At 40.8% G+C, this 102,841-nt stretch overlaps 1 protein-coding gene across 2 annotated transcripts; it reads right to left on the reverse strand.

The window, feature by feature from the left end:
* Positions 1 to 27,527: 27,527 nt before the first annotated feature.
* LOC134335417 (uncharacterized) lies at positions 27,528 to 97,605 on the reverse strand. Of its 2 annotated transcripts, XM_063017940.1 has the most exons (12): positions 97,544 to 97,605; positions 84,074 to 84,184; positions 82,695 to 82,744; positions 82,470 to 82,569; positions 80,867 to 80,955; positions 78,604 to 78,718; positions 61,508 to 61,630; positions 53,469 to 53,699; positions 38,009 to 38,167; positions 36,493 to 36,640; positions 34,303 to 34,437; positions 27,528 to 28,871 (listed from the first exon to the last, which is right to left on the reverse strand). In XM_063017940.1, exons 1-12 carry the CDS (start codon positions 97,571 to 97,573, stop codon positions 28,387 to 28,389), a joined length of 1,776 nt encoding a protein of 591 aa, XP_062874010.1. In that variant the 5' UTR covers positions 97,574 to 97,605; the 3' UTR covers positions 27,528 to 28,386. The 2 variants fall into 2 exon arrangements, with proteins under 2 accessions (XP_062874010.1, XP_062874011.1); XM_063017941.1 differs by lacking the exon at positions 53,469 to 53,699.
* Positions 97,606 to 102,841: the final 5,236 nt, after the last annotated feature.

The following is a 102,841-nucleotide window of genomic DNA, read 5'->3' on the forward strand; positions in this document are numbered from 1 at the left end:
TTTTACACTAATACCTCCACCAGCACACTCATACTTCAGTACACAGCCCATCAGTATACAGTGGTACCTTAAAACTCAACGTCAGTTGGTTCTGGGAGTGACGTTGAGTATAAAAGTCATTGAGTTTTAAGGTATTTTTCCATGGTCCTGTGGATACACTGATCGGCCATAACATTAATACACTCACTGTCCATTTTATCAGCTCCACTTACCAGATAGAAGCACTTTGAAGTTCTACAATTACTGACTGTAGTCCATCTGTTTCTCTACATACTTTTTTAGCCTGCTTTCACCCTGTTCTTCAATGGTCAGGACCCCCACAGGACAGAGCAGGTATTATTTAGGTGGTGGATGATTCTCAGCGCTGCAGTGACACTGACATGGTGGTGGTGTGTTAGTGTGTGTAGTGCTGGTATGAGTGGATCAGACACAGCAGCGCTGTTAGAGTTTTTAAATACCATGTCCACTCACTGTCCACTCTATTAGACACTCCTACCTAGTTGGTCCACCTTGTAGATGTAAAGTCAGAGACGATCGCTCATCTATTGCTGCTGTTTGAGTTGGTCATCTTCTAGACCTTCTGTTGGCTGGATGTTTTTGGTTGGTGGACTATTCTTAGTCCAGCAGTGACAGTGAGGTGTTTAAAAACTCTAGCAGCGCTGCTGTGTCTTATACACTCATACCAGCACAACACACACTAACACACCACCACCATGTCAGTGTCATTGCAGTGCTGAGAATGATCCACCACCTAAATAATACCTACTCTGTGGTGGTCCTGGGAGAGTCCTGACCATTGAAGAACAGCATGAAAGGGGGCTAACAAAGCATGCAGAGAAACAGATGGACTACAGTCAGTAATTGTAGAACTACAAAGTGCTTCTATGTGGTTTTAATGTTAAGGTGTGTGTGTATATATTTACAGTATATATACAGTGTATCACGAAAGTGAGTACACCCCTCACATTTCTGCAAATATTTCATTATATCTTTTCATGGGACAACACTATAGAAATAAAACTTGGATATAACTTAGAGTAGTCAGTGTACAGCTTGTATAGCAGTGTAGATTTACTGTCTTCTGAAAATAACTCAACACACAGCCATTAATGTCTAAATAGCTGGCAACATAAGTGAGTACACCCCACAGTGAACATGTCCAAATTGTGCCCAAATGTGTCGTTGTCCCTCCCTGGTGCCATGTGTCAAGGTCCCAGGTGTAAATGGGGAGCAGGGCTGTTAAATTTGGTGTTTTGGGTACAATTCTCTCATACTGGCCACTGGATATTCAACATGGCACCTCATGGCAAAGAACTCTCTGAGGATGTGAGAAATATAATTGTTGCTCTCCACAAAGATGGCCTGGGCTATAAGAAGATTGCTAACACCCTGAAACTGAGCTACAGCATGGTGGCCAAGGTCATACAGCGGTTTTCCAGGACAGGTTCCACTCGGAACAGGCTTCGCCAGGGTCGACCAAAGAAGTTGAGTCCACGTGTTCGGCGTCATATCCAGAGGTTGGCTTTAAAAAATAGACACATGAGTGCTGCCAGCATTGCTGCAGAGGTTGAAGACGTGGGAGGTCAGCCTGTCAGTGCTCAGACCATACGCCGCACACTGCATCAACTCGGTCTGCATGGTCGTCATCCCAGAAGGAAGCTGACGCACAAGAAAGCCAGCAAACAGTTTGCTGAAGACAAGCAGTCCAAGAACATGGATTACTGGAATGCCCTGTGGTCTGACGAGACCAAGATAAACTTGTTTGGCTCAGATGGTGTCCAGCATGTGTGGCGGCGCCCTGGTGAGAAGTACCAAGACAACTGTATCTTGCCTACAGTCAAGCATGGTGGTGGTAGCATCATGGTCTTGGGCTGCATGAGTGTTGCTGGCACTGGGGAGCTGCAGTTCATTGAGGGAAACATGAATTCCAACATGTACTGTGACATTCTGAAACAGAGCATGATCCCCTCCCTTCGAAAACTGGGCCTCATGGCAGTTTTCCAACAGGATAACGACCCCAAACACAACCTCCAAGATGACAACTGCCTTGCTGAGGAAGCTGAAGGTAAAGGTGATGGACTAAACCCAATTGAGCACCTGTGGCGCATCCTCAAGTGGAAGGTGGAGGAGTTTAAGGTGTCTAACATCCACCAGCTCCGTGATGTCATCACGGAGGAGTGGAAGAGGATTCCAGTAGCAACCTGTGCAGCTCTGGTGAATTCCATGCCCAGGAGAGTTAAGGCAGTGATAATAATGGTGGTCACACAAAATATTGACACTTTAGGCACAATTTGGACATGTTCACTGTGGGGTGTACTCACTTATGTTGCCAGCTATTTAGACATTAATGGCTGTGTGTTGAGTTATTTTCAGAAGACAGTAAATCTACACTGCTATACAAGTTGTACACTGACTACTCTTAGTTATATCCAAGTTTCATGTCTATAGTGTTGTCCCATGAAAAGATATAATGAAATATTTGCAGAAATGTGAGGGGTGTACTCACTTTCGTGATACACTGTATATACACTTACACACGTATACACTGAAAATAACACAATGTTATATATGTGTGTGTATATATAATATATATACTGTATATACATAATATATATAATATATATTATTTATATATGTATATGTTTCTATGTCTTTTTTTAATACATTAAGTCACGTTAAGCTTTTTTTAAGGCTAAGCATTTTAGACTCGAAAAAAAAGCTGATTCTCACAATTTCTCAGAACCCTGAGCTATAACACAAGTTTAAAGTGAAAGAGATACATGTAAAGCTTTCAGAGTGAATTTGATGGTTATTCCACACAAATGGAGATAAGGGTACAAATTTCTCCACAAAGGGCATCGACTTTCAAAGATTTTGAATTTAGGGTACGTTGAGTTACAAGGTACCATTGTATCTGGTAACCCACTGTCCTTTAAGTCGTCTTACTAGTATAACTGCTCGATACCATTTTCTACTGGCCAACTTTAGTACTGGTATTTCAATGCCAGTTTGATACTTTTCACCTTCCTAATGAATAATAAACCTTTGTACCCAGCGTTTACAAAGAACAAAAGAAAAATATGGAAATATTTCTGTGATGTTCACAATACACTTGCATTCATTAGAATCACGGCAGGAATATCCTATTAGGCGCTCCAAGCTATAAAGCAAATTACCTTTGTTTCGACCCCCCCACCTATTTAAAATTCGCGTATGAGTAATTAATAAGTTGCTTTAATTTCATCCACGTTAATTAAATGACGTGAGCTGATTAGAAAGAGGATCTGTACAAAAGCCGCCTGCAGACCATTATGTTCGCGTCCTTGTTTTTAATAAACCTCTGTTCAATATGACAAAAACACATTCATTACAATAGAGCAGTGTGATACGTTTGATGAGCTCACTGTAGAAGTCACAGTAGTAAGGACAGAGTCTGCATCCTAACAAAGCTCTGTACCCAGCTGAACCAGTCTCACATTAATTCCTTTCAAGATACACAAAAAAATGATCTGCAAACAGAATTATTCCATTTTAGTGGCACATGAACGCTACAAAGAAGCAATGCAGAAGCAATCAAGCTTTTACCATCTTCACTGTGTAAAGAGTGTTGGCTCCATTGCCCCTCGCCAGACTGTCTGTAAGTGTAGGGCGACTCTGATGAGCCAAAGAGTGCGTCGCCGAGTCATTTCAGTGTTTACCTTTCTCAAATCGGTTTGTTCATAAATTAGCCAGCCATTAAGCAAACCGTTTAACATCCACCCATCATCATATGGGTGAATTATTTTAGTTTTTGAGAGAGGGGGTAAAATAAAACAAAAAAGCAACTGTGTAACATTTAGCCTGACGCCTACAAAACAATCATCTGGATCATTTGGGGGCTAACAAAGCATGCAGAGAAACAGATGGACTACAGTTAGTAATAAAGCTTATAAAATGGACAGTGTATATACACTGATCAGGCATAACATTATGACCACCTTCCTAATATTGTGTTGGTCCCTCTTTTTCCAAAACAGCAAAACAGCCCTGACCCGTCGAGGCATGGACTCCACTAGAACCCTAAAGGTGTGCTGTGGTATCTGGCACCATGATGTCAGCAGCAGATCCTTTAACTCCTCTAAGTTGTGAGGTGGGGCCTCCATGAATCAGACTTGTTTGTCCAGCACATCCCACAGATGCTCGATTGGACTGAGATCTGGGGAATTTGGAGGCCAAGTCAACACCTCAAACTCATTGTTGTGCTCCTCAAACCATTCCTAAACCATTTTTGCTTTGTGGCAGGTCACATTATCCTGCTGAAAGAGGCCACAGGCATCAGGGAATACCGTTTCCATGAAAGAGTGTGCATGGTCTGCAACAATGCTTAGGTAATTGGTACGTGTCAAAGTAACATCCACATGGATGGCAGGACCCAAGGTTTCCCAGCAGAACATTGCCCAAAGCACACTGCCTCCGCCTGCTTGCCTTCTCCCCATAGTGTATCCTGGTCCCATGTGTTCCCCAGGCAAGCCATCCACGTGATGTAAAAGAAAACGTGATTCATCAGACCAGGCCACTTTCTTCCATTGCTCCATGGTCCAGTTCTGATGCTGACGTGCCCATTGTTGGTGCTTTTGGCAGTGGACAGGGGTCATCATGGGCACCCTGACTGGTCTGTGGCTATGCAGCCCCATACACAACAAACTGTGATGCACTGTGTATTCTGACACCTTTCTATCAGAACCAGCAATTTGAGTTACAGTAGCTCGTCTGTTGGATCGGACCACACGGGCCAGCCTTCGCTCCCCACGTGCATCAATGAGCCTTGGCCGCCCATGACCCTGTCGCCGGTTTACCACTGTTCCTTCCTTGGACCACTTTTAATAAATACTGACCACTGCAGACTGGGAACACCCCACAAGAGCTGCAGTTTTGAAGATGCTCTGACCCAGTCAAATAGCCATCACAATTCGGCCCTTGTCAAACTCGCTCAAATCCTTACGCTCGCCCATTTTTCCTGCTTCTAACACATCAACTTTGAGGATAAAACATTCACTTGCTGCCTAATATATCCCACCCACTAACAGGTGTCATGATGAAGAAATAATCAGTGTTATTTACGTTACCTGTCAGTGGTCATAATGTTATGCCTTGTCGGTGTATATCTGCAGTATTAAAATATAGGAGTGAAAACTTAAGTGGTATTTTCCGTAAAGCACTCAGGCAACCATTATTAAATATTTAATTCATAAAAAACTGCTGATTTGAAAGACTGCATCTGCTCACATGTTATTAGTGCATGTAGTTACATTCCAACAAACATTAGCTTAAAGTAAAAAAATTAATCTTCAACTGATTTTCAAGTGCTAAAATAGCTACAAGTTTGAAAGAAATTAGCATTTGAATCCTCTCTCTTTTGGTAATTACATGTAATTTAAAATCTGCGACTTGCCAATCGAGCCTAAAAGCTCTGACTACATCAGCAAGTGCTTCTTGAGTGCTGGATTTCACATTCAGATTTGATGTTTAAATGGATCTGCAAAGGATTTTCCTTTGTTCTGCAGTGTCTATAGGGCTTGAGATATTCAGTGGAGATGTCTGCTAGGTAGGGTTCTGAGGTCAATGAAGCCTCTTAGAGGGACTGAAGTGGACAGCTGGTGTAGTTTAAAGTGGGCTTTAGTGTAAACCTGATTTGAATGCAGAGCGATACTAAAAACAGGCACTCAGTTTATATATGCGGATGTCGCAAATGTATATTTTGAATGTTGACAGCAGGTCTATGTTGGCTACATGTACTTCACAGTAAAAATAATGTTACATTTACGTAGAAAATATGTTGCTTGTTACATGCAGATTTGTATTTTGAAACCTCAGTGGGTAAAGTATACATACTACTAAGTTCTAGAACCTGTTTGAGGAATAACATTGGGTGAAACCTGCACACTATACTAGTAAAGAAAGTTCTAGAACCTGTGAGACCAAGGGGTGTGAACAGACCCAAGATACTATGTATGGAAAAGAAAGTTCTAGAACCTGTTTGAGGAATAACATTGGGTGAAACCTGCACACTATACTAGTAAAGAAAGTTCTAGAACCTGTTTGAAGAATAACATTGGATAAAGCCTGCACACTATACTATAAAAGAAAGTTCTAGAACCTGTTTGAGGAATAACATTGGGTGAAATCTGCACACTATAATATAAAAGAAAGTTCTAGAACCTGTTTGAGGAATAACACTGGGTGAAACCTGCACACTATACTATAAAAGAAAGTTCTAGAACCTGCTTGAGGAATAACATTGCACGACGCCTGCGCACTATACTGTGAAAGAAGGTTCTAGAACCTGTTTGAGGAATAACATTGGGCGAAACCTGCACACTATACTAGTAAAGAAAGTTCTAGAACCTGTTTGAGGAATAACATTGGATAAAGCCTGCACACTATAATATAAAAGAAAGTTCTAAAACCTGTTTGAGGAATAACATTGGACGAAGCCTGCACACTATACTATGAAAGAAGGTTCTAGAACCTGTTTGAGGAATAACATTGGATAAAGCCTGCACACTATAATATAAAAGAAAGTTCTAGAACCTGTTTGAGGAATAACACTGGATAAAGCCTGCACACTATACTATAAAAGAAGGTTCTAGAACCTGTTTGAGGAATAACATTGGGTAAAGCCTGCACACTATACTATAAAAAAAAGTTCTAGAACCTGTTTGAGGAATAACATTGGGTAAAGCCTGCACACTATACTATAAAAAAAAGTTCTAGAACCTGTTTGAGGAATAACATTGGGTAAAGCCTGCAAACTATAATATAAAAGAAAGTTCTAGAACCTGTTTGAGGAATAACACTGGATAAAGCCTGCACACTATACTATAAAAAAAAGTTCTAGAACCTGTTTGAGGAATAACATTGGGTAAAACCTGCACACTATACTATAAAAAAAAGTTCTAGAACCTGTTTGAGGAATAACATTGGGTAAAGCCTGCAAACTATAATATAAAAGAAAGTTCTAGAACCTGTTTGAGGAATAACATTGGGTAAAGCCTGCAAACTATAATATAAAAGAAAGTTCTAGAACCTGTTTGAGGAATAACATTGGGTAAAGCCTGCACACTATACTATGAAAGAAGGTTCTAGAACCTGTTTGAGGAATAACATTGGGTAAAGCCTGCAAACTATAATATAAAAGAAAGTTCTAGAACCTGTTTGAGGAATAACATTGGGTAAAGCCTGCAAACTATAATATAAAAGAAAGTTCTAGAACCTGTTTGAGGAATAACATTGGGTAAAGCCTGCACACTATACTATGAAAGAAGGTTCTAGAACCTGTTTGAGGAATAACATTGGGTAAAGCCTGCACACTATAATATAAAAAAAAGTTTTAGAACCTGTGAGACCAAAGCGTGTAAACAGACCCATCACACTATACATGAAAAGAAAGTTCCAGGTGGATCCAGATTAACAGAGGTAAGAACCTGAAAAGTCTAGAACCTGTTGAGAACGATGCATGTGAGCAAAGTCAGCACAAAAAATAATGGAATTTCTTGAACATGTCATAATACAGTCATCTCAACATATCAAGAAAGAAAGATCTAGAACCTTTTATAAGAGTGTCTGTGGGCAGAGTGAACACACTGTATGAGGAAGTAAAGTATCAGAGCCTGTGGAAAGAGGCGGAGACAGAGCTCTATAAGGGAAGCAAGTTAAATAATAGTATAAAGAGAGAAAGTTCTTGAAGCTGTGATGAGTTCCTCTGGTTATAGATTATATAAAGCAAAAATGTTGTAAGAACAAAGCATGTGGTTGCGGCATTTAGCATTATATAAGAAAAGCTAGTTCTAACACCTGAGTGAAAAATGATTTATGGGTATAAGTCATTATACTGCATAAGTTTAAAAACCTGTTAGTAATGTGGACATACTGTGTCCTCCAGTTTTGTGTGTACTTGAGTATTAACTGAGTTTTAACGTCAAAAAATATATATTAAAATGTTTGACTGGTCTACTTTATACACTTTAAACATGACAGCACTGTGCTGGTTTGTGTCATGAATTAACACAAAGCATTTACATACTGTAACAGTGCTGACACTGCTGTACTATGGTTATCCAAACATTTCAGCTGACCCAACTATGCAAGGCTGAGCGGACACCCTGCCATATCGATAATGACAACTTAATCCAGTCTTTAAAGCAGATAAAGTCCATAAAGTCAACAGCAGGGAGATAACAGTAGGAGCTGACAATGGTTCCCACCCTGTAGACCAACAACAGGATGAAAATGTTTTGTCTGGCTTATCTGTGCAAACTGTTTGGAATGTTCCCACATGTTGTGTATCGTATAATCCTGCTTACTGATTTATCAGTAAACCAGTCAGTAGCAGACGTGTTGTGGTTAGGATATATATCCACTGCAGGGACAGTGGTGATTTATGTGGTTACGGTAATGGACCAGTAATACAAGTCACTAGTTTAAGTCTCATTATGGCCACGTTGCCACTCTTGGGCCCCCAAAGGTAGGGGCCAAACCCTCACTTGCTTGGATTGTATCCAATCTCAGTTGTAATTCGCTTTGAGGAAACCAATTTGATTGAGTTTGTTTAAAAGGAACTCCCTAGATTGTCATAAAAATGGTAATTATTTAATCAAAAGCAACAATTCAGCCAAAAATTACACATTACCCTTTTTACCCTAATCCTACAATAGCCAATCACACTCGTCTGGTCATTTACATTTGCTTCTTAAGTTTTGTATTCAACCTACAATCCCAGTGGTTTATAGAGGCTCATAGAGGCAGGAATAAAGTGGTCTGCGAAATGCTATAAATTACCAATTTCGAAGATCCTGTTGCTACGAAGCACCTCCATAGCATGACGCTGCCAGCATTGTGTTTCACTGTAGGGATGGTATAAGCCTGGTAATGAAGGACTTTTGCAGCTTTTCTTACCACCCTGACCAAGGACCTTACCTGCATTTGTCCAGAGGGTCAATTTAAGGAAGATGAGTGGTCGATGGACAAAGCCGCACAATGGATTGGTGTCCTGTCTGGGTGTTTCTACATTGCATCTGATGTTTACTGATGGAACTGGTTTATGTAACTTTGGTAGCTTTTCTTACCTCCCTAACCAAGATCCGTACTTGCACGCCCAATTTGTCCAGACGGCCAGTTTGAGGGAGGTTTAAAGTTGTACCAAGCTGTTGTGAAGCCCCTGTGGTCCTAGAAACACTACAGTCACCACAGTTTTGATAGCAAAGATCCACAAATGTAAACACTGGGCGCTTATAAAGCTGAACTATGCTCAATCAACTTGAATTGCAACAGATAAAATGTAATTGAGTTTAGATTTCAGTTCTTGATTCTTTATTATGCTTTTGTTTGACATGGGTGATTTATTGTAGATTGATGGGTAAAATGGCAATTAAATGCACAACACAATAAAATGTGCTAATAGGCAAGGGGTCTGAATACTTCTGAATCCACAGTGCAGTATATATGTAAGCTCACAGAACGTTCAGATTGCCTAGTGTTGCGAAAATAAATAATAAAGACAGGACTTCCATCCCTCTTATCTTTAAACTGGGGTCTAATAGCCTTTCTTTTCTACCATTGGCTATGTCTGGCTGTCACATAGAACAGGTTCAACCTAAAGATCTACAGCGTAATTTTTATGCAAAATGTGGCCAGATTTTTCTACCAAAATAAAACAGAAAAATACGGGACACAGTATAATAGCTGCTCTTTACCTTTCCAGTCAGAGCGAGCCAGACTCATAACTTCAGCTAATATCCAGAACAGACTTTAAAACAGCAATGTCTTTGAAATAAAGATACTCAAGGGATTGATTGTAATATTACAGCAATAACCTACACTGCTGTACCCACAATAAAGCAGTTTAATGCTTGGAAAAATAGATCTGGTGATATGCTATGTGTCAGGCAGCAAATCCGAATATCATAAAAGGGTCATTTAGACAGGAGACGTATGACTTGAAAAGCTTAATCTAAACCTTGCCGCTGCTACACAGTCATTGACCTTCCAATTAAATTAAACAAGAAGAGCTCGCATCTTCCAATTATTTTGAAGGATGGTCCAGTGCAACGGCCTCCCAGTGTTCCTCTGACCTCGCCGTCTTAATCTACCACCGACAGCCAGCAGACGTCTGATCATTCGGGCAAACCATTCGTAACGCCAACTCAAACGCCACTGCGCTAGATGATATCTAAAATAGCTCTATGAAACATGATGAGGCCGCGGTGTGTTGGAGGATTCACGTTATAAATCCTGGCAAGCTTGCTGCAGCATATCCGCAGATATAATACTCCCATAATGACATCCTCACCTTGCCTCATTCTTTACACCTGACAGGCTAATAGAGGGTTGCAACGGAGCTGAAACACGCCAGATACAGATAATGTGAAATTTGTTTAGCGTGAAAAGACAGACGAGACAAGATAAATAAACATGTCTTTTTCTGTGTGTATGTGAGGAACAGAGAAATGAAAAAGCTGCACTTTGTATTACACGGTTTGCAGTTTGTAAAGCAGACGCTGGAAAAACATCATAACTAGGTTTAGGTGAAATATGTCTGTCATGAAATAAAGGTAAACATAGGGTGGCACGGTGGCTCAGTGGGTAGCACTGTCGTCTCACAGCAAAAAGGTCCTGGGTTCGATTCCCAGGTGTAGTGGTCTGAATCCTTTCTGTGTGGAGTTCTGTGTGGAGTGTGCATGTTCTCCCTGTGTCTGCGTGGGTTTACTCCGGGAGCTCCGGTTTCCTCCCACAGTCCAAAGACATGCAAGTGAGGTGAAGTGGAGATACAAAATTGTCCATGACTGTGTTTGATATAAACTTGAATCGATGAATCTTGTGTAACCAGTAATTACCTGTCCTGTCATACATGTAACCAAAGTGTGTAAAACATTATGTTAAAATACTAATAAATACTAATAAATAAATAAATAAATATCCCCTTAAACATTATATTCACAGGGTCTTTATTTTTTATTCATAGGGTCACAGTTGGTCAGTAGCCTAATACAACAGTACTAAGAAGTACTAAGAATCAATCAATTGCAGGCCAATGCACAACCTCTCATTTACTTATTTAATTCAAAATAGATTTAACAGCAGGTAGGATTCTATTGTCATTTATACCCCTTTTCCACCGACGCGGCACGGAGCCCGTTCCGGTTCCCGAACTTGACTTTAAACCGGTTCCGTGTGTTTCCACCGGAAAAAAGAGGTTCCAGACAGCGAACTAGCGTTCTAATGTGGCACCACAGAATACTTGGTTTTTCAGCCCGAACTGTGACGTAACCTGTGGGAGCGTCATGTTGTACAGCATAACGAGCGCAACAATGCCGTCGTCAGCTGGGGTCTCGTATGGAGCTTAATGCTGCATTTTTATCTTTTAAAGTTCACCTGATTACATTTTGGGCCAGTTTGCCACTGATATTTTCAAAGCGCCTTTAAAAAGGTGAATTGTGTGATATTACATGGTAAAAGTGACCCGGACAGAACGGAAAATGCTTAGCGTGAAAAATAAAGCGTGAAGCTTTTTCAACTCCCCGAGCTGCATAAACACCACACGTGTAAATCCAGCTAAACACAGACGCATGTTGTATTTTAGAGTAGATTTGATGTTTATTTCACACAGATGTTTGTTCGTGTTGTGGAACTTTAGTGATCTTTCACCGCTCAAGCGGAGCGCTGAGCAGATCGGCTATTTGCGCCGAGAGTCGCGGTGAAACCGAAGCACAAAACGCTTCTCATGTTAATGAACTAAAAACAACAACTGAGACAAACACGTCTTCTTATCACCGATTGTTAAATCGATGCTTTTTACATAAAAACAAACATCTGTAACAGCAGCACAAATGCTCGCACATAATCTACACGCTCTGCCATGATATCACTTCTCTTAACTTTGGTTAAGTAACGCCCACCGTTGATGACGCTGCTTGGTTCACAAAAACTGGTGGAAACGTGCATCGGTTCACCAAGGTTCAGAGAAACCTGAACAGATCCGGTTCAAGAACCATGTTTTTTCTGGTGGAAAAGGGGTATTACTGACTTGTACAATTGAGTTAAACATGCACTAACAAAAAAATAGCTCTAAGATATCACAATTTTAATATCGGGTGGTGCGGCAGTTTAAGTTATTATTATTATTTATTTATTAGGATTTTAACATTATAATTTACACACTTTGGTTACATTCATGACAGGACAGGTAGTTACTTGTTACACAAGATTCATCAGTTCAAGCCTTTAATTTTTGTTAATCCTATTCACCTCACTTGTACGTCTTTGGTCTGTGGGAGGAAACTGGAGCTCCTGGAGGAAATCCACACAGACACGGCCATACAGAAAGGACCTGGACCACTCCACCTGGGAATCAAACCCAGGACCTTCTTGCTGTGAGGCGACAGTGCTACTCACAGGTCTAAATTGCTACATTTACATTTTTGCCATTTAGCAGACGCTTTTATCCAAAGCAATTGAGGGTTAAGGGCCTTGCTCAAGGGCCCAACAGTGGCAACCTGGCAATGGTGGGGTTTGAACCAGCAACCTTATTCTTACTAGTCCAGTACTTTAACCACTAGGTTACAACTGCCCCTGTAATGCTCGCTCATCACAGCTGAGATTCTAACCTATCTAAGGAATGAAGGTTGATGAATGAAGCCCTGCGACAGGCTGGTTCCCTGTCTGGGGTGTTTCTAGCCTACGCCCAGTGTTTCCCAGTGGATCTGGATAACACGGCTGATAAAAATTAATTGCAAAATATAAACATCTTGCACAGCACAAACAAACATATGAAAAGCAGTATCACCAGTCTTCAAAAATGACAAAATATTTGCACTTTTTGCTAGTAAAGATGTTTGGTTTGATATCTGCTTTAGTCTGAAGCTTTAGTAAACAAAAGAACCATCTCTACCTTAACCTTCACCTAAAACATTCTGTAGAATTATGTGACCTTGAACAAGTCTGTACAGCTTTATGAAAACCAGCAAGCCTTTTTTTTTTTATCACATGAGCAGCAGATCAATACCATAAAACTGCAATAAAATGACTAGGTTTATTAAGGTCTCCTTGAAAAGCTCAGGTACGCTTAAAGAATTTTCTAGATGAAGCCGCCATTCTAGACTGTTCGACATTCTGCTGCACTGCTGTCTTTGTTTCCAGCTTTAGCATTGCACAAGAGTCTATCTGAAAGATGTTTTCCTTAATACAAATAAATTATGAATTGGCACGCTCAGGAAAATCCGGCAATGTAACAAAAGAAGGATGAGGTGGAGAGGTTCAGGACGTTTAAGGTTTTTGAGGTGTATTTTTTGGTTCAGTGTGCAACAACAAAGAAACTGGAAATTGGTAGCTCAGTGTGGCACTGTTGGGCCAAACGCTTCAAATGTAAATGGAACTTAATGCCTAGTTCACACTACACAATTTTTGCCCTGATTTTCGCTTGCCGACAGGTCACCGCTAGATGTGGCAGCTCGGAGGCAAATCTGCGTTCACTCGGGTCTCGAAAAACGACTCTCGGTTGCTCGCAGACTCAAGAAAAATATCAAGCATGTTAAATATCTGGACTGATCAGAAAAATCATGTAGTGTAAAAGGTGTTGCCATCAGGTTGTGATTGTTGTGAAGGCAAGATACAGAAGGGAAACCTGGAGAAGGAGCTGTAAATGTGTGGGGCATAATATAGTTTATATTAGAATACATCGGCACACACAAGCTTTACAGTATTTGTGACTTATTGTCCACGCCAAATTATAATACCAACGCTGCATTGCAAAGAATATTTACTTGACTTCCAGCTCTCTCTGCAGAAAAGACAGTCCCTGCTGGCCATTGCACACAAACAACTTTGAAACTTTGACACGTTTCTGCTAGGGCGAGATGACTGGACTTTGTGGGTGTGGTCTTCAAACGCTGTGTAAGGACCCTGATTAGCAGATAGAGAGGCGCCTGTGCAGACTGCATAGGTGAAAAAGGGTTCCACTAAGGGCTGCACGTGGGTCAGAGGAGGCGTGAGCAGCAATACACCCACCTCGACTGCAATCAGGGATCCCCCAGCAGCGGAAGAAAAATTGACTACACTAAATTGGGAGAAAATGGGAGAAAATGAATCAATAGAATATAAAAAAAAAACTCCCAATTACAAGAGATCAAAATGTGTAGTGTGAACTGTGAACTGAAAAGAGGCTGGACTGTCTGTCCTGTCCGGGTGTAAAGAAAGCACTGGGATGCAATGTTAAAATAAAAAAAATGATACCTCAGGAAAAAAAAAAAAGTCAGAAGAAGGTCACTAAAACAAGGTCAGGCAATAAATATAGCACCAGGACGCTCCAAAGAGAAAAGGTGCCATCATTAATTTGAACCCAGGCCCTCAGTGCATTTCTAATTGTGGTTCTGCACACACACACTGACAGAATGACAGATCCAGTGTGAGCCAGATGCCTCTGTCTGGCGGTATGACGAGCGGTAGGGGGATGTGCAACATCTGACAATAAAGGAAAGAAAAGGAGGCAAGGAAGGAGCAGAAGGGGGCACGGTGTGCCAATCATTCTTCATCTCTTCAGTTGGAGTTTTGTTCAGAAAAAAATGAATTCATCCTCAGCTCATTAAGGCATGCACCACTTCCCCCACTGTCTCATTTACACTTCACTGCATGAACACATGAGTGGCAGCGGTGGAGTCTGTATCTCTGGTGTGCAGCAATGCCCGTGTTGCACATGGTGGGGTTTTAATAGACTGGAATTAAAATTCTGGATCTGTACAGTTAGAACAGACTGTCGGAGTGCAGTTTTTTTTCTTTGATTCTTTTACAAGCTGTGAGCATCTGCAAGCCAAACTGTGGGATTTGAATAATGGTGAAAATGATTGCTAATGAAAATTAAAAGATAATCAAAAGTTTATCTATAAAGAGGTGCTAGATTATTGATTTTTTATGCAATTACAGAAATAATAGGAGAAGGTGAACCACTCTGGTTTCAAAAGGAGTTCTTATAACAAACCTACAGCCTTATCTAGTTCACACTACATGATTGTTACTCTTATTTTGGCTCGCGCACAGGTCGGTGACAGATGTGCCAGTTTGGATGCGAGTTGTTGTTCCGAACGGCTTGGCGACTCCAAATCCTGTATTGTGAAAAGTGTTGTGATCAGGTTATGACAAATTCTGATGCAATTTGTTTTAGGTATGAACACAATACAAACCAAGGGCATCTAAACAAACCAAACATGTGTGTTGTGATGTCACAAGATGCAACATTAAGAGCCACAAGAAAATGGAGTACCTTATTTAGTGCACGCATCGGAGACATTTCTGGTACAGATTTGACTCCTTTATCTATTTTACCACATCTTGCTGTATTTCCAGTGAGTAAAAATACCATCAGGTATACAGGTAACCCAGATAAGTGCATTAACCCCAGTGTGGTGCATTGTTATGACCACTGGCTCGCAAAAAATGTCACTTTTTAATCTGTTTTGGCTTGATTGTAAGCAAATCAGGACTAAAATGTAACAATGTGAGGCATCTAGCACACCAGTGCTGGGATTCTAAACTCCCGGAATCGGCTAAGTGGCCACTAGCTTGCAGCAGACAAAATTGGCCTTTAAGTCTGCCGGGTGGGAAAAAAACAGATTGAAAAGTGTGTGGGGTCTTCTATGTTGTGCAAGGACCTTGGCACCTGTACAGGAAGTGGAGGAGCCTGGAGATCAGGGCATGACTCTCCGCGCATGAATACTGGCGCAAATTTACCAAACGTGAGGGCGAATAAAAAGGGTTGGTGGACTGCGCACATGTCGGAGGGAGGCAGTGGTGGTGTGTTAGTGTGTGTTGTGCTGGTATGAATGGATAAGACACAGCAGCGCTGCTGGAGTTTTTAAACACCTCACTGTCACTGCTGGACTGAGAATAGTCCACCAACCAAAAAGATCCAGCCAACAACCTGTGGGCAGTGTCCTGTGACTGCTGATGAAGGTCTAGAAGATGACCAACTCAAACAGCAGCAATAGATGAGCGATCGTCTTTGACTTTACATCTACAAGGTGGACCGACTAGGTAGGAGTGTCTAATAGAGTGGACAGTGAGTGGACATGGTATTTAAAAACTCCAGCAGCGCTGCTGTGTCTGATCCACTCATACCAGCACAACACACACTAACACACCACCACCATGTCAGTGTCTAAAAAAGTTATATAGAGCTAAAAAAGTATATAGAGAAACAGATGGACTACAGTCAGTAATTGTAGAACTACAAAGTGCTTCTATGTGGTAAGTGGAGCTGATAAAATGGACAGTGAGTGTAGAGACAAGGAGGTGGTTTTAATGTTATGGCTGATCAGTGTAGAGTTAAAAAAGGGTAGAAAAGTTACACCATTTTCCACCAAAGGCTCAGTCTGTTAGCATCATTTAAACCTGCTAGCATTGACAGTTGAGTCTATTACAGTGCTAACGAGTAACTAAATTTGTCGTAGATAAAAAAAATGACAGAATTGCAGAATTACATAGGTCAAAATAATAACACTAGGGTGTAATTTGTCATGCCAGAATTAATAAATCAAATCATGTTTTAAACAGACAAGGAAAATGTGTACAATAGCACCTCTGAATGACAGAACATCAGCATGCAGAATTTTATGAGGAAAAAATCGTTTTTGGCTGCAGATTCTTTCCATCAAACATGTCCAAGGAAATCCCCTGAAGGAAGTGCTCATTCAGATGCTTGCAGCAACACACACACACACTTTCTTACACGCACACAGGCCTACACATGCACACACACACACACTTTCACACAGCTGCAGGGTTTGAGCGCAGCCAGATGAAGCAATTTTCCTCAGTACATGGTGGAACTGCAGGGCCCGGGGAGCCAGGTCCAGTCCATTAGACTGAGCCGGTCTGGATCAGCGGGTCATCGCTCAGAGCCAAGCAGCTATTAACACCGCAGCTGAAACACAGAGCTTTTCTTTCATGCTCATCTGGTTTAATGTTTCGCTTCTGATTAAAGTTTGATTGTGGTCTGGTGAGGAAGATTTGCAGCTTCTGGCCCGAGCTGAAACATTTTCCTCCTGCGCTTTCCCAGAAGACCAGAACGTCACGCTGGCCAGCGTTAATAAGCGGCTCAGACTGCAGGACTGGAGCAGAAAAAGGCGAAGAAATCACAACCTGTTTCATGTTTGATGTGCGAGCAAATGAATGCGGGGTTTATTTTCCAGGGGCGTCGTTTGAAGAGGGTTTAATATGCATGCAACATGGATAGATGGAAAACAACACAAAAACAAGCAAACTACAAAGAAAGACTGAACAAAGAGAGATGAAACACCTGAGGCTGTGTTTAATCTTCCTGAAATCACAGTTCCAGTCCTTCTACTTTTTGGCAAATTCAGTGGAACACGTCATTTCACCTCACACAACAACAGCTGAAAAATAAAACCTGAGCACCAGTGGAAAAACTGAGAGTGTGTTCACATCTGGAACGAAAAGACTGAACAAAACCGATACACCTGCTGGATTTATCACACTGAACGATTCTGAATCATTCGAATCATATGAATCATTTGGGCGCTCTGGTGGCTAGCCACCCACGGCTGAGATCCGGGTTTAAAATCACAGCTGTGCTATCGGTCGGTCGGCGTCTACACAGAATAAATGGCTATGTCTGAGCGGGTGGTATGGCTGAACAGCCCAGCCATTGTGAGATTCACTTGTAAGTGCGCTCTCAGTGCTGGTCCCAAGCCCGGATAAAAATAGGAGATTTGTGGCGCCCAGGTGGAGCAGCGGGATATTCCGCTTGCATATCAGCGCCGAGATTCTGAACTCCTCGGTTTGAAACTCGGCTCTGCCACAGGTCGGCTGGGCGCCATCTAGCAGGCACAACTGGCAGTGCCTGCAGCAGACAATAATTAGCCACCGTGTCTGCTGGGTGGGATGACCGGAGTAAATGGGTTAGCCTGGGACCTGGGACCCTGGTTAGCAGATAGAGGTGCCTGTGCAGAATGCATGAGTAAAAAGAAGAAATGCAGGATGGGGAATCAGTTCATATACCACGCAAGAGTAGCATAGTGGGTCGGTGGGTTGCACTATCGCCTCCCAGCAAGAAGGTCCTGGGTTCGAATCCCAGTTGGAATGGTCTGGGTCCTTTCTGTGTGGAGTCTGTGTGGGTTTCCTCCAGGAGCTCCGGTTTCCTCCCACAGTTCAAAGACATTTAAGTGAGGTGAATTAGAGATACAAAATTGTCCATGACTGTTTGATACTCAAACTTAACCTGATGAATCTTGTTTAACCATTAATTACCTGTCCTGTCATAAATGTAACCAAAGTGTGTAAAACATGACGTTAAAATCCTAATCAAATCAAATAAACTTACCACAGCAACAGTGACCCCTACTGTCTGGTTAAAGCGCTGGCACAAGCAGCAGAGAGCAGAGCAATATGGGAATACAGTGATGTGTGTTTCTTTATATGTTTTAAAGATTATTGTTGTATAAGATTATAGTTGTTTGTCCGAGCAACTACTGCAAGGTAAAAACATCCATTTACTAGGGTTAATTAAAAGCAGCCAATCCACCGTCTGGGTGTTTTGAGTAAACGAGAAAACACTATCAAAAGGAAACCCGGTAAGAACATGTCAAACACCTTACACAAAGTACCCAGAGGAGAGGTAAAAACCAAGGTCAGCCAAGACTCAAGTCTTCAGTTCAAGTCTAGTCACTGCTACCGGCCTAGCTGGGCGCCAAAAGACAAACATCCATTTACTAAGGGTAAGTAAAAGCAGCCAATCCACCTTCTGGGTGTTTTGATTAAGCAAGAATCTTACACCTTACACGGAGGTGAGGTTTAAAACCAAGGTCAGCCAAGATTCAAGTCTTCAGTTCAAGTCTAGACACTGCCACCGGCCTGGCCCGGTGCCAAGTGCCTGAAAAATGGTAGGATTCCGGCACAAGCAGCGAGTAACATGGACAGAGTAAAGCTCAATGTAAAGCTCTTTGTATGCATTCGGCTACATGACACCCCTCGCTGACTGACAAGGGCCACAGGCTAGCACACGCCACCTCTGACTCATGTGAAAGTGTTAGCCACAGCTTTACACCTTTCAGCAGCTTCACACGGGCCAGAAGGGGCGTACGCTAGTCATCATGTTGTGCCTGTTTACAAAATTGTCAGGGGTGGCATGGAAGCACAGCAAAAATTCTTGGCTCCAGTCTGGTCTGTGACACCCACAAACCACCGCCTCCCAACAAAAGACCATAAATACATTCCAAAAATGATCAGAAATGCCAGACACAAACATTTCCACATGGACTATACCGATCAGCCATAACATTAAAACCATCTTGTTTGTACACTCACAGCTCCACTTACCATATAGAAGCACTTTGTAGTTCTACAATTACTGAATGTAGTCCATCTGTTTCTCTACATACTTTTTTAGCCTGCTTTCACCCTGTTCTTCAATGGTCAGGACCCCCACAGGACCACCACAGAGCAGGTGTTATTTAGGTGGTGGATCATTCTCAGCACTGCAGTGACACTGACATGGTGATGGTGTGTTAGTGTGTGTTGTGCTGGTATGAGTGGATCAGACACAGCAGCACTGCTGGAGTTTTTAAATACTGTGTCCACTCACTGTCCACTCTATTAGACACTCCTACCTAGTTGGTCCACCTTGTAGATGTAAAGTCAGAGACGATCGCTCATCTATTGCTGCTGTTTGAGTCGGTCATCTTCTAGACCGTCATCAGTGGTCACAGGATGCTCCCCACGGGGCGCTGTTGGCTGGATATTTTTGGTTGGTGAACTATTCTCAGTCCAGCAGTGACAGTGTGGTGTTTAAAAACTCCATTAGCGCGGCTGTGTCTTATCCACTCATACCAGCACAACACACACTAACACACCACCACCATGTCAGTGATAGTGCAGTGCTGAGAATGATCCACCACCTAAATAATACCGTTACCGTAAATAATAACGGTCGGGGTCCTGACCGTTAAAGAACAGCATGAAAGGGGGCTAACAAAGTATGTAGAGAAACAGATGGACTACAGTCAGTAATTGTAGAACTACAAAGTGCTCTATAGGGTAAAAATCAAGGCTATTAACATTAAAAATAAGTGTTGTTTTAATTCCAGTAAATCCAACTCCCTATCAACACAACACGCTCTATTTTCCAGTCCTAAAACATTTACTGCTCGAAACCAGTTAATTCAGCACACACTGGAATTAACCCGGCCTCACACCTTCCCGAAAGGTTCATCAGACAGAGCTAAGAATAGCCCAGACGCGCTCCAACCCAAACAAAGCGTTACACATTTCTAGCGCACTCGAGAGACGCCCGGGGTTTAAACACCTGCACGGTGTTGAAAGCTCAGTGTTTTATGAGAAAAATCTCATAACGTACGATATAAGTTCTGCTCCCAGAACGCACGTAATCTCTCGGCTCAATTACCAGACGTCTCTCAGACCGCTCTGTGAGCAGATTTACAATTTCTGGAGGAAGAAAGTACACCAGGGTTAGTCCGAGGCGGAGAGGATCTGAACAGAAATTGCATTTATGGCAGAAAAGATTCCACCGTTTTGACGTGATAGTTTAATGAAAAAAATCAATCAAACGAAAGCTGTCGCACAACTTGCTCTCGAACGCAATGTGAGATGAAACTTCCTGCTGTACCCGTACGCTTATTAAAAATTAAGAAGTTATAAATACAGTGATATTTGAATACCAGCATCCACTTTTAATAAATACTTCTTCGCAGTCGGCTTATTTCCCGTCTCCAGATTCGTCTGTTCATCTGTCAGCTGTGGTTCAATAAGAGTCTGGACGCTCTGTAACTAGATTCAGATCCGCTTCCAACTGCACACACATGAACTGAGACCAGACTCCTGTTGAACCACAGCTGACGGATGAGTACAGGGAATTCAATTCTACATTTAGTGCAGCTCGAACCAGAGCCAATGGAAAATGACCAAAGACCATGACCATGCATATGACCAAAAACCATGTACAGGTATATGACCACATACCATGCATATGACCAAATACCATGCACAAATACCATACATATGACCAAATATCATGCACATGACCAAATACCATGCACAAATACCATACATATGACCAAATATCATGCACATGACCAAATACCATGCATATGCATCTTGTAGATTTAATAACCTTTGCACACACCTGCTAATCTGCTAATGACATTCCAGTGGAGGGTTAATTACAAACGATCTGCTCTGTTATTTAAATCCTGGTGATGGGATTTTAAGCGGATTATAATATTTCTAATAATAACTGATTTTTATCTCCATAGACAACTGTTCAAAAACTAAAGTATGGATTATAGCAAAACTGCGAGAATTTCAGCTTGCGCAGAAAATGCTAATGACACATTCTACTATTTCCATCCTCTTTCAATGTCATTATCAGTCTCAATAATGGATTATCTTTTTGTTTTATTTTTGTTTACTCAACCATTTTCCTCCTCCAGGAAGCTTTCAGGAACAACATACCCAGCGCTGTGATATGCATTCAGGTGATGTAGCTCGCGCATGCACACTCACTCCTGCCTACATTAAGCTCTTCTTCCCATTCTGACTTCGACTCCTCTCACTGGAGTGCAAATCCACTCCCGCTATGCAGCGTATGACACGTGGCCAGGCCGACCCACAAGCCTGTGCACTTATTTTCAGTATTTGTATGCTAGAGAGCACTGACATGGTTTATATCCTTAGTCCAGTGCTGCCTGCACAAGACTGGATTCAGGGTTAGTGGGAGAACACATTGTGAGAAAGCTCCTATCATGTCAACCCAACTGCAATGAGTAAGTGAGTGAGTGCACAGTAGATAGAGTGGACAGTGAGTGGACACGGTATTTAAAAACTTCAGCAGCGCTGCTGTGTCTGATCCACTCATATCAGCACAACACACACTAACACACCACCACCATGTCAGTGTCGCTGCAGTGCTGAGGATGATCCACCACCCAAATAATACCTGCTCTGTGGTGGTCCTGGGAGAGTCCTGACCATTGACGAACAGCGTGAAAGGGGGCTAACAAAGCATGCAGAGAAACAGATGGACTACAGTCAGTAATTGTGCTTCTATATGGTCAGTGTAGAAACAAGGAGGTGGTTTTAATGTTATGGCTGTTAATGTTATTTTATCCAGATAAAAGTTTTCCAATGTTATTACTTAACATTATGCAGGTAAAATTATTTAACCAACTTTATAAAGTTGATTTTTTTTATTTTTGCAGAATTAAAGTCCTTCTACTTGAGTGATGAGATGTTTTCTGTTCCTCTACACAGCTGGCTGTTGGAGTCTAAAAAGGTTTTGCCAATCAGAAATGATGTGTAGTGAAACCAGAACTATGTTTCATAAACATTAGAGAATCTCAGCTCTGCCACCAGCAGGCTGGACGTCTATACAGGCAGTGATTGGCTCATCCGAGGGTGGGAATGCCAGAGGTGATTCCTCATAACTGCTGCACTAACGACTGCTGCTGGCTGATCGATGGCATCTGCACATATACGGGGGATAATGGAGATCAGTGAGTAACTCTCAATGTGCGATACAGATCTCTACAGTGGGGAAAATAAGTATTTGATCCCCTGCTCCCCTTACAAAGACTTGAACAGTCTATAATTTTTATGGAAGGTTTATTTTAACAGAGAGAGACAGAATATCAACAAAAATTCCAGAAAAAAAACATTAAATAAAAGTTATAAATTAATTTGTATTTCATTAAGGGAAATAAGTATTTGATCCCCTACCAACCAGCAAGAATTCTGACCCCCACAGACCGGTTATGTGCCCATGAGGCACACAAATTAGTCCTGTCCCTGTATAAAAGACTCCTGTCACAGAATCAGTTTCTTCCATTCAAATCTCTCGACCACCATGGGCAAGACCAAAGACCAAAGGACGTCAGGGACAAGATTGTAGACCTGCACAAGGCTGGAATGGGCTACAAGACCATCAGCAAGACGCTTGGTGAGAAAGAGACCACTGTTGGTGCGATCATTCGAAAATGGAAGAAATACAAGATCACAGTCAATCACCCTCGCTCTGGAGCTCCATGCAAGATCTCACCTGGTGGGGTAAGAATGATTCTGAGAAAGGTGAGGTCAGTCCAGAATTACACGGGAGGAGCTTGTCAATGATCTCAAGGGAGCTGGGAGCAGAGAAATGCTGGATATGACCCCAAGAACACCATCCCCACCGGGCATTTCTCTGCCTCCAAACACGGCGAGTGGAGTTGATGCCAAAGAGCTCAATTTTGGTCTCATCTGACCATATCACATTCTCCCAAGCTTTCTCTGAATCATTCAGGTTCATTGGCAAACTTCAGACGGGCCTGTACATGAGCCTTCTTGAGCAGAGGGACTTTGCGGGCACTGCAGGATCTCAATCCATTACGGCGAAGTGTGTTACTAATGGTTTTCTTGGTGACTGTGCTCCCAGCTCCCTTGAGATCATTGACAAGCTCCTCCCATGTAATTCTGGACTGACCTCACCTTTCTCAGAATCATTCTTACCCCACCAGGTGGGGTAAGAATGATTATGCATTCTTCCATGCATTCTTCCATGCATTTCTTCCATTTTCGAATTATCGCACCAACAGTGGTCTCTTTCTCACCAAGCTTCTTGCTGATGGTCTTGTAGCCCATTCCAGCCTTGTGCAGGTCTACAATCTTGTCCCTGACGTCCTTTGATAGCTCTTTGGTCTTGCCCATGGTGGTCGAGAGATTTGAACGGAAGAAACTGATTCTGTGACGGGAGTCTTTTACACAGGGACAGGACTAATTTGTGTGCCTCATGGGCACATAACCGGTCTGTGGGGGTCAGAATTCTTGCTGGTTGGTAGGGGATCAAATACTTATTTCCCTTAATTAAATACAAATTAATTTATAACTTTTATTTAATGTTTTTTTCCTGGATTTTTTGTTGATATTCTGTCTGTCTCTGTTAAAATAAACCTTCCATAAAAATTATAGACTGTTCAAGTCTTTGTAAGGGGGTAAACTTACAAAATCAGCAGGGGATCAAATACTTATTATCCTCACTGTATATGAACCCGCCTCAAAGGAAGGCAGGTGAAAAGAAGCAGTCGACTGCTGCACGTGTTGAGGGGACATGTGTTGGCGAGTGAAATCTGATCAATAATAGGATACGACTAGATTGGGAGGGAAAACGTGGAAAAATGCATTAAAAAAAGAACGATGAGCGACATTTTTGATAATTTCATATTGCTAGCTTAGATAGACGCTATTACGCCTCAGTTTCTGGTTTAATCCGTTTTTAAGCTTGTACGGTTTGCCATGACTGACGATACTTTTATCTGACCACACTCATGTCTGATTACTCTAAGCTGGATTAATTTCCTGTATCGTTTACTATTTTTGGACTCCGATGGCACGATGCCTTTTCAATACGCGCTTGGAGAAGATTTTTATGAAATGCCTTTTGGTTTAAGATAGATGTATGTGGGGGGATAACAAGGCTTCCGAGAGGGGAAAAAACAAGATTAAGCACAAATGCAGAATAATCAAGTTAGAGTTCAGAGAGGAAATCGCTCATACCCAAGCGTTTGTGTTCCTACAGCTGGGATGAAGCGAGCGAGACAAAGCGAGAGATTAATTCAGAGGAACGGAGAGAAGCCGAGCCAGATACGCTGAGAGCGAAAGCGTGGAAGTAAAAGCGAGTGAAGTGCTTGCGAGTGAGGGCGGGGCACCTCATACATAATGTATGGTGGAGGAATTTGGGAAAGAAAGCAAAAGAGAAAGTGCTTTTTTTTCTACCTAAAAGCAGCGGGGTTAAGAGTAGAATGACTCCACTGGCTTTTACTCCTCTTATCTCGTCTCCCCGCTCGTCAGTCTCTCTGTCCTTTTGTTTTCTATCCGAGCTGTCGGGAGAATGACAGATGCATGGAGGGGACTAATGCATCTCATGCCTGCGTTTGTCTGAGAAAAGAAAAGACCGAAACAGAAAACAGCAAAAAAGCAAAGACATTGTTGTCAAGTGGCACAGATGTCACACTGTATTTTACAATATGAGAATGATACAGGGGTGTCTTTTGTGACCCCTGTTGTGGATGTCTGGACTCATCTAGAAGAAATATGCTAATAGTGTTGGTACAGTTCAAGCAGCATAAGTACTCAGTCGATTCCAAGGCCCAAGGCCCAAGTGGGACAGAGCTGTGAGGTGCCAACTAGAAGGTTGTGGGATTGAATCTCGGCTCTGCCATGCAGCCACTGTTGGGCCCTTGAGCAAGGTCCTAAACCTTTTCAGCTCTAGGGGCTGTTACCAATTGGAGCAATTACCAATTCCATCATGTTTAACGACTGTGGAAGATTTTGAACCTATGCCGAAGGACATAAACATCTCTGCATTTTTACACCTCATGAATATGCAAATTAAACATCATCCAACGCAGTGGCTTCTTCCAAATAAAAAAACTGGATATAATTGGAATAATCCTGGGTTCATACTAGAAGGTGAACAATCACTGACGTTGTGCTGTTTTTTTTTTTTTTGGTTTTGTAGGGAGGTACAACTGCTGTCACCTTAGGTTCACAACTGCTGTGAACTGTAGAGTTCAGAGTGCTCACCCTCACCCACCCTCAGTCCACATCTGCCAGTTTATTTAAGCAGAAATGTGCTGCCATTGTACAACAAGCAGAAAAAAACTTTGTGCTTTTTATGCACTTATGTAAAATAAATCCCAATCAGCTGGACTATTGAGCACTGAAATCACAAATATAAGCTGTTTAGAGTCAGGCTGCATGTTACTCTGAACGTGTTGATCTCTGGGCAATGTTATATTTTTTACAGATGTTATATGATTTAAATATTTTGCATCACATCCCAGTATAAAGGTAACATCTGCTCATGGTCTTATATTAGCTACAATAACAAAGTCAGGAAGAGATTTAAAACACCTACTGCATCTCTATTTATTTTGATTAGCATACTTAGGAGCACACATACACACACACTTACACTGTGACACTATGTATACACACTCATATGAACATACACACACTTATACACAAAGAAACTTACATGCACAAACACACACACACACACATAAACTCACACACACTTGCACATACACTAACACACACACACACGTCTTGTTCCCTGGACTCCAGTACACAACTACCTAGTGACTATATTACTTGCAACTTGCACAATATTGGATTTTTTTGCACCTTACTTTTTAATATCTGCTGCTATAAAAACCCTACACTGCTGACTATATATCAGAATGTTTTTTATTTCACTTATCATTTACTCAGTACCACAGGTAGGGCCAACATTACACTTGTCTGGTCCTATTCCTTGTCTGTTTCTGTAGATTAGAAATGTCTCTTGTATTTATTGTAGGTCTTTGTATTTATTGTACTGTTGTTTATCTGCACTGTGTATATTGTATTGCACCCTGGTCCTGGAGGAGTGTTTCGTTTCAATATGTACATATATATAGCTGAAATTACAATAAAGCTACTGTCCTACATTACTGCAGTGTTTACTACATTAAGCTGTTTTCCAGTAAATGAAGCATAAAAAACCTTGTTATGAAACTCAGTGTTTAATACTTTAATTGGACACTATAAGCTCGTCGGTTTTCGATTAAAAGACTTATCAACTAATGACAGTTGGTTACTGGTAAAAAGATATTGGCAAAACAATGCATCCCTATTAATAAGTATTTAAAACCACAGCTTTTCCCCTGACATTTTAATACATTTATTAAAATCTCCTGACAAGCTACTACAAAAACACACTACAATTAACTACAAACTGTATATACACAAACACACTGTTCAAACATACAAAACCACAACAACTGTGTCGAGACAAAGTGAATGAACAGTGTGGTACAGTCTGTCGGAGTCGGGGTGTTCTCGGCTTGACCGTGGCTCTGAGAGAAACAGACAGAAATAGATGTGGACTTTGTTTGACATCAGCAGAACAAGGCTCCCTAAGTGCTTTCATTTCCTCCAGGTCTGTGCAGCTGGAGAGGCTTTTTTAAAGGCTATTACACACCCGCTTCCAACAGCCCCTTCCAATCACCACCACCACCACACACACCCTGTGTTCCCCTCCTAGTTTGAAAAGTTTATAAGGTGCTTTTCTGTTGCAGAGAGCTTTTGGGTGCTGGAGAACTTTTTAAAGAAACTCTTAGGGAACCTAGGATGCATTTCTGAACCATAAGTCTAATATATTTTAAGGTGATGCCACAGCTTGGTAGATTGCAGCTACGTAACTGGACCAGTGCAGGCTCCAAAGTAAGACTTCCCAGGCTCCATGATGCTCTCTGTTATTGTAATCTTTTAGTATTAGACTACCTAAACATAACGTCCTTAAATACTAAAAACACAAACAAACATCAGTGTAAGTTACCTACCTCCATTTATTATAATGACAATCATCCAGCATCCATAAAAATCCACAGACATACTTTGACATAGTCATGCTTCAACCAATTAGAGACCAATCAGTCTGGGTGAGTCTTCAATATAATTTATGTCAATATTTATTAAGATAAACAAGAATTTAACTGTTTTTAGCTTCCATTCAGATTAGTACAACTCAACGCTAGGATCTATAAACACAGCTGTCAGTGAGCACAAAGGTTCTCAACCTGGGCGTCAGGACACCACATGGACGTGCCAATGGAGCCCTTAAAATAGGGTCACTAAACATACAAACATAAAGACATACTTTGACATGGTCATGCATCAGCCAATTAAAGACCAATCAGTCTGGGTGAGTCATTAATACTGTAATTTACGCCAATATTTATGAAGATAAAAGAGCATTTAACTGTTTTTAGCTTCTGTTCAGATTTGTACAGCTTAGTGCTAAGATCTATGAAGACACAGCTGTCGGTGAGCGCAAAGGTTCTCAACCTAGGGGGTCAGGACAATACGTGGACATGCCAATGGAGTCACAAAATATTGCTATTAGGTCATGGTGACTTCATTCTGTGTACTATGCACTGTTGGAAAATTAGTCAGTTGGGTGTTAAGTGGGGTTTTGATGGCGCTGGTGTGCTAGCGAAATATCCCTCTGCGCCACCTGGGCGCTGAGTCTTCAATAATTTACGTCAATATTTATTGAGATAAAAGAGAATTGAACAGTTTTGATGTAAAGTTATGGGCAGACGGATGTAACAGATGCATTAATGCCATTAAGTCATGGTCACTTCATTCCGTGCACTATGCACTGTTGGAAAAACAGCCCATTGGGTGAGAAGTGGGGTTTTGATAGGGTGAGCTCTTAAAAAAGGGTAACTAGCCAATTGAGTTAGCAGGTTGATAAAATGTAATAATATTCAGCTGTATAAGTGAAAACATGTCAATACAGAAGCATGTCTAGGTTTGCCACTCAGGTCTAGCTTCTACTTTCCTGCTCTTGCTCCTGAAAGAACTCCTCTTTTTCTGCCCCTCATGGGCTTTACCCAGCCTCTGATTTACCCCTGTCAGCTGAGAGGAACTATTCATGGAGCTGTCTGCTGACCGAGTCCTCTGGATCCCATTGTTTCCCTGCTCGGCTGATTCAATGGAGGGTTCTTTAGCAGCACCTCCATCAGATTTTCCTGCTCCTTCAGACTGTTCAGGTTCAGCCAGACATTCGCGTGTAGTTCTCTGAGCACAGGTTGTGGGGATCTGATCTCCCTCCGAGGCTTCTTTCTTCCTCTGGGCTTGTAGGGTGTGCAGGGTCTGAAGAGCCTGCTGCTGCTCTCGCTGGAGGACGTGCAGCTGACCGGATGCGTTTTCTCTCTCCTCTGCGCACTCTTGCAGGAGCTTCTCCACAGCCTGCAGGAATTCACGGCCGTACTGTGCTAGGGCTTCGTCTCCTAAACATAAGCACAGTTAATTTAGCACTACTGAACACACCAGGAAAATCAGAGATGCACACAGAAAGAGTATCAGTTTCCCAAAACTCCCATACGTTTTTTATATATATTTTGTTTATGCATTTTCTCCCGACCTTTTAGCGTGTCCAATTGCCCGATTGGGCAATTCACGTTTCCTCTCCACCAATGCCGACCCCCACTCTGATTTAAGGAGAACTAAGCTAACCCACGCCCCACCCGACACGTGGGCAGACACGTATGCATCTTTTCACCCACACTAGGCAAGTGCATGTATGTGAATCAGCCTTGTGTACGGAGAGACACACCCTGGTCCAAACTCTTTCAGGCCAATCATTGTTTATGTGGCTGCTCAGCCCAGCTGGATGAGAGAGCCAAGATTCGATACGATGTATTCGAGATCCAAGCTCTGGTGTGCCAGCGTGTGTTTTTACCGCTGCGCCACCTGAGTGGCAAAACTCCCATATTTTTGAAATACACAATACACTGATAAAAGTATTCGGACACCCCTACTAATAAGTAGCTTTGACTTTTCCAACTACAACCACTGCTTACACGTGCGTAATATTATAACACAATCCTTACAGATTAGTGGATCTTAACATTTTTAAAAGCTGGGCTGTAACTGGCCCCTACCTCAACCCCCCTAACAAGCCAGGATCTATCAGCCAACATCAGTACCATCTTTACTAGTTATTTGGTCACAGAATGGAAGCAAATCCAAGCAGTCATGTTCCAAAATCTACTTCAAACCCATTCCAGAAGATTACAGGTCTTTCAATAACAGAACTATAAACCAACACCATTACACACTGGAGCAAGAACTGAAGCTCTCAGTAAACGTATGTCTTCTTTATTGAAGTTTACATGACGTTTTAATGCATGGCTCTAAAATAGGGAGTGTGAATCTGAGAAAAGATTAATGAAGTGTGTGTTCTGATGGAGACGGGTATGTGTTAGGAACGTTCTAACCCTCTGATGTCAGGCCTCATTGGAATCACCAGGCTAACAGAAGAAATAAATCCACGAAGAGTTACAGCTGCTGCATGGAAAACCGCTCGACTGGTGACTGGCTCACTTTTATTAACCAATGCTTTTCAGAAAGGATAAAATCAAATGAAAATCTGAGTAAGCGTGTCATTTATAAAGACATATGGTTGTTATGTAGATGAAATATCTGATTTAGCAGTAAAAAAAACTATATATATATCTGATTACTAACCCAGTTATGTAAATGCTGAGCTGGTTTTCAAATTACCTGGCCTGGTTTTTAAATAAAAATCAGTTTTACTGACTGTTTATTTTTTATTCCCCTTTTCTGGTGCCACTGAGCTCTGCAGATTAGCAACTACAGACTTTTATCGATTTGCCAGACAAAAGTGATGCTCATTAATGCTAGTTCCATAATATAAACGTCTCAGACAGTCGTTGTTACACGGCTGATTAAACATGCGTCGCTGCTGCATCAATTAAGACTCCACACACCACCACACCAACTATTCCACGTATGAGCTGATGATCTGGAAGGAGCCATGAGAAACCAGCCACTTGTATAAATATTTGCTGCTGGTGTCTCCAGTATGAGCAGTTTTACCGGGAGTGAGCGCCTGGCACCACGGGTGAAACAGAAAAAGAATGAGTAAAGGTAGGAAAGATCTCTAAAGGACCACACACACACACACACACACTCGCAGCCCTGGAATAGGAATTAGGCCACCTATGTAAAATCTGCCACGGTGCTGATTAGTGAGAACTGGAGGTGTTTGAGTTGGAACGATAAAGGTGGATTATTCCAGGATTTGGGATGGAAAAAGGTGAAAAAGGTTTTTTTAATGGGTGTGAACGCTGGATACATTTCAGAAGGCAATCACAGAAGCCCTGGAGGCAGATAAATATCAGATGTGTTTTCTGGAAAGGAGGTTTAGGGCCACACTGTTACAAATCATTAGACAAAGTGGAAAATTCCAACAATTTGATATAATAACCACAGCATGTTCAAATTATTACTGTTATTATTATTGCTGTTGTTGTAATTGTCTTATTATATTTTTAATATTTTACATGAATTATTATTATTGTTGTTGTTGCTGTTATTATTTTTATTTATTATAATTTAATATTTGTGTAATATTGATTTTATTATATTTTTTTATATTTTTATAATAATATTTTTATTATTCTTTTTGATTGTTTATTAGCAATTTATTTTTATTTTAAAAAATCAATTCGGCTCATTTAAAATAACGTCGAAAAGCAGCTGTATATTCAATCATTCATGCACTACTAACTACTTTATCCAGGTCAGGGTCACAGTAGGCTCAGTGCCATGCAGAGACACTGAGACCGGAAAAGGCTACCCAAAAAAAAAATCCCAAAGACATTAAAAGAACATGCCAAACTTCTTACAGACAGTGACTAGAGAACAGTTAAAATAACCCACAAAAAAGCTATTTAAGTAAAGTATGTAAACTAAGTAAAATATGTAGATGCCTGATCACGAGCTTGCTGGACAGTCATTTCCAATTCATCAACAAGCATTAATATGGAGCCCCAACCCTTTTTGGACCAGCATGAACACAAGAAGAACATACCATACATAATTCTATATGAACATTTTGTAAGTCAACAGGAATACAACTGGCTGTGTTAACAATTTTTGTAGTTTAGCCTTTATAAAAAAAAACAATGGTAACATATATATATATATACTGGTAGCTCTAAAATCCCTAGTGGTAGCTCTAACTGCTTCCCACCAGTTCAAAAGGGTTTTTTTATGTTACAATACACCCAGCAAACTGTACCAACAACATACACACACACTCACTCACTGATACAGTTTGCCAGACGCAACTAATGCTCTCATTACTAAAATGACACAAATTTTAGAAATGTAGGCTATAATTTACAAATACTGTTAATTAAGCTGTTTCATAAATTGTTGTTTCCATGGTAACTGCACCTCATTTCCAGATGTCCTGGATGGGTTTAGGTTAGATCCACTATGTGGCCTAAAGCATGAGGACTGGAAGCCTGGTAATAGGGCTGTAGAGCTCAGGTTTGTTAGCCACATCCATTGCCAACAGGTGTATAAACTCAATTCTATTAAATAAATGTTATGCTTGTAATTTGTGGCAACAGTTTTCTGGAGCGTAGAAGACAGTTTTCCATTTCAGCATGACATGGTTTCATGAGTTTAGGTGAAGGAAATGTAGTGACCTGCACAGGGCTGTGACTTCAATCCCACTGAAGACCTTTGGGATGAATTAAAAATTGAACCTTGCAAATGTGATTTTGACTAAATGGCCACAAATTCCCACAAATACATTCTAAAATCTTGTGGACAGTCTGCCAGAACAGTGAGGCTGTTTTAGCTCCAAGGGGAGGGGTGAGATGGGGGAGCAAATCCCAATTAATGCCTATGCTTTCAGGATGGGACATCTAACAAGGTTATGGTTAGCTGTCCAAATATTTCTGGCCATACAGTGCACTCTTATTTTATGATATGTGGGGAGAGATTTGTGACAGGTGCAGCTCTAACCACTGACACACAGTCCTGGGTGTCACTTATTATCCAAAAGTGTGCGGTAATGATGTGTGTGTGTGTGTTGAATGAAGTCTAATCAGGCCTGCGCTGCCACAGCGGTCTACACAGGGATTCCTGGGCCGTCATCCATGCCTGTCACACGCCCAAACCGCACACCAACACCAGCGTACAGCTACATGACTCACACACTAAAATACACATCTGCACAACTACACACCACGGCCGAGTGATGCCCGCCCACACACGTTCACCCTTCTGAGCAGGACTGTATCTTTCATACATTTTTCACACACACATGTTCATATTTCAGTGCACCACACCGACCCATCTACATCACTGCACTCTTTCAAATAACCACACAACACTGATCGCCTGTTTATGTTCACACCACGTCACACCCTTTCACACACTCGTGTTAGCTTTCTGTTAAGTCATTCCATTACGCCAGACTTCTTGCTTTACTTTTTCCCCCTCTCTAAATGCTCTTTCTTTTGCTCTCTCTCTCACTCACTCACAGTAGAGTGCTGCATATTTGCATGCCGGCGTAAGAGTGCAATCTGGGCAACGTACCATCTCACTTTCCCAGACAAAAAGCAATAATGTGAACCGCAGCTGTGATTCCTAATCCTCATGGCTGAAGCTTCTAGCAGACTGAAAACGTAAGTGAGGAAGTCATGGAATAAGTATGTGATCACTTTCATTCATTCATCTTTAACAGCTGCTTCATACTTAATAAACAGGGTTGTGGTGGTTGTGGAATATCCCTCATATTCATATCCCAATGAAACAGAAACACATTCTTAATTTTGGGTTATTACTGGCTTCATTTTGGTCAGGATTACTACAGGTCTGGCACCACCCCAAAACACTGGACACAAAGTACACCAGCAAAATAATATCTGGGCACTGGGGTTCCTATGTGGGGTCCCTTTGTTATTAGTTCGTCTACATTATATATATATATATATACTTTCTACACTCACTGTCCATTTTATCAGCTCCACTTACCATATAGAAGCACTTTGTAGTTCTACGATTACTGACTGTAGTCCATCTATTTCTCTACATACATTTTTTGCCTGCTTTCACCCTGTTCTTCAATGGTCAGGACTCTCCAAGGACCACCAAAGAGTAGGTATTATTTGGGTGGTGGATCATTCTCAGCACTGCAGTGACACTGACATGGTGGTGGTGTGTTAGTGTGTGTTGTGCTGGTATGAGTGGATCAGACACAGCAGCGCTGCTGTAAATTTAAATACCGTGTCCACTCACTGTCCACTCTATTAGACACTCCTACCTAGTTGGTCCACCTTGTAGATGTAAAGTCAGAGACGATCGCTCATCTATTGCTGCTGTTTGAGTTGGTCATCTTCTAGACCTTCTGTTGGCTGGATGTTTTTGGTTGGTGGACTATTCTTAGTCCAGCAGTGACAGTGAGGTGTTTAAAAACTCTAGCAGCGCTGCTGTGTCTTATACACTCATACCAGCACAACACACACTAACACACCACCGCCATGTAAGTGTCACTGCAGTGCTGAGAATGATCCACCACCCAAATAATACCTACTTTGTAGCGGTCCTGGGAGAGTCCTGACCATTGAAGAACAGCATGAAAGGGGGCTAACAAAGCATGCAGAGAAACAGATAGACTACAGTCAGTAATTGTAGAACCACAAAGTGCTTCTATATGGTAAGTGGAGCTGATAAAATGGACAGTGAGTGTAGAAACAAGGAGGTGGTTTTAATGTTATTGCTGATCAGTGTATGTATGTATATATATATATTGTGCAGTACATACACAATATACATAATGCAGGACTAATAGTAGATTCTGGTTTGACAGAGAAACGGATCACGACATTGATCTACCTGCACTCTTTGAAGGGCAAAAGGCTTCCACCGCCTCTTGTATCTGCGCCAAGTTTCTCTTAAAAGCTGACAGGAAGCGGTGAAGCGCAGGCTCCGACGCGGTACGCCTCAGATCCTCGTAACATGAAAGGACATCTGGAAAAATTGAAAATAAAAGAGAGAAAAAAAGAAATAATGTGTGAAAGAGAGACAGAAATGATGAGAGAGGACGCTGCATCAAAAAGGCCTGGCGGAGCTGTTCGACCAAGCTTTTAAATTCACGCCGCAAGAGGCTCACTAAGGCTTGGATGCTTTTATCTCAAAACACAGACGAGCTAAAACATTTCATTTGCAATTCAATGTCAAGAGGAGCTGAGCGGAATGAAAATCACTCATTGAGGATGAAAATTGGACACCAGAGGTTCAGGGTTTTCTGCTTTCCTATAGCTCACTGCTCTTAAACTTTAAATTATAATAGGGTTCTTGTGCTGCTTTGACAAAATACATCTTTAAATATCTTTGCTGCTGCTGTTAATTTAATAGGTGGGTGGGACTTAGAAGATGGGTCACTGACTATATATTTTATTAGGATTTTGGTTACATTCATTACAGGACCTGTAGTTACTGGCTACACAAGATTCATCAATTCAAGTCTTTAATGTCAAACATTAAGAGAAACACAGAGAGAACATTCAAACTCCACACAGAAATGACCCAAACCGCTCCACTTGGAAATCAAACCCAGGACCTTCTTGCTGTGAGGCGACAGTGCTACCCACCAACAGTAATATTAACGTTTATGTTGTGTAACCCAGAATATGCTGAAAAATCTAGTCATCAAACATGCAGAACCAAAAATCTCTGCTTTGTAATAGGCCAACTAGGGCTGAGCTGGGAAACAATTCAGAATAGATAGCAGACCCAAAGCAGAATGTCTAGCATCAAGCCATCAGTAAAAGTTAATAAAACAAAGAAAATAAACAAAAAAAGCTGGGTGCAAGGTTCATTTCAAACACCACACACCTCACCCACACAGCATGTCTTTACCACCTACCGAATGGCATTGCTGAGTGGCTGTTCTCGAAGTGCTCGTGTACTACTGCTGACACTCACACGTCAAAACACAAACACTTCACATGAACCACTTTCACTGAAAAATCTCCTGTATTTCATCCAGGCTGCCAGTGAAAATGTGCAGGTGCTCGTTCAGTTCTGGAAACTGTTGACATCTAATAAAGCACTTTTATTTCTTGAATATTCTCATTTTTACAGCCAAAAGGAGGGGGAATGGCAATATTATAGTCACCAGGAGCTGAAGGAAAACTGAACTGAATGTGTCTGGATAATCAAATTTTTTTTTTATTACACAATGTGACATGAGAGCTTACCTAGTTTTACAAAGGTGCATGAAGCGACTGAGCAACTGACTGACTGACTGACTGACAGACTGAGTGATTTGCTGACTGACTGACTGACTGACTGACTGCCCGAGTGATTGACTGACTGACTGACTGCCCGAGTGATTGACTGACTGACTGACTGACTGCCCGAGTGATTGACTGACTGACTGACTGACTGCCCGAGTGATTGACTGACTGACTAAGTGTCTGACTAAGTGACTAACTGAGTGACTGACTGACTGACTGAGTGACTCACTAAGTGACTGACTGAGTGACTTACTTACTTACTGATTGACTCACAGTGACTGACTTACTAAATGACTGAGTGAGTGACTGACAGTGATTGAGTGATTGACTGACTGACTGACTTGAGTGACTGACTGATTGACTGACTAAGTGTCTGACTAAGTGACTAACTGAGTGACTGACTGACTGACTGACTCACTAAGTGACTGACTGAGTGACTTACTTACTTACTGATTGACTCACAGTGACTGACATACTGAGTGACTGAGTGAGTGACTGACAGTGATTGAGTGATTGACTGACTGACTGACTTGAGTGATTGACAGTGACTGACTGACTGACTAACTGAGTGACTGACTGGCTGACTGACTAAGTGACTGAGTGACTGACTCACTAACTAAGGGGTAACGATCTGGCTCAGGAGTCCAACAGTGGCAACCTGCCAGTAAGATGGCTTGACCCAACTATCTTTTGATTACTAGTCCAGTACCTTAATTACTAATCTAACACTGCACTACTATATATGGTCTGGGTGTTGATCCGGCTAAACATTTAGCGCTGTTACCTTGTAGAGGAGCACACAGACTCTGGTAGATGTTCTCCTGAAAGGCTTGGTAAGCCTGGCGGATTCCCTGGAAAAGCTGCTCTATAGTTTGAACCTGCAGGCTGTACAAACTCCTGTGGAACTCCAGCTCAGCCTCCAGAGCTTCTACCTATGTCAGCACAGTAAACAAAAATAGCCATCATCATGATGAAGCCAAAGGCTGCTTGAACTGGTGAACCAGATGGGTTCTAAATTTGTACAAATGTCCTGAGGCCCAAACATGAGGCACCCACACACTGTACCAGACTTTACCTGGATCAATTCAACCTTAACCTCTTTGGAACAAACGATACACTGAGACCTTGATGGAAAGAACCAGCCTTCTTATAAGCGAGTATTTCCTCCCTTTCACTCAGAGATGGCAGGTCTTTAAAAATGCATTATGGTCCCATAACCCGGAGTCAGGAGGCGCCTGGGTCGAAGCAGACCCTCTCTGTAGAGAGGCGTCACAACAAGTGTTGCATTAATTTATGATGTTTTTCCTGGTCGGGATATATCATAAATGATTCATGGCTCTTCTCTAGCAGGATTGGGAGGCACAATCAGGAGTCTTTTCCTAACATAACAGATCTGATGACTGTCGAGGAGAGGCTGGAGGGGTGAGACAGAAACGGCCCGGTCGGGTTATTTTAGTATGAAATATTGATCGGCATTGACAGACTGTTAGCAGACAGAATGAGATAGATTACCACAAAAAGAACATTCATTGCTTGTACCATGACAATACAGAAATTCTATCTTAAGTAAAGGTATGAGCGTGTCTGCTCCACTCATACCAGCACAACACACACTAACACACCACCACCATGTCATTGTCACTGCAGTGCGGAGATCATCCACCACCTAAATAATACCTGCTCTGTGGTGGTCTTGTGGGGGTCCTGACCATTGAAGAACAGGGTAAAAGCAGGCTAAAAAGGTATGTAGAGAAACAGATGGACTACAGTCAGTAATTGTAGAACTACAAAGTGCATCTATATGGTAAGTGGAGCTGATAAAATGGACAGTGAGTGTAGAAACAAGGAGGTGAATTTAATGTTATGGCTGATCGGTGTAAATAGGGCTAGTTTGACTAAACGATAGATTGAATGGTGGTCTCTAACCTAGGAGAGTAAGAAAACTCGAACTGTCACCTTATATTAAGAGGAAATGTGACTTGGATGGTCAGATGCAATTAAAAACCAACAAAAACAGGTCTGTCCAAAATCAGAAGCTGCTGAAACATGAGTGACCTGTATACAGTCGAGCAAGCTTAGCTTCTTCATGCAAGAAAAAAGCCCCTGGTCCAAAATCGACACCTTAAATGGTGACTGAAGATTATTGCAGGTGCTTTTATCTGTGGTAGCTTCTTAACCTAAAGCAACGCGAAGCTCACTCAACTGTGGTCAGTGTTACGTACTTTTAACTCCCAGTAAAACACACACATCTAATCCAGCTTTGTGTTAGTCTCCGTCTCTTTCTCTCTCTGCAGACCCACCTGCTGTTGGAGCATGAGCAGTGAGTAATTGCTGGCCCGGCTGAGAGCCTGGGCGGTGCGCCTCGCCCGCTGGAGGGGTGCTCCCCGGGGAAAGGCTGGCAGCGCTGCCAGGATATTCTCCACCTCCAGCTCCGGAATCACTCGCTGCTTTGGGCCAGTCTGCGAATACAAATAGAACCCTGATGAGTTACATTATATTTACCTGCCGAAGACGCGGGAACAGAGCGACTGTGTTTACGGTCAAGCAAGTTTTTTTTGGCTTGCCCCCTCCTCCTGCTTTGTCTGTGTGTTACTTATTTATTTATTATTATTTTAACATCATGGAGAATTTTGTATCTAATTCATGTCACTTGCATGTCTCTGGACTGTCGGAGGAAGCCCACACAGACATGGGGAGAACATGCAAAGAGATATAATTAATACTGAGCAGAATTAGGTTCACCGTTGGTCCGACCTTCACAACAGTCCCTGTTTCTCATGTTGCCCCTTGTAAAATTTAATTGCCCACCTTTGCTCTAAACCCTATGAGGATGTAAAGCCTGCTCGACTGTATACAGTGTCATTCAACAACGTTCCAATCGTTCATGTACAGGAAACAACATTTCAGGACATTAAACCACCAAGACATGCTAATGTGTGAGCTAGCTGTAAGACCACCCTGCATGCCCCCCCTACAGCAAGCCACCTCAGTAAGCACATGGCTAGGTGTAAAAAACAACAGGAGGGTGGTGAAAGGCCAGACTCACCCCCTGAACTCTAATCCTGCTTTTCATCTGCTGCTTTCCTGTGACAACTGATGCATGGTGTCTGTTCCTTAAAGCCTAAATACTGGCTAAATCCTTCTCCATCTGGGTCACTCAATACACTCCAGCACAAACGTGTTGCTGAGATATTGGCTTTGGATTCTATTGTGTTTCCAAGCATTTTCCATTTCAAAGCTTGGATTTATCTGTTGGGAAGAAAACATGGTGCTGCGTCTGTCTGAAGGGTTAAAGGGTTCCGGGGGTTTACTTTGTCCACTGGTCACAAAGCATCAGGAAACCTTATATCTTCAGGCAAGTCGAGTGAATCTGCTTAGTCTTTGGAAAATGAGACAGTGGGCCGGTTCAAGTCCTTATCTGACACGTTTACTATGATGAATTATTCAATGATGTGAGAGATCCTATCATGGTTTGCTAATACAGGAGATTTATAGACTGGACAAAATGCTTGAACACTGGACGAACACTAAAGTGCTTGTATGTGATTGGACAAACCGATCATCCCAGGTTAGAAAATTTATACAAATTATTTCCACTACATGGAAAAAGCACCTTATCAGCAGAATGGGTGATACTAAAAAAATCAGTGATTATGTTCCACTGACATAAGATGTCACCTTTACAACTGGTCAGTTCTGCACTGGTAAGCTTAGCCACAAGTCACACATCAGGACTTCCGAGTACTGAAATGTGTGGTTAGTAAAAATGGTACAGTACACCGACCAGGCATAACATTATGACCACTATCAGGTGAAGTGAATAACACTGATTATCTCTTCATCACGGCACCTGTTAGTGGGTGGGATATATTAGGCAGCAGGTGAACAGGAAAATTGGGCAAGCGTAAGGATTTGAGTGAGTTTGACAAGGGCCAAATTGTGATGGCTAGACGACTGGGTCAGAGCATCTCCAAAACTGCAGCTCTTGTGGGGTGTTCCTGGTCTGCAGTGGTCAGTATGTGTCAAAAGTGGTCCAAGGAAGGAACAGTGGTAAACCTGCGACAGGGTCATGGCGGCCAAGGCTCATTGATGCACGTGGGGAGTGTGTGTGTGTGTGTGTGTGTGTGTGTGTGTGTGTGTGTTCTAGATAGTTCCACAATAAGCAATAAGCAGTTTAACAGGTACAGATGAAGTCATCAAAATAAGGCTTAGGATGGATCATAGTTCGCCACTTTGTGCCAAATTTCATGAGAGAATTGTCAGTCAGTTCTAAGACAATGGTCCTCAGTACAAGACTACATAGAATTGAGGTCTTTTGCCATCTACGGTTCATAATATCATGAAAGGATGCTGATGCTGATTGGTATATATGAACTCGACTCATGCAGGTGAAAAATGCAGTCTGTACTGAGCATGTGTCGAGGGGGGCGTCTGTCAGTTAAAATGCGTCCTCAGTCAGCAGTGGAGGGTTGAATCAGTGGAGGATGCAATCGGGGTAATTGGACACGACTAGATTAGGGGAGAAAATTGGGGGAAAAGGTTGGAAAAATAGAAAATCAGGTGATTCTGGGTTTGTTTGAAAATCTTGTGAGCTGCCTCGCTGCCTACTGCCTACCTAGGCTAACTAGAAAGGATTTTAATAAAACATTGAATTTATAAGACAGGTTATTCAGACACACTACACAGTTTCGCTTACTAAGCTAACACAGTTAGCCTCAGGACATTCAAACCAATGGGCTGAGGTGCCTTCACAGCTAAGAAAGCATCGGATGCTAGCTTGTTATTCAGTCTTGAAATGAGACACCTTAGGTAGGCAGCATTTTAAGCCATCTAAAAATTCAATGAGCCTTCTTCTCAGGAGCGTGCATAGGATGACATAAAATGCTGTTTTTAGACAGCTCACTAGGTATTCGGACAGACCCATTGTTTGAGAAACCGTTATGCTACCACGATGGACACAGCCACAAAGGCTCAGGAGCACTTTGACAAATCGCTGCCACTTTACACAGTCCGAGCAGCTTGAGTCCTGTATACAGCTAGAATGAGCAAGAACTGAACATGTATAAACACAAATATAACCTACACCTGCTTTATTTCAGTACAAGCTCTGCACTGTGTCTGTACATCAGCTTTAATATGACGTAATACTGTGATGCTCTGTCAGCGAGGTGTCTGAAGAGTCTGATCACTCCCGTGGATGAATCAAGGTGAGGGTTAAAAGCCTGTTCCATCAGTGTTTACACAGAACACTCCAGTACAGGCGTCCAGCTATTCAGTAAAGTACAAACTAACCTCATGCACTGTTATGACAAGGCTTAACTATAGATTAACACTGCATGTAGCGCAAATCTTTTCCTGGAATCACTAGTACCTTGATACTTAATAAAAGTGCCTGGTCAAAACAAGACAAATGAAACAGGCTGAAACTTTATCTACTGCTTACACTACCTGGCTAAAAAATGTGATCACCTGACCCTGAGCTTTATGTGCATTCCATTCCATTAAGCATAAGCATCCCAGCACCAACCCTCCACCCATTTTGGTGGCTATTACACCCCAATCTACTTCGTAAAGGCTTTCTACAAGTAGATTTGGGAGTGTGCCTGTGGACAATTGGGTCCATTGAGTCAAAAGAGCATTTGTGAGGCCAGGCACTAACGCAGGACAAAAATGCCCAAAATGTAATCCACAGCGGAGTTCCTCCACAACTAACTCGTTAAACCGTGTCCTTATGGGCGCTCGGGTGTGTGCCAGTCTAATATGCTAGCCCACCATGCTCGGGCTTCAAAAGTGCCACCAGCCTGGTGTTTAACAGACACAGTTAATCACGTCTTCCCATGGGGGGATAAATTCCTTCCCACTGCAACAGCGACTCTTAGGGTGTGTTCGAAAACCTGGAGAGCTCACTACATAGACAGCATTTTACAATTTCAACAGTAATTTGAGTGGAGAACAAGGGAGCATCAGATGCTTCCTTAGCGGTGAAGGCAATCCCAGCAGTGCGGCACGACTTTTCTCACAAAAAATAACAAATATGGCGGACAATGCAAAGCAAAAAAACTGACCTATTTTCAAATGTAAATATATTATCATTGATTTTTAATTTGTATAAACGGGTACAAGTATATTTATTTGCAAGTTCAGGACAGTTTAACTGTTTTCGGTACACAGAGGGAGATGTTTTTTGACATGCTAGTGCGTTGTGCCACATCATCCCATTGGTTTGAATGGCATGATGCTAACTGTGTTACCTTAGTAAGCGAAACCCGATGTTAACACTGTCTAAATAGTGCATTCAAATTACCTGAATTATAAGTAGATGACTTATTAGAATCCTCTCTACTTAGGCAGCTGCCTATGTAGACAGTAAGACAGCAAGGTTTTCAAACACACCCTTACTGTCTGGTTGAGGCGCCAACACAGTGTAGCGTGGTCCTCCGAATGTTCTCAGTCTATCTGCAAAAATCCAAACATGTCAAAGGAGGCCTGTGTTCGGCCAGTACTGATGCCACACGTGTCAGATGTCAACAGGGTGCACAAATAAATTTTTTCATCAAACACCTTTGGGGATGAACTAGTACAGAGATCACGAGCCAGGTCCTCGTCCAACATCATTGTTTTGTAGAAAAATCTCATAGAAAGTCTTTTCAGAAGAGTGGAAGTTGTAATAGCTGGCCGGATGGGGGGTCTTTAAATTAATGCCTTAGAACGTGATGCCAGAACGCTCCTGTTAATGTAATGTGTAGACATCCCAGTACTGTTGTCCATAAAGTGTAAGTGGACACCCCTACTAATTATTGATTAAAAACATGAAGTGGTCCATAAAGACATGGCTTGACAATTCCTTCCCAGAGCTCTGACTTCAACCCCACTGGACAACTTTGGGATGAACTGGAATGCAGTAGGAAATTTGAGCTTTTGATCTAAAATCAGTGCCTGACCTGACAAATGCTCTTGTAACCAAATAGGCACAAATTTCCAAAGACACACCATAAAATCTTGTAGAAAATGGGGGGGGGGACTTTGATCCTCCATATCAAAGTCCATGGTTTTGGAACAGGTACAATATCTACACAGCTTTTTATTACTGTATATGAGCATCTTGTCGGAATACAAAGCAATCATTCTATTATTTTAATATTAAAAAAATAAAGCATCCCCCCTAAAAGTGCCCCTGTAGGTGCATAGCTTGTTTTCACCTGCTATGAGGCTCCGTTTAACTGTGAGCCAATTAAAGGCTAATTAAATGCTGGATGCGCAAGTCAAGCCTGCTTAGATCGGATCCCACCGGTGACTTTGATCTTCTCTGACAGATAAGGTGTTTGCTCCAGAGACTGACTCTCCACTTGGAGAAATTCCAGTTCATTAAAACGAGGCTTTTCTGAGATGGAGGTGCTGATATTTATGGTCAAAGAAGCTCAAGGGTTTAAGATTTATAATGATCTTCTTATGTGAGTTTGGGCTTTTTTTTTGGCTCGGTGAGCAGCGCTGGCAGCAGGAGGAAACAGCTGCTGCAGGATTACAAATCCAAATCAATTGGTTCTTTGTTCTGCGGCTGATTTAATTTTACCAGAATAAAAAGTGACGCTATCGCTGCTTTTTATCCGTTCACAGCAATGATATCAGCTTTTTTCTTCGTTTTATTAACTATAAAGCACTGAGGCTTTATTAAAAAAACATTTACAAGATCAGACTTGATCTTATCATCTAGGAATTCTATCAATCTGTAAAAGTTGTGCTACAATCATGAAACTGATTTTATGGAAAATGTTCTGATCATGAGTTTGTTGGACACCATGTTGCAAAAGCATGGACTTAATTATGGATCCGTGGCTGTAACAGCCGTCAATTATCTGGAACGACTTTTCACAAGATTTTAAAGTGTGTTTTTGTGAGTTCAGACGCTGATGTTGCATGAGAACAACTGATGATCCAATCCCAAAAATGTTCAGTGCAGTTAAGTACGGGGCTCTGTGCAGGACATTGGATTTGCTCTACACCAAACTTCACGCTTTGTGCACAGCTGCTGAGTCAAGCTGAAACAGGAAATGGCCTTCTCCAAAATACTGCCACAAGCATATAACCGATTTCACACAACTGTTAGTAATGAGTGTAACTGTGGGCACTATTTAACAAAAGTCAGTTCTAGAACCTGTAAAATGAGTGACTGTGGTTACTATTTAATGGAAGAAACTTCTAGAACCTGTCAGAAGAGTAACCATGGACATTATATTATATATATAATGAAAGAAAGTTCCAGAATCTGTGAGAGAAGTAACTTTGGGCACTATTTAACACAAGAAAGTTCTAGAACCTATGAAAAAAGTGACTGTCGTTACTATTTAATAACCTGTAAAAAGAGTGACTGTCGTTACTACTTAATGAAAGAAAGTTCCAGAATCTGTGAGAGAAGAAACTGTGGGCACTACTTAACAAAAGAAAGTTACTATTTAATGGCAGAAAGTTCTAGAACCTGCCAGAAGACTAACCGTGGACATTATATAATGAAAGAAAGTTCTAGAACCTGTGAGAGAAGTAAATGTGGGCATTATATAATGAAAGAAAGTTCTAGAGCCTGTGAAAAGAGTGACAGTCATTACTATTTAATGGAAGAAAATTCTAGAACCTTTGGTAGGAGTAACAGTGGGCACTATTTAATAAAAGAAAATTCTAAAACCTTTGGTAGGAGTAACTATGGGCACTATTGGATGAAAGAAAGCTCTAGAACCTTTGGTAGGACTAACTGTGGGTACTATTTTAAGGAGGAAAGTTACAGAACCTGTGAGAAGAGTAACTATGGGCACGATTTAATGGAAGAAAGTTCTAGAACCTGTAAAAGGAGCAACTGTGGGCACTATTTAATAAAACAAAGTTCTAGAACCTGTGAGAGGAGTAACTGTGGGCACTATGTTATGGAGGAAAGTTACAGAACCTGTGAGAAAAGTAACTGTGGGCACTATATAACGGAACAAAGTTCTAGAACAAAAGAAACCTATAACCTGAACCTGTAAAAAGAGTGACTGTGTTTACACTTTAATAAAAGAAAGTTCTAGAACCTGTAAAAAGGGTAACTATGGGCATTATATAATGAAAGAAATATCTAGAACCTGTGAAAAGAGAACGGTGGGCACTATTTAACAAAAGAAAGTACTAGAACCTGTGAAAGAAGTGACTGAGCAAAGTAACTGTGGGCACTATTTAACAAAAGACAGTTCCAGAACCTGTAAGAGGAAGAACTGTGGGCACTACTGAATAAAAGAAAGTTCTAGAACCTGTGAGAGGAGTAACTGTGGGCACTATTTAACAAAATGAAGTTCTAGAATCTGTGAGTGGAGTAACTGTGGGTACTATATAATGAAAAAAAGTTCTAGAACCTGTGAGAGAAGAAACTGTGGGCACTACTTAACAAAAGAAAGTTCTAGAACCTATGAAAAGAGTGACTGTCGTTACTATTTAATGGCAGAAAGTTCTAAAACCTGTCAGAAGACTAACCGTGGACATTATATAATGAAAGAAAGGTCTAGAACCTGTGTGGGCAATATATAATGAAATAAAGTTCTAGAACCTGTGTGGGCAATATATAATGAAATAAAGTTCCAGGACCTGTAAGAGGAGTAACTGTGGGCACTATAAAATAAAAGAAAGTTCCAGAACCTGTAAAAAAGTGATTGTGGTTACTATTTAATGGAAGAAAGTTTTAGAAACTGTGAGAGGACTAACTGTGGGCACTATTTAACAGAAGAAAGTTGTAAAACCTGTAAAAAGAGTGACTGTGGGTACAATTTAATGAAAGAAAATTCTAGAACCTGTGAGAAGGGTAACTATGGGCACTATTTGATGGAGGAAATTGCTAGAACCTGTAATAAGAGTGCCTAAGAACAAAGCCAACTATTAAAGAAGGACTCATTGTGGTAGTTAGGAGACGGACTGAAAATCACAAGCTTCAGAAGCTGTTAAAAAAACACCATAGCAACTAAGCTGGAAAGAAAGCAAGCAAGTTCCAGAAGAGTGACTGTGGACATAGTCAGAATACTAAATACACAAAGAAAGATCTAAGAACCAGCACATATCCAGGATTCTGGATTCAGGATTCACTATATGTGAGCAAGTATGTGAGTCTCCACATGGGTTTTTATCCAGGTACTACCAAGGTTTGATCCTACAATGAATTTGCCCCTTGTAAGTGTGTATTCCTGGCTTGCAGTCAGTGGTTTCATGTGTCAACTACAGGAAACCTCACGTTTTTAACTTCCAAAATCTAAAAGCCAATTGAAGCCCAGTTCCTGTGGAGATAATTTCCTCTTGGTCTTTGTAAGAGACACTAAATTGAGTTTGGTCTGTGCTGCAACACAGTTTGTATCTGTACGATAACAAGCAGATGCATATCTCTAGTGTCAGGAAGTACATCACGTTCTCTTTTTCATCCACAGCCTCACAATGAGCCTGAAGGACACCTGCTGTGAGTCAATCACAATTCATTTCCTCTCCTGTCTTTCTCCTCTCCTCTCGTTCACACCCCACTTTCTTTCTGTTACAGCTCAGTGGTAACTACGTGAACGATAAAGACAGACCAGCGCTGGAGTTTTTTAAGCATGCCGCCGACACACATTGTTTGTAACCCCGCTTCTAGCCGAGGCGTCCCGCAGCTCGGGTTGAAAAGACGATGGCTTATTTAGATACCACGCGGAGGAAGCAGCTGGTAAAGCTTCAGGCTAGCTTAACATCGGTAATTGCTCGTCAAATGTCATCAGAATATTTTATCCTGATAATGTTCCCAATTGAACTAAGGCTAGATTTGAGTGTGGTAAATCTGCAAGTAAATGTAGGAATATCTTGAAAAAAAAGCTGCTAGTATTCGTTTATGAGATCTTATATTTTGATTTTGCATATGCATAGATGGACAAAATCAGTCCATCTAATCAATTCCTTTTTGGTTGGTGAATAAGTGACTAGATAGACACTTTATGGGACCATTTTTCTATATTTATTTAATTGGTGTTTTTAACAGTTTCGTGTATTTCTTGGTGGTGTAAAAATGAATAAATAAGGAGTACGATTGTCTCTATGAAGTGCACAATTACCCATGCAATCTTTAGGGCTTTCAACCCCCCAAATCTGCAAATCAACAATATAAAAAAGGTACACACTTGTGAGAAGGTAAGAGGGACATTGGTATTATTTGAAACAGGATCTTAACAAATCAGAAGCAAAGTTTTGACACTTTCGTTATTACAAACCTCAATTAGAAAGAATGGGACAGCATGTAAAATGTAAATAAAATCAGAAAACTGTCTTTTTTAATTCCTTTATACATCATAATTCATAAACACTTATTATTATTGACTTAGGTGCCCAGGTGCACACCAGCGCTGAGATTCTGAACTCCTAGGTTCAAAACTCGACGTTGCCACCGGTCAGCTGGGCACCATCTAGCGGGCATAATTGGCAGTGCCTGCAGCAGACACTAATTGGCCACCGTGTCTGCTAGGGCGGGATGCCCGGACAATGTGCAAAGACCCCGATTATCAGATAGAGGCGTCTGTGCAGAATACATGGGCGAAAACAAGGGGTCGGCTAGGACTGTGCACAGGTCGGAGGAGGTGTGAGCAGCAATATACCCTCCTTGCATGCAATCAGGGATCCCCAGCAGCGGAGGACAAATTGACTACACTAAATCAGGAGACAAATGCATAAATAAATAGAAAAACTCTGACAAATGTGAAGTTTCTGGGTGTTGTAAATGTTTTCGGCTAAACAGTCTTAAGGAACAGTGCTTTTTAACAGCAGTTTGTCAAAGCATTAGTGAGGCCTACTGTTGATACCAGTCAAAGAAGAATGAGGACTTTTACTGCTGTGCCTTATAAAAAAATCAAAGTTTCTAAGCCATTATTAAATGTTTCTAAGCAATTATTAGAGAGTTCCCTGAATGTTAATGATTTTATGCACCATAGAGAGTGAAATACCTTAAATCATTGCAATCGCTCATAAAAAAAAAAAAAAACGTTTTTAAACATTTTTTGTCTAATTATTCTTGCTCATAACTTCAACCCCAGTCCCTTATGAACCTCAAGCAAAGATGTACAACCTGCCTAAGATTTTGTTTGAATATTTCACAATGATCCTAGTCTACAATTCATCTCAACTTTTTTGGAATGCTGCCGTTATTAATTTAGAAATGAGTAAATAAATACCAATCAATGAATTTAACAAGTTAAAACCTAGAACAATCTGGCATGTGTGTATGTTTTTGTTTAAACACATGTCAGTATGGATTTACAAACCACTGTTTCTGGTTTTTACTTGTAATGTAGAGTAACCCCACCCTCAGGGTTTTTTTTGGAGGTGAGGGAAAACCTGTAAACCTGTGGAAAACTTATGCAATAGGAAGAAAAAACATGACTTCAGTAATTATAGGTGATGATGGAACCTTGGTCTTCTGTGCCCATGTTGCTGTGAGGCACCTATAGTCTACCAACTGTGCCAATTGCATTTTTTTTCCCTTACCAATGTTTCCAGATCAAATTTGGTCATGTTTATTTCCCCAATGAGATGCTGACTGCTGCTGGACGTTATTAAGAAGAAGAAGAATGCCTTTATTTGTCATATATACATATACACGTGTACAGTACAATACAATTATTTTTCTGTATATCCCAGCTTGTTTGGAAGCTGGGGTCAGAGTGTAGGGTCAGTCATTGTACAGCGCCCCTGGAGCAGACAGGGTTAAGAGCCTTGCTCAGGGGTCCAACAGTAGCTATATAGCAGAGCCTGGATTTGAACAAAAAATCTTCCAACTAATAGCTCAAAGCTCTACCCACCTGTTTGGGTTTCATTTTTATTTAAGTTTAACATGTTCTCCCAGTGTTCTTCTTTCATGTCTGTTGTGAACTGGCTGCTTTTTCTATTCAGGAAGGTTTTAAAGCCCTGTGGTTTTTCCTGCTTGGCTCCTCGTCAAGTATTAATGCACTTTAAAAGAGCATGGCACCTGAATAAAACATCAAAGCTACACGTATGGGTCCTTCAAATTGAAATTGAAGTTAGAGAGGCATGTTAGTGAATGCATTAACGATCAAACAGAAATGGTGTGTTTTAGTCCTTCTACAAGCTTCAATTAATTGAGTAGAAAAAAAAGCTTTGCTATCTTAAACTCACACCTAAATTCATATTAAAGATGTGAGAGAAGAAGTGAGTATATTACACACTACTACTCCAGAGTAAAGGTTCAATACTGGTTATTAAAATACTGTGCATGTGTCAAATGTAACATTTCAGTACAATATTTGGTGTAAAAAATATCCATCTATCTATCTAAGCAATACCAAAAAAAGCAGTTGTAGCCTAGTGGTTAAGGTACTGGACTAGTAATCGAAAGGTCACCGGTTCAAGCCTCACACTGTCAGGTTGCCACTGTTGGGCCCTTAAGCCCTTAAGTAAATGTAAATCTATGTATAAATATCGCCAAGTGATCTGGAAACCTGTGCCGTTATCAGATCTCTGTCAGGACTCTCACAGGACCACTACAGAGCAGGTATTAGGTGGTGGATCATTCTCAGTACTGCATTGACACTGACATGGTGGTGGTGTGTTAGTGTGTGTTGTGCTGGTATGAGTGGGTAAGACACAGCAGCACTGCTGGAGTTTTTAAACACCTCACTGTCACTGGACTGAGAATAGTCCACCAACCAAAAATATCCAGCCAACAGCGTCCTGTGGGCAGCGTCCCGTGACCACTGATGAAGATCTAGAAAATGACCAACTCAAACAGCACCAGTAGATGAGCGATCGTCTCTGACTTTACATCTACAAGGTGGACCAACTAGGTAGGAGTGTATAATAGAGTGAACAGTGAGTGGACGCGGTATTTAAAACCTCTAGCAGCGCTGCTGTGTCTGATCCACTCATACCAGCACAACACACACTAACACACCACCATCATGTCATTGTCACTGAGAATGATCCACCACCTAAACAATACCTGCTCTGTGGTGGTCCTGACCATTGAAGAACAGGGTGAAAGCAGGTCAAAAAAGTATGTAGAGTAACAGATGGACTACAGTCAGTAATTGTAGTGCTTCTATATGGTAAGTGGAGCTGATAAAATGGACAGTGAGTGTAGAAACAAGGGGGTGGTTTTAATGTTATGGCTGATCAGTGTATACATTTTCAAGTGAATGGACAAATCACAGATTATTTTAATTAAATACATAAAAATACCAAGTTATAAAACATATAAACTGCTAAAACCCAGTGAGATGAAATTCTAGAATTAAAATAAAGGTCTGAAATATTTAGCGCACCTTCAAAAGAATCAATATGGTTGCTAGTGAGCAAGTGGAAAAAGCCCACTAGCAGTGGTGAGGCATCAGCTGTTCTGCCTTTAGATCTTTTAATGTTAGATATAGCAGCTACTCCTATGGATCTCCTCTCCCCTGGATACAAAGCCCATCCTCTTCCTCCTGAGAGTACAGAGAGGTCTACAACAAAGACTTTCCACCCCTCATTGAGCCATTTGAGAGACTGGGGTTTCCTTTTGTTCCCCAAGGATCCCGGTATGGAAATGGGTGCAATCACTGTGCTGTGTGCAATCACTCGCCTGAATAAAAGCCATTTATCTTCTTATTTCAGAAACAGCCGCTTGCTAGCTTTTAGTTGCACATAATATCCTCTCTGTTTGTTTTCCCATGACGACTGAAATCCAGAAGATGTAATTATGGGAATCAGGCACCTTCTGATGCCACCTAAACCTCCCGTACATTTTTAGGTGCATTTGCCTGGCTGTGGTTACATAATTACGAGGGCTGTGGTTGTGTTCACTGCATAAGATCCATCATCGCGCACATCCGTTTAGTACCAATTATGGACAGCGCCAGGAGGACACACGCCTTCCGAATGTCCAACAACAATCTGTGTGAACGCATGTAAAATTGAAATGAATCACCCGGGCCTGTCTTAATGTGCCACAGATGTCCCCGTCTGCCTGTCCTATAACCTGTAAACATCTATCTTCTCAGCTTGGTGGGGGATGTCTGTGGCTAGACCTGTGCTGTTGGATACGGCTGGAGGAGTGACGGATGTTCTCCAGTCTAGGTGATGTTTTCTGGATGGGCATTTCTGCTTGGGCGCCCGCTGTGAAGACACCACCACTGTATACTCACTCACTTTTTGCCTTAATGCCTAAGGTGGGTTTCACCTTATGACTTGCACCATCGATTTCCTATGGAGTGATTCACTGCTTTGCCGCACAGTTTTTACAGCTTGCCACTGTAATCAACAATGCTTTGTGTTCAACTGAACGAAAAAGCTTAATCCGATAATTATGGAAAACATGAACAGGGTGACCAAAGCTAGTTACAAATGTTGTAGTATGTGGACTCATCTGACCACAGAATGTGTTTCCATTGTCCTTTGGTCCTTCTGAGATGAGCCCAGGCCCAGAGACCTAGATAGTGTTTCTCTTTGTGTAATAGTTTCAGGTTGCAGTTCTAGATTTCTAGCAGCGGCGGACTGTGTTAAATGACAACAGTTTTAAAGTACTCCCAAGCTCATGTGGTTCTTTTTGTCCTTTGGTCCTTCTGAGATGAGCCCAGGCCCAGAGACCTAGATAGTGTTTGTCTTTGTGTAATAGTTTCAGGTTGCATTTCTAGATTTCTAGCAGCGGCGGACTGTGTTAAGTGACAACTGTTTTTTGAAGCACTCCCAAGCTCATGTGGTTCTCATTGTCCTTTGGTCCATCTGAGATGAGCTCAGGCCCAGAGACCTAGACAGTGTGTCTCTTTGTGTAATAGAGTTTCAGGTTGCATTTCTAGATGCAGTGGGGGACTGTGTTAAATGACAAATTTTTTTTGAAGTACTCCCAAGCTCATGTGGTTATATTTACCACAGTAGCATGACAGTTTCTCAAGCATCATCTGAGGGCTCAAAGCTTACTGACCTTAAGTAGAGGTTTCCATTCTTGTCCTACACAGACTGAGATCTCTCCAAATTCCATAAATCTTTTCATAATATTTTGAACTTATTGACAATTCTCTCATTAAGTTTGAAACACAGTGGTGAGCCAAGACCATTCATGGCTTGTACAGACTGAGCCGTCAGTGGATCCTCCTTGTTTACCAAATAATGAGTCTCTTATTCATCTGCTTATTGGTTAACTTTAATATTCTATCAACTTGTCACACTTATTTTGGCTCTGTCCCAAATTGTTTGACATGTGCTGCAGGTATCAAATTCTAAATGAGCTTCTATTTACAAAATACATTGAAGTTGATCAGTATCAGTATTAGTTTAGTCAGTTAAATAAAGATTCAAGAGAAATAATAAATCACAGATTATTCGGTTATACCATTTAAAAAATATACTAACAATCAGAAATGAGGTTTGTATTTTTGTATCTATTTTAATATATATTGTATCTATATCTAATTTATAATTCATTCAGCTCAAAAAGGTTTGCTGTTTTATTGCTGTAAACTGCATTAAGACTTCGTTTTGTCACAGTGGAATAATGAAATGGCTAACACCGTCACTGAGACAAGTCCAAATTTTAAATAGTGTCAGGATTCATTATGCGCCGTCACAACTGGCTGGCATATCATTACAGCGGTGAATGAATAATGCACGTCTCTAAAGCCCCTGGGTACAGAATGGGGAGGGATCCAGAGGACAGAGGGGTTAATGTGGGTCTGACTGCTTCATCCTTGGGGCCACAGATGAGCAAAATTCAATTGGGAGCTAAAAGCTGAACAATGGCCTGAACACCTCCCTACGTTTCTGACAAATCAGCCTGAGAATAGGCGACGTGTCAGCGGTCAGACACACGCTGGGGGTTGGTGCCCAGCAGGACAGATCAAGATTGAAGACGTCAGGTCTTAGTCAGAGACTGGACGATTGATATTATTCAACTGTCAGTGGGTCAGTATTGAATGAAATTGGATACAGAGCTATAACAGATCAACATTAAAACTAATACACATTAAAAGGCTCTGGCATGACCGATGGGAAGCGATAAAGTGCGCTGTTTGGAATATATATTTTCCCTTTAGGTGCTCAGGTGGCACAGTGGTAAAACATGCTAGCACACTATTTAGAACTGGTTGGTTCGAATCTCAGCTCTGCCTTCCGGCTGGGCTCTGCTGGCTGATTGATGGCGCCTGCACAGAGTCGAAGGATAATACTTTGATCAGGGTGTGTTTCTCCATACACAAAGCTGATCCACATATGAACTCGTCTCGTGCAGGTGAAAAGATGCAGTCGGCTACTGTGCACGTGCCGAAGGGGGCGTATGTCAGTCTCGGCTCAGGAAGAGCTACCTGCTACCTATTACGGCGCAAAAAGAAATATATTTATATATAACTTTATTTAATATGACGCTCCTTTAAGCACAATTTCCTTCAAAAGCTTTAATTCTAGCCACAATTGCATTTTTATTAGTTAATTTAGTTAAACAGCTATAGTGAGACATTAGTTAAGCGTAATGACAGAGCTAAACAGCAAGTTCCGGCGACCTGCTTCAGATATCAGCTACACTTCACTGTTTTGCATTCTTGTCTCTGTTATTCTGCTGCTCACATTGAAAAGCCTGGCTCACACTGAAGACCCTCATGCAGGCTAATTGTCAAGTGCAGATGTATCAGTTTCCAAAACAAGGACACCTTTGTGTCACCTAAACACCCCAAAGCTTTGTGTTAACAACGGAACAAGCAATGATGGATATCCTCCCTGTCAAAGCACCCAGGAACGGGTGGAGGAACACAATCACCTTACCCAGGGTGCCGAGGGTACGATGAGGGACAGGGTTAAGAGGTCAGAGCAGCACTGATCCAGGATTGCGCAGCAGCGGTGAGCTTGGTTCAGCAGCCGAGCGTAGACAGCTGTCGGGGCGGAAGGTAGCGCAGTACTAGGGGGTTCTTGTTGAGGTGCAAGGATGAGGCTGAGAGTTTGCCTTGTTCCATGCAGGTGTTTGAACAGCTGGCTGAGGTTCGACTCCAGAGAGCTCTGCAGGAAGCAGAGAAGAGAGAAAGCAATGTCAACAGCCATTAGCAGAAGACCTGGACACAGGTGACTAGTTAAAAGAGACCGCAGGAGTCCCTGCACCTGTCTTGAGACAGGACAGTCCTGCTGGTGCTGGTGTTTAGGACTCTACAGAGTCATTAACAGAATGGGGGGCCTCTGTTTGTGGAACGCCACAAAGTAGCTCAAGGTGACAGGAAGGATAACAAAGGGGGAACAAGACCAAAGTGTAGCAGAGGACTAGCACTAGCATGAGCTGTGAAAACAAGGATCAAACAAGAGAAGACAAAACAGATGGGTAGTAAAGAAGAGAACCCTAAAAAAAGACTTTTCAAATCAAAGAATGTAGTGAAAAATATATGTTTTTGAGTTCAGTATTTTAAAATAAATAAATAAATATAACAATTTGCATTGACATAAAACATTTTGACTCATGTTTAATTTAGTAACCTTGGGAATTCTTTGATTTCATTTCTTTGTTTCTCTGGATGAACACTTAACAGTCTCTAAAAAGGTTCCTCATAAAATGTTTAATACAGTGGTACTTTGGAACTCAACGTCCCTTAAACTTAAAATCTTTGAAACTTGACGCTCTTCGTATTGTTTGCATTTGTACCCTTAAACTCAACATGTTCAGCATGATTTCAAAAATTAATTTATTTCATTTTAAATTAACAGTGAACAGCCGGTTTGCTCAGTGCTTGGCTTGATCGGTGCGGTATAACGTGATCAAAGTGCGAATATGAGACAAATCTGCATTTGTGTTGAATAACCGTCAAATTCACTCTGAAAGCTCCACATGTATCTGTGTTTAGCTGGATTTTCCTAACTGTTTCACTTTCAAACTTGTGTTATAGCTCAGGGTTCTGAGAAATTGTAAGAATCAGCTTTTTATGAGAGATGCTAATGCTAAAATGCTAATTGTTAAACAAAAAAGCTTAACGTGACTTAATGTATTAAAAGAACAACATAGGAACACTAAACCTCTTTTAATTATTACTGCTCATAGGTTCTCTCCACTAATAAAATTCCTCGTTCGTTGTTTGAGTACAATAAGTCACGTTAAGCTTTGTGCACATCACACTCCATAAGAAAAAACAACATAGCCTTTACTGCGCCTACAGAATTAAGAAGCATAATAAAACAATAAAGAAGTAAAGGTAACGTGCAGGTTTTATTGGTTTTTTTTTAAATTGTTTAATTATTTTTGTTTTCAATTGTATTTCAGCATTTTTTATATTATACTTCTGTTATTTTCAGTGTAAGCCTATACATATATATATAGGTTCCAACAGACCACGGAACGCATTAACAGGTTTCCCATATCAAACTGTGCTTAATTATGGTCCTTAGAGCCAAACAATGGGCCACAGAGAAAAAAAAATTAAATAAACGAATTTCAACAGGCACATAAACACAAAATGAATTCGTACACGAACACCCCCTTGTGGAGGCTTTATGTAACAGCTTGTACACCACAGTGGGACCAGATTTTCATTAACTGAATATATTACGTTTTCTGGTACATTGTTTGTGTTGCCTGGGTTGCAGTAAAAATCATGGACAAAATGTGGGTGGCTTAAAAAAAAAAAAAGTAGATTGTCCTATGAATCCAAATAGTTTTTACAGTTTTTACATTTTTACATATTAGTACATGCATTACTTCTTTTTCCAGTTGACAGTATGCTGCATGAATTTGGGGATTCTTGGGGAATTCTTGGGGATCTTTCTCAAACTGGTAGTTAGAACTCTAAGCTAGAAACACTAGCCACTAGCTTTAAACATTAGTCAATGATTACATTTACATTTAAGCATTAAGCAGACATTTTTTATACAAAGCAACTTAAATTGTGAGAGCAATTTGATCAATTGAGGGTTTAGGGCTTTGCTGGTCACTGAGGGGCAGTGGCCCAACAGTGGTGGTTGGGGTGGAACAGTGGTGGAACTGGCAACCTTCTGATTACTAGTCTGATTACTGTTTACTTACTGAGCCACATCATAATTGCTTAACCCCTCAGTACCCCTCATGAAGAAACCAACCTACAAGGGTATGAATGGTCTGATTCATCTTTAGTGTTGGCAGAAACCTTTCAAATCCTTTAATATGTTTAAATGGCATGACATAAGAAAGTCAATTAATTAGGTGTCACCTGTTCCACAGTCTCTATCCAGCTCTACCTTGGCAAGCTTACCTAACCCACACTCCCTTGTTAAAATCTGGCAGTAGTTTCTCTTGACCACACCACCAAGGTCTATAAGCTTCAGATTCAGCTCCACATTATGGGGGGCTTATGACCAATTTGTCATGTAGGCAGCCAAAGCCATGATTTAGTAGTCACACATGGTGTTTCAGCATCACAGTTCTATGTTTGGGTGTGAAATTATTCCAGATGACAGACTTAACCTTCATGCATACCATATCTAACAGCTTACAGCTTTAAATATGAGCATGAGAACCAGTAGAGAAGCGAGCTACAGTGGATGATTCATGGTTGTGTAAAAATTCTAGAGGATTTACAGCAGGATAAAGAAAAGCTAAATGCTAATCTCTGGCACTAAACCAGATCAGACCTTGTACAGATTCAAAGCATGGGGGATATAAGTAATACAACTTCTTAACTCTTTCCTTGTTCCAGATGTGTTCTTGCATTAATAAGTGCATTAATAAGTTGTTACTTAGCCACAGTAGTCTAGAATTTCCCTGTATGCTAACTGGAAATGGTCCAGTCCAAGCCATGAAATATCATGGCTGTAGTTTTGATTGTATGCACTATACACTGATCAGCCATAACATTAAAACCACCTCCTTGTTTCTACACTCACTGTCCCTTTTATCAGCTCCACTTACCATATAGAAGCACTTTGTAGTTCTACAATTACTGACTGTAGTCCATCTGTTTCTCTGCATGCTTTGTTAGCCCCCTTTCATGCTGTTCATCAATGGCCAGGACTCTCCAAGGACCACTACAGAGCAGGTATTATTTAGGTGGTGGATCATTCCCAGCACTGCAGTGACACTGACATGGTGGTGGTGTGTTAGTGTGTGTTGTGCTGGTATGAGTGGATAAGACACAGCAGCGCTGCTGGAGTTTTTAAATACCGTGTCCACTCACTGTCCACTCTATTAGACACTCCTACCTAGTTGGTCCACCTTGTAGATGTAAAGTCAGAGATGATCGCTCATCTATTGCTGCTGTTTGAGTTGGTCATCTTCTAGACCTTCATCAGTGGTTACAGGACGCTGCCCACGGGGCGCTGTTGGCTGGATATTTTTGGTTGGTGGACTATTCTTAGTCCAGCAGTGACAGTGAGGTGTTTAAAAACTCCAGCAGCGCTGCTGTGTCTTATCCATTCATACCAGCACAACACACACTAACACACCACCACCATGTCAGTGTCACCGCAGTGCTGGGAATCATCCACCACCCAAATAATACCTGCTCTGTGGTGGTCCTGTGGGGGTCCTGACCATTGAAGAACAGCATGAAAGGGGGCAAACAAAGCATGCAGAGAAACAGATGGACTACAGTCAGTAATTGTAGAACTACAAAGTGCTCCTATATGGTAAGTGGAGCTGATAAAATGGACAGTGAGTGTAGAAATAAAAAGGTGGTTTTAATGTTATGGTTAACTGGTGTATATGGGGCTGAAAATTAGAGTTTGCTAGTTAAAACTGGTGTCTACATACTTTGACCAAAAGAAAACAAAGACTCCATTCCAATCTGCATGCTAAATAGAATTTTAATGTAGCTACATTACTAAGTAACACTTTGGTACAGTATTTGGTACCATTATAAAGCATTTTGGACCACCGTATGTGCTTCTAATCCACTCACACACAGACTGACCTTCTCAAAGCTGGATGGAAATTTCAGGCACTTCTTGTTTAAAGAGTAAACATTCCAAAAAAGACTGAAGCTACCAAGCACATCCTCACATAAAAGGTTTATTTACCCATCTGAGGGAAATCAGAAGCATGTACTAAGGAGTTGCACAAAGCAATGTTAAGGGGGTAAGATTAAAACCATGAATGTTGACAGATTCAGGCCAGGAGTTCTGAGCAAGCCGACTGCAAAAAGCTTTACCAGTCATGTAGGTAAAGGGTGAGACGTGTGAGTCCATTCAAACAAAAGAGTCATCGTGGAACTCAGGCCTGTCCGACCCCATGTGTTTTCCATCTGTCCTGCCACGGCTAATTATCCCAGTCTGCTTTCAATTGTCTATTTCTCACTGTGCGAATGCCATAATGCAGGCCGCTGCGCAACTGGACGCATTTAGCTCTTTAAACAAGCAAAGCATGAGTTTTTTGGTTTGAAAATAGGGAAGAAATGAAGACATATACAACAAAGCCTTTTCTGAGTCCTCACTAATCTCTATTAACAGCATATAAACAATTATAATTGTACAAATAATATATAACATATATTTACGCATCCTAATTAAACTTACCATGGTGTATTCAATCACAAGCTCATTGTTTACACTGTAAAGTTGCATAACATAGTGCAATACATAGAAAACACTTAAATTATTTATAATCAACCTCATTTCCACATTAAATTTAACAAAATGTAACAAAATTCTGCAAGTTCTATTACAAAACAATCTTCATTCCTAGTTAAAGCTTTATAGCAGAGAGAACTTCTGCCAATCATTTATTTCCAAGTACATCTTAAACAGATCTTTTTAGCACCTGCTGCTAAAAATTCTTAAATTTACCTGATGCTCCCACCACCATATTTTACATTAGGGAATTAGGGAGTTATCTGGCCAATGTGACTTGTCAGTAGACATCACACTTTAATCGTAGCTCATGTTCGTGTCTCATAAATGATGTTTTGCATTAGTTTGGGGTTTCTGTAAGCAAAAGAATGCTTGTTTTTCCCAATAAAGGCACTTTAACACTTAGTGCATTAGTTTAATTCTAAGCATCACCTTCAGTTACAGCCAAGGACAAGTTTAAAATGGACAGCCTGACCATGCATATATTTATAATGGACAAAACTGAGCTTTGAGATGATGAGATTCTTGCTCATATACTTTTCTGGTTAGGTATCCTTCATTACATCACAAACTCTGAATTAGCACTGTAATAAGAATATAGCAACAACAGCTCAGTTTTATGACAGGGAAGCTACCGCATTCAGTAATTGACACACACAGATGCTCAGAATAAACCGTTCTTTTGTATTCCTTTGTTTTTGTAATAGAACTGTTAAAATTCTAATTGTATTCAATATATAGTATATATACTGTACATATAAATAGTAATTATGCTAATTGAAAAAAGTAAAAAGAAAAAAAAAAGTTTTTAATGTTACAAATGTGTTTGTAATTTATTCTTTTTATTTTTAATTTATTATTATTATTATTTATTTGTATTTATTCATTTAGTTTGCATTTAATCTTTAATTTTTTTAATTTTATTTCCATTTAATTTTAATTAACTGCTTTACCCTGGTCAAGGTTGCGGCAGTTCCCATCCCACTGGGAATCACTGGGTACAAGGCAGGAATACAGCAACCCCCATACCCACCCCAACGATGACATTTGAACCTGGATCCCAGATGTGGTGGGCTAGCCTTATAAACTGCCTTTATTGTCATATATACATATAAACATGTACAGTACAATTAAATTCTTTCTTCGCATATCCCAGCTTGTTTGGAAGCCGGGGTCAGAGCGCAGGGTCAGCCATTGTACGGCACACCCCTGGAGCAGAGAGGGATAAGGGCCTTTCTCAAGGACCCAACAGTTGCATACAACAAACATTTACTAATTATGTTTAGGTTGTGTATTCCTTCAAATTATTTTTCCTAGTCACATAAAGTGTGTTTGGTCGTTGCACTGGATGAAAGAAAATGATGTTCTTGCAAAATATTTAAACATTTTGACGTTTCGCTAAGAAAAGAACAGAAAACCTATTTATTCACTTAGTGTCTTAAGTCTAAAAGCTTTTTTATGTTAGTAGCAGAAAAGAAATCTCCCAGTAGAGAAACACATCCCAGCATTCTCATCTGTAATACTCATCCATAAACTCCAATTGTAATTAATAAAAAGATTGAAATAAATAGTAAAACATTCATTTAATTCAGCCATGTAATGATGTAACTGAAACTGTAGCATTAATTACATGTACAATTCATGTTAGTGATAATAAATCCCATTACGTGCTTTAATAGAATTAACACTGTCTTACCAGTGCAGTCTAATTTAGGTGTCAGGCGAATACCATATATTATATGAATCACATTAGAATTAATTTAACCAGGGTCTCAATCAGACCTTTTAATGACATGAACGTGGCACCATATGAGGCCTCATTATATACAAATGTCATGAGGGGTGAGGAGGTGCTGCAGAAACACCAGCAGTGCCCCTTTACCACCTCGTCGCTTGTTAAATTAAACAGGGCACATGTTAAATAGAGTATTAGCATATTTTAACACATTTTAACCCCTGTGCAGAAGTGAACAGAGAGAAGAGTAATTACATGCTGTAAAATGTTTAAATAGGATTTTATTTAATGTCCAGTCTCACTGGCCAGAACATTCAGTTTCTCTAACATGAATGAAATGCTACAGCTAAATTCATTAATGTAACAGTGTAAAAAACTAGTACTAAAAACTAGGTCTGTTGGAGCACTATTCTCACTATATTTTCCTTCCAGCGTTGGCACTAAGTGTGTTTAAGAATCCAAACAACACTGATAAACCTGCTACACTAATACAACACACACTACCATGTTATTACCATGTTAGTGTCACTACAGTGTTAATATTGGTCAACCACCCAAACATCAGCTGGTCGAAAGAGGTCCTGTTGGGGTCTCTTTTGATAAATGAGATACACATGGGTGACAAAGTATACATACAGTATCATAAGATGTTTTTTTCCCGGACTCACTAGGCACGATGCTTTAACACAGCCCAAACTTTAAAAAAATAGCCAGTCATGTCTGTATTAAGCATTTACTTAAGGTAATCAATAAAGTAACGTGTTGTACATGTCAGTAGATGTATGTTTTTTGCTATTTTATTTATGCATTTTCTTTCGTTATTTCCCAATTCAATGTGTGTGTGTGGGGGGGTCGGATCCTAGGAAGGTATATTTGCCTGACACACATTCGCTTTGACGCATGTGCAGTCCACCAACTTATTCTTATTCGCCCATACTTTAGTGGATTCGAAAAGAGTCACACACTGATCTCCGTGTTCCTCCACCTCTGTATGGAAAAACCAGAGGAAAACCCCTAACCAGGGGCCTTACACAGCATGAAAGACCCCACCCATTTTTAGTCTGGTCTTTTCCCACCCAGCAGACTAGTGGCCAATTTGTCAATTGTGCCAGCTGACCGGTTGCAGAATTCCAACCGCAATACTAGCACAATACTGGGAAATACTGGGAACAAAATGGGCACAATGAGTGCTTAATGCAGTTTCAGTTCACACTTTCTCTCAGTGTTTGATGGTTAAGGAATAGGAATGAAATCTACTGGGATTTATACTGATTTCTGTTAAGCCAGTGCCTACTGGCTACGTGATATAAAACAAAGGAAACGGTTCCAAGAGTCATGACGTTCCTACAAATCAATAAACAAAATAATGACGAAAGCTTAAGACTTCAATTTGAACCAGAAAATACCAAACATTAGATTTACTTTTTACCCTCCATTCCTCAAAAACAAACTGACTCAACAGAGAGGAGCTGAAGACAGATGAAAGCGTAACACACCAATAACCCCCGTTCAAACAAGAAATAATACCCGAGAGGCTGGAATATAATGGCCTTACCACTTGCTGAAGGTTTAGGTTATTTGTCTTGCCATAGCACAGATCCAGCAGGGTGATGGGCTGTTTAGTTAGCTTTGACCCGCTCAGCAGCCAGGGCATAGCGAGGTCCTCCGGTGAAGTCACCTAAAAAAAACAACAAAAGAGAATTAGCTCGCCTCAGTGCTCCTCACCTATTGTCCAGCATTTACGCTTCGAGAGATCCTCGCTACACTGGACATCAAAGGAACAGGAATCTTGGGACAATTTTAAAAGATGAAAGCTTCTTTAGCGCCAATGTAGAGGTGCACTTCAAAGGGCAAAGCAAGTCTTTTATAGAATCGAGTCATAGCACAGAAATAGGAATATTGAAGCAAAGCTTCATACAGATTGTGCAATATGATATTGAGTAGAATATGAAAAAAATGGTCGACTGGTGTTCCGCCTCCCAAATTCCTTTTCTGGCAGAAATCTAGAACTCTGCTATGATCAATACAAACAAGAGACCGGACAATCAAACACACCGGCAAAAACCAAACTAGGGCTGGCTCGATACCACTTTTTTATGTCCGATACCAATACTGCAAATTGAGTATCTGCCGATACCGATACCGATACCAATCCGATACGTCATTTCTCCTCTCAAACAACTAAGCAGTGATAATACACGTCTCAATGCACCATGGTTAAACTAGCTATCCAAATAACAATGCTCAGACTGTGAAACATATTCTAAAGGAATAAATACAGAACCTACAACATCACACTTATACAAAACTGCTGTTTTTACTTTCACTTTTACATACAGAACATTTAGCAGCATTTTTGACTTGTTTAACAGCACTATACAAACATTTAAAATACGTGACACATCTCGCTTCACGGCGTGTCGTCCAAAGTGTCTACAATTGGAAGATGTGGATGTCAATCACACGCGATGGACCAATAAGAATTGACGCAGAGTTGAGATTTTCTGTTAAAGTTGTGTCACGTTTTTAGATTATTAAACCCTGCTGGATTTTGAAGAGGACGTCTGTGACTAAACGGGAAACAGTGTATTTTGTTTTATTTCAAAACACTAATGGATTAATCGTTAAGGATGTGAGATATCTCCAAGCCAGGACAAGGTTTTCTTTAACTCAGGTGAGTAATTTATCATTTAGAAAGTGATATTTATTGTGTTTAAACAGTGTTTTAAGATGTGGTAATAGATTAATTTTTAAAATGCTAAAAGTTTAAGTAAATCAGTGTGTTTTAATTTCTGAATGGCTGTTGCAGATGAGTTGTAGATCAGTGGGACATGTTAATGATGTCATCAAGATGCACCTTGTTACTGCAGTAAACGGCACTCTGTTGGAACGTATCTTTGTGTTTTATTTGCTTTACACACAAACAATGGCCTTATTTACATTAAGTGTTATTTACATTAAGCAACAGTATCAGATTACACGTTTTTTTCCTTCCGATATCCGATCCAGTAATCTGGGCCAATATTGGACCGATACTGATACAGAGTATCGGCTCAGTGCCAGCCCTAAACCAAACCAAAAATTCCTTTTAATGGTCAACAACATGTCTGTGGGTTTTCTCTAGGTGCTACGGTTTCCTCCGACAGTCCAAAGACATGCAGTCTGCTTAACTGGAAATGCTAAAATTGCCCTAGATGTGAATGTTTGTGTGTGTTTGACTGTGATGGAAGCCAATTAATTGAAAGCCATGTAATCGAAGGCTGGGATTAAATCGAAATCTGACATCACACATCACGCCCACACACAGTTTTATGTTATGTGTATTATCCCAGCATAATATTCAAATGAAATCGCTGTAGACCGTGTGAGCTGTTTAAAATGGAAAGAATGCTGTCTAGCTCTAGGTTAGTTAATCAGCATAGTAAAAATATTCAGTGTACACTGATGATCCCTGAGGCTAGACCATTCTCCAGAACACTAAAGTTAAATAAATGTGATGTTCAGAGCACTAAGCCCAGACAGTGAGAGCAGCCTGAGATCATAAACACCAGCTGCATCACTGATAGAAGCACTGCAGCCATAAAATGAGCATCTGTGGAATTGAGCAAGTGTAGAAGTGTTTACTTTAAAAATCAGAACAACATTTATATTTGTATTTATTTTTGCTGCTACAAAGATCTCTTAAAGAACTTGATTATAGCACTAAAGTCACTAAAGTATTTCCTCCTCTGAAATGCAACATGGTAAAACTTCTCTTCAACATCCTCCTTCACATTTGTATGTTGGGGGAATGTGTAACTTAGTTTGTTAAAAATTTGGATGAATATTTGGAAGTGCGTGTTGGCCAGTGAATTCTCAGGCTAGGGTTGGAGCACCAAGCTCAAGCACTGCTGTTACTAGCAGCGTGGCTCATGCAATTATGCCACACCAGTTCACAAAGATACATCAATAAAAATAACTTCCAAGCCTTTTTATAATTTTAGACTGATAAAGGCATTAAATAGTACAAACTAATAAAGATGATCATGGTATAATAAAGTAAACATGAAGTACTAATATAGTATCAGCATTAGCAAATAGATAGATGGATGGATAGACAGACAGATAACCATACAGATATGCAGATAGACAAACAGATAGACAGACAAAAAGAGAGACAGACAGATAAACAAGCAGATAGACAGACAGACAGACAGATAGACAGACAGACAGATAAATAAATAAATGTCTGACAGACAGACAGATAGACAAACAGATAAACAGATAGACAAATAGGTAGATACATAGATAAAAGACAGACAGACAAACAGACAGACAGACAGATAAATAGATATACAGATAGGCAAACAGATAGACAGATAGACAGATAGACAGACCAGACAGATAGAGATAGATTCAGTGAGACAGATAGATAGATAGATAGATAGATAGATAGATAGATAGATAGATAGATAGATAGATAGATAGATAGATAGATAGATAGATAGATAGATAGATAGGACAGTGAGACAGACAGACAGACAGACAGACAGACAGAAAGCTAGATAAATAGATAGATAAAAAGACAGACAGATACTTTGTTTATCCCTAAGGAAATTGTTTTTAGACAGACATATTTATAAATACGTAATATATCTATGTAAATTATATCTAAAGATCTATCTAAACATCTAAATTCATATTCAATCTAAACATACAGTATATCTAAATACATGAATTAATTATATCATTACTCATTTCCATTACTCAGATTTAAATAAACAGTTTAACTGGCAGAAATTGCAAAACATAATCTATTTCCTATTTACAGATGTTCTAAAAATTATAGTTGATCAACTTACAAGAAGATAATAAAAAGCATAAACGTAAACACATCTCTTAAATAAAGCTAAATAACAGGGCAGAAATAAAGACCAGCGCAAAATAGCTTCACTTTATTTCACTTTGCCATGTAGGCTGAATGTTTAGACGACCATCATCTTTTTACAGTAGCATGTAGCACAATGAAAGTGCAACATGACACCAGAAGATCCTATCCAGTGTAAAACTGTGTATTTATTACTGTGCTCATTTTGTGCTTGTAATTGCCCCAAAACTTTCACTATGTTCATGTTGAAATGTGTATATCATTTGCACTGGTAAAGTGGGATTTGGTACTTAAAATACAAGCATAAACACATAGAGGAAGCCGATCAGTGTCTGTATACTAAACACACGACTCACACATGGTTGGATTTTGTCAAACAAATGTTTCTCTGCTCCTCATGGCTAAACCATCAGCATCTGAGGGATGCATACCAGAAATAGTTAAAGAAAATCTGTACACAGTCTGTTTCTGTGAGTAAATATGTGCTCCACATACTGCAGCTCCTCTGAAGAGCATTAAGTTAGATACTGGGATCAATTCTTCAGGCTGTAATGACCACTCAGAATCAATGGGACAGTGTTAGATCCCCATTCCAATTCTGTAAAAGCTTCAGAAAATTCTAAATAAACACAGTAGATGTTTGTTTTAAGGGATTTCAAGATAGTTAAAAAAACATAATGCCATTACAGTATATGGCCAAAAGTTAGTAAACGCCTAACCATTTTCTTTATGGACATCCCATTAAAAAAAAAAAATTTGCATTAATATAAAGCTGCCCCCCACCATTCCTGAGGCTATAACAGCCTCCTTTTATCTAAAATGCCTTTCCAAAATAATTTCAGGTAAAAGGACCAGCCAGGCGCTCTGAACCTCATAGCATTTTGTTTTTACATTTTATTTTTCTGCCCATGTGGCCACGCAAAATCCACCATCTGCTGCATTCTTCTAATCTGGGTGAAACCATGAAACCATGGGGGAGAACAGACTTTTCTGTCAGACTTCACAGGGACAGTAGCCTCAGTCGCACCTTTGGGGCCACCTCACAGCTGGCGCCACTGGGGTACAGCATTAACATAAAGGGTTCTAGGTAGAAAGAATCGAAGTAACCCAGTTAAACAGACTGAAAAAGTAGTGTTTAGTCGACCCTTGAGTTACGAACAGTCTACCATACGAACATTTCGGGTAACGAACAATCTGTTTCAACTTAACGTACGAACTAATTTCGGATTACGAAAATAATAAAATAACCCGAAATTCGCGAAACACGTGACGCCACGAACAAGTTGACTCCAACCGTCTCTCTCTCTCTCTCTCTTTATATATATTTTTCTCCCTTTTTATATATATACAGTGAGCAAACATTCAGACAGTGGACGGTGTTTTTCCGGAGTTTTCTTTATATTTTGTAAAATTCAATATTAAAATGGCCCCAAAGAAGCTGCAGAAAAAGCCTAGTGTTAAAAAATAAAAAATGTATTACATTTGTTGTTGTACAATTAATCCTGCCAGTAGCGGTCACTGTGTATCAGACAGAGGGGGCAGTGAGTAAGAGAGAAGAAGGAACTCGTAAAGTATTCTTTCTTTCGTGCAATTACACCTACAAAATACAACACTACTGAAATAAAGAAGGAAATAATAGAGAAATATGAGAGTTATTGTTGTTTCTGGTAGATACATTTTATAAGAAAAGGACATTTATTATGGTGTATGATACAGCACATGTACTGTACTGAAATATGATGTGTTTTTTATGTACAGTACTGCTGTGTATTGTTGTTTATTATTGTTTATTACAGTAATGTCTATTCTATAATTTAAGATTTAAGGGAAATATACTTGTTTTATAACAAAAAAGACAGAAAGCATAAGTAAGGGGGTGGTTTGGGAGGTCTGGCATGAATTAAGCAACATGGATTCACATGAGAAGCAACAAAACCACTTTTGCACCGACTGTCATTATTTCCTATGGAGTGTGGTAATGCACATAACTTAACGTAACTTATAGTATTAAAACAAAGAGCAAGGAATTTCATTAGAAGAGAACTTATGAGCAGTAACAATTAAGAGAGGTTTAGTGTTCCTGTCGTTCTTCAAATACATTGAGTCACATTAAGCTTTTTTTTTTTTTTTAAATAAGCGTTTTAGATTCTGAAAAGCTGATTCTCACAATTTCTCAGAACCTCGAGCTTTAACACAAGTTTAAAAGTGAAGAAAATCCAGCTAAAGATACATGTGGATGCTTTTAGAGTGAATTTGACGGTTATTCCACACAAGTGCAGATTTGTCTCATATGTGCACTTTGATGACGTTTTACTGCACAGCTCAAGCCAAGCGTTGAATACTGTTAATTTGAAATTAAATAAAGAAATATTTTTTTTTAAAAGCTGAACACGTCGAGTTTAAGAGAAACGTCGGGTTTAAGGCAGAGTTGTTCACAAGTCACAAAATACGAGTCTGAGTCAAGTCACGAGTCTTTAGACTAGAGTTCGAGTCAAGTCACGAGTCTTAAGGTTAGAGTCAGAGTCAAGTCACGAGTCTTAAGGTTAGAGTCAGAGTCAAGTCACGAGTCTTTAGGTTAGAGTCAGAGTCAAGTCACGAGTCTTTAGGCTAGAGTCCGAGTCAAGTCACGAGTCTTTAGGCTAGAGTCTGAGTCAAGTCACGAGTCTTTAGGTTAGAGTTTGAGTCAAGTCACGAGTCTTTAGGCTAGAGTTCGAGTCAAGTCACGAGTCTTTAGGTTAGAGTTCGAGTCAAGTCACGAGTCTTTAGGTTAGAGTCCGAGTCAAGTCACGAGTCTTTAGGCTAGAGTCCGAGTCAAGTCACGAGTCTTTAGGTTAGAGTCCGAGTCAAGTCACGAGTCTTTAGGTTAGAGTCCGAGTCAAGTCACGAGTCTTTAGGCTAGAGTCTGAGTCAAGTCACGAGTCTTTAGGTTAGAGTCCGAGTCAAGTCACGAGTCTTAAGGTTAGAGTCAGAGTCAAGTCACGAGTCTTTAGGTTAGAGTCCGAGTCAAGTCACGAGTCTTTAGGTTAGAGTCCGAGTCAAGTCACGAGTCTTTAGGCTAGAGTCCGAGTCAAGTCACGAGTCTTTAGGTTAGAGTCAGAGTCAAGTCACGAGTCTTTAGGCTAGAGTCCGAGTCAAGTCACGAGTCTTTAGGTTAGAGTTTTAGTCAAGTCACGAGTCTTTAGGCTAGAGTTCGAGCCAAGTCACGAGTCTTTAGGTTAGAGTCTGAGTCAAGTCACGAGTCTTTAGGCTAGAGTTCGAGTCAAGTCACGAGTCTTTAGGTTAGAGTTCGAGTCAAGTCACGAGTCTTTAGGTTAGAGTCCGAGTCAAGTCACGAGTCTTTAGGCTAGAGTCCGAGTCAAGTCACGAGTCTTTAGGTTAGAGTCCGAGTCAAGTCACGAGTCTTTAGGTTAGAGTCCGAGTCAAGTCACGAGTCTTTAGGCTAGAGTCCGAGTCAAGTCACGAGTCTTTAGGTTAGAGTCCGAGTCAAGTCACGAGTCTTTAGGTTAGAGTCCGAGTCAAGTCACGAGTCTTTAGGTTAGAGTCCGAGTCAAGTCACGAGTCTTTAGGTTAGAGTCCGAGTCAAGTCACGAGTCTTTAGGCTAGAGACCGAGTCAAGTCACGAGTCTTTAGGTTAGAGTCCGAGTCAAGTCACGAGTCTTTAGGCTAGAGTCCGAGTCAAGTCACAAGTCTTTAGGCTAGAGTCCGAGTCAAATCACGAGTCAATATACTGTACACAAAACATACATCTTGGTCTTATCTTCTAGTCAGCTCCACCCAGTGTATTGAGCTCAGTATGAACACAAAGACACACACACACATTTACAAACATCTTAATGAGCTGTCTGACTATCTAAAACACACAATCTTTATTAATAATCAATTCAGAGCCTGCAACATAAAAGCCATCAGAGTTTTATGGTCTACAGCTATAAAGATCTTCTCTGATCATAAACTCACAGTACTGCTCACTGTATCACACCACATAAGCGTGAAAGCTGAGCCTCTAATGAAGATTTAATTGCATGCTTACCATCTCGCTTAATAAGTAATGTGTTTTTGGCCAACAATCCAGTTCTGCTAAAAGCACAACAAAACAAAAAGAACAGAATCACAATGTCTTATTTGGACGATATTAATGGAGGCCACCCTGCTGCTCTGCAGCAAGCAAAGAGGCAGCGGAAGATGAGTGACCTCTCAAGCTCTAGAGAAAATTGGGTTTGATATACGCCCCTGACATTCTCTAAACTAATAACCAAGCCCGGACTGCCCAGTAATTACAGTGATCCATGTGTCAGGCATGGACCCTGCACAGCAGCACCAGCCAGAATCTGCTTAGTTCCTTCTCAGCCTGTCTCGCTTTCTCCTCACAAATGAGCTCCTGCAGATGCTGGGTGCAGCAATATATCCAGATGGCCTGCACCCACCGGGGTCAGAGTCTTATCACCAGAATGCACTTTTTTCATCAGAATCCTTCTTCTCTGGATGGATGAGAACCCAAACTATAGCCATACCTCACTTAGTTTTCTCTCTCTTATGAAGTACACAACTTCTATTAATACAGACTTTTCTTCTTCATCTCCAGCTACCATTCACCACTTTCTGTGACCCTCTTGACCTGGGTTGTGATATTATTCTTACACTTTCATCAAGGATTACAAAAGGTTTTGTCTTCTTGCTAATAGGAAATTCAATGAATCCATGATTAAGGTGAATATCTTGGTATTTTCTGACTTTGGTTGATGTAGTAGGTTTACTTCTGGTGAACTGGTGGTAGGAGCTTCCTCACCAGGGTCTACTCAAGCAGGATCTGCATCTACAACTGAATCAGAATCTTTCATAGTTGCCGTCTGTTGACCTTTGCATTTTTGAGGTAGGCAAATCAAATGTGTCCATTCTTAAAGACCAGACGTAGGCAGTTAGAAGTAGATCTATATGACATCACAAGGAATTTCCCATATGTCAACATCCTACCGATTTTCCCGTCCCATACGCTTCTCACTTAAATGCAATGTGACCCCATCTAGGCTTACTAAGGCGTAAGTTAACACTCTAAAATGCCAAAATTACATAGACTCCCCTTCAAGTAGGACCTGAAGTCTTCTTGGTTTAGTCTCTACAAGCTTTACACACCTAGATTTAAGCAGTTTAGGTCATTCTTCATAACAGATCTTCTCAATCTCCATCAGATTGGATGGTGAGCATCTGTGAGCTGACAGCTTCAGGTCTTTCCACCAATGTTTGATGGGGTTTAAAACCTGGGCTTACGCTGGTCAACCCAATGATTTTCAAAGACTTTTCCAGAATCCATTTGAGTGTTGTTTTGGCTGTATGCTTTAGGCAGTCATTGTATAGAAATGTGAACAATTGACCCCAATTTCAGACAGGCCATTGGGTTCTTTTTTACCTACATGGCCAAGTTCTTTCTTTCCCATATGCCTAAATAACTAAACAGAATTCTTATTTTGTTCATTGATGGGTGCTCAGGTTGCACAACTGTAAATCACACCAGCCACTAGCTTGACCTACCAGTCGGTCAGGCATCTACAAAGACAATGAATGATGCACCTGTCAGTGCGCTCTCAGTCAGTATAAAATAAACAGGGTTGCATTAGGAAGGGCATCCAGCATAAAACTGTCAAATCAGGTATGTGTACCAGAATGATCCACTGTGGCAACCCTAAGAAATATGATAGCAGCCAAAAACTGTACATATAAACATTAAAAGCTGTATTTTATTAATATGTATACTATTTCTTAATACACAGTCGAGTCACATTATTATGATCACCAGCTTATATTCAGAGTAACCGCTGCTGGGAGTGACTCAATCAGGTCCTGGTAGGTTGTCACAGGTATCTGGAGCAATGCTGACTGCAGTGGAGTGGGGGAGGATCCATAGAGCAAACACAATGATCAAGATGGTCCAACGGATGCTCAGTTTGGTTCAAGTCTCGGGAATTAGCGGGCCAGGGTAGTACTTGGAAGTCTTGGTCATGCTCCTCCAACCAGTGTTGGACATTTCAAGCCGTGTGACATGTCGCATTGTCTTGCTGGAAGATCCCTTCCACCCCAGGGAAGACAATTTTACCCATGGTACTTTTACCCATGACAGCAATGAAGGATATGTGTGCAGACAGCCTATCGGACACCTTATATATCCACCAAGCCAGCTCACGAAACATTGAAAGTAGGAAGTGGTCATAATGATATGACTGCGTAGTTTCTCAGCATTAGACACCTTTCAACTAAAGCCATGGAATTCTCTTAGGATTTGGCATAAGGTAATTTTCAGCTCATTAAGGCCGGCAGAGCTCCGGGCTGCAGCTGTGGTCCGTATCTGACAGAAGTCACACAGTCATAAGTGTGACGCTGAATTAAATATCACATGCCTCATAGACTTTGCTTGTATGTGTTGCTTTCTTTCAGTCACCACTGAAACTCGCTGTGCCCTTGACGTTTCACGATGCACCAAGGGGCTTCCGAGTTCCATAAAGGTCACAGTCAATAAACCGGTCACAGAGGATCCCAACATAATGAACAATATGACCTCTATGAGGCACTCGGTGTGGGCTGCACCCCATGGTGCCCACAATTATGGATATCATCCTTCTGATGCACATCAGGGGTGTTACAGAAACAGCAAGAGTCTAACGAGGTGAATCCCTAATTTGATGGAATCCAGATGTGTAGAAGATGAAGAACAGTCCTCGCACCGAATATGGCCTCAGCGGAGCAATACAAAACACGTCCTCCCTTCATCCTCAAGGCCAGACCAAAAAAACGCTCTCGGTAGGAAGCAAAACTCTACGTTCCTCATCTGATTAAGCACAAAAAATATCTACAAGTAATCTTCTTTAAGCATGAACAAGGTGGCAGAAAGCACAATTACCTTTATTTGTAGACCAGAATGCCAAAACTCAACGCAACTCTATATCTGTGAAAATGTGATTTGTGCATCAAAGCATATTAGAAATTGTTTAGAATTTCATCTCACACATTTTTTATATGGTTGTGTCAGGTGAAGCCTAAACTCCACTACACAGACATCCCTTCTGTAGACATAGATCAGGAAAGAAAGAACAAGGTCAGTATTTGAGATGCCTTCCATCATTCTGAGTACTACAAGAGCTTACACTGATCAGCCATAACATTAAAACCACCTCCTTGTTTCTACACTCACTGTCCATTTTATCAGCTCCACTTACCGTATAGAAGCACTTTGTATGTCTACAATTACTGACTGTAGTCCATCTATTTCTCTACATGCTTTTTTAACCTGCTTTTACTCTGTTCTTCAATGGTCAGGACCACCACAGAGCAGGTATTATTTGGGTGGTGGATCATTCTCAGCACTGCAGTGACACTGACATGGTGGTGGTGTGTTTGTGTGTGTTGTGCTGGTATGAGTGGATCAGACACAGCAGCACTGCTGGAGTTTTTAAATACTGTTTCCACTCACTGTCCACTCTATTAGACACTCCTACCTAGTTGGTCCTCCTTGTAGATGTAAAGTCAGAGACGATCGCTCATCTATTGCTGCTGTTTGAGTTGGCCATCTTCTAGACCTTCATCAGCGGTCACAGGACGCTGCCTACAGGGCGCTGTACGCTCAGCTTAATGGTCAAAAAGTCCAGCACCATAAGTATATATGTACACAGGGCCAGTGATAGCTCAGTGGTTAAGGTACTGGACTAGTAAACAGAAGGTTGCCGGTTCAAGCCCCGCCACCACCAAGTTGCCACTGTTGGGTCCCTGAGCAAGGCCCTTAACCCTAAGTTGCTCATTGTGTAAGTCGCTTTGGATAAAAGCGTCTGCTAAATGCTGAAAATGTAAATGTAAATGTAAATATGGACACTTAAAACATCCAACAGGTTGTGAAGCTGTTATGCTCAGATTTACAAGAATTCCAACCTGATACAATCAGACAAATCATACATACACAAAAACTTTAATTAATGACATTTGTAGACTCCTAGTTTACAATTGTATCTGATGGTTTGAAATCAGTTATATAAAGAAAATTATGCACTTCCAACAGTTTAGGGAAGGCCCTTCCCTGTTTCAGCGTGACTGTGTCCCTGTGGACAAAGCAAGCTCTATAAGAACATAAAGAATATCTTGTTTTACATTTTTATTTATTTATTAAGATTTTAACATCATGTTTTACACACTTCGGTTACATTCATGACAGGCCAGGTTACTGGTTACACAAAATTCATCAGTTCACAAGTTTTAATGTCAAACACACAGTCATGCACAATTTTGTATCTCTGTGGGAGGAAACCCAAACAGACATAGGGAGAACATGCAAACTCCACTCAGAAAGGACCCAGACCACCCCACCTACGGATCGAACCCAGGCCATTCTTGCTGTGAGGTGACAGTGTTACCCACCTATAAGTCCATTGGGGGGGGGGGGACTTCTTTTAAAAACACTCCCGTGTTTATTCCATGTTAATTACAAGAAAAGTAAAACAACATCAATTGTGAAACTTCGTAATCAGTATCTTGATTGGCTTCACAACCACAAGAGCACAAAATCAGTAACTAAACATGAATCCAGCATTTTTAACAAACACAACTGCAAACGTGGGCACGTCTGGCAAAGCTTTTAGCATAAATAAGTGCTAAAATTACCCATCACTCTACACTGACCACATCACCCCTGCAGGTAAAAAACAAACAAACATACAGTCATTACTGTATCTGAACTGTGAAGAGAGGATGTATAAATTTAATTTAAAAAAAGCTCTACACAGTCACCAGCGTGAATGTAGGAGATGTAGTGCTTGTCTCACTTCATTTAACTTGTAACAATGTTTACAGTACAGTGTTTAACACACAGCAGATGGAAGCTGTAATTACTTCACTTATGCTGGATTGTGAAAGCACCACTCAACTGAGATTCCACCTGTTCTGCCTCGATGGGGGAAAAAGGACAACAGTGCAACCGAGCCGGGGGAGTTCAGGGTGGAAAGAGGCATCGTGAAGCATGCACATCAACACAACTGCCTGCTTACGACAGTATAAATCACAAGTCAGCAATTAATACGGTTTATAAAAGTTCAAATAATCCAAATGTTAAAAGCAAATTTAGTACAAAAGTAAATTATTTTACCACCCACTCTTCCACACTTCCCCCACGATTTTGAAATGAATCTGTTGAAATCTGTGCCCATTCAGTCAAAGGGGCATTTTTTTAATATATCTGTAACGAGATTCAGATATAGAATAGATGTATACACAAAAAGAAGTCCAGAAAATAGAAGATATATACACAAAAGATATAGATAGATATATACACAAAAAGAAGTCCAGAAAATAGAATAGATATATACACAAAAGATATAGATAGATATATACACAAAAAGAAGTCCAGAAAATAGAAGATATATACCCAAAAAGAAGTCCAGAAAATAGAATAGATATATACACAAGATATAGATAGATGTATACACAAAAAGAAGTCCAGAAAATAGAATAGATATATACACAAGATATAGATAGATGTATACACAAAAAAGAAGTCCAGAAAATAGAATAGATATATACACAAAAAGAAGTCCAGAAAATAGAATAGATATATACACAAAAGATATAGATAGATGTATAGATAGATGTATACACAAAAAGAAGTCCAGAATATAGAATAGATATATAAACAAAAGATATAGATAGATATATACACAAAAAGTCCAGAAAATAGAATAGATATATACCCAAAAAGAAGTCCAGAAAATATAATAGATATATACACAAAAGATATAGATAGATGTATACACAAAAAGAAGTCCAGAAAATAGAATAGATATATACACAAAAAGAAGTCCAGAAAATAGAATAGATATATACACAAAAGATATAGATAGATGTATAGATAGATGTATACACAAAAAGAAGTCCAGAATATAGAATAGATATATAAACAAAAGATATAGATAGATATATACACAAAAAGTCCAGAAAATAGAATAGATATATACCCAAAAAGAAGTCCAGAAAATAGAATAGATATATACACAAAAGATATAGATGTATAGATAGATGTATACACAAAAAGAAGTCCAGAAAATAGAATAGATATATACACAAAAGATATAGATGTATAGATAGATGTATACACAAAAAGAAGTCCAGAAAATAGAATAGATATATACACAAAAGATATAGATAGATGTATACACAAAAAGAAGTCCAGAAAATAGAATAGATATATACACAAGATATAGATAGATGTATACACAAAAAAGAAGTCCAGAAAATAGAAGATATATACCCAAAAAGAAGTCCAGAAAATATAATAGAGATATACACAAAAGATAGATAGATGTATACACAAAAAGAAGTCCAGAAAATAGAATAGATATATACACAAAAGATATAGATAGATGTATAGATAGATGTATACACAAAAAGAAGTCCAGAATATAGAATAGATATATAAACAAAAGATATAGATAGATATATACACAAAAAGTCCAGAAAATAGAATAGATATATACCCAAAAAGAAGTCCAGAAAATAGAATAGATATATACACAAAAGATATAGATGTATAGATAGATGTATACCCAAAAAGAAGTCCAGAAAATAGAATAGATATATACACAAAAGATATAGATGTATAGATAGATGTATACCCAAAAAGAAGTCCAGAAAATAGAATAGATATATACACAAAAGATATAGATGTATAGATAGATGTATACACAAAAAGAAGTCCAGAAAATAGAATAGATATATACACAAAAGATATAGATAGATATATACACAAAAAGAAGTCCAGAAAATAGAAGATATATACAAAGTAGTCCGCTCCTAGGAGCTCAGTGAATTCCAGCGTGGTACCATGATAGGATGCCACCTGTGCAACAAGTCCAGTCATGAAATTTCCTCGCTACTAAATATTCCACAGTCAACTGTCAGTGGTATTATAACAAAGTGAAAGCTATTGGGAACGACAGCAACTCAGCCACGAAGACGCCTGGTGGAGCCAGAACCTGACCAGGACACCATGAGCATGAAAAACAACTTCAACGTCTTCAACATCGCGCTGGTCAAATGCAGATGCTAATGCTAATCATTTTCGAACAGAATCAGAAGAACTCTGGTCAGACGCACTGTGTGTTTGGATTTTTATTTGTGACCGCTTTGAAGTCCCTCTCACCCCACAGAATGGACGACACGCAGCAGATAATAAAATAAAATCTGCACACACAAGATGCTTCTCATACATTTACAGCAAGACATTCACGTCAAAAATGAAACCTCACGGGCCGCCACCGTTCTTTCATACTGACAGGTATACAAATCCTCCTCCCAACGACACAGCATGTAATAACACCTGCCCTGTTATTTAACGGGACTTTCTATCATTCTGGCATGTTATTATCTAGGCGGGAGGAGAGGCGGAAAACCGGGAGCATCGTATCAGAGTACGATGAATGATGGAAACTGATACGTTACCGTGGGAACAGATAGCAGATGATGAATAGGGCCTGGATCAGTCATGAGGATAAATCTTTTTTAGATCTACACACTGTTTCAGGTTGATGAATTTCCATCTGAGGTGACATGTTCCGCAACCCTAGATTTGTAGCTTCTAAATTCTCACTCACTCACTTTCTTAACTGCTTATCCAGTCAGGGTCGCGGGGGGGTGGGGTGGGTGCTGGAGCCTATTCCAGCTTTTCAATGGGCGCAAGGCACACATTAACACCCTGGACGGGCCGCCAGTCCATCGCAGGGCACACACACACATACACACACCCATTCACCTACAGGGCAATTTAGTGTCTCCAATTAACCTGACTGCATGTATTTGGACTGTGGGAGGAAACCGGAGCTCCCGGAGGAAACCCACACAGACACGGGAAGATCATGCTCGCACACTCTGCACAGAAAGGACCCGGACCGCTCCGTCTGGGGATCGAACCCAGGACCTTCTTGCTGTGAGGCGACAGTGCTACCCACCGAGCCACTGTGTCGCCCATCTTGAAAATTTTCTCTTCTAAGCATTTTCTTTTTTTTGTTTTATTTTATTTATGCATTTTCTCCCTTTTTCTCCCAATTTTGTGGAGCCATTTAGTCTTCCGCTGCTGGAGACCCCGGCCACTCCTTCTTATTCGCTCATACTTCGCGCGTGAGGCTAGTTTCACACACGAAGAGTAACACACCAACCCCGCATTCCTCCATCTCTGTACAGATGCCTCTTGTTCTTACACAGCATTGAAGACCCCACCCCCTTTTAGTCTTTAGGTCTTTTTCCACGCAGCAGACTGTGCCGGCTAGGGGGCGCCCAGCCAACCGGTAGCAGAGCTGAGATTCAAATTCGGAGAGTTCAGAATCCCAGTGCTTGTGTGCTAGTGGAATATCCCACTCCCACAATTGTCGTACATTGTCAGAACATATGCATAACTACTAAGGAACATCAAAAAGTTTCCGCACTTTGATATTTTGGTTGAAAACTGTGAGGGTGGGAGGAGTAGTAACTGGTCGTGTCTGAGAAACTGAGAGAGAGCTTATAGTCCGGATTTAGCGACATCTGATTTCCACTTTTTTGGACGCTCAGAGAAGCTTTAAGGCCGCTCAGGTGGCGCAGCGGTAAAAAGCACACGCTGCAACCGGAGCTGCATCTCGAGTACGTCGTATCGAATCCAGCTCTGCCTTACCGGCCAGGGCTGAGCAGCTATATGAACGATTGGCCAGTTGTTCAGGTGGGCGGGACTAAGGTCGGAAGTGGGTCTCACTCTGTCAGAATGGTGAAGTTATGACCTCTGCTGTCTGATTAGAGGCACCTACACAGAGATGAGGAAGGAGTGCTCTTAGGGTGTGTCTCTCCGCACGCAATGCTAGGTGGCGCAACACTCGTCAATGTGTGGGTGGCAAGATGCACACGGCTTGCTGCTCACGTGTCGGAGGGGATGTGGGTTAGCTTTGATCTCCTCGGTCAGGGCAGGATCGGCAGAGGCAGAGAGGAGGTGTGATGCAAACTGGGCAATTGGACGCGCTAAAGGAGGAGAAAAGGGGGAGAAAAAGGGGAGAAAATGCATAAAAAAAAAAAAAAGAAGCTTTAAGGGGAAGAAGATTTTCATGTGATCATGTGAAAGCAGCTACGTGCTCAACCAAAAACATTTACTGCTTTTAAAACTTTAAAAAGTTGGTATGACGCTGAAAAAATGCATCGGAAGGGGACTATGTAGAGAAATTATGTCAAGTTTAAAAGTGTGGAAACTTTTTTTTATTTTTAAATTTTTACCCCTTTTTCTCCCCTTTTAGCGCATCCAATTGTTCAATTAGCATCGTCCTTCCTCTCTGTCTATGCCGAACCCTGCCCTGACGGAGGTGATTGAAGCTAACCCGTATCCCCTCCGAAACACGAGCAGCAGCCAGATGCATCTTTGCCACCCACACATTGACGAGTTTGGCGCCACCTAGCGTTGCATGCGGAGAGACACACCCTAAGGGCACCCTCTCCCATCTCTGTGTAAGCGCCTCCAATCAGCCGGCAGAGAACGCAATCACATTCTGACAGAGAGAGACCCACATCCGGTTCTTTGTCCCACCCCCCATGAGCAACCGGCCAATCGTTGCTCATATAGCCACTCAGCTTCGAACCGGTAAAGCAAGGCTGGATTCGATACCACGCTTCTCAGAATCCAGCCCTGGTTGCAGCGCGTTTCTTTTTACCGCTGCGCCACCTGAGCGGCTACAAAAGTGTGGAAACTTTTTGAAGATCCCTCATAATTGTTATTTGTTTATTGATCCTTGTGTTTTGTATCTTACCTTATTATTCCTGTGCAGCTTCTGTTTCACATCCTCACATCGTTCTATAAGCTGGGTGAGCTCTGTCCGACCGATGGTCACATCAGCACCGGTAGACTCTACACTCAGCAGGGATCTGAATACAAAAAATATTTTAATTAGTTTATACTGTAATAGCAGTAATAAAGATATATTACAGACATTTAATAGGAGGTAATATAATTAACCAAGTGAGTGAATTTATGCAGACTAATTCTGCCATACAAGAACAGTAAACTAATTAGTAAACTAATAAGAAAACTAATGCCCTGGATAAAGGATGACAACATTATTCTGTTATTTTTTTTATAGGGGTGAGTTCATTTCTCAGCCTGTTCCTGCTGATCATCAAGCTGTCAGCACAGAGAGGAGATGCGAATGTGCTTTTGCAGGGTGTAACCAAATGAAATTATGTAAAAGCAAAGTGCCATAATCCTGGTCGTTATTGGATCAGAGGCCCCAATAACAGGCACTTAGAGGCGGCAAGCTGAGCTGATTAACTCCGGCGTATCGCCTCAGCCCCCGCCGCAGAGATCCAGAAACAGAACAGCGGCCCTCGCGCTACCCGAAATGGGCTGGTTTTCTGCTGATCTGAGCAGGTCGATATTTTTTGATGCTGCAAAATATATATTTCAATTTTTAGTCACAGAAAAAGAAGAGATGCAGAAAATTTATGTATTTATTAGTATTTTAATGTCGTTTTACACACTTTGGTTACATACATGACAGGACAGGTAGTTACTTCTTACACAAGATTCATCAGTTTAACTGATGAAGTTTAATATCAAACACAGTCATGGACAATTTTAGTTCACCTCACTTGCATGTCTTTGGACTGTAGGAAAAAACCTATGCAGACACGTAGAGAACATGCAAACTCCACACAGAAAGCACTCAAACTGCTCCACCTCAGAATCGAACCCAGGACCTTCTTGATGTGAGGCGACTGTGCTACCCACCCAGCCACCAAAATGTTTAAAATCCCAAGCCCTACTGTGGCAGTCATGTCCATCTTAAGCTGATGTACACATTGTCCCAGTTTGGATATATCCCATTATTTTTAGGACTATGCTGACCCCTGTCGTTTGCCACAAAGTACACTGATCAGCCATAACATTAAAACCACCTCCTTGTTTCTACACTCTCTGTCCATTTTATCAGCTCCACTTACCATATAGAAGCACTTTGTAGTTCAACAATCACTGAATGTAGTCCATCTGTTTTTCTACATACTTTTTTAGCCTGCTTTCACCCTGTTCTTCAATGGTCAGGACCCCCACAGGACCACCACAGAGCAGGTATAATTTAGGTGGTGGATCATTCTCAGCACTGCAGTGACACTGACATGGTGGTGGTGTGTTAGTGTGTGTTGTGCTGGTATGAGTGGATCAGACACAGCAGCGCTGCTGGAGTTTTTAAATACTGTGCCCACTCACTGGCCACTCTATTATACACTCCTACCTAGTTGGTCCACCTTGTAGATGTAAAGTCAGAGACGATCGCTCATCTATTACTGCTGTTTGAGTTGGTCATCTTCTAGACCTTCATCAGTGGTCACAGGATGCTGCCCACGGGGCGCTGTTGGCTGCATGTTTTTGGTTGGTGGACTATTCTCAGTTCAGCAGTGACAGTGAGGTGTTTAAAAACTCCATCAGCATTGCTGGGTCTCATCCACTCATACCAGCACAACACACACTAACACACCACCACCATGTCATTGTCACTGCAGTGCTGAGAACAATCCACCACCCAAATAATACCTGCTCTGTAGTGGTCCTGTGGGGGTCCTGACCATTGAAGAACAGCATGAAAAGGGTCTAACAAAGCATGCAGAGAAACAGATTGACTACATTCAGTTCTTTATGGTAAGTGGAGCTGATAAAATGGACAGTGAGCGTAGAAACAAGGAGGTGGTTTTAATGTTATGGCTGATCAGTGTATATTGTGATTTTAATATATTACAATATCAATGACATATCATCAACACACTCAGCCACAATGTTTAGCTGAGTGTGTGAACATTTCAAGGTCATGGAAAGGTCACTGGGTAAAAAAGTCCACAGTAAATGTAATGCAGCATTTTAAAGGTGAGAATTTCTTCACAGTTCAGTTTTATCCCACTAAAGTCAGTTCTGTTCCAGTTAGGACTTAATTGTTGTTCTGCTTCTATGGTAAATTTACAGAAGGATAAAGATAACGCTATTTGCAGTCACGTCACCGTATTGCAGCCCATCTGAACGCATACCTTAATCTCAGAGTTAGAGGATCAAGGGCTTTTTCCACATCCTGACTGCGGCAGAGCTGCGAGCTCAAGCCCTCAGACAACAAAACCACCTGTAAAACAGACAGGATGCAGAGTAAATACATAAAAGACAGATCCAGACAGAGTGAAAAACAATACGTGTGGTTCTGCAAATCAAAGAGAGCTGAACGTAGAATGTATCATAATGACGAGCTCTGGGACTTTCAACGTGGCGCTGTCATGAGATTCCATCTTTCCAAAAAAATCTTGCCTTGTAACTCAACGCCCCCTAAACTCAAAATCTTTGAAACTCGATGCCCTTCGTCGAGAAATTTGTACCCTTATACCCAACGTTTCCCTTAAACTCAATGGGTTGGTTTCCCAGACAGGGATTAAGGCTAGTCCAGGACTACATTTTGCTTTAAATGGACAATCTCCATTCAAAATTCTGTGTAGTCTAGGACGAGGCTTAATCCCTGTCTGTGAAACCAAGCCAATGTGTTCAGTTTGTTTTTTTAAAATGTATTTATTTAATTTCAAATTAACAATGAACAGTCGCTTTGTTCAGCGCTCGGCTTGAGCGGTGCGGTAAAACGTCATCAAAGTGTGAATATGAGACGAATCTGCAATTGTGTGAAATAACCGTCAGACTCACTCTGAAAGCTCCACATGTATCTGTGTTTAGCTGTATTTTCCTCACTGTTTCACTTTTAAACTTGTGTTACAGCTCAGGGTTCTGAGAAAGTGTTTTTATTTCACTGTTTTTATTTTATATTTGTATTATTTTCAGTGTATAAGTGACAAAAACTAAATATATGCAGTTCCACGGGACCATGGAACACATTAACAGATTTCCCAAACATCCCTATGGGAAAAAATACCTTGAAACTCAACGCCTTTTAAACTCAACGGCACTCCCAGAACCAATTGACATCGAGTTTCAGGGTACCTCTGTATCTTAAAATAAAAAAGAACAAATAAAACACATCTTCCATCTAAAAGTAAAACTGTGACATCCCAAAATAAAAAACACATCTTAATATTTTTTTTTTATTTAATTATGGTAAAATCAGGAGTCATGTCACCCACCCATATACTCAAAAATACACGACAGTACAGGTAACTAGTTATGTTTCACCAGCCACCTTAGATGTACTTTTTCTCCTGTATAGAAGCAGGCGGGTCAGTAATCTGTTAGACTAATCACTGACCCTTTCTGAGTAATAACTGACCCATAAATCCATAAAGACGTGCTTTGGAAAGCTTGATATGGAGGATACCCAGTGGACCTGACCTTAACCCTACTGAACACCACACCGCTGAGATTAACTGAAACATCAATTGTAAGTCAGACCCTTTTGTCTTGTGGGCAAAAAAAAAAGAGAAAGAGGAGGGGCAACTCCATATTAAACCGCCCATGGTTTTGACACTGAATGTCCAACAAGGTCATGGTCAGTTGTCCAAAATCAGGTGGGTCAAAGGTTTTACATAAAGCAAATTCTACAATGTAAAATAAGTCTAGAAGCAGGCAGGTCAGTAATCTTTCAGACTAATCACTGACCCTGCGATGAGACTGCAACGAAGACAAAGAACAGCTGTGGTTTACCTGTCTCTCCAGCTGCATCACCTGAGCCTTGAGCAGATTGACTCTCCGCTCCTCAAACTTCTCCTCTTTGGCCTCCTGGAGGAGCTGCACATACTGACACCTGAACACATAAGCAGATGGTGCTTAGGCATTCAGGAACGTTCTACACATCCATTCTCACGGGAGGCTTTTAGAAAGCAAACAGACAGGCTTTAAGGAAAGTAGGGATTAGCTTCCATCTGTTACCTTAGATCCTCGTACTGCATTTTCAGCTTGGCGTTTTCCCCTTCTAGCTTCTACAATGAAGTTCAAGCACATGCAGGAATTAACAACAAGACCACAGCACAACTAATGAGAAATGGTGCCAAGCATCACTAATACAACTTCAATTCCAATAGTCTTGTATGGCCGGGGTTGTCAAACTTTTTTTAAGAAGCCCACTTTTTTTTTTTTTTTCCTTTAGCGCATCCAATTGTTCAATTTGCATCGTGCTTCCTCTCTGTCTATGCCAAACCCTGCCCTGATCGAAGCTAACCCATATCCCCTCCAAAACATGGGCAGCAGCCGGATGCATTTTTGCCACCCGCACATTGATGAGTGTTGTGCCACCTAGCGTTGCATGCGGAGAGACACACCCTAAGGGCACTCTTCCTCATCTCTGTGCAGGCACCTCTAATCAGCCGGCAGAGGTCGTAATCGCATTCTGACAGAGAGAGACCCACATCCGGTTCTTTGTCCCGCCCCCCAACTGAGCAACCGGCCAATCGTTGCTCATTCAGCCACTCAGCCTCAAACCGGTAAGGCAGATACGATGTACTCAGAATCCAGCTCTGGTTGCAGCGTGTCTTTTTACCGCTGCGCCACCTGAGCGGCCCGTAGAAGCCCACATTTTGTCCATGACTTTTAATGTGACCCAGGCAACACAAGCAATGCATCTAAACAAAACCCAAAACAAAATATACCTCATTAATAAGAATGGTGGCAATCTGGTCCCACTGTGGTTTACAAGATGTAACATTAAGCCTCCACAAGGGGGAGTTTGTGTACAAGTTCGTTTCATTTTTATGTACTTGTTGAAATTACATTATTTCTTATTATTATTTTCTGCGACCCTTTTTCTTCGGCTTTAAAAAAGTGATGTAAGGCAGCGGCCTTGGTAAGTCCAGATGTGGGTCCCATTGCATTTATTTGAAAGAATCACATGGACTGGGACTGGAAAATCAATAGGCTCTTGGCGTATGGAAGATTTCTTGTGATGTCATATGGATCTATTTTGAACTGCCTATAGCCTATGTCAAGACTTTGAGAATGGACACATATTTGATTCGCCCGCCTCAAAAGTGCAAAGGTCAACGGACGGTGACTACGAAAGATTCCAATTCAGCAGATCCGGCTGAAGCAGACCAAGGTGAGGAAGCTTTTATGGTGGGCAAATCAAATGCTTCCATTCTCAAAGATCCAATGTAGGCAGTTTAAAATAGATCAATATGACATCATAAGAAATCTCCCATATGCCAATAGCCTTACTCTTCTCACTAAAATGCAACAGGACCCCCCTCTATATTTACTGAGGCCCCCTAGGGGTTGAGAACCACTGCAATAAAGCATCTACTGTAGTACTGTACCTGTATAATAGCTGAGTTAGCTTCAGTGCGTGTGTTAAGGGAACATCTCTCTAAATCATGACTGACTGATGAGTTTCTGTCCACTGGGTTCTTCCCCCTACTTAGCCTCATCTGGTAAAGAGAACACAGATCAGATGAACAGTATGAATAAAAACAAGGTAAATGTGTTACTGGTAACCAATAATAATCTTTAGCTGGGTAATTTGAATCTGTTTACCACATGTGTCAAACTCAAGGCCTGCGGGCCAAATCAAGTCATTTTATGTGGCCTGCGAGAGCTTAAAAGATGTATGATTGTCTTCAAATACACGAAATACTACATAAAATCGTACATAAACTGCATCTCCCACAATGCATGCCGATTCTGTGACCCGCAAAGTGACTGCATACCGCCACTAGATGGCAGTGTTTCCACATCAGCATTTAACTGAGGAGGTTTTCCAACAAATGATGTTGAGAAATATTTACAAATAATCCCAAAATGTACAAGAAGAGAAAATTGAAGAGCAGAAGGAGGAAATTTAATGAAAAATGGGAAAGTGAAAACAAGTTTGTGCTTCAATAAGCAAAACCGGTACGTCTCTTGTGTTATGAGGCCGTATCTGTGGTAAAGGAGTACAATATAGATGTAGATATACATTATAAATAAACAATATAAATTTGGTGTTTTGACATCAAACACAGAATTTAGCCTCCAAGAAAAACAACAAATTGTCCAAGACTTAAAAGGCAGACTGCAATCACAGCAGGATATGTTACCACCGGCCCTTTGAGGGCCACCATAATGCAGATGTGGCCCTCTGTGAAAATGAGTTTGACACCCCTGGTTTACATGGAACAAAATCCCAATGATTAAAAAGATAAAATATGAAACAATGCGTACACAATTACATCTTACTACAGAGTCATGTGTTACAAAGTAAAGCTTGACGTGACGCAAGCATTAACGTATCACAATACCGATACATTACCACACTACCAGCCCAACCTAGCAAGACACACGGAGAACAACAGTGCAAGTGAAGCAGAGACAGCTGGAAATATTAATGGTATGTTATGAACCGAACATCCTGTGATGACCTCAGCCCCTCTGAGCCCCCGCCCCCGTCAGCCTGCACCCACAACACCACTTTCCGATGGATTAAGGACCCATCACAGCTCAAGCTCACTCAAAATGAGGGGAAAAAAACGCAATCTTTGATTTCTCTCTACCTCTCTCTCTGAAGCCCGATTCCCTCTAAAGAGAAAAGACGCCCAGTGAACAGAGAGTGAGTGAGTGTGACCAATTCTCCTGGCTGCTCACATCTGGCAGAGCCGGTATAGAAGCGTGAGGTGTGAGAATGAGCCGGGCTGTATAAGCCATACAGGGCTGTCTGAGTGTGTGTGTGCTGGGAAACTGTCTGGGAAGAATTACAGGTCAACAACTGCTTTCCTGTTCATGCTTTGTGTATTGATTACTGAGGGAAGGGTAAAGGGAGCAGATGGTAGGAACTAAGTACTGTAATATAAACTTGATATTTTTAGACAGTGACAAAAACCAAATGACACAGCAAAAGAAAAAATCTAGTAAATCAGGGTGCAGATTATTATGATGATGATTATTATTATTATTATTATTATTATTATCATAAAATACAGCTGGTAAAGGGGGGGGGGGGGGGGGGGGTTGTACAGTAACATGGGACTTAGGGCCTGGATTCAATCCTTGCCTTTGGTCACGGTCATGTTCCTTCTGTGTCTGGTTAGGTTTCATCCGGTCTCCCAAAAACACAAAGGCAAACTTAAAAAAAAAGACATCGCAGAAAAATGTTGTCCTGCAGCTGCTATTTACATTTTTTAAAATATTAAACCAACTAATCAGAAAGCTGACGTAGAATTCTGAGCGTTAGTATTTGTTAAGGTAATATTTATACCCTGTTTCCCCGAAAATAAGACAGTGTCTTATATTAATTTTTGCTCCCAAAGATGCGCTGGGTCTTATTTTCAGGGGATGTCTTATTTTTCCATGAAGAAGAATTCACATATATTGTTGAACAAAAAAAATGAACATTTATTATATACTGTATATATACAGTATATACTGAGCCACTTGTACAGCAGGGACGGTATTGCAGCTTCCGGCCACCAGGGGGAGCTCACCACAGCACACTCGTACAGCACAGCAGGGACAGCGTACGGTCCAAACAAAAACTTTGCTAGGTCTTACTTTCGGGGGAGGCCTTATATTTAGCAATTCAGCAAAACCTCTACTAGGTCTTATTTTCAGGTGATGTCTTATTTTTGGGGAAACACGGTTATACGTACTGTAGGTGATCAATAGCTGTAAAATTCAGATCAGTGTTGAGCATGTGCTTCAATGGGAAACTTTTGTACAAATGAACAGTGCTTATTGTACCCGGGTTCAAATCTAAGCGGTGCTATCAGCCAGCCAGGCATCTACACAAACATGATTGCTACGCCCAGTGTTTGCAGCTGGAACAGGACCTGTCGTGACCCTGACCAAGATAAAGCGGTTATTGAAAATGAACTAAATTGTGCTTACTTGCTTTTCAGTACTGCCAAATACTAAGAAATTCGTTTTTTTATTATAGGATTTGCAAAGAAGAACATTTGTATTCAAATTGACAAAAATGCAAAACAGAAGCCCATACACTAGTGGTTTTAGACTTTTGGTCCCCATTGTATGTGTAAATATACCAATGTTTAAAATTAATCTAGTAGTGACATTCTTTAGATACTAAGCAGACAAGACATGCAGAATGTTACAGCCATTTCTACAGACACATCTAATGTGTGTCCATTATTTAATGCAAGATCTGTGTTGTGTTTTATTTTTTATAAATGCAAGTGATGTTGAATGATAGTGACAGTTATGCTGACCCACTGTCAGTGGATCAGAGAATACTCATCTCCAGACGAGATTTACAGACAAGACAGCACACAGGACTGGGCGATATAAACAAAATCCTCATGCAAAGTTTTAAAGTAGTAGAAGGTGGTAGCTTAGTGGGTAGAGCTTTGGGCTATCAATCGGAAGATTGTGGGTTCAAATCTAGACTCTGCTAAGCAGCCACTGTTGGGTCCTTGAGCAAGGCCCTTAACCCTGTCTGCTCCAGGGGCGCCATACAATGGCTGACCCTGTTCTCTGACCCCAGCTTCCAAAAACTATATATCTACAGGCACACATCTGGATCATAGAAAAACTAGCTTCTGCTTGAAAGGAATACAACCCAAAGAACATGCTGAGAACAACCAGTGTAGAGCATGAAGGAAGAGCGCCATCTAGGCAGGAACAGACACACTACAAGCTGAATCGTCTATTTAATTTGACATGTGTGGACTGTTGTTGTCTCTGCACTCTTTTATATTTAGTAATTCACTAAAGGTCTTTATAAAACTCTGTATCTGATTTAATCATTCATTTATCTTATTTCATTGTTTGATGCCTCATCATGATTTGCTGCCTATACATAGAAACACTGGTTGGAAAACAGGGTGCCTAGACAGGGCGCCAACCATCACAGGGCAACAGGCAATCACATCCAGCTATTTACTCAGACATCCCAAGTCTCCCGGAAGTTCCGGGAGTCTCCCGCATATACATAGCGGCTCCCTGATGCCCGCAAGTCAGATAAAATCTCCCGGAATCTAGAACGAGCGGCCAAGAGCGCACACAGACTTTATTCCCCGCGCACGCAGGCGACACAGACTTTATTCCCCGATCGCATATTAAATCCGTTATCTGATATACAATCTAGCGCACTGTGTAGGGAACATAAATCAATTGTCTAATATACTGTCTAGTGCTCTATACAATTTAGTGCACTATGTAGGGAACATAATTAATTATGTAATACACTATCTAGTGCACTATGTAAGGAACACAAATCATCATCTAGTTATACTTTCTAGTGCACTATGTAGTGATCATGAATGCGTTATCTAATACACTATCTAGTGCACTGTGTAGGGAACATAAACCAATTGTCTAATTCACTATCTAGTGCACTACGTATGGAACATAAATTCATATCTAAAATACTATCTAGTGCACTATGTAGGGAACATAAATCCGTGATCTGACATACAATCTAGTGCACTGTGTAGGGAACATAAACCAATTGTCTAATTCACTATCTAGTGCACTACGTATGGAACATAAATTCATATCTAAAATACTATCTAGTGCACTATGTAGGGAACATAAATCCGTGATCTGATATACAATTTAGTGCACTATGTAGAGAACCTAAATCCGTTAACTAATACGCTACCTAAAGCATTATGTAAGAAACATAAGTCTATTATCTAGTACACTATCTAGTGCACTAAGTAAGGTACATAAATTATTTTCTAACATACAATCTAGTGCACTATGTAGGGAACGTTAATCTATTATCTTTCACACTATCTAGTGCACTATGTAGGGAACGTTAATCTATTATCTTTCACACTATCTAGTGCACTATGTAGTACACATTAATGTGTTTGTGACGCGAACAGTTAGCTTAGTAGCTCCGTTAGCAGCTCCTAAAAGTTCTGTTATCACCCATATACAGTGTATCACAGAAGTGAGTACACCCCTCACATTTCTGCAGATATTTAAGTATATCTTTTCATGGGACAACACTGACAAAATGACACTTTGACACAATGAAAAGTAGTCTGTGTGCAGCTTATATAACAGTGTACATTTATTCTTCCCTCAAAATAACTCAATATACAGCCATTAATGTCTAAACCACCGGCAACAAAAGTGAGTACACCCCTAAGAGACTACACCCCTAAATGTCCAAATTGAGCACTGCTTGTCATTTTCCCTCCAAAATGTCATGTGATTTGTTAGTGTTACTAGGTCTCAGGTGTGCATAGGGAGCAGGTGTGTTCAATTTAGTAGTACAGCTCTCACACTCTCTCATACTGGTCACTGAAAGTTCCAACATGGCACCTCATGGCAAAGAACTCTCTGAGGATCTTAAAAGACGAATTGTTGCGCTACATGAAGATGGCCAAGGCTACAAGAAGATGGCCAACACCCTGAAACTGAGCTGCAGCACAGTGGCCAAGATCATCCAGCGTTTTAAAAGAGCAGGGTCCACTCAGAACAGACCTCGCGTTGGTCGTCCAAAGAAGCTGAGTGCACGTGCTCAGCGTCACATCCAACTGCTGTCTTTGAAAGATAGGCGCAGGAGTGCTGTCAGCATTGCTGCAGAGATTGAAAAGGTGGGGGGTCAGCCTGTCAGTGCTCAGACCATACGCCACACACTACATCAAATTGGTCTGCATGGCTGTCACCCCAGAAGAAAGCCTCTTCTGAAGTCTCTACACAAGAAAGCCCGCAAACAGTTTGCTGAAGACATGTCAACAAAGGACATGGATTACTGGAACCATGTCCTATGGTCTGATGAGACCAAGATTAATTTGTTTGGTTCAGATGGTCTCTAGCATGTGTGGCGGCAATCAGGTGAGGAGTACAAAGATAAGTGTGTCATGCCTACAGTCAAGCATGGTGGTGGGAATGCCATGGTCTGGGGCTGCATGAGTGCAGCAGGTGTTGGGGAGTTACATTTCATTGAGGGACACATGAACTCCAATATGTACTGTGAAATACTGAAGCAGAGCATGATCCCCTCCCTCCGGAAACTGGGTCGCAGGGCAGTGTTCCAGCATGATAATGACCCCAAACACACCTCTAAGACGACCACTGCTTTATTGAAGAGGCTGAGGGTAAAGGTGATGGACTGGCCAAGCATGTCTCCAGACCTAAACCCAATAGAACATCTTTGGGGCATCCTCAAGCGGAAGGTGGAGGAGCGCAAAGTCTCGAATATCCGCCAGCTCCGTGATGTCGTCATGGAGGAGTGGAAAAGCATTCCAGTGGCAACCTGTGAAGCTCTGGTAAACTCCATGCCCAGGAGAGTTAAGGCAGTTCTGGGAAATTATGATGGCCACACAAAATATTGACACTTCAGGAACTTTCACTAAGGGGTGTACTCACTTTTGTTGCCGGTGGTTTAGACATTAAAGGCTGTATATTGAGTTATTTTGAGGGAAGAATAAATGTACACTGTTATATAAGCTGCACACAGACTACTTTTCATTGTGTCAAAGTGTCATTTTGTCAGTGTTGTCCCATGAAAAGATATACTTAAATATCTGCAGAAATGTGAGGGGTGTACTCACTTTTGTGATACACTGTATATCCTTTGGTGTGTGCGAGAGGTTTTTTAGCTTTTTTTTTTTTTTTTGGCTTGGGGGGTCGGGGTCAAGGTCCGGGTCCGGGGGTACCTCCCTGAAATGAGTTTTTGCAACTTGGGATGTCTGTTTACTTACATTTAGGGGTACATTAGATAGGTAATCCAAGCAAAGTACCCAAAGGAAACCCACATGGACAAGCAAAGAGCATACCAAACTCCTCTCAGATAGTGATCAGAGGCAAAGTTTGAACCCCAGATACCCAAGGACCTTGGAACTAGGCGGCACCTACATTACCTTCCATGCTACTGTGCTGCCCTCTATATGTGAAGCATTAAGAAACAGAATTCTCCCTCAATGTCCATGTAGATGTTCATTTAAGTGCCCACAAAAAGGCAGCTAGTGGTAAATTGGATGCAGCTAATTCGCCCCTAGGTTTAAACTGGTAAGAAGTTTCACATGTTCTCTCTTTCTATGTGCACGTATCCATAAGTGTAAGCAAATATGTCACATTTGTGCTTTCTAAAAGCAGACTTTAACTCTTCAAAGAGCACTCATTTATCTTAAATAAGCACTTTATTCTGATTAAAGTCATGATGGGTCCAATGCCTATTCTGAATAAACTGGGCAAAAGGTGAAAAAACACCCTGGACTGGGCACTAATCTAATCTAATCAGTGCAGAACACATCTACAGGCAATATGAAGTAGCCAATGCATACACTGGCATTTGTTTGGGGGGAGGACACATGATTGGCTGAGACACATGATTGGCTGTGTGTCTGTAGGGGAGGGACAATGGCTGGCACAATTATGACCTCTGCTGACTGGTCAAGGTGCCTGCACAAGTAGGCAGCCCATTACAGATGGCAGTGAGTGGCTCTTGCGCTCTGTGGGACCCCACCCCTAGCAGGTGAAAAGAAGTGATCGACGGCCTCAGTCCTCCTCAATCGGAGGTGTGGTTTTTTTGTAGGTTCCCTTAGTTCAAGTCTCTGTGTATGGTTGTTAAGTTCCTACAGCATAAGAGAAAAAAGTCAAACATGTAACCCAGTCCACTTTGCCCACTAGACACCCAACTGGACAAGAGCACTACTTGGGATTCCAACCCTGGATCTGAGAGGTAGTGGGCTAGCATAATTTACTGCTGTGGCTTTTCAAATCACCTAAATATGGACTATGGTTACAAGTAATGCCTGAAAATACAAATAACATTGCCAACATTTTACTGTATATTATCCAAAGGCGACACGCTGCTGTTGGTTCCATCCAATAATATATAAACAGTAACAGTTTTATTAATATACACTGATCAGCCATAACATTAAAACCACCTCCTTGTTTCCACACTCACCGTACATTTTATCAGCTCCACTTACCATGTAGAAGCACTGTGTGGTTCTACAATTACTGACTGTAGTCCATCTGTTTCTCTACATACTTTTTTAGCCTGCTTTCACCCTGTTCTTCAATTGTCAGGACCACCACAGGACCACCACAGAGCAGGTATTATTTAGGTGGTGGATCATTCTCAGCACTGCAGTGACACTCACATGGTGGTGGTGTGTTAGTGTGTGTTGTGCTGGTATGAGTGGATCAGACACAGCAATGCTGATGGAGTTTTTAAACACCGTGTCCACTCACTGTCCACTCTATTAGACACTCCTACCTAGTTGGTCCACCTTGTAGATGTAAAGTCAGAGACGATCGCTCATCTATTGCTGCTGTTTGAGTCGGTCATCTTCTAGACCTTCATCAGCGGTCACAGGACGCTGCCCACGGGGCGCTGTTGGCTGGATATTTTTGGTTGGTGGACTATTCTCAGTCCAGCAGTGACAGTGAGGTGTTTAAAAACTCCATCAGCGCTGCTGTGTCTGATCCACTCATACCAGAATAATCCACCACCCAAATAATACCTGCTCTGTAGTGGTTCCTGTGGGGGTCCTGACCATTAAAGAACAGCATGAAAAGGGGCTAACAAAGCATGCAGAGAAACACATGGACTACAGTCAGTAATTATAGAAATACAAAGTGCTTCTATATGGGTAAGTGGAGCTGATAACATGGACAGTGAGTGTAGAAACAAGGAGGTGGTTTTAATGTTATGGCTGATCGGTGTATACATAAATATATAAATTATACTGCATTCATGTGTTAGCTGTTGTATTAAATAGGTGCACTGCCAAAATATGAAGGTGACGACTCTCTATCGACGCATGAGTATTGATTTTAATGAGCACTTTCCAGCATGCAGTGTGAAACCTGATCTGAGATCAGCATTCTTCCTAAGCCCAGCTGCTGGCTGAGTCTGTTGGCTTTAAAACCCAAAACACCTCAGATGTTTCGTAAATCTTGGCTGTTGATCAGGTTCCACAATTTTGTCACCACTGGAGGTCTGCTTTCCCCATGGCAGAAACTTAAAGGCTGTGTTATAATTTCCCAGAATGCAGATTTCAGGAAATGCGTAGTGTTGGTCGAATCCTTTAATCAGGCATTCCCAATAATCGGCTCTTATCTGTCGGGAACAGCTGGGCTGGCGCTCTGTATCTCCCAGCGTTTCAGAAGAAAGCATTGGGATCATGTCAGCGAGATGTTGTGTGGCCTTTCAGCTGTTACGCAGCACATATGGCGTTTACTGTATTATTCCTCAGCTTGGACTTGTTTTGAAGAAGGAATCAGCCAAGAATGTGTAACGCAGCTCTCAGCTGGTCTCATGTTTCCATGAGGTTTTGTTTTGTTTTGTTTGACGTGTGTGCGGAGCTGGATTTGGTAGCTTGTACGTGATTAGCGCTCTGTTCTTGTGGAGCACGACTTTGACAAAGTACACAGAGAGGAATAGAGAAAAGAAAGCAGAAGACTGGGAGAGAGGGAGAAGGGGGTAGAGATGCAATCAATAAACAGATACATTAGAAGATGTCATGGGACTGAGTGCACATGCGCATAGCGGTCAGTTCACATTAGCCAGTACAGGCCAAAGCTAGACGAGCAAATCTTTGCTTTTCTGTCCCTATCCGGCATACAGACGAGAAATAAAGCGGAACACAGTTAAAGCAATAGTATCCATATTTAGAATGTGGGAAATATTTATATTTTTTCCCCTCTTTTTCCCCCCCAATTTTATCCCCCAGTCTAGTCGTGTCCAATTAACCTGAATGCGTCCTCTATACTAATTCGACCCTTCACCGCTGACTGAGGGGTCGGACGCCTCTCAACTGACATGCGCCCCCTCCGGCACGTACAGTCAGTATAGACTGCATTTTTCACCTGCACGAGTCAAGTTCATATACTTCACGGGCACTGTGCACGGAGGGCCACACCCCCATCAGCATTATTCCTCAGCCCTGTACAGGCGCCATCAGTCAGCCAGCAGGGGCCGCAGTCGCGCCAGTTATGAGGACCTATGATCCGACTAACAACCCTGAACGACAGCCAATCGATGTTCATACCCATGTTCATATCGATGTTCATGTTCAGCCCAGTCGGAAAGGCAGAGCTGAGGTTCGATACGATGTATTCGAAACCCCAACTCTGGTGAGCTAGCGTACTTTACCGCTGCGCCACCTGAGCGGCGAATGTGGGAAATATAATGTTTTAAATGGTTTTATCATGTCTTGGATGGTTGAATCCATTTATATTTACATTTTCTGCATTTAGCAGATGCTTTTCTCCAAAGTGACTTTCATTACAGTTACAGTATACAGTCTGAGCAATTGAGGGTTAAAGGCCTTGCTCAGGGACCCAACAGCAGCAACCTGGCAGTGGTGGGGCTTAAACCAGCGACCTTCTGATTACTAGTCCAGTACGTTAACCACTAGGCTACGACTTGGATCTGATTATTTAGTATGAGTTTTGGGGTAATTATTTTGTTTATACCTGACTGGTTTAATTACATGATTTAGTCATGTGCTTATCTTCATTTGATGCTTCATCATGATAAGGGTCATGGTGGTTCTGGTGTCTACGCAGAAACACTGGACGCAAGGTGGGAAAACACACTAGACAGGGCGCCAACCATGACAGGGCAACAGGCACCTACATCCAGCTATTTACTTACATTTAGAGGTACATTAGATAGCCAATCCAAACAAAGTACCCAAGGGAAACCAACTTGTATACCAAACTCCTCTAAGATAGTGACCAAAGGCAAGGTTTAAACCCCAGATCCTTAGGTCTGTTTGTTTATTGGGATTTTAACGTAATGTTTTACACTTTGGTTACATTCATGACAGGAACGGTAGTTACTCGATACACAAGCTTCTTCAGTTCACAAGGTCGTATCAAACACAGTCATGGACAATTTAGTATCTCCAATTCACCTCACTTGCATGTCTTTGGACTGTGAGAGGAAACCGGAGCTCCCGGAGGAAACCCAAGCAGACACGGGGAGAACATTCAAACTCCACACAGAAAGGACCCGGACCACCCCACCTGGGGATCGAACCCAGGACCTTCTTGCTGTGAGGCGACAGTGCTACCCACCGAGCCACCGTGCCACCCTCCAGATCCCTAGGACCTTGGAACTATGCGGCACCTACTTCTTCTATGTCCTACTGTGCTGCCCATCCTGATGCAACCCTCCTAATTTTCATCCAGGCTTGTAGCAATGAGGTCACCGTGAGTGTGTACCTCCCAATGGCAAGGATGTTTGCCCAACCCAGGCCCCCCTCAGACAAAACCAATCATGTCTTTATAGACACCTGACTGACCGAAAGCAGTGCCAGTGCTGAGATTCAAACCCAGGATCTCAGTGCAGGTGGGCTTTTCCATAAGACAAAATTCTGGAAAAATTTAGATCCTTCGATTGTGCTTTCTTGCCTGTTGGCTGTCCGCTAAGGTCACCCACAAAAAATCATAAATTGATTTAATGTTAATCATCAAATCAAATAGATCACTGAGAATATACCAAGAAAAATCATAATTGAAATACTGAAATCCCGACTGAACTTTATTAGCAATAATCTTGCAACGTGTGTCTTGATTTCCAAGCTTTCGAATGGACGTTTAATGGTTTTTCATTTTCCCATCCACCGTTTTGATATTGATCCGATACTGACAACCCTGTACGTCCACAGCCTGTGTAGAAAAGTAAACACTGGTAGCACGTCCAGTGCCAAAACAGCGTGCTTAATTAGTGAGCAGGTTCCGGCCGGCCAGCCAAGGCCGTGACCTTCTCCCGGGGAATAATGAGCCAGGCAATGTTTGGGGCCTCGAGAGCAGGATCCCAGTGCCGATTGCATTCTTAGACGTGCGAAACTGACAGATTGAGGTGACCGGACAGTGAACTGTACACTTGGCACAACCCAGCTGAAGCTGAAGTATTTGCAACTCGGGCTGTCGGTGGGTCCAATCAGTCGTTTGTGTTTTGGGGTCATCACGCAAGTTCACCATGTTTCTCAGACAGTTGGGGGTAGGTGGTAAATTAACAAGGAGCAAAGGAACCAGTTACACTGGAAAAATAGAGAGTCTGTTTTGGCTTAAATAACAAAGTATAAAATGTATATTTTTCATTCCACTGTTTTACAAGTTCTAGCTAAATCCTAAATGGTTTTCTGGTCTTTACACTCTAGCTACGTCACTAAAAGCCATTATGAATTCATTTACCCTCAAACTCTGGCTTTAATAGCTTATTTCCACTTTCTATATAATTCAGTTTTAGTTAAAATTAGACATTTGGTCCTACTCCAACATTTCCAACAAAGCCTTCTATTGTTACGTATCCTGTTTGTGAAATTACACCTTTTAATCAACTGTTTAGATCTCATCCCTTCTTGTTTTATTTTCACTTGTTGTGAAATCACAATCATACTACAAATATTGTAGTCATTGAATGTTATTGTAATGTGATTTTATAGTACTGTACAGCACTTTGTTTTTACACTAGCTTCCCTATAAATGTGCTGTAGATACACTTTTTATCTCATAACTGACTAAACTATTATGCATTAGTACTGCAAAAGTATAGAATCTGGAATGGTTTGGATATTTTGCATCATGTCCCAGTATAGGGCAGAAATCCTTGTTTGAACTCTACATTCTAAATGCTGAACTGGTTTTGCTCACCGTGTTTATGTTCATCTTATGTTCTATATTGTTTACTATGTTACACTGTTCCTCATTAAATAAAACATGAAAACTTGTTTCTATGAAGCTTGTTGATTTAATACTTTGATGAGTTGCTATAAGTCTGTCGTTTAACAGATAACTACCATCAGATATCAGTTGAAATTTGGATCATTAATTAACACGGTCAGAATTCTGCATGTTTATAACTCAGTTATTTCTATTTTACTGTGTTGATAGCACTCATTTTACTTACTTTTACATATTATATATTTTACTATGTGATAAATTGAAATGTTTGCTTTGTTTGCTGAAATTGAATGATGCCAAAAGACTTGGTGACTCTTATAGATCAGCTGCGCCACCTGGTGGAAGCTGGTTTTAACTTCTCCTTCTGGTCTTTATAAAATAAAACATTTAAACAGTAATTTTTCCCATTAAATTTTTCATTGAAGTCAATTTTGCCTACAAAAAGTACACGACAAACTGACAATTAATTATATATATTATGGCAAGCCAAACAGGAAATATATAGCAAACACTGATATATACGGAATGAAAACCGATATATATGGAATGAATACTGATATATATACAGTATATATATATATATATATCAACACATCAAGTTTCATTCCATATATATCAGTGTTTGCTATATATTTCCTGTTTGGCTTGCCATAATATATATATATATATATATATATATATATATATATATATATATATATATATATGTACTGCTACATATTTTTAATTTAAATAAATTATATATACATTATATGTTTTTTGTATTAATGTTTCGAATTTAACACACTGGGGAGTGTGACGTGCAAATGCCACTGTACGGATTACTGTGAACACCAGTAACCTTTTCAGTGCGTTGATGAAGCACATATTGACTCTTATTCATACATTATTTGATTTGTTAAAACTAAAACAATTAATATTTAAAAGCAGATAAGACAATGTTCTAGGTTTTGAGACCAGAACTTCATCTGTTTTGTCATCACACCGGCGTGTAGCTGCAAACGTACGGAACACCGTGACTTGCCATTAGTCCAGTTAATTACTTAATAAAAACATATTCAGTAAAATAACTGAAGACGGTTTACGGAATGTTAATACAGTTGTTTATTGTTAGTAAATGATTTACTGTTGTTTGCGTTATTGATGTGTGTATGTGAGGTGGTGGTTGTATAATCAGTACAATAACTTACTTTAGAGTTGAGTGAATGTTGTTGATGCATTTTCTCGTTGCTACCCAAAAACCCGCCGCTGCTCAAACACACACTGACATTTCAAAATAAAAGTCCCACACTCAGCTGCTCAGGTGTAAAATACTTTCTCTCTAGACTTACTTTTCCAATTCAACAGTGTTTTCTGATTAGACACATTAATTCTACAACTGATATTTCAGTGTCTTATTTATTTAAGTTAAATTAAATAATTAAAAACAATTAGAAGAGGTGTTCCAATACTTTTGTTCATATAGTGTACAATGCTGCCCCTAACCTGGTTTCTTCTATTTCTTCTATTATTTCTGTTTTATAAATTTTTCCCTTTTTCTCACAATTGAATCGTTCCCGGTTGTATCTCCAACCACTTCTTTTCACTTGCATGAAGCGTGTTTACACAGGGATCAGTATCACATACAGTGGTGGTCAAAAAAATAGCAGTGATTTTAAAAAAGTGAATAAAGCACAAAATCATTATAATAACTTTTATTTCCATAAATGCAAATGCACTGAAAATACTACACTTTTAATTCTAAATCAAAACATTAACAACATTTAGCCAGTTTGTGTTAATCCTTTACAAAAAGTTAAGAAAAATGAATTTTAGGCTGTTCAAAAAAATAGCAGTGCCAGCATTTTTCTTTAAAAACTCAAAAAATGTATCTATAAACTGAAAATGTTTGAGGTTTCACTTTACTTTAAATTACTGAACTAATATTTAGTGGCAGAACAATTGTTTCCAAGATCTGTGTTGCATCGAGTCGACCAACTTCTGGCACCTCTGAACAGGTATTCCAGTCCAGGATGATTAGACTACATTCCACAGTTCTTCTGCAATTTTGGGTTTTGCCTAAAAAAAAACGTGTTTCAGATGTCAGAACACAAGTTCTCTATGGGATTGAAGTCAGGGGATTGGGCTGGCCACTCTATTACCTCAATCTTGTTTGTCTGTAACCAAGATGTTTTGGGTCATTGTCATGTTGAAACACCCATTTTAAGGACATTTCTTCTTCGACATAGGGCAACATGATCTCCTCAAGTATTCTGATATATTTAAACTGATCCATGATCCCTCGTATGCCATAAATAGACGTAACACCCTGGTATGATAAACATCCCCATATCATCATTTTGTACCACCATGCTTTACTGTCTTCACAGTGAACTTGGGCTTGAATTCAGTGCTCGAGGGTCGTCTGACATACTGTCTACAGCCACTAGATCCAAATAGAACAATTTTGCTTTCACCAGTCCACAAAATGTTGAGCCATTTCTCTTTGGACCAGTCAATGTGTTCTTTGGGAAATTTGAACCCATTCAGGAAACGTCTTTTTCTTAACAACGGAACTTTGTAAGGAGTTCTTACTGATAAATTGGCTTCACTTAATCATCTTCTGTACTCACTGGTAACTTCAGATGTTCCTTGATCTTTCTGGAGGTAATCATTGGCTGAACCTTTGCCATTCTGGCTATTCTTTGATCCATTCAAACAGTAGTTCCACGCTTCTTTCTGCATCTTTCAGGTTTTGGTTGTCACTTTAAGGCATTTGAGATCATTTTAGCTGAGCAGCCAATAATTTGCTGCACTTCTCTGTATGTTTTTCCCTCTACAATCAACTTTTTAATCAAAGTATGCTGTTCATCAGAACAATGTCTGGAACAACCCATTTTACCCAGTATTTCAGAAGGAAATGTGCTATGACCAACCTGTGCAACATTTGCCCCCCTCCTACCTTAAATAAGGGCCAAAATTGACACCCGTTCTTCTGCAGAATGAGTGACTTCACCAATTGAACTCCTCACTGCTATTATTTTGAACAACCCCCTTTCAATCAATGCTTCGATTACTCAGAATGAACGGCATGCATGTCCTAATTGTTGGGTTTGTTTTGTTTTTAATACTCTACTACACTTTTAAGTAAATTTTTTGCTATGTAGAAATAGCATTTCTACTAAAAACTTTGATTTATCAGGTTAATGGTGTTGGACTGCTATTATTTTGAACACCACTGTACAGAATCACACAAACGAAAAAATGACTTCATCAGACACTTATACGTTTATTATGTAAGCATAAATTAAAGAATAATTAAAAATATACAAATAAGACAAAACTAAAGTAATGGTGACTAGTCAGTTTATTATCCATGAGTTACAATAAATACATTTTTGGTGCAATAAAGAATTTATCCACAAACATATCAGATAGTATACAATGCTAAACAATTAATTACTAATTAACAACTAATGTTGTTTGCTCCTTTTTTACAAATTGCTGGTATGATGACCTCTTGCTGTTTAAATACTTTAGAATAAAATTGCAATTAGAGAATACCATACAATAATACTATCAGAAATTCCATTTTAATCTATTTCTTTGGCACCTTCAGATCAGTTTAAATAAATTAACCTTATTGCTTTGGTCAGAATCCACCCTGCAGATCGGCTTTCACTACAACTCCTAAAACATACATTTTACCTTTGGGGGTTTTACTGATTACATGAACAAACATCATCAGTAAAACCCCCAAAGATAAAATGTATGATTTTTTTTATTGACTAACGTGTACATGTGCGTTTACAGCAAATAAAGGCAAAATATTAAAAAACCCACGTGTCAATGTCAGTAGTTAAGAGTTCACACACTTTTATAATGTAAAGATTCACTAAATAAAAAGTTCTAACTGGATAACACCACATATAATCACAGAATGTACATAAATGTCCTTTTTTATTCATTTGTGCTTTGATGATCTGTTAAACCAGGTTATAACGTTTCTATATTAATCATCCAATGTTGCTCTAGTCATTATTTTTCCTACTGGATAATGTGGGCTGATATCTGGCCACAGTGTTTTTGTCTTCATTTCATTCTATTTGCTTCAGTTACTCAAAACACTCCAGAATGTGTTTTAACAACATAAACAATGTAGAATAGATTAATATGGTGTTTAAAACTATACAACATCTCAACGGCAACAGTAGTTCAGTTCCAAGTCCTTTATACTTTACTTTTACATTTAAGGCATTAACAGACACTTCTAGCCAAAGCGACTTCAACCCAGCAATTAAGGACTAAGAGCCTGGTTCAAAGGCCCAACAGTGGCAACCTGGCAGTCACTGGGCTTGAAGCATACACCCTCTAACTACTAGTCCAGTACCTCAACTGTTAAGCTACCACAGGCATGGCAGTTAAATTCAACAATGGCCAACCAAGTGTTTATGCAACTAAATCTCTTTAAATCTAATCTATAAATAAGTTCTATATATCTATTTTCTGCTTACCACACCTCCACAATGTTAGCTTATTTACTCCCTTGTAATCTCCCTGAGCTAGCAATAATAACAACATATTCCATCTCCCTGTGTGACGATAATGGTTACAGACGAAAACATATAGCAGTTCAGTGTACAAGTACCAATTTGCATTGTAATGCTGCATTCTACTAAAGCTTAGAACTCCAGATTAACAGATTCTGACAAGGAAAAGCCAAAAAAACTAAGATAGTCAGGACAGTCTTTTTTAACATAGGTGCTCACACCAGTGATAAAGTAGCATTAGTTTGGAATGTGATGTCAAACAAGCATGTGGTCACGTCTCTACTTTTGGCCATACGGTGCATCTTGATTTGTTGCAGTTGAAGGAGAAACGGTTATATTCTACCTAAACCAAATCCTTAACTGACACTAGTTTAACATCCATAAATTCCAACAAAACATGCTACAAACTAAATGGGCCAACATTTAAAAGCTAACTGCAACACAATACACATCTATAATGTCTAGGGATGTAACGATGTACCACAAGACAGTTAAAAATCAATTCACATGTGTTACGATTCAAATCAGTTTACATGTACAGTGTATCACAAAAGTGAGTACACCCCTCACATTTCTGCAAATATTTTATTATATCTTTTCATGGGACAACACTATAGACATGAAACTTGGATATAACTTAGAGTAGTCAGTGTACAGCTTGTATAGCAGTGTAGATTTACTGTCTTCTGAAAATAACTCAACACACAGCCATTAATGTCTAAATAGCTGGCAACATAAGTGAGTACACCCCACAGTGAACATGTCCAAATTGTGCCCAAATGTGTCGTTGTCCCTCCCTGGTGTCATGTGTCAAGGTCCCAGGTGTAAATGGGGAGCAGGGCTGTTAAATTTGGTGTTTTGGGTACAATTCTCTCATACTGGCCACTGGATATTCAACATGGCAACTCATGGCAAAGAACTCTCTGAGGATGTGAGAAATAGAATTGTTCCTCTCCACAAAGATGGCCTGGGCTATAAGAAGATTGCTAACACCCTGAAACTGAGCTACAGCATGGTGGCCAAGGTCATACAGCGGTTTTCCAGGACAGGTTCCACTCGGAACAGGCTTCGCCAGGGTCGACCAAAGAAGTTGAGTCCACGTGTTCGGCGTCATATCCAGAGGTTGGCTTTAAAAAATAGACACATGAGTGCTGCCAGCATTGCTGCAGAGGTTGAAGACGTGGGAGGTCAGCCTGTCAGTGCTCAGACCATACGCCGCACACTGCATCAACTCGGTCTGCATGGTCGTCATCCCAGAAGGAAGCTGACGCACAAGAAAGCCCGCAAACAGTTTGCTGAAGACAAGCAGTCCAAGAACATGGATTACTGGAATGCCCTGTGGTCTGACGAGACCAAGATCAAATTGTTTGGCTCAGATGGTGTCCAGCATGTGTGGCGGCGCCCTGGTGAGGAGTACCAAGACAACTGTATCTTGCCTACAGTCAAGCATGGTGGTGGTAGCATCATGGTCTTGGGCTGCATGAGTGTTGCTGGCACTGGGGAGCTGCAGTTCATTGAGGGAAACATGAATTCCAACATGTACTGTGACATTCTGAAACAGAGCATGATCCCCTCCCTTCGAAAACTGGGCCTCATGGCAGTTTTCCAACAGGATAACGACCCCAAACACAACCTCCAAGATGACAACTGCCTTGCTGAGGAAGCTGAAGATAAAGGTGATGGACTAAACCCAATTGAGCACCTGTGGCGCATCCTCAAGTGGAAGGTGGAGAAGTTCAAGGTGTCTAACATCCACCAGCTCCGTGATGTCATCATGGAGGAGTGGAAGAGGATTCCAGTAGCAACCTGTGCAGCTCTGGTGAATTCCATGCCCAGGAGGGTTAAGGCAGCGCTGGATAATAATGGTGGTCACACAAAATATTGACACTTTGGGCACAATTTGGACATGTTCACTGTGGGGTGTACTCACTTATGTTGCCAGCTATTTAGACATTAATG

Source organism: Trichomycterus rosablanca, chromosome 21 (genome assembly GCF_030014385.1).
Source record: "Trichomycterus rosablanca isolate fTriRos1 chromosome 21, fTriRos1.hap1, whole genome shotgun sequence".
In the NCBI taxonomy this organism is placed as follows: Eukaryota; Metazoa; Chordata; class Actinopteri; order Siluriformes; family Trichomycteridae; genus Trichomycterus; species Trichomycterus rosablanca.

Coding starts and splice junctions, on each gene's coding strand:
- LOC134335417 (XM_063017940.1), bottom strand. CDS start 97,573: ATGCATCAACAACATTCACTCAACTCTAAA. Junction 61,631..78,603: donor AGCTGCACAGGAATAATAAG/GTAAGATACAAA, acceptor TGTTTTTTTTAG/GTGACTTCACCGGAGGACCT. Junction 38,168..53,468: donor TCGTACCCTCGGCACCCTGG/GTAAGGTGATTG, acceptor TTGTATTCGCAG/ACTGGCCCAAAGCAGCGAGT.